The sequence below is a fragment of the Anomaloglossus baeobatrachus genome, chromosome 6 (genome assembly GCF_048569485.1).
Source record: "Anomaloglossus baeobatrachus isolate aAnoBae1 chromosome 6, aAnoBae1.hap1, whole genome shotgun sequence".
In the NCBI taxonomy this organism is placed as follows: Eukaryota; Metazoa; Chordata; class Amphibia; order Anura; family Aromobatidae; genus Anomaloglossus; species Anomaloglossus baeobatrachus.
Genome location: NC_134358.1, coordinates 393,606,726 through 393,750,904, shown reverse-complemented (window position 1 = coordinate 393,750,904; position 144,179 = coordinate 393,606,726).

Here is a 144,179-nt window from a genome sequence, read left to right as displayed (position 1 = left end):
TATCCGTGTTTAGTGAAGTGTCTTTGCCCAAACAGTGAATAATAGTCTCTGGCACTGATGTAGACTACTGGGTTACGATAAACTCCAATAGGACTGGCTAGGAGAGAATTTGGCATAGACCTGGGAGAATTGGTTTTCATGGGATTAGTGGTAAAGTTGTGTCTAGTGATGAGATTAATCCCTGTGGGTGGGACGAAGTTAGAACCATGCAGAACTCTTTGAATTCATTGTCTGTCATCATGGTGTCAAATATGGAGGAAAATAGTCTAAGGCCAATGTCACACGCTACGATATATCGGGCGATATGTCGTTGGGGTCACGGATTCCGTGACGCACATCCGGCATCGTTAGAGATATCGTAGCGTGTGACAGCTACGAACTTCTGTGAACGAGCAAAAATACTCACCTTATCGTTGCTCGTTGACATGTTGTTCATTTTTATAAAGTCGTTCCTCTTTCTGCATGCCGGTTGTTCGCCGCTCCCATGGCAGCACACATCGCTCCGTGTGACACCCCGGGAACGACGAACACAGCTTACCTGTGTTCCGCCGGCAATGCAGAAGGAAGGAGGTGGGCGGGATGTTACGTCCCGCTCATCTCCGCCCATCCGCTTCTATTGGGCGACCGCTGTGTGACGTCGCTGTGACGCCGAACGTCCCTCCCCCTTCAGGAAGAGGATGTTTGCCACCCACAGCGACATCGTTCGGAAGGTAAGTACATGTGACGGGGGTAAACAACTTTGTGCGCCACGGGCAACAAATTGCCCGTGACGTACAAACGACAGGGGCGGGTGCGATCGCTCATACGATCGCACGATATATCGTCCCGTGTGATGCCGGCCTAAGACTAACAGTGTTCCTGAATACAAGGTAGCAGTGCGCAGTAAATTGTGAAATAGAAATAAATTGTGCCCAGTATGTAACGTTGAAGATTTGAGGAACAAAATGGAAAAAAATCCAGCAACTACCAAATAAAAATAAAAACATGACTTTAAATAGAAAAATATTTTAAAACAATGGAAAAAGCCATTTTACAGCATGAGTAGACCAGGTGTCTATCTACACGTTTCAGGCAATCTTTTGCTCTTAATCATAACAAATGAAAGCACAAACTGGTAATACATATATAATCCAACACATGAACAGAGGGTGGAGCAGAAAAACCCACAGACCAAACTGATTTGATTAATTAAACATGCCAGTGAAATGAAGAAAAAAAAAAGAAAAACTGGGGGGACAAAAGGAAAGGAAGAGGAAAAAGAAAAAAGAACATAATAAAGGAAAAAAACAAAAAAGGAAAAAAAATATATACAAGAATACACAACAGCATACAATGAAACACATAATGATGATAACAATAATGATAAAACTAAAATAAAGAAAACCATATGCTGATGTAAAACACAATATCAAAAAAATATGAGATTAGCAGCCAGGTATATATCCAAGATGTCAGGGAAGAAGAAGCTTGATGCATCCACTATGTTCCTTTTCAAATTTCCTGGTCCGAAACTAAAACGTGTGTGGAAGCCAGAAGAGCGAGAGCAGATTCTGTCTTGGATGGCTGACAAGGACTCTTCACATTTGTTAAACATCAACCAATCTTCCACGACCACACAGTCTACTGTGGATACACAAAAGGCTGGCCCATCAAATCCTCAACCTGGTGCTCCTTCCTCCCCCCTTCATCAGTCACAGGAGACATATGACTCCAAGTTTGGCCACTTAGAGGATCTGTTGTATGTATCCTTGGTTGGCACTGGCATCTTGAAATCCAGCATTTAAGAGGGACATGAGGAGTTGGCATGCATTGATGTGCAAGTATTTGAGAACTTACGACCAGAAGAAAGACACTTTGAGGAACATGATTTACTGTCCCCAGAGGTGGAGGCTGATGACGATAAGACACAGTTGACATCAGGTCAGCCTACAATCTCAAGTGGGAAGGAGAATGAGATGGAAGACGAGGTGGTCGATGAAAAGTCCACTGATGTAACATGGACTGCTGACATGCATAGCCAGTACACAACATAGAGGAAGATGGATATGCAGCACGAACACAGGCACCAATGGTAGTGGTTTGCCCAGAGTGAGAACTGGGTCAACTGTTCCCAAGAGCACCCCCACTGTGGCCCAAGTCATGTCAAGGGGGTGTTCAACCGCTGTCTGGCTATTTTTTTCAAAAAGTCCTTTAGAGAAAAACATTGTAATCTGTAGTATCTGCCATACCAAGTTGAGCAAAGGCCAGGACAAAGACAACCTGAGCACCACCAGTATACGGAAGCACATGGCAGCCAAGTACCCCAGTAGGTGGGCAGAGCACCATGGTACCAAATTTGTGTCTGTTGGGCAAACCACTGCCATGTCGCCTCTGCTATGTCCTTCACAATCTGCTGTCCAGGAAACAGGTGTTCATACATCCTGCCCACAAGGTGAATTGCACAGACACAGCAAACATCCACCACATACACTTCCTTGTCCCAGGGAAGCGTCCAGTTGTCCGTGCCTGAGATCTTGGAAAGGAAGCGTAAATACCCAGCCACGCACCTACAGGCACAAAACCTAAAGTAGCACATTGCCAAATTGCTAGCTGTGGAGATGTTTCCATTAGCTTGTGGGAACACTGTGTTTCCATGATCTCTTGGCCTTGGCTGCCCCACAAAACAGTGTTCCCAGCTGCCACTACTTTGCTCACTGTGCCATCTCCGCATTACACAAGCACGTGTTAAACAATTTCAACCGTGTTCTGACCAACACCATAACCGGGAAAATCCACCTAACAACAGATACAGGGGCAAGATTTTGTGGACAGGGATGATACATATCTGTCATGGCACAGTGGGTAATCCTCGTGCAGGCTAGGACAAAGTCACAAACTGTAACATTACACACTACCCACGCCAAGAATAGCGGGCCCAACTTCTAGCAGAATTTCCGCCACATCATATGCCACTTGCTGTCTCATTCTTCTCCTCCTGCTCCTCATCCTCTGCTGAATTACCCTCCCCATCACTGCAAAGCTGGGAGTTGTGCAGCAGCACATCAGCAAAGTGGCAACACACTCTGCTGAAGCTGATCTGTTTAGGTCACAAACCACACACTGCAGCAGAGCTGTAGCAAGATTTGAAAGAGCAGACTGATCAGTGGCTCTCTCTGCTGTATCTCCAACCTGGTCTGGCCGTTTTCAACAATGGGCGCAACCTGCTGGTGTGACGCCCTGGACTAGTCAGGTCGTCCCAGGTAGTCACACACACATCACCCCCTCCCCGACCAGGTGACATCAGCCAACCAAGAAACCCTTGTCATCACTCTCCAGGTTTGATGTCCACACCAGGGGGCAGAGCCAGGCAGTTGGCTCCGCCCACCAAGGAGTTCACAGGCCTGGAGGCAGGAAAAGACACACACAGAGATAAGTTGTAGTGCAGAGTAGAGGGAAGTCAAGTTCAAGGGCAGACCTGTGTCCAGGCCTGCCAACAGACTACCATGGTGGCTGGGTCAGAGCCCAGTCACCTTTGGCAAGGAGGCAGACGGTGGTGGCCGTCTGCAGGAGCTGGGATTACAGCCGGTGGAACCGTAGGGACCGGGGTCGGGCGGTGACCCGCCGGTACCGAACCGGGGAGCCAATTGGAAACCGGAGCACCAGGAGGGGTACTCAGACCCAGTACACAGCCCTAAACCGACAGGGCCGAGTCGAATCAACTGATTGAGGCCTGGACTTAAGGACGTATCCCACACAAGACCCGTTAGAAGACAACAGTCCTACCATATAGGGTAAAGCCACCGCCAAGGCATAGAGACCCAAAGGGCCAGCGTCTGCGGGCAAATGGGCTCCTATGGCATATACAAGTCAGGGAGCGGACTACCGTTGCTTAGGCTTAGGAGTCAAACATTCTTACAAAGAGGTGCAGGAGAAAGGCGGACACCTCCAACCTATTCTGGGAGAAGCTGCAGCCGGCTGCGGGCCCCGTTCATCACCTCGTTTGGTTTACCGGAGACTCCAGTGTACCGCGCAGCACAGCATCAGCACCCAGCACGCACCCACTCCCACGCCTCGGCACCTCCCTCGGGCACCCGGGACCATCATTCCCCTACCCACGGAGGGGTTAACACCAAGCTGCGCAACACCGTCCTCGGGAGGCCTAGTTAACGGCAGCGGTGGTGTCCATCTATTCACCACAACCCGAGGGTGGCGTCACGAACTTACATCCCAAACCACCGCGGTCCCGGCCGTGGAACCACCCCGTCAAGTCCCTGCGTGAAGCGCCAACTCCCTTGTAGAGCGACGTGACCCCCAGGTCCGTGAGAGGCTCGAGCCACCACCCACCGTATGAGCACGGATCCGAGCGGCTTGGCGACTGCAGCCGAGCCCACGGGGCGGTACACTGTCGGCTTTATAGGTCAGCAAGCTGGTACACATGCCATGCATGGCTCACGTGCTGATCCTAGTTGTTCAGAAATTTATGAACACATACCCTGACTTGTCGTACCTACTTGAGAATGTGCGCCATATTAGTGCCCATTTCCGCCATTTCTCTACCGCTTTTGATGGTCAAACAGCACGGCAAAAGCGCTTTAATTTGCCAAGTCATCGACTCATGTGTAACCTGCCCACATGGTGGAACTCAACATTCTATATGTTGGCGAGGATTACTGAGCAGCAGAGGGCAGTAGCTGAATACCAGCTTCAATATGCCTGTCAGACTGAGAGTCAGTCACCACGCATAACAACTGTTGAGTGGGTGTGGATCGCTGACAATAGGGAGGTTCTTGTGAAAGTTGAGTACTACACCAAGCTCTTGAGTGGTGATCAGGCTATTATCAGCTTATCCATCCCGCTGCTGTGTCTGTTGAAACAATCACTGCATAATCTCAAAGAGGAAGCTTTGAGTGTCCAGCATGTGGCTCTGGACCCAGATTTCCCAATAAGAGATACTACCCAGCCCAGCCAATATTCTGAGGCAACATTGGGTGATGATGAGGAGGATGAGGAAAAAGAAGACTTGTTTTTCTGTGCTACCCAGGGGACTCCCAATGCTACACAGGGGACTCTCAACCCCAGCTTCATGTCTGTCCAGCATGGATGGGCTGCAGAGGAGGAGGTGGAGGAGGAGGAGTCGAGTCAGTGTGAGGAGAGAATGGGTATTGTCCCTCCTGGTGGAGACACAGAACCTTTGCCTGTTTGCAGCTTGGCCCACATGGCACAGTTCATGTGTAAGTGTCTGTGGCAAGACACTCACGTGATACATATTTTATGCAACAACCTATACTAGTTGGACACCTTTCTGGATCCACGGTACAAGGAGCAATTTCATTCTCTCCTTTTGGAGTCACCAAAGGGTTGCACAATGGAATCCTTCAAGAGGGTCATTGTAGATCAGTTGATGAAAACATCACCCTTAGACAACGCTGACAGCAGAGTTACCGGCTCTTTTCAACACCAAGGATTATCGTTGAGAGACACCAACACCAGGTCTAACAGATGTGGTGTGAAAATGTGCGCAAACTGGTCCATTTTCAATAAACCAGGAGATCAGCAAGGGCTATCTGTGCCTGTAACAATGTCAAAGATGGAGAAGTTGCACAACATGGTGAAAGGGTACTTAAGTGACCATACGTGCATCCTTTCTGATGCTTCAGTTTCCATTAATTGTTGGGTGTCCAGGCTGAACACTTTGCCCGATCTCTCCTTATACGCCTTGAAGGTGTTGGCCTGCTCGGCTGCTAGTGTGATGTGAGAACTTGTTTTCATTTCTGTTGGGGCAAACATCACTGATAGGCGCTCACACCTCTCCACAGAAAATGCAGACAGACTTAAGGCTACTTTACACACTGCGATATCGGTCCCGATATCGCTAGTGTGGGTACCCGCCCCCATCTGTTGCGCGACACGGGCATATCATTGCCCGTGCCGCACAACATCGCCCACAGCCGTCACACATACTTACCTGTCCGGCGACGTCGCTGTGACCGGCGAACCGCCTCCTTTCTAAGGGGGCGGTCCGTGCGGCGTCACAGCGACGTCACTGAAACGTCACTGAACCGCCGCCCAATAGCAGCGGAGGGGCGGAGATGAGCGGGACGTAACATCCCGCCCACCTCCTTCCTTCCGCATAGCAGCCGGGAGGCAGGTAAGGGGAGCTTCCTCGTTCCTGCGGCGTCACACGCAGCGATGTGTGCTGCCGCATGAACGAGGAACAACCTCGTTACTGCTGCAGTAACGAGATTTGAGAATGGACCCCCGTGTCGCCGATTAGCGATTTTGCACGTTTTTGCAACGATGCAAAATCGCTTATCGATGTCACACGCAACGGCATCGCTAATGCGGCCGGATGTGCGTCACGAATTCCGTGACCCCAACGACTCCGCATTAGAGATGTCGTAGCGTGTAAAGCCCGCTTTACTCTGATTAAATTCAACAAGGACTGGATTTCTCCACAGTTTGCAATCCCTCCAGATGATAGAAAGCCAAACTATATTCCCCAAAATTGTTCATTTTGGCTACTGCTGTTAACATCCACCCCATGCAATATAAAGCCATTTCTTTTTTGTGTCAACCATGACTCAGGCCATAGGGCTAATTTTTGTAAACATTATACACATTGTGCAGTAGCGGACAAACCAGAAGAGTACTTCTACTGCAGCCTAACTACTATTTGTTATTGGAGGCCCTTGCGATGGGGACCAGGGCCGGCGCCAGCACCCGGCAAACCTGGTCAAATGCCGGGGCCCTGAGCTGCCGGGGGGGCCTACTCGCTGTGGCAGGAGTGGTGCACCGCTACTCAGAGGGGCCCAGTGGCCGCTCTGTCACCACCCCCACCGAGGATCGCGCTTTCAATTGCATCGGCATCGCAGGTGCTGCCGATACAATTGAGAGCAATGATGAGAGAGTGAGCGGCACGCTCTCTCTCTTATCATTCTCCCCACTGTGACTGTCGGCGTTCTGACAGCTCTGCAGAGGACCGCGGTGACGTCATCACTGCGCGCCTGCTGAGAGGTCAGAGCGAGCAACAGCAATGGATGACGCGCCGAGGAGACCGGATCAGTAGGGGAACGAGGAGAAGTGAGCCGCCCCTCTACTGACACTGGGCTCCCCTGACTCACTGCACAGCGGCACTAGTACACATAGGGGCCCGGCAGCCGCTCTGCAGAGCCGGCTGCCGGGCCCCTATGTGTAATGCCGCTGTGTAGTGGCCGACAATGCGACCATCAGGGGGCCGGCCTGTGAGTCAGAGGAGCCCAATGTCAGTAGAGGGGCCCCTGACCTGGAGAGGCCCACCAGCCGTTTCTGAGCTGCCTGCAGCAGAGCAGACATGCTCCTGCACAGAAGACGGAATAAGCCATCCTGCAGGACCTGCGATAATGTCATGCCCATGTGACTGTGTGGGAGGAGACACAGGATACCGAGCAGAAAGCAAGAAATGCTGAATCCTGACAGAGATTTGGACACATGATGACTGGTAATAAGAAAAGAGGGGACATGAGGGGAAAGGGGGCTGCAGGGTGAGTGGCATAAGAGGGCTGCAGACTGTGACAGAAGCATGTGAAGGGGTGCAGAGTGTTTGAGAGGGGTAAGTTGGGGTACAGGCAGGGTGAGATATGTGGGCAGGGTGTGTGAGATATGGGGGTGTAGTGTGTGTGATCTGGGGGTGCAGGTTGTGTGAGATGTGGGGGTGTAGTGTATGATATGGGGGTGCAGGCTGTATGGGGAGCAGGGTGTGTGAGATATGGGGGTGTAGTGTGTGTGATCCGGGGGGGTGCAGGCTGTAGGGGAGCAGGGTGTGTGACATATGGGGGTGTAGTGTGTGTGATCTGGGGGGTGCAGGCTGTATGGGGAGCAGGGTGTGTGACATATGGGGGTGTAGTGTGTGTGATATGGGGGGTGCAGGCTGTATGGGGAGCAGGGTGTGTGACATATGGGGGTGTAGTGTGTGTGATCTGTGGGGTGCAGGCTGTATGGGGAGTAGGGTGTGTGACATATGGGGGTGTAGTGTGTGTGATCTGGGGGGTGCAGGCTGTATGGGGAGCAGGGTGTGTGAGATATGGGGGTGTAGTGTGTGTGATCTGGGGGGTGCAGGCTGTATGGGAGCAGGGTGTGTGACATATGGGGGTGTAGTGTGTGTGATCTGGGGGGTGCAGGCTGTATGCGGAGCAGGGTGTGTGACATATTGGGGTGTAGTGTGTGTGATCTGGGGGGTGCAGGCTGTATGGGGAGCAGGGTGTGTGAGATATGGGGGTGTAGTGTGTGTGATCTGGGGGGTGCAGGCTGTATGGGTAGCAGGGTGTGTGACATATGGGGGTGTAGTGTGTGATCTGGGGGGTGCAGGCTGTATGGGGAGCAGGGTGTGTGACATATGGGGGTGTAGTGTGTGTGATATGGGGGTGCAGGTTGTATGGGGAGCAGGGTGTGTGACATATGGGGGTGTAGTGTGTGTGATCTGGGGGGTGCAGGCTGTATGGGGAGCAGGGTGTGTGAGATATGGGGGTGTAGTGTGTGTGATCTGGGGGGTGCAGGCTGTATGGGAGCAGGGTGTGTGACATATGGGGGTGTAGTGTGTGTGATCTGGGGGGTGCAGGCTGTATGGGGAGCAGGGTGTGTGACATATGGGGGTGTAGTGTGTGTGATCTGGGGGGTGCAGGCTGCATGGGGAGCAGGGTGTGTGACATATGGGGGTGTAGTGTGTGTGATCTGGGGGGTGCAGGCTGTATGGGTAGCAGGGTGTGTGAGATATGGGGGTGTAGTGTGTGTGATCTGGGAAGTGCAGGCTGTATGGGAAGCAGGGTGTGTGACATATGGGGGTGTAGTGTGTGTGATCTGGGGGGTGCAGGCTGTATGGTGAGCAGGGTGTGTGAAATATGGGGGTGTAGTGTGTGTGATATGGGGGGTGCAGGCTGTATGGGGAGCAGGGTGTGTGACATATGGGGGTGTAGTGTGTGTGATCTAGGGGGTGAAGGCTGTATGGGGAGCAGGGTGTGTGACATATGGGGGTGTAGTGTGTGTGATCTGGGGGGTGCAGGCTGTATGGGAGCAGGGTGTGTGACATATGGGGGTGTAGTGTGTGTGATCTGGGGGGTGCAGGCTGTATGGGGAGCAGGGTGTGTGACATATGGGGGTGTAGTGTGTGTGATCTGGGGGGTGCAGGCTGCATGGGGAGCAGGGTGTGTGACATATGGGGGTGTAGTGTGTGTGATCTGGGGGGTGCAGGCTGTATGGGGAGCAGGGTGTGTGACATATGGGGGTGTAGTGTGTGTGATCTGGGGGGTGCAGGCTGCATGGGGAGCAGGGTGTGTGACATATGGGGGTGTAGTGTGTGTGATCTGGGGGGTGCAGGCTGTATGGGAGCAGGGTGTGTGACATATGGGGGTGTAGTGTGTGTGATCTGGGGGGTGCAGGCTGTATGGTGAGCAGGGTGTGTGAAATATGGGGGTGTAGTGTGTGTGATATGGGGGGTGCAGGCTGTATGGGGAGCAGGGTGTGTGACATATGGGGGTGTAGTGTGTGTGATCTAGGGGGTGCAGGCTGTATGGGGAGCAGGGTGTGTGACATATGGGGGTGTAGTGTGTGTGATCTGGGGGGTGCAGGCTGTATGGGGAGCAGGGTGTGTGAGATATGGGGTGTAGTGTGTGTGATATGGGGGTGTAGGGGAGCAGGGTGTGTGAGATATGGGGGCAGGGGAGTAACTACCGCGGTCGCAGGGGTCGGAAGGAGAAGAGAGGTACTTGTTTTTTTATTTTGCTGGCTGCATGACACATGGAGGCCTGGGGGTGCTGGCTGCATGATACATGGAGGTCTATGGGACTACATAATAAACATGAAGGACACCTTATACATGGACTAGGGGTGCATTATATATGGAGGAGTATGGGGCTGCATAATACAAAATGAAGGACACCTTATACATGGAATATAGGGGTGCATTATACATGGAGGAGTATGGGGCTGCATAATACAATATGATGATTTATGGCGCCTTATAATACATATAGGACTATGGGGGCTACATTATAATATATGGAGGCTACCTTATACATGGACTATGGGTGTGCGTTATAAAACTGGAGGCCTATGTGGTGCAGTATAATATATGGAGGCCTATGTGGTGCAGTATAATATATGGAGGACTATGTGGTGCAGTATAATATATGGAGAACTATGGGGTGAATTATAATACATGGAGAACTTTGGGGAAATGCATTGTAATACATGGAGAACTATGGGGGTGCATTCTAATATATCAAGGGTTATGTGGGACCCTTTATACTATATGGAAGGCTATGTGGGGGCCATTATAGTATTTGGAGATCTATATACAAGGGGGGACAAAGATACAAGTATGGGATGGAAATGTTTTGTCCTGAGGGAAAAAGGCTCTTTCCCTCAGCACCCAACTTTCCCATGCTCTGCTGTACATCTCTCAGCACCCAGCTTTCCCATGATCTGATATGGGAAAGCTGGGTGCTGAGGGAAAGATGTATAGCAGAGCATGGGGAAGCTCGGTGCCGAGGACAAGATGGATATCAGAACATGGGAAAGCAGGGTACTGATAGAGGGATTTCAGATCATGGGAAACCTGGGTGTTGAGGGTAAGAGCCAAGTGTCAGCGTCATTATCCTGTACCCCAAGTGTCAGTGTCATTATTCCGTACCCTAAGTGTCGGTGTACGTGGAGGGGGGCCCCGGTCCAAATTTTGCACCAGGGTCCATCAAACTCTAGTTACGCCACTGAGTATTAATCACTGTATTCTACACGAGGGTGCCTACTGCTATCTGGCTCTGCACTGTGCTGTATACAGGCTGTGCTATGTTATATAGCACAGCCTGTATATAGCACAGTGCAGAGCCAGATAGCAATAGGCACCCTCATGTAGCATACAGCTTGTATATAGCCTATATATAAGCTGTATGCTACATGAGGGTGCCTATTGATATCTGGCTCTGCACTGTGCTATATACAGTCTGTGCAATATACAAGCTGTATGCTACATGAGGGTGCCTAATGCTATCTGGCTCTGCACTGTGGTATATAGGGGCTGTATACTACATGAGGGTGCCTAATGCTATCTGACTCTGCAATGTACTATATAGGGGCTCTGCACTACATGAGGGTGCTTAATGCTATCTGGCTCTGCACTGTGGTATATAGGGGCTATATACTACATGAGGGTGCCTAATGCTATCTGGCTCTGCACTGTGGTATTTAGGGGCTGTATACTACATGAGGGTGTCTAATGCTATCTGGCTCTGCACTGTGGTATTTAGGGACTGTATACTACATGAGGGTGCCTAATGCTATATGTGTCTGCATTGTGCTATATGTGGGCTGTATACTACATGAGGGTGCCTATTGCTATCTGGGTCTGCATTGTGCTATAAGTGGGCTGTATACTACATGAAGGTGCCTAATGCTATATGTGTCTGCATTGTGCTATATGTGGGCTGTATACTACATGAAGGTGCCTAATGCTATCTAGGTCTGCATTGTGCTATATGGGGGCTGCTTAATGTTATATGGGGGCTGCATAGTGCATATGGGAGCTACATAATACTATATGGAGTAGAATGGGGGCTTCATAACACAATATGGGGGCTGCAAACTACTATACCCCCAGAGTTGTATGTCCCCTCCACCCAGGTGCTGTATACCCCCTCAGAGCTGTATGTTCTCTCCACCCAGGTGCTGTATACCCCCTCAGAGTTGTATGTCCCCTCCACCCAGGTGCTGTATACCCCCTCAGAGTTGTATGTCCCCTCCACCCAGATGCTGTATACCCCCTCAGAGCTGTATGTCCCCTCCACCCAGGTGCTGTATACCCCCTCAGAGTTGTATGTCCCCTCCACCCAGGTGCTGTATACCCCCTCAGAGCTGTATGTTCCCTCCACCCAGGTGCTGTATACCCCCTCAGAGCTGTATGTCCCCCCCACTCCAGAGCTGTATACCCCCAGAGCTGCATGTCACCCCCCACCTCACAGCTGTTTGTCCCCCCACCTCAGTCACTGCCCTCCTCTAGAGCTGTATTCCCCCCATTGCTGTATACCCCTTTCCTCAGTAATATATATTCCCCCAGTAATGTGTTTGTCCCCAGCCTCTCTTGTGATGTATATACAGCAGTGTTAGTGTGCTCTATGTGTGGCCATGTCTGTTAGACAAGCCGGGAGGTGAGTGAGGCTGTTGCCGGCTTCCCAATATTAGAAATATATATACAGGATAAATATATAAAAATAATTGTGTGTGTGTGTGTGTGCGCATGTATGATGTGTATCTATGTATGTCAGTGTGTATGACTGTGTCTAGATTTATGTCTATTTATGTGTTTTTGTGACTTTCTCTTTAAATATATATGTGTACGTATGTATCTGTGCATGTCTATGTGAGGATGGGGCCCACTGAGACTCTTTCGCCCAGGGCCCACAAAAACCTGGAGCCGGCCCTGATGGGGACTCCCTGCGTTTACCATGACTCAGGCCATAGAGCTATTTTTTTTAAACAATGCACATCCTTGTGACAACAGCATCCATTCCATCCTGTGTATTGTCCGTTTTACATCCATGTGCCTTCCATTGTTTTTTTGCGGTCCGCAAAAAAAATGGAAGGAGAGTTACATACAGTCAAAAGCTGGAAATATAGATAGCTGGGTAGGTAGCTGGATGGATTGATAGATAGATAGATAGATAGATAGATAGATAGATAGATAGATTCCCCAAAATAAAATTACGTCGGGTCACCCCTATTTTTTTTAAGCAGCTGAGGTGAAGCAGACAGGGCAGCCTGCAGACCACAGCTGGCAGCTCTGCCTTGGCTGGTAATCAAAGACAGAGGGCACCCCATGCTGTTATTTTAAATTAAATTAAATAAATAATTTAAAACAAAAAACGTGGGTTTCCCCCAAATTGGATCATGAGCCAAGGTAAAGCGGACAGCTGTTGTCTGGTATTCTCAGACTGGGGAGGTCCACAGTTACTGGAAACTCCCCCGCCTAAAAAAAGCAGGTCACAGCTGCCCCAGAAGTGGTGCATCCATTAGATGCGCCAATCCTTGTGCTTCGCCCAACCTCATTCCATTGCTCTGGTGCGATGGCAAACAGCGTAATACAGTTAGGTCCAGAAATATTTGGACAGTGACACAATTTTCGCGAGTTGGGCTCTGCATGCCACCACATTGGATTTGAAATGAAATCTCGACAACAGAATTCAAGTGCAGATTGTAACGTTTAATTTGAAGGTTTGAACAAAAATATCTGATAGAAATTGTAGGAATTGTACACATTTCTTTACAAACACTCCACATTTTAGGAGGTCAAAAGTAATTGGACAAATAAACCAAACCCAAACAAAATATTTTTATTTTCAATATTTTGTTGCAAATCCTTTGGAGGCAATCACTGCCTTAAGTCTGGAACCCATGGACATCACCAAACGCTGGGTTTCCTCCTTCTTAATGCTTTGCCAGGCCTTTACAGCCGCAGCCTTCAGGTCTTGCTTGTTTGTGGGTCTTTCCGTCTTAAGTCTGGATTTGAGCAAGTGAAATGCATGCTCAATTGGGTTAAGATCTGGTGATTGACTTGGCCATTGCAGAAGGTTCCACTTTTTTGCACTCATGAACTCCTGGGTAGCTTTGGCTGTATGCTTGGGGTCATTGTCCATCTGTACTATGAAGCGCCGTCCGATCAACTTTGCGGCATTTGGCTGAATCTGGGCTGAAAGTATATCCCGGTACACTTCAGAATTCATCCAGCTACTCTTGTCTGCTGTTATGTCATCAATAAACACAAGTGACCCAGTGCCATTGAAAGCCATGCATGCCCATGCCATCACGTTGCCTCCACCATGTTTTACAGAGGATGTGGTGTGCCTTGGATCATGTGCCATTCCCTTTCTTCTCCAAACTTTTTTCTTCCCATCATTCTATTACAGGTTGATCTTTGTCTCATCTGTCCATAGAATACTTTTCCAGAACTGAGCTGGCTTCATGAGGTGTTTTTCAGCAAATTTAACTCTGGCCTGTCTATTTTTGGAATTGAATGGTTTGCATCTAGATGTGAACCTTTTGTATTTACTTTCATGGAGTCTTCTCTTTACTGTTGACTTAGAGACAGATACACCTACTTCACTGAGAGTGTTCTGGACTTCAGTTGATGTTGTGAACGGGTTCTTCTTCACCAAAGAAAGTATGCGGCGATCATCCACCACTGTTGTCATCCGTGGATGCCCAGGCCTTTTTGAGTTCCCAAGCTCACCAGTCAATTCCTTTTTTCTCAGAATGTACCCGACTGTTGATTTTGCTACTCCAAGCATGTCTGCTACCTCTCTGATGGATTTTTTATTTTTTTTCAGCCTCAGGATGTTCTGCTTCACCTCAATTGAGAGTTCCTTAGACCGCATGTTGTCTGGTCACAACAACAGCTTCCAAATGCAAAACCACAAACCTGTAATCAAACCCAGACCTTTTAACTACTTCATTGATTACAGGTTAACGAGGGAGACGCCTTCAGAGTTAATTGCAGCCCTTAGAGTCCCTTGTCCAATTACTTTTGGTCCCTTGAAAAAGAGGAGGCTATGCATTACAGAACTATGATTCCTAAACCCTTTCTCCGATTTGGATGTGAAAACTCTCATATTGCAGCTGGGAGTGTGCACTTTCAGCCCATATTATATATATATACATATATAATTGTATTTCTGAACATGTTTTTGTAAACAGCTAAAATAACAAAACTTGTGTCACTGTCCAAATATTTCTGGACCTAACTGTATATGGGGTTGATACCAGCAGCGTAATGTCACCTGGCATCAAGCCCTATTATTAGTGATATCACGGCATCTATCGGATACAAAAAAAAAACTCTCCCCAAAACATTCCCTCTTTCACCAATTTATTGAAAAAAAAAAAACAAAACAAAAAAAGACAAATCCGGACCCGGCGTAATCCTATCCATTTCAGCCTTTTCTTTAGGCCCCCAGACCTCTATCTTGGGTCCAGAAGCAGATTTCTCGTATTTCCCATTGGTTTGCATTGCTCTCACTATTCGTAATGAATACACGAATATTACAAAATATTCATTAACAGTATAGTGATTACAAATATTACCATATTCACTCATCTCTATTATCAAACAAACTGTTGAGGTCTTTTCAGAACAGCTGTAGTTATACTGATAATAAATTACGCACAGGTGGACTCAATCTACTAATTAGGTGACTTCTGGAGGCAATTGGTCTGTTTCAGATTTATTCTTTAAATATATAGAAAACCATATATAATTTTCTTAACATTTAACAAATACTTGCTGCTTTGTAATGGTATATCACAAAAAAAATCACAATAAAATACATTTAAGTTTGTGGGTATAACAATAACTAATATATAATCAGATGGTATGAATACTTTTTCCAAGCATTGTTCTTGTCTTTATATATCTATTCATATGTACAGTGAGGTTTAGTGGAAGAAGTTGGCATGATACTCCAAGTGCAACCAACCTATAGTGCTGTCAATTTGCCATTTATTATCATGGTTACTACAGAATTAAGCAAAATGTTGCATTTCAGCCATTGCTTCACAATAAAAGCATTGCATTCTGTAGCAGTTATGCATTCATTGTGCAATATGTTATGATATTATATAGCATCTATCAACCTAACAAAGGCCAAAAGGTTGTTTGTTCTTTTAGCTCTGATCAGATGAATAGGTTACATTGGATATAAGCACTGGGATCTTCCCAGGTGAAAATAGCAACTATACACTGCAATGCGAATTTTATAAGTGTGAGTGTGTATGGCGGAGGAGGCGGGGGAGTTGGGAAGCATTTTTGCTTTTTCTTCCAAAGGCACTAAACTACTTTGTCCTGTCTTTGTGTAAAAAAAGTCAAACAGTGTAACATAATTAATGAAACACAAATGCAAAATGTTTTTTTCTAAAATAAATACATGTAAGTAAAGGAAAATGCCTCCAATGGTGTCCATATCCAGTAATATTATGGAAGTTAATAAGCAATTACCTTTCAATTTTCTGTACCTTATGCAAAATTCAATTCTTTCTGGTATAGCTGGTCATCACTTAATCCGCAGTGAACATATATATTTCTGCAGGTAATGATAGGGACATTAGTATACGCACAGATGACGATAAGTGCGGACTCAAGCTGATAGCGGTTTTATAAAGATAATAAAGATAATAATTTTCTGCTACAGAAAGCTGTAAAAGTTCTCATACAAACATGCAAAACAAGGGAATATTTTAACATACTGTAAGAATGCCATATATATCAATTTACCTTCAATAGTCATAAAAACCCTCTAAAGGAATGACGTGTGTATGGCAACAAAGTGTCCAAATAGAATGTGTATGCTGCATATAAATACCTGGGAATCTAATAAAAAAATTAGACTGATCACGCCGAGATAAAAACTTGTACATGACATGGCATGGAAATAATACATTATTTTTCTTACTATAAGACCCACTTTTTAATAAGATAACCTCTTGCTAAAATGTATGTGATTCTTATAGTCTGCAGTAAGTAAAGTCACCAGTAAAAGGCCTCCCTGACTGCTTCCTGAAGCCAAGTGTGGAGCATTTATAATGGCTGTGCTCCTATAGCTGAGATAACTGAGAGGTTGCATAGTTCCTCCATCTGTGTAATTAATGCTGAGCAGGAGAGACTGAGCGGAGCTTCCTGGCAGGGTAGGGAAAGCTTGTGTCCACACGAGAATTACTAGAAAGGATCTTGGTGCACAGGATGAAGAAAAATAAAACTGTCACATGTAGATAAGTTGATTTCCACTTGTAGTAGAGACTTGGTCTCACAGATAAAATCTCCTGCATATCCATGTGTTGCTCTGTCTGCACCATACAGGATTCATATGAGATGACGTCTTTGTTTACCCACATTTATATGTGGTCATGAAGGGCACAGAAAATCAATGTAGCAAAGGACGACAATAAAGCTGCAATAGGCATCTTTTATAATATGGAAATTAAAATACCTTCTATTAAAGTGTACAGATGACAAATTTGTGTATGAGTATTTAAACTGGTATAATCTCATGGGTGTGTCACGGTTGACAGACAGTCATATGGTTTATAGCCATGGAAATTCACAGCGTTTGGCTGACTTTCCCTGACCTTCCATTATTCCTGCTGTCAGTATTCATTGGTATAGGTATATTCCCTGCAAGATTTATCTCTCCCCCTTTTGAACCAAGTAGGTGCTCGGCTTTCACACATCTGCTGATCATCAGTATTCTCTTGGTGCTTAAATACCGCTTCCTTCCGTGAAATGGAGCTGGTGATATTATCCAGTTAATTAAAGCCTTGGTTGTAAACAGGTGGCTTGTACTCCTCTGTTGTATCATTGCTGAGAACTTTGCTGAACTTAATATATAACATAATATAATAATTATAGATGGATAATCTTGCTCACTGTCAAGTAAAGGGGTGCTCAGAGAAAAAGAGACAATGCTGAAAAGCGTAACTCTGGCACACCAAAACGAGAGAGACAGATATGGTAGTCCAACAAATTGTTTTTATTTGTTATAAATCTTCACTCATTTGAAAAATATCAAGTTATAACCTAAATTCATTTCATGAACGTTTTTGGCATTAAATAGCCTTTGTCAAAAAATTAGGTCTGCATAAACGAAATAACAGAATTAACAATCAGTATATATATTTTGATCCATATATAACATCGTTTTAATTACAATAACAATCCCCACTGTATCATAATACTATAATAGAACGAAAAGTATGAGTATGTCATGGAAAATGGCAGTGAGCGCCCATGTACCTATTACTGGGTCACAGAGTGTGGGCACCTATAGCAATATGTATAATAACCGGTAAAGCTGTAAAACAAAAGAAAAAAAACATGTGACAAGCTGATTAGGAATGTAAGGAAGAAAAATAAAAAATAAAAATAAAAAATAAAAGCACATAAAAAGCCAGGGAAAAGGAAAAAATAAGGAAAAAGAAAAAAGAAAAAGAAGGGAGAAATAGAAAGAAATAACAAGAAAGAAAAGGAAAAAAAACAATAGATATTAGAAAAGACAAGGATTGAATCAAAATTGCCACAAAAGTAATGCATCACTGAGAACAAGATAAAGAAACGGAGACACAGGGAAAAGCAGGTGTGCAGGAGCCAGAAGAGGCACTGGTGCAGTCTAAGGCTAGTTTCACACTTGCGTTGGACGGGATCCGTAGCATTGCGTTGTGTGACGCATGCAACAGATGCGTTGCATATAGTGGCACAACGGATGCTACGGATCGTACAAAATAACGCAATCCATTATAAGTTTTTTTTCCTTGACTTTACACATCTGGGCATACTCAGTTGTGTAAAGACGGATGCGTTAACGGAATCCGTCAAAATGACGGATTCTAACGGAATCCGCCACCATAGGCGTCCATTATAAAAACAACGGACGCCGATGGAATCTTGCAGGTTGCGTTTTTTGACACTCCGCCAAGTGCAGAAAAACGCTACATGCAGCGTTTCATCCGCCCGACGGTCACTGACGGTCAGCGTCAAAACAACTGATGCGCCGTGGGGCAGATGCAATGCAAGACCATCCATTGCTATCCGTAGCTAATAGAAGTCTATGAGGAATATAACGGTTTCCTGCAACGGTTACCGTAATTCCTCAAGGCTGCGGATAGCAACGGAAGCCGTCCAACGCAAGTGTGAAAGTACCCTAACAGGTAAAAACAGTATGAACGAATACCTGGTAAACCTAGGAATCGGCATATAAATAGAAAAGACACACCTATACGAAGAATAACTAAGTTAGCACCACGTGTCACAAATAGAAACATAAGATCTAAGGACCTATAGACCATACCTTACGTGATACAGGGAATACAACAAGCAGGGCTGTGCTCCAGCGTGATTCGGTCAGGACGCCGTGAAGAGATCTTTAAATAGTATAGAGACATGGTCCCCCGACCAACCCAGAGAGGCACCGACAGTCACGTGTTCTTGAATGAAATAGCAGGAACGGAAGATACCAAAGAAAGACGAAAAGACGGCACATGCGTATAACAGTAATCACAAGTTAATAGCATAAGCGTGACTGAAGGAGCTCCTTGCCATAGCAGTAAATGAAATGACAAGCAGAGGCAGAAAACAAGAGATAATGGACCGGTTCCCGCACAATCCTTGGTATGGGAATGTTTAGAAAAAAAGAGATTATAGTAAAGCTAGAAAAAAGTAATAAAGGTTAAAACATGAAACTAAAAAAAGGAAACACAGAAATAATATAGAGGTTATAACAACGCAAAAAGAAAGAGGTAAAGAGAAAAAGAATGTAAAATAAAAGTCGGCTCACCACATGACTCATATAGCCTAGAAAATAGACAAAACCAGAGAATATAAGTATAATCTGCTAGATATAGACTCCACCATCCATCACTCAGCCTCAGCACCTACAGGAGAATATCACACTCCCTGTTGAGACCCATCAGCTCCAACGTCTGAAGCGTGTATATCCAAAAGGATTCACGTGTTTTTAAAAGTTTCACCCTATTACCTCCCCTCCGCCGAGCTACCACCTGCTCGATGATCTCATATCTTAATTGTGATACGGAGTGCCCCATTTTAATAAAGTGATTGGGAATGGGTAAAAGAATTATTTTGCACCCAATGGTAGACTTATGCTGGGAGATGTGGTCTCGGATATGTTGAGTGGTCTCACCAACATATCCGAGACCGCAAGGACACTTGATCAGATACACCACATACGATGTATTATATGTAAAGAAGCCCTTTACAGGAAACCTTTTACTGGATCTTGGGTGTGTAAAAGTGTCACTTTTAATAATATTAGAACATTGTAGGCAACCCAGGCATGGGAATGTCCCATTCCTGCGATGCACTAATGTGCTCTATATTAGAGTCCATCGATCACTCCCTAGATCCGGCCTGACTAGCCTGTCCCTCAAATTTGGGGCCCTCTTGTAACAAGTCAAGGGAGTAACCTGAAGCTGGGGGATAGAAGGGTAAGCTTGTTGGAGTAATGGCCAATGTTTGCGTATGATAGTGTTAATGTTGGGCATAAAAGGATGAAAGGTAGAAACAAAAGCAAGTCTGTTCCCCTGATTTTCTCTTCTACGGCTATGTGCACACACTGTGTTTTTCTGATGCTGCGTTTTTGTACGTTTCTTAGTGTGGCGCCCCTGACCTGGTCAGGCACCACTGAGTACTGCACCCATGCTGGGGACAGTACAATACAGGTAATCCAGAAGGCTGACTGGGGTGTGGTACACAGGCGCATAGTGACCAGGCCTCCCACATCACCAGAGGGGACCCTTGAGTAGCCAGAAGGAGTTAACTTTCAATTCCCAGCTGGGGGTGTGTTCAGGGGCTGGTTGCTAGGTGGCGTAGGCAAGAACAGGAGAGGAGGGGCAGTGAGTCAGTTAGAGCAGAACTCCATAGGGCTCAGTGAGGAGCAGACCTGTGGGGCTGTTGCTGTCTAACAGCGCCCGCGCAGTGGCTACTGACGGGGGAGAACGGTCAACTAGGAGTGCTACCCGAAATCCATCTTCAGCTAAAGAGAGAGCACGGAGTGGGAAGTAAGGAGACTGCTAGAGAGCACCAGGCCCAAACGGGCGGCAGATCCCGAAGCGGAGATAGATCCAGCTTTCTTTTGCTAAACCTGCCGGTGTGGGGCTCTCAAAGCCCACGCCACAACACCACAAAAGCCGCAGCCACGTAGCCACAGTTAGGGCCCATAGCTCACAGGAGGCAAGAAGCTGGAGTGATCTGGCCCAGGCAACAAGCACACGGCAAACGAAGGGGAGTGAGGCTTCAGCAACTTCCCTGGGTGACCCCCATAGGGACTCAAAGTCGGGGTCACCCCAAACCACCAAGGGCTAAGGAAGGCGAGTTAGTAGTCACCCTCACAAGTCAGCCTGAAGGACACCTGGTTCCCGCCTGGTTCATCCCAGCTACGCCCGGGTTACTCACCCTGCCACCTGAAGTGAGTAAAAACCCTGAAAGACATTCTGCCTGTGTGGAGTTATTCTGCGCCTTGTGGTACTACGCACCTACATCGGGCCCTGGGGCTTGCCTCACTCTCAGGAGGCTATTCCAACTAACTGCACATACCATCAGCCCCAGGCGACCCTCAACCTGCAGTGGCGGTCCCTACTGGCCGCAATACTGAGAGTGGCGTCACGACAAGAAGAAGATCTCCTACCTGTGACCAGATCCAGCTGCGTGGAGTCCCTGAAGGTAATGCACCGACACAACACCTGTGGGGCTTCACATCTGGCGTCACGAACAGGATAAGGACTAGACCTGTTCAGACAGGTGACCATGTGCCTAGGCGGTCCGCTTGAAAAATTGGAAGCGCCGCCATATTGCCACCATGAAAAGCGCGCTGAAAAACAACAGCAGCCCGCGCTGGAAGAAGTTACCGCCCACGAAGAGGTGTGGCTACCCAGAGATCCTCTGCGGAGTTCGGAGCTTGCCAGCAAAGAGAGCGGAAGCGTCCGGGAACGGCGGAGCAGAAGAGAAGCCAGCAGCTTGCTAATGAAAATGGCGTCTGAGTGCAGAGACCCAGAGCCAGGCTCCGCTGCCTGGTGGTGTCGGGAGCTTGCCGAGTTCTGCGATCAACTGGAAGCCAGGGTCGGAAGGCTGATCAGAGAGGGACGCGAGGAGTTCCTATGGATGACCGCGGCGGTTCGGGCCTACGAGGAGAGAGCCGCGCACCGAGTGCCAGATTGGGCGGTGACAACTCAGACCCCGATGCTGCCAACGATGGGTGAGTCGAGTGATGCCCCGGCTAGCGCAAGTGCCCCGACCCCTACTGCCACGCCCGCGGTCCCTGAAGAGGCGCCCGGCGCGGCGACGCTGAACCAGGCCGCAGCCACGCCAGGTGCGGCCCGCCAAGCCCAGGCCGCCGCAGCGATGCCCTGCTCGGCCCGCCAAGCCCAGGCCGCCGCAGCGATGCCCTGCTCGGCCCGCCAAGCCCCGGCCGCCGCAGCGATGCCCTGCTCGTCCCGCCAAGCCCCGGCCGCCGCAGCGATGCCCTGCTCGGCCCACCAAGACCCGGTCCCTGCAGCGATGCCCAGCCCAGCCTGCACAGACCCCATCACAGCTGCGACGCCGATCCAGGCCGCCGCCATGCCAGGCGCGGCCCGCCAAGACCAGGCCGCCGCCATACAGGGCGCGGCCCGCCAAGACCAGGCCGCCGCCATGCCAGGCGCGGCCCGCCAAGACCAGGCCGCCGCCAGCCAGGGCGCGGCCCGCCAAGACCAGGCCGCCGCCATGCCAGGCGCGGCCCGCCAAGACAAGGCTGACGTACCATTTACCCCGGCCCGCAAGGCCAGAGCAGACAAGGCTCCCCAGGTTCAGGAAGTCCCTGCTAGGCAATCCCTGATAGGTGAGGACTCCGCGTACTGGCAGCTAAAAGCCGACCTGGAAGCTAAGTTCCCACGGGAGATGGTGGAGCGGTACATGCTCCCTCCGCACACCCCAAAGAGTATCCCGACAGCTCCTGCAGCAACCACGGCAAAGAGTTCCCCACCTGGGCCGACAGAAAGAAGTCCATCCCCAGCACTGCTACCCAAGGAGTGCCAGGAAGAACTAAGGGGGGGAGGAGGCCAGGAAGCTGAGAGGCTGACTCCAGAGCCATACCCAGAGCCAGAGATGCTGCCCTATTCTCGCTGGGATGAGGAAGATCTGACACCATCTGCAGAAGAAGAACTGCCCAAAAGCCTTACCTGGGAGTTTGTGAGCTGCACCCTACAGAATCCAGCCCGTAAGACACACCGCAACAGAACGCAACTATCCCCTGCACCGTCATCCCCAGAGCAGAGAGAAGTCACCGTCAGAGACCTGCAAGAAAAACGAGCCCTGAGAAGGTCCAAAGCCCAGGCCAGAGGACCCCTTTTCAGAGGAGTAGTGGAGGATTTTAATCTGAGAAGTGGATACGGATTCATTGTAGCCCCTGGTATCAAAGAAGGGATATTTGTCAATCGGAGAGACGTCAGAGCTAATCTGCCCAGAGGACACCCTGGCAGAAATCTAAAGATGGGAGATTCAGTCCAGTTTACTATGCACCAAGGTGAAAGAGGATTGTATGCCCTGGACGTAACACAAAGTCCTAAAGAAAGAGAAGGAAGACAAAGCAGAGAAAAAGAACCTACGGATGAGACGACCACAGACGACGATAAAGAGCAAGAAAGCAGCAGGTGCCACCGCCATACAGGCTCAAGCCCTGGTAAAGAGGAGTAAAGTAAAGAAAGAAGTACCGAAAGTTTGACCAGTTTGACAAGTTGAAAAGTTTGCAACGTTATTGTTTAAGCATGTGCCCACAAAAACTATTGTGAGAAATAAACTTTAAGGCTATGAACTTGCTATAGCCACAAACTCTCGCAGTGTAAATAGTTACACCAGTGGCACCACCACCAGGGCCAGCCTGTTTAGGGGCTTGGCTCGTCTGCAACCAGGAGGGGCCCGTCCGTATATAGGGCCTTGGCTCACTTGCGACCAGAGAGCACGCCTGTTTATGGGGCCTTGGCTCACCACCACAAAGAGGGTACCTGGTCAGCACCAACTGTGGAGGCCGCCTCTACATCCTGCCAGAAGAGGCTGACGGCGCGGATCCACCAGGCCAGGTATACCCTGAAACCACCAGCCCATGAAAGCCGCCTCTACATCCTGCCAGAAGTGGCTGAAGTCGCGGCCAACGGGAGAGGAAGATTGGAGGAAAGGTCTGGGGAAACGGATGGCCCAGACCTGGTTACCAACAGGACCGGTGACCTGCCTCCTGAGAGGGTTTTGGGTGGGTTAACGGACTTGTGGGTGGAGGGTGGTGATGTCTGATACCTGGTGGTTTTAAAAAAAAATGTTTTACATGTTTTAATGTTTTATGCATTTTAAAATGTTGTCTTGCAGCCCGAGGACGTGCTGGTGATAACTAAGGGGGAATGTGGCGCCCCTGACCTGGTCAGGCACCACTGAGTACTGCACCCATGCTGGGGACAGTACAATACAGGTAATCCAGAAGGCTGACTGGGGTGTGGTACACAGGCGCATAGTGACCAGGCCTCCCACATCACCAGAGGGGACCCTTGAGTAGCCAGAAGGAGTTAACTTTCAATTCCCAGCTGGGGGTGTGTTCAGGGGCTGGTTGCTAGGTGGCGTAGGCAAGAACAGGAGAGGAGGGGCAGTGAGTCAGTTAGAGCAGAACTCCATAGGGCTCAGTGAGGAGCAGACCTGTGGGGCTGTTGCTGTCTAACAGCGCCCGCGCAGTGGCTACTGACGGGGGAGAACGGTCAACTAGGAGTGCTACCCGAAATCCATCTTCAGCTAAAGAGAGAGCACGGAGTGGGAAGTAAGGAGACTGCTAGAGAGCACCAGGCCCAAACGGGCGGCAGATCCCGAAGCGGAGATAGATCCAGCTTTCTTTTGCTAAACCTGCCGGTGTGGGGCTCTCAAAGCCCACGCCACAACACCACAAAAGCCGCAGCCACGTAGCCACAGTTAGGGCCCATAGCTCACAGGAGGCAAGAAGCTGGAGTGATCTGGCCCAGGCAACAAGCACACGGCAAACGAAGGGGAGTGAGGCTTCAGCAACTTCCCTGGGTGACCCCCATAGGGACTCAAAGTCGGGGTCACCCCAAACCACCAAGGGCTAAGGAAGGCGAGTTAGTAGTCACCCTCACAAGTCAGCCTGAAGGACACCTGGTTCCCGCCTGGTTCATCCCAGCTACGCCCGGGTTACTCACCCTGCCACCTGAAGTGAGTAAAAACCCTGAAAGACATTCTGCCTGTGTGGAGTTATTCTGCGCCTTGTGGTACTACGCACCTACATCGGGCCCTGGGGCTTGCCTCACTCTCAGGAGGCTATTCCAACTAACTGCACATACCATCAGCCCCAGGCGACCCTCAACCTGCAGTGGCGGTCCCTACTGGCCGCAATACTGAGAGTGGCGTCACGACAAGAAGAAGATCTCCTACCTGTGACCAGATCCAGCTGCGTGGAGTCCCTGAAGGTAATGCACCGACACAACACCTGTGGGGCTTCACATTAGCGCTAAAAACGCACAGAAACGCAGCATCTTTAAAAAACGCATGAAAAAATGCATGCGTTTTTACCGCGTTTTGGTGCGTTTTTGGCTGCGTTTTGCTGCGTTTTTGCTCACTGCGTTTTTCTGCGTTTTTTTATCAGTGAACATTGCCATTAAAGATTGTTGAAAAAAAAGAAAAAAAAAGGTCTGAAGTAATTTCCTTCTTCCATATGTTCTTCATTCTCCACTAGTGTATGCAGGAGAGCAGACAGCTGCAGAACTACAAGGCTCAGCATGCTCCATCCAGGACTGTATGCTGGAGGGAGAATCCGGGGGAGCAGACCTACAAGGCTCAGCATACTCCATCCACTAGTGGATGCAGGAGAGCAGACAGCAGCTGCAGAACTACAAGGCTCAGCATCCTCCTTCCAGGACTGTATGCAGGATTTCTTTGCCCCCACAAACCAAACAAATGACATGGGCTTCACCATATTTTTGTATGCTAGCCAGGTACAGCAAGCAGGTACGGGCTGCCCCCAACCCTTAGCTGCCTATTTGTACCCGGCTGAGAACCAAAAATATTAGAAAGCCCTTTTTTTTTTTTTTAATTTCATGAATTTCATGAAATAATTAAAAAAAAATTTTTGAGTCCAGCCAGGTACAACTAGGCAGCTGGGGATTGGAATCCACAGTGCAGGGTGCCCATGCGTTCTGGGCACCCCACGCTGCGAATTGCAGTCCGCAGCCACCCCAGAAAATGGGGTATATTATCAGCTGGCCCTAAGCCCGAAATTCATGGTGTTACGGCAATATTAGACATGGCCACCATGAATTTCTAGTAAAGATAAAAAAAACACAACATACAGAAAAATATTTTTATTAGAAATAAAACACAACACAATTAGTGACTCCATCTTTATTGAAATAAAGAACCCCCCTCCGCAGTAATCCTGGGTCAAGGGTCCCGCGTCGTCCAATCCGGATCCAGTATCATCTGCTCAGTTTGCTGAAAGGCAAAGTGATCAGATGATGTGTCAGGTTCCAGGATGTGAATCACATCAGACATCAACTGATTGTATAAAAGCCGTTTATACAATCAGCTGTGCAAAAAAAAAAATACTCACTTATGTGCTGATTACCGGCAGCTCCTGGAGCGGAGTTTGATCCCCTCCGATCGCTGCAGGAGCTGCCGGTAATCAGGGATGAAGTCTCCTGACGGCATCCGCTGACAGGTTAAGCCGGCTGGGCGCCGGCGTCACCGCGAGACTTACGATCAGCTGATGCGTCAGGTGACTGCATCAGGTGTTCCATCGCCAGGTCCTGCCGATATCAAAGGTGTCCCGGCCGTCTGCACACAGCCTGAGCGGCGGTACCGGGAGAGGAGCGGGCATGGCACCGGGAGTCTGCAGACAGGTGAGTATGGCATTTTTTTTTCTACTGTTCACTTTTGTTTTCGCAGCTGCCTCCACCTCCCGCCCAGACATGGCGCCGCACGGCAGCAGACATGCACAGGACTGGAGGTGGAAGCGGCGGTGACGGTACCGGGAGGATTCACGCTTCTGTATTTACTGACAGAAGGAATCCTCTACCTGTACACGTCACTTTACTGCCCACCCCTTGCGTTTATAGCTGCGTTTTTAGTCATAGAAACGCACTAAAATGCAGCTATATTTGCAATTTGCTGTTTTCATTGCGTTTTTGAACATCTCATTGAACTCAATGGGTGGAAAACGCAGTGAAAAATGCAAAAATAATTGACATGCTGCGTTTTTGTGGGCACCACAAAAACGCAGCTAAAAAAAAAACGCTGTGTGCAGACAGCAAAAATGAAAACTCATAGACTTTGCTGGGGAAGAAAAGTCATGCAGTTTTCTGAAGAAAAACGCACCCGAAAAACGCGCAAAAACGCCACGAAAAATGCACTGTGTGAACTTACCCTACCTCTCTTCTGGTCAGGATTAAGAGTATACTGTGGATACCCTCTGGCCTGAAATTTGTGATCCATTTCAATATGACGTGAACGTCGAATGCTTTAATTACTGACTATCCTATCCACTTGTGCATGCTGGGATTTAGGAATAGCTTACTTAATATGGGCAGGGTGGCTACTCGAGAGCAGTAACAAACTATTGCGGTCAGTCTTCTTGACAAATAGGTCAGTAGTAAGACCACCCTGTACATCGATAGCCACCACTGTATCCAAGAAATTAACAGAAGAATCACTGTAATGGAGAGTGAAGGATAGACTCGGAACACTGACGTTCAAATCATTGAAGAAAGATAATTGTGATGATGAGTCACCATGCCAAATTACAAAGACATCATCAATATAACGCCTCCATGCCACAACATGTGCATCATATAGATGATGGGGAAACACAAAAGTATCCTCAAAAACAGACATAAAGATATTGGCATATGGTCGGGCCACATTTGACCCCATGGCCGTACCCGTGCGCTGATAATACTGATCTTGAAAGAGAAAAAAGTTCCTAGTCAGAACAATATGCAAAATGTCCAAACAGAAGGATCTTTGATCAGAGGAATAATTTGTATTTTGAGTAAGAAAGTGCTCAACAGACCTCAATCCTTCTTCGTGTTTAATACTAGTATATAGACTGGTTCGCCAATTTCAAGCTCGAGTGATTTTGGGCCTTGTTCCAGTCGCTCGATGAACTCGAACGATTTGCTTCAAGTAGGGCAGTTCGAGTTACGTTCAAGAACGGTTCGATCACCAAAAGCGTGGCTTTTCACTTTTCAATAAGTATGTGCGCACGTTGCGTATCTGCATGCGTCCTGCATCCCCAGCACAATCCCTCTCTCTTTCCTACTCACCGATCACGAGAGCCTCACTGCACGGCTGTCACAAATCCCCGGCGGCTTTTCTTCTTTTGAAAATGGCTGCTGCTTCATTATTCAATCAGTTATTCCCTGCTTTACTTGCCCACCGGCGCCCATGATTGGTTGAATTCAGACACGCCCCCATGATGAGTGATAGCTGTCTCACTGCAACCAATCACAGCCGCTTGCGGGAGGGTCTATATCGTGCAGTAAAATAAATAAATAATTTAAAAAAAAACCTGTGGTTCCCCCAATTTTGATACCAGCCAGGACAAAGCCACACGGCTGGAGGCTGGTATTGTCAGGATGGGGAGCTCCACATTATGGGGAGCCCACCACCCTAACAATATCACCCAGCAGCCGCCCGGAATTGCCGCATCCATTAGATGCAGCAGTCCTGGGACTCTACCCAGCTCATCCCAAATTGCCCTTGTGCGATGGCAATCGGGGTAATAGCGGGGTTAATCATGGTAGGCGTCTTCCCAAGATACCTTCCATGATTAACCTGTAAGTGAAAGTAAAGAAACACACACAACGAAAAATCCTTTATTTGGAATAAAAGACAAAAAAACCCCTCATTTACCTCTGTATTGCTCCCCAAACAACAATCCAGGTCCGAAGTAATCCACACGACACTTTCAGCTCTACTACATGAAGATGAAAGGGAGCGCCGTAGAACAGGAGTGCTCTGTGTCAGCACCACGTAGCAATGAAGTAAGCCGCGCTGTCACCAGAGACTTCACTCTGCAATGCAGAGGTCAAGATAACCAAATCTTCATATGCTTCTCATTAGAGGCAGTGGCTCAATAGTTAGAGCTACTGCCTATGGAGCATTACTTCACGAGTTCAAGTCACGGCTGCCCCGGTAAAGAATTTAATTTATTTTTAAATTATAATTATTATTTATTTATAATTATAATTTAATTTAATTATGTACTGAGGGGAGGAGCCGGACATCAGCTGTGAGCCGCGGGACACACCTCTAAAATCGGAGCAGTTAACGGAATGAGGCTGCATTGCTCTCTCCTCTCTCTCCTCTCTATCTTCTCTCTCACCTCTCTCTCTCTCCTCTCCTCTTCTCTCTCTCTTCTCTCTCTCTCTCTTTTCTCTCTCCCTTCTCTCTCCCTTCTCTCTCCTCTTTCTCCCTTCTTTCTCCTCTCTCTCTTCTCTCCTCTTCTCTCTCTTCTCTCTCCTCTCTCTCTCTCTCTTTTTCTCTCTCCCTTCTCTCTCCTCTCTCTCCCTTCTCTCTCCTCTCTCTCTTCTCTCCTCTTCTCTCTCTCTTTTTCTCTATTTTTCCCTCTTTTTCTCTTTTTCTCCCCCCCTCTCTCTCATTTTCTTTCTCTCTTTTTCTCTCTCTTTTTCTCAATTTTTCGCTCTCTCTTTCCTCTTTGTAGCTGAATAATCCACTTCTGCATTGTCAAGTGCAAAACAGAGGTCAAGATTACCAAATCTTCATATGCTTTTCATTAGAGGCAGTGGCTCAATGGTTAGATTTACTGCCTAAGGAGAATTTATTCACGAGTTCGAGTCCCAGCCATCTGAGTTTATTATTAATTATTTATAATTATAATTTAAGTATGCACTGAGGGGAGGAGCCGGACATCAGCTGTGAGCCGTAGGACACACCTCTAAAATTGGAGCAGTTCACGGAATGAGGCTGCATTGCTCTCTCCTCTCTCTCCCCATTCTCTTCTCTCATCTTCTCTCTCTCTTCTCTCTCCTCTCTCTCTCTTCTCTTTCTCTTCTCTCTCTCTTCTCTCTCTTCTTTCCTTCTCTCTCTCTCCTCTCTTCTCTCTCTTCTCTCTCCCTCTCTCTGTTCTCTTTTCTCTCTCTTTTCTCTCTCAGAGCTGGCGATGATCAGCTAAGTCGAGCGGTGAGGCCAGCTTTTTACCGCCCCGCTGGCTAAACTATGAACTGCTGCTGTCGGACAGGAGTCTGCACAGAAGTGTGTAGTTTGTTTTTTGTTTGTTTTTTTTTTGCACTGATGCATTAGCTGATTGTATAAAAGCTGTTTATACAATCAGCTGCTGTGTTATGTGATTCAGGCCCTTGAACCTGACACATCATCTGATCTCTTTGCCTTCCAGCAAACCGATCAGATGATATTGGATCCGGATTGGATGGCGTGGAAAGATTGACCCAGGATTACTGCGGAGGGGGGGTTCTTTATTTCAATAAAGATGGAGTCATTAATTGTGTTGTGTTTTATTCCTAATAAAAATATTTTTCTGTGGGTTGTGTTTTTTTTTATCTGTACTAGAAATTTATAGTGGCCATGTCTAATATTGGCATGACAGCATGAATTTCGGGCTTAGGGCCAGTTGATAATATACAGTAAGCCTTAACCCCATTATTACCCAGCGAGCCACCCGTCACCAGGGCAGCTGGAAGTGTTGTATACAGCGCCAAGATGGCGCTTCTATGAAAGCGCCATTTTCTGGGGCAGCTGCGGACTGCAATTCTCAGCAGGAGTACCCAGAAAGCTTGGGCACCATGTACTGCGGATTCCAATCCCCAGCTGCCTAGTTGTACCTGGCTGGACACAAAAAATGGGCAAAGCACAAGTGATTTTTTTTTTTAATTATTTCATGCAATTCATGAAATAATAAAAAAAGGGCTTCCCTATATTTTTGGTTCCCAGCCGGCCACAAATAGGTAGATGGGGGATGGGGCAGCCCATAGCTGCCTGCTATACCTGGCTATCATACAAATACATGGCGAAGCCCACGTGATTTTTTTTGGGGGGGGGCAAAAAACTCCTGCATACTGTCCTGGATGGAGTATGCTGAGCCTTGTAGTTCTTTAGCTGCTGTCTGCTGTCTGTCTGTATGGAGGAGAGCAGACAGCAGCTGCAGAACTACAAGGTTCAGCATCCTCCATCCAGGACTGTATGCTGGAGGGAGAGACAAGGGGAGCAGAACTACAAGGATCAACATGCTCCATTCACTAGTGCATGCAAGAGAGCAGACAGCAGCTGCAGAACTACAAGGCTCAGCATCCTCCATTCACTAATGTATGCAGGAGAGCAGACAGCAGCTGCAGAACTACAAGGCTCAGCATCCGCCATCCAGGACTGTATGCTGGAAGGAGAGACAGGGGGAGCAGAACTACAAGGCTCAGCATGCTCCATTCACTAGTGTATGCAGGAGAGCAGACAGCAGCTGCAGAACTACAAGGCTCAGCATACTCCATCCAGGACTATATGCAGGAGTTTTTTGCCCACCAAAAAAATGGCGTGGGCTTCGCCCTATTTTTGTATGCTAGCCAGGTACAGCAGGCAGGTACGGTTGCCCCCAACCCATAGTTGCCTATTTGTACCTGGCTGGGATATAAAAAATATAGGGAAACCCTTTTTTAATTATTTCATGAATTTCATGAAATAATAAAAAAAAAAACGACATGGGATTTGCCCCATTTTTGTGTCCAGCCAGGTACAACTAGGCAGCTGGGGATTGAAATCCGCAGCACAGGTTGGCCCGAGGTTTCTGGGCTCCTCTGGTGCGAATTACAGTCCGCAGCCGCCCCAGAAAATGGTGCTTTCATAGAAGCGCCATCATCTGGCACTGTATCCAACTCTTCCAGCAGCCCTGAAGCCGGGTGGCTCGCTGGGTAATAATGTGTTAATACTAGCTTTGTTTTACTAGCTAGTATTAAGCTAGAGATTCTTAATGTCAGGCAAGTTTGACCCGGCCATTAAGATCTCCAATAAAGAGTTTAAAAAAAAACACCACACAGAGAAAAAATACTTCAATAAAAATAAATACACAGACACATTAGAGACTCCATGTTTATTACTCCCTCTCAACCCTCCACAATCCTGGTCTTCTGTCTTCTTTTTCCTTCAACCCATGCAGCTCTGCTACATCAGACAGCACTGCATGGGTGGAAGACGCTGCTGCTCCCGTGCAGTCTAAACACTCAGTGAGTGAGCAGAGGCTGTAAGCGGTGACGTCACTGCTGACAGGCGGGTTACTATAGCAACGGTGATCTCCGTTATTCACCGGCTGTGGCATCCAGTCCTTGCATGTGGGCTGACTCTGTAAAGAGCGCCGACATGCATGGACGGGGAGTCGACCATGTGCCAGAGCATCTCGACGGTACGTGGAGATTCTCAAATGAGCACCGCGTACCAGAGAGATTCACTGACAGGACCTAGCATGACGTCTAGCTATGTGACCAGTCTGTAGCAAATGAGATAATAGACACGTGACTGGTCACATGCTATTTTGACGTCACGGAAGGTCCTATCATCCTGGTTACTGGGAGGGCGCAGCGATGATCGGAAGGGAAAGCGGCGGGAGACAGAGTGCAGGACGCGTCGCGGGGAACTGTAAGTGTAATGGCAATCTTTATTAACTGTATGTGTATATATATAATGTGTTTTTACGTGTTTGTGTTTGCCTTCCATTGTTTTCACTGGGGTTCGAAGGGGTTCGTCGAACGTACTTCGAACGTTCGCCGAACTTGCCCGCCGTTCGACGAACTGAACCGAACCGAACTCGAACACTAGGTGGGTGGCTCATCTCTACTGGTGACATCCATGGTCACCAGTAAGCACCCAAAAGGAAGAGGAATGAGAGATTTGAGACAGTCTAAAAAATGAGATGTGACAGGTAAAAAAGATGGAATTAATGGTATTAATGGACTTAAGATTTTTTCCAAAGTAATGGCGAGGAGCGACAAAATTGAATCAGTCGATGCTACAATAGGCCTCCCTCGTGGATGACTCAAGTTCTTGTGAATTTTTGGCAGTGTATAGAACACTCCAATCACAGGGTGCTGTTTCACTAACTATTAAGACAGTTTAGAGTCAATAACTCCCAATAGTTGGTATTTAGAGATAAATGATCTGATTTGTTGTGCTATCTCAAATGTATGCTGAGAATGGTATCGCCAGTGCTAAACATCTTCATCGACATTTATAAACTGTGTAGAAGGGGTGCATAGGTCCTTGATCTGACACCACTCCAGCAGCGTGATCTGCACCACCTCTGGATCAACTTAGCCCAGGGTATATGTCATAACGAATTTCAGCAGGGCTCGGCGGGGTTGCCACAGACGCTGCAACATGTACAGATTCAAATTCCTGCGTGTCGGCACATCGCATTTCAGGCGTTTAACTGCCAACTTATAACTTTGTGTCCCACTGGTGCCAAGCATTTTCTAGCACCTCTATATTAAACCCTCATGCACATTTTGCTATGCTATTATTATAGCAAACAGTGCTGAATATAAGTGGCATCCAAACAGTGCTGCTATATTAATTTTGTGTCCCACTGGTGTCAAGCATTTTCCAGCACCTCTGCATTAAAACCTGATGCACATTTTGCTATGCTATTTTTATAGCAAACAGTGCTGAATATAAGTGGCATCCAAACAGTGGCTGCTATACTAATTTTGTGTCCCACTGGTGCCAAGCATTTTTCAGCACCTCTGCATTAAACCCTCATGCACATTTTGCTACGCTATATTTGTGGCAAACAGTGCTGAATATAAGTGGCATCCAAACAGTGGCTGCTATACTAATTTTGTGTCCCACTGGTGCCAAGCATTTTCCAGCACCTCTGCATTAAACCCTCATGCACATTTTGTTGTGCTATTTTTATAGCAAACAGTGCTCGACATAAGTGGTATCCAAAAGGTGGCTGCTATACTAACTTTGTGTCCCACCGGTGCCAAGCATTTTCCAGCACCTCTACATTAAACCCTGATGCACATTTTGTTACGCTATTTTTATAGCAAACAGTGCTGGACATAAGTGGCATCCAAACAGGGACTGCTATACTAATATTGTGTCCCACAGGTGCCAAGCATTTTCCAGAACCTCTGCATTAAACCCTCATGCACATTTTGCTACGCTATTTTTAAAGCAAACAGTGCTGGATATAAGTGGCATCCAAAAAGTGGCTGCTATACTAATTTTGTGTCCCACCGGTGCCAAGCATTTTCCATCACCTCTACATTACACCCTGATGCACATTTTACTACACTATTTTTATATTAAACAGTGCTGGACATAAGTGGCATCCAAACAGTGGTTGCTATACTAAATTTGTGTCCCACTGGTGTCAAGCATTTTCTAGCACCTCTGCATTAATACCTGATGCACATTTTGCTATGCTATTTTTGTAGCAAACAGTGCTAAATATAAGTGGCATAAAACAGTGGCTGCTATACTAATTTTGTGTCCCATTGGTGCCAAGCATTTTCCCGCACCTCTGCATTAAACCCTCATGCACATTTTGTTGTGCTATTTTTATAGCAAACAGTGCTGAGTATAAGTGGCATCCAAACAGTGGCTGCTATACTAATTTTGTGTCCTACTGGTGCCAAGCATTTTCCAGCACCTCTGCATTAAACCCTCATGCACATTTTGCTACGCTATTTTTATAGCAAACAGTGCTAGACATAAGTGGCAACCAAACAGTGACTGCTATACTAATTTTGTGTCCCACCGGTGCCAAGCATTTTCCATCACCTCTACATTACACCCTGATGCACATTTTACTACACTATTTTTATATTAAACAGTGCTGGACATAAGTGGCATCCAAACAGTGACTGCTATACTAACTTTGTGTCCCACTGGTGCCAAGCATTTTCTAGCACCTCTACATTAAACCCTCATGCACATTTTGGTATGCTATTTTTATAGCAAACAGTGCTGAATATAAGTGGCATCCAAACAGTGGCTGCTATACTAATTTTGTGTCCCACTGGTGTCAAGCATTTTCCAGCACCTCTGCATTAAAACCTGATGCACATTTTGCTATGCTATTTTTATAGCAAAACAGTGCTGAATATAAGTGGCATCCAAACAGTGGCTGCTATACTAATTTTGTGTCCCACTGGTGCCATGCATTTTTCAGCACCTCTGCATTAAACCCTCATGCACATTTTGCTACGCTATTTTTGTATTAAACAGTGCTGGACATAAGTGGCATCCAAACAGTGACTGCTATACTAATTTTGTGTCCCACTGGTGCCAAGCATTTTCCAGAACCTCTGCATTAAACCCTCATGCACATTTTGCTACGCTATTTTTATAGCAAACAGTGCTGGATATAAGTGGCATCCAAAAAGTGGCTGCTATACTAATTTTGTGTCCCACCGGTGCCAAGCATTTTCCATCACCTCTACATTACACCCTGATGCACATTTTACTACGCTATTTTTAGATTAAACAGTGCTGGACATAAGTGGCATCCAAAGAGTGGCTGCTATACTAAATTTGTGTCTCACTGGTGCCAAGAATTTTCTAGCACCTCTACATTAAACCCTCATGCACATTTTGCTACGCTATTTTTATAGCAAACAGTGCTGGATATAAGTGGCATCCAAAAAGTGGCTGCTATACTAATTTTGTGTCCCACCGGTGCCAAGCATTTTCCATCACCTCTACATTACACCCTGATGCACATTTTACTACGCTATTTTTATATTAAATAGTGCTGGACATAAGTGGCATCCAAACAGTGGTTGCTATACTAAATTTGTGTCCCACTGGTGTCAAGCATTTTCTAGCACCTCTGCATTAATACCTGATGCACATTTTGCTACGCTATTTTTGTAGCAAACAGTGCTAAATATAAGTGGCATCCAGACAGTGGCTGCTATACTAATTTTGTGTCCCATTGGTGCCAAGCATTTTCCCGCACCTCTGCATTAAACCCTCATGCACATTTTGTTGTGCTATTTTTATATTAAATAGTGCTGAGTATAAGTGGCATCCAAACAGTGGCTGCTATACTAATTTTGTGTCCTACTGGTGCCAAGCATTTTCCAGCACCTCTGCATTAAACCCTCATGCACACTTTGCTACGCTATTTTTATAGCAAACAGTGCTAGACATAAGTGGCAACCAAACAGTGGCTGCTATACTAATTTTGTGTCCCACCGGTGCCAAGCATTTTACATCACCTCTACATTACACCCTGATGCACATTTTACTACGCTATTTTTTATAGCAAACATTGCTGAATATAAATGGCATCCAAAAAGTGGCTGCTATACTAATTTTGTGTCCCACCGGTGCCAAGCATTTTCCAGCACCTCTGTATTAAACCCTCATGCACAATTTGCTATGTTATTTTTTATAGCAAACAGTGCTGAATATAAATTGCATCCAAACAGTGGCTGCTATACTAATTTTGTGTCCCACTGGCGCCAAGCATTTTCCATCTCCTCTGCATTAAACCCTCATGCAAATTTTGCTATGCTATTGTTATAGCAAACAGTGCTGGATATAAGTGGCATCCAAAAAGTGGCTGCTATACTAATTTTGTGTCCCACTGGTGCCAAGAATTTTCCATCACCTCTACATTACACCCTGATGCACATTTTACTATGCTATTTTTATAGCAAACAGTGCTGAGTATAAGTGGCAACCAAACAGTGGCTGCTATACTAATTTTTTGTCGCACTCGTGTCAAGCATTTTCCATCTCCTCTGCATTAAACCCTCATACAAATTTTGCTATGCTATTGTTATAGCAAACAGTGCTGGACATAAGTGGCATCCAAAAAGTGGCTGCTATACTAATTTTGTGTCCCACCGGTGCCAAGAATTTTCCATCACCTCTACATTACACCCTGATGCACATTTTACTATGCAATTTTTATAGCAAACAGTGCTGAATATAAGTGGCATCCAAACAGTAGTTGCAGTACTAATTTTGTGTCCCACTGGTGTCAAGCATTTTCCAGCACATCTGCATTAAACCCTCATGCACATTTTACTATGCTATTTTTGTAGCAAACAGTGCTGAAAATACAGTTAGGTCCAGAAATATTTGGACAGTGATACAAGTTTTGTTATTTTAGCTGTTTACAAAAACATGTTCAGAAATACAATTATATATATAATATGGGCTGAAAGTGCACACTCCCAGCTGCAATATGAGAGTTTTCACATCCAAATCGGAGAAAGGGTTTAGGAATCATATCTCTGTAATGCATAGCCTCCTCTTCTTCAAGGGACCAAAAGTAATTGGACAAGGGACTCTAAGGGCTGCAATTAACTCTGAAGGCGTCTCCCTCGTTAACCTGTAATCAATGAAGTAGTTAAAAGGTCTGGGGTTGATTACAGGTGTGTGGTTTTGCATTTGGAAGCTGTTGCTGTGACCAGACAACATGCGGTCTAAGGAACTCTCAATTGAGGTGAAGCAGAACATCCTGAGGCTGAAAAAAAGAAAAAATCCATCAGAGAGATAGCAGACATGCTTGGAGTAGCAAAATCAACAGTCGGGTACATTCTGAGAAAAAAGGAATTGACTGGTGAGCTTGGGAACTCAAAAAGGCCTGGGCGTCCACGGATGACAACAGTGGTGGATGATCGCCGCATACTTTCTTTGGTGAAGAAGAACCCGTTCACAACATCAACTGAAGTCCAGAACACTCTCAGTGAAGTAGGTGTATCTGTCTCTAAGTCAACAGTAAAGAGAAGACTCCATGAAAGTAAATACAAAGGGTTCACATCTAGATGCAAACCATTCCTCAATTCCAAAAATAGACAGGCCAGAGTTAAATTTGCTGAAAAACACCTCATGAAGCCAGCTCAGTTCTGGAAAAGTATTCTATGGACAGATGAGACAAAGATCAACCTGTACCAGAATGATGGGAAGAAAAAAGTTTGGAGAAGAAAGGGAACGGCACATGATCCAAGCCACACCACATCCTCTGTAAAACATGGTGGAGGCAACGTGATGGCATGGGCATGCATGGCTTTCAATGGCACTGGGTCACTTGTGTTTATTGATGACATAACAGCAGACAAGAGTAGCCGGATGAATTCTGAAGTGTACCGGGATATACTTTCAGCCCAGATTCAGCCAAATTACGCAAAGTTGATCGGACGGCGCTTCATAATACAGATGGACAATGACCCCAAGCATACAGCCAAAGCTACCCAGGAGTTCATGAGTGCAAAAAAGTGGAACATTCTGCAATGGCCAAGTCAATCACCAGATCTTAACCCAATTGAGCATGCATTTCACTTGCTCAAATCCAGACTTAAGACGGGAAGACCCACAAACAAGCAAGACCTGAAGGCTGCAGCTGTAAAGGCCTGGCAAAGCATTAAGAAGGAGGAAACCCAGCGTTTGGTGATGTCCATGGGTTCCAGACTTAAGGCAGTGATTGCCTCCAAAGGATTCGCAACAAAATATTGAAAATAAAAATATTTTGTTTGGGTTTGGTTTATTTGTCCAATTACTTTTGACCTCCTAAAATGTGGAGTGTTTGTAAAGAAATGTGTACAATTCCTACAATTTCTATCAGATATTTTTGTTCAAACCTTCAAATTAAACGTTACAATCTGCACTTGAATTCTGTTGTAGAGGTTTCATTTCAAATCCAATGTGGTGGCATGCAGAGCCCAACTCGCGAAAATTGTGTCACTGTCCAAATATTTCTGGACCTAACTGTAAGTGGCATCAAAACAGTGGCTGCTATACTAATTTTGTGTCCCACTGGTGCCAAGCATTTTCCAGCACATCTGCATTAAACCCTCATGCACATTTTGCTACGCTATTTTTATAGCAAACAGTGCTGGACATAAGTGGCATCCAAAAGGTGGCTTCTATACTAATTTTGTGTCCCATTGGTGACAAGCATTTTCCAGTACCTCTGCAATAATCCTAATACACATTTTGCTATGCTATTTTTATAGCAAACAGTGCTGGATATAAGTGGCATTCAAACTGTGACTGCTATACTAATTTTGTGTCCCACCGGTGCCAAGCATTTTCCAGCACCTTTGCATTAAACTCTGATGCACATTTTGCTATGCTATTTTTATAGCAAACTTTGCTGAATATAAGTGGCATAAAACAGTGGCTGCTATACTAATTTTGTGTCCCACTGGTGCCAAGCGTCTTCCAGCACCTCTGCATTAATTCCTCATGCACATTTTGCTACGCTATTTTTATAGCAAACAGTGCTGAATATAAGTGGCATTCAAAAAGTGGCTGCTATACTTATTTTGTGTCCCACCGGTGCCGAGCATTTTCCAGCACCTCTGAATTAAACTCTGATGCACATTTTGCTACGCTATTTTTATAGCAAACAGTGCTGAATATAAGTGGCATTTAAACAGTGGCTGCTATACTAATTTTGCATCCCACTGGTGCTAAGCATTTTCCAGCACCTCTGCATTAAACCCTCATGCATATTTTGCTATGCTATTTTTATAGCAAACAGTGCTGAATATAAGTGACATCCAAAAAGTGGCTGCTTTACTAATTTTGTGTCCCACTGGTGCCAAGCATTTTCCGGCACCTCTGCAGTAAACCCTCATACACATTTTGCTACGCTATTTTTATAACAAACAGTGCTGGATATAAGTTGCATCCAAACAGTGGCTGCTATACTAATTTTGTGTCCCACTGGTGGCAAGCGTTTTCCAGCACCTCTGCATTAAACTCTGATGCACATTTTGCTACGCTATTTTTATAGCACACAGTGCTGAATATAAGTGGCATTTAAACAGTGGCTGCTATACTAATTTTGCATCCCACTGGTGCTAAGCATTTTCCAGCACCTCTGCATTAAACCCTCATGCACATTTTGCTATGCTATTTTTACAGCAAACAGTGCTGAATATAATTTACATGCAAACAGTGGCTGCTATACTAATTTTGTGTCCCACTGGTGCCAAGCGTTTTCCAGCACCTCTGCATTAAATCCTGATGCACATTTTGCTACGCTATTTTTATAGCAAACAGTGCTGAATATAATTGGCATCCAAACAGTGGCTGCTATATTAATTTTTTGTCCCATTGGTGCCAAGCATTTTCCAGCACCTCTGCATTAAACCCTCATGCACATTTTGATATGCTATTTTTACAGCAAACAGTGCTGAATATAAGAGACATCCAAACAGTGGCTTCTATATTAATTTTGTGTCCCATTGGTGCCAAGCATTTTCCAGCACCTCTGCATTAAACCCTCATGAACATTTTGCTACGCTATTTTTATAGCAAACAGTGCTCGACATAAGTGGCATCAAAAAGGTGGCTGCTATACTAATTTTGTGTCCCACCGGTGCCAAGCATTTTCCAGAACCTCTGCATTAAACCCTCATGCACATTTTGCTACGCTTTTTTTATAGCAAATAGTGCTGAATTTAAGTGGCATTTAAACAGTGGCTGCTATACTAATTTTGCATCCCACTGGTGCTAAGCATTTTCCAACACCTTTGCATTAAACCCTCATGCACATTTTGCTATGCTATTTTTACAGCAAACAGTGCTGAATATAAGTGAAATCCAAACAGTGGCTGCTATACTAATTTTGTGTCCCACTGGTGCCAAGCATTTTCCAGCACCTCTGCATTAAACCCTCATGCACATTTTGTTGTGCTATTTTTATAGCAAACGGTGATGAGTATAAGTGGCATCCAAACAGTGGCTGCTATACTAATTTTGTGCCCTACTGGTGCCAAGCATATTCCAGCACCTCTGCATTAAACCCTCATGAACATTTTGCTACGCTATTTTTATAGCAAACAGTGCTCGACATAAGTGGCATCCAAAAGGTGGCTGCTATACTAATTTTGTGTCCCACCAGTGCAAGGCATTTTCCGGCACCTCTACATTAAACCCTGATGCAAATTTTGCTACGCTATTTTTATAGCAAACAGTGCTGGACATAAGTGGCTTCTAAACAGTGACTGCTATACTAATTTTGTGTCCCACCGGTGCCAAGCATTTTCCATCACCTCTACATTACACCCTGATGCACATTTTACTACGCAATTTTTTATAGCAAACAGTGCTGAATATAAGTGGCATCCAAAAAGTGGCTGCTATACTAATTTTGTGTCCTATTGGTGACAAGCATTTTCCAGCACCTCTGCAATAAACCATCATACACATTTTGCTACGCTATTTTTATAGCAAACAGTGCTGAACATAAGTGGCATTCAAAAAGTGGCTGCTATACTAATTTTGTGTCCCACCGGTGCCAAGCATTTTCCAGCACCTCTGAATTAAACCCTCATGCACATTTTGCTACGCTATTTTTATAGCAAACAGTGCCGAATATAAGTGGCATTTAAACAGTGTCTGCTATACTAATTTTGCATCACACTGGTGCTAAGCATTTTCCAGCACCTCTGCATTAAACCCTCATGCACATTTTGCTATGCTATTTTTACAGCAAACAGTGCTGAATATAAGTGACATCCAAACAGTGGCTGCTATACTAATTTTGTGTCCCACTGGTGCCAAGCATTTTCCGGCACCTCTGCATTAAACCCTCATGCACATTTTGCTATGTTATTTTTATAGCAAACAGTGCTGAATATAAGTGGCATCCAAAAAGTGGCTGCTATATTAATTTTGTATCCCATTGGTGCCAAGCATTTTCCAGCACCTCTGCAATAAACCCTCATTCACATTTTGCTACGCTATTTTTATAGCAAACAGTGCTGGATATAAGTGGCATTCAAAAAGTGGCTGCTATACTAATTTTGTGTCCCACCGGTGCCAAGCATTTTCCAGCACCTCTGAATTAAACCCTCATGCACATTTTTCTACGCTATTTTTATAGCAAACAATGCTGAATATAAGTGACATCCAAACAGTGGCTGCTATATTAATTTTGTGTCCCACTGTTGCCAAGCATTTTCCAGCACCTCTGCATTAAACCCTCATGCACATTATGCTACTCTATTTTTATAGCAAACAGTGCTGGACATAAGTGGCATCCAAACAGTGGGTGCTATACTAATTTTGTGTCCCACCAGTGCCAACCATTTTCCAGCACCTCTGCATTAATCCCTTACACACATTTTGCTACGCTATTTTTATAGCAAACAGTGCTGGATATAAGTTGCATCCAAACAGTGGCTGCTATACTAATTTTGTGTCCTACTGGTGCCAAGCATATTCCAGCACCTCTGCATTAAACCTTCATGCACATTTTGCTACGCTATTTTTATAGCAAACAGTGCTAGACATAAGTGGCATCCTAACAGTGGCTGCTATACTAACTTTGTGTCCCATTAGTGCCAACCATTTTCCAGCACCTCTGCATTAATTCCTCATGCACATTTTGCTACGCTGTTTTTACAGCAAACAGTGCTGAATATAAGTGGCATCCAAACAGTGGCTGCTTTATTTATTTTGTGTCCCATTGGTGCCAAGCATTTTCCAGCACCTCTGTAATAAACCCTCATACACATTTTGCTGCGCTATTTTTATAGCAAACTGTGCTGGATATAAGTGGCATCCAAACAGTGGCTGCTATACTAATTTTGTGTCCCACTGGTGCCAAGCGTGTTCCAGCACCTCTGCATTAATCCCTCATGCACATTTTGCTACGCTTTTTTTATAGCAAACAGTGCTGAATATAAGTGGCATAAAACAGTGGCTGCTATACTAATTTTGTGTCCCACTGGTGCCAAGCGTCTTCCAGCACCACTGCATTAAACCCTCATGCACATTTTGCTACGCTATTTTTATAGCAAACAGTGCTGAATATAAGTTGCATCCAAACAGTGGCTGCTATACTAATTTTGTGTCCCACTGGTGCCAAGCATTTTCCAGAACCTCTGCATTATCCCTCATGCACATTTTGCTACGCTATTTTTATAGCAAAAAGTGCTGAATATAAGTGGCATCCAAACAGAGGCTGCTATACTAAGTTTGTGTCCCACTGGTGCCAAGCGTCTTCCAGCACCTTTGCATTAATCCCTCATGCACATTTTGCTACGCTTTTTTTTATAGCAAAAAGTGCTGAATATAAGTGGCATCCAAACAGTGGCTGCTATACTAATTTTGTGTCCCACCAGTGCCAACCATTTTCCAGCACCTCTGCATTAATCCCTCATGCACATTTTGCTACGCTGTTTTTATAGCAAACAGTGCTGAATATAAGTTGCATCAAAACAGTGGTTGCTATACTAATTTTGTGTCCCACTGGTGCCAAGCATTTTCCAGAACCTCTGCATTAAACCCTCATGCACATTTTGCTACGCTATTTTTATAGCAAACAGTGCTCGATATAAGTGGCATCCAAACAGTGGCTGCTATACTAATTTTGTGTCCTACTGAAGCCAAGCATTTTACAGCACCTCTGCATTAAACTCTGATGCACATTTTGCTATGCTATTTTTATAGCAAACAGTGCTGAATATAAGTGGCATAAAACAGTGGCTGCTATACTAATTTTGTGTCCCACAGGTGCCAAGTATATTCCAGCACCTCTGCATTAAACCCTCATGCACATTTTGCTACGCTATTTTTATAGCAAACAGTGCTGGACATAAGTGGCATCCAAACAGTGGCTGCTATACTAATTTTGAGTCCCACTGGTGCCAAGCATTTTCCAGCCCCTCTGCATTAAACCCTCATGCATAATTTTGCTACGCTTTTTTTATAGCAGACAGTGCTGGAAATAAGTGGCATCTAAACAGTGGCTGCTATACTAATTTTGTGTCCCACTGGTGCCAAGCATTTTCCAGAACCTCTGCATTAAACCCTCATGCACATTTTGCTACGCTATTTTTATAGAAAACAGTGCTGAATATAAGTGGCATCCAAACAGTGGCAGCTATACTAATTTTGTGTCCCACTGGTGCCAAGCATTTTCCGGCACCTCTGCATTATCCCTCTTGCACATTTTGCAACACTATTTTTATAGCAAACAGTGCTGAATATAAGTGGCATCCAAACAGTGGCTGCTATATTAATTTTGTGTCCCATTGTTGCCAAGCATTTTCCAGCACCTCGGCAATAAACCCTCATACACGTTTTGCTACGCTATTTTTATAGCAAACAGTGCTGGATATAAGTGGCATCCAAACAGTGGCTGCTATACTAATTTTGTGTCCCACTGGTGCCAAGCGTTTTCCATCACCTCTGCATTAAACCCTCATGCACATTTTTCTACGCTATTTTTATAGCAAACAGTGCTGGACATAAGTGGCATCCTAACAGTGGCTGCTATACTAACTTTGTGTCCCACCAGTGAGAACCATTTTCCAGCACCTCTGCATTAATCCCTCATGCACATTTTGCTACGCTGTTTTTACAGCAAACAGTGCTGGATATAAGTGGCATCCAAACAGTGGCTGCTTTATTTATTTTGTGTCCCATTGGTGCCAAGCATTTTCCAGCACCTCTGCAATAAACCCTCATACACATTTTGCTACGCTATTTTTATAGCAAACAGTGCTGGATATAAGTGGCATCCAAACAGTGGCTGCTATACTAATTTTGTTTCCTACTGAAGCCAAGCATTTTACAGCACCTCTGCATTAAACTCTGATGCACATTTTGCTACGCTATTTTTATAGCAAACAGTGCTGAATATAAGTGGCATCCAAACAGTGGCTGCTCTACTAATTTTGTGTCTCACCGGTACCAAGCATTTTCTAGCACCTCTGTAATAAACCCTCATACACATTTTGCTACGCTATTTTTACAGCAAACAGTGCTGGATATAAGTGGTATCCAAACAGTGGCTGCTATACTAATTTTGTGTCCCACGGGTGCCAAACGTTTTCCAGCACCTCTGCATTAAACCCTCATGCACATTTTGCTACGCTATTTTTATAGCACACAGTGCTGAACATAAGTGGCATCCAAACAGTGGCTGCTATACTAACTTTGTGTCCTACTGGTGCAAAGCATTTTCCAGCCCCTCTGCATTAAACCCTCATACACATTTTGCTATGCTATTTTATAGCAAACAGTGCTCGACATAAGTGGCATCCAAACAGTGGCTGCTATACTAATTTTGTGTCTCACTGGTGCCAAGCATTTTTCAGCACCTCTGCATTAAACCCTCATGCACATTTTTCTACACTATTTTAATAGAAAACATTGCTGAATATAAGTGACATCCAAACAGTGGCTGCTATACTAATTTTTATTTCCCACCAGTGCCAAGCATTTTCCAGCAACTCTGCATTAACCCCTTCAGCCCCAAGCCTATTTTGACCCTAAAGACCAGGCCATTTTTTGCAATTCTGACCAGTGTCACTTTATGGGGTTATAACTCTGGAACGCTTCAGCGGATCCCGGTGATTCTGAGATTGTTTTTTCGTGACATATTGGGCTTCATGTTAGTGGTAAATTTAGGCCGATATTTTTTGCATTTCTTTGTGAAAAAAACGGAAATTTTGCGAAAATTTTGAAAATTTTGTAATTTTCAAACTTTGAATTTTTATGCTCTAAAACCAACGAGACATATGACACAAAATAATTAATAAATAACATTTCCCACATGTCTATTTTACATCAGAACAATTTTGGGAAAAAAAAAAAAAATTTAAGGAAGTTATAGGGGTTCAAAGTTTATGAGCAATTTCTCATTTTTACAACAAAATTTACAAAGACACTTTTTTTAGGGACCACATCACATTTGAAGCAATTTTGAAAGGTCTACATGACAGAGAACACCCAAAAGTGACACCATTCCAAAAACGGCACCCCTCAGGCTACTCAAAACCACATTCAAGAAGGTTATTAACCCTTCAGGTGCTTCACAGTAACTAAAGCAATGTGGAAGGAAAAAATGAACATTTTACTTTTTGCAACAAAAATGTTAATTTAGCCTCAAATATTGCATATTCACAAGGGTAGCAGGATTAAATGAACCACCAAAATTTGTTGGGCAATTTCTACTGAACACGCAGATACCTCATTTGTGGCGAAAAACCACTGTTTGGGCGCACGGCAGGACTCGGAAGGGAAGGAGCGCCATTTGACTTTTTTGAACAGAAAATTAGCTGGAATCGTTAGCCGCACCATGTTGCGTTTGGAGAGCCCCTGAGGTGCCGAAACAGTGGAGCTCCCCCACATGTGACCCCATTTTGGAAACTAGACCCCTCATGGAATTTATCTAGATGTTTATTGAGCACTTTGAGCCTCTGGGGGCTTCACAAAAGTGAATAGAGTTGAGCCGTGAAAATAAAAAAAAACTTTTTTACCACAAAATTGTTACTTCAACCAGGTAGCTTTTTTTCACAAGGGTATCAGGAAAAATTGCACCATAAAATGTATCGTGCAATTTCTCCTGAGTACACAGACACCTCATATGTGGTGGAACTCAAATGTTTGGGCACACAGCAGGGCTCGGAAGGCAAGGAGCGTCATTTGACGTTTCAAACGCAAAATTGTCTGGGATAATTAGCGTATTCCATGCTGTTTGGAGACCCCCTGAGGTGCCGAAACAGTGGAGCTCCCCCACATGTGACCCCATTTTGTAAACTAGACCCCCATGGCATAGAAAAAAAAAAACAGTGGAAGATGGGGGGGGAGGCAGATGGGGCGGCAGCAGATGGGGGGGCAGCGGCATATAAAGGGAGCATCTGTGATTGTGAGACGGCGGCTGGGATAGGGTGGGGGCGGATGGGAGAGGGCGCAGTAGATGCAGGAGCGGCAGAGGATGGGGGGAGGGGGCGGGTGGGGGGGGATGGGTGGGAAGGGGAGTCGGAGGTGAGATTTGGGATAATTACCCTACAGGATGGATCTAGGCAGCTGGATCACAGGAGATGAAGGAGGCAGCAGATCGGGGAGGGTGAGAGGTGGGGGAGGGAGCGCAGCGCAGATCACGGAGGAGACAGGTGAGCAGAGCACAGATCACGGAGGAGACAGGTGAGCAGAGCACAGATCACGGAGGAGACAGGTGAGCAGAGCACAGATCACGGAGGAGACAGGTAAGGGAGCACAGATCACGGGGGTGAGAGGTGAGGGAGAGTGGACAGCAGATCACGGGGTGACAGGGGAGGGAGCACATCACGGCGGTGACAGGGGAGGGAGCGCACATCACGGCGGTGACAGGGGAGGGAGCGCACCTCACGGCGGTGACAGGGGAGGGAGCGCACCTCACGGGGGTGACAGGGGAGGGAGCGCACATCACGGGGGTGACAGGGGAGGGAGCGCACATCACGGGGGTGACGGGAGGGAGCGCACATCACGGGGGTGACAGGTGAGGGAGCACAGATCACGGGGGAGACAGGTGAGCAGAGCGCAGATCACGGGGGTGAGAGGTGGAAGAGAGTGGACAGCAGATCACGGGGGTGACAGGGGAGGGAGCACATCACGGCGGTGACAGGGGAGGGAGCGCACATCACGGCGGTGACAGGGGAGGGAGCGCACATCACGGGGGTGACGGGAGGGAGCGCACATCACGGGGGTGACAGGTGAGGGAGCACAGATCACGGGGGAGACAGGTGAGCAGAGCGCAGATCACGGGGGTGAGAGGTGGAAGAGAGTGGACAGCAGATCACGGGGGTGACAGGGGAGGGAGCACATCACGGCGGTGACAGGGGAGGGAGCGCACATCACGGGGGTGACGGGAGGGAGCGCACATCACGGGGGTGACGGGAGGGAGCGCACATCACGGGAGTGACAGGGGAGGGAGCGCACATCACGGGGGTGACAGGGGAGGGAGCGCACATCACGGGGGTGACAGGGGAGGGAGCGCAGATCACGGCGGTGACAGGGGAGAGAGCGCACATCACGGCGGTGACGGGAGGGAGCGCACATCACGGCGGTGACAGGGGAGGGAGCGCACATCACGGAGGTGACAGGGGAGGGAGCGCACATCACGGCGGTCACAGGGGAGGGAGCGCACATCACGGCGGTCACAGGGGAGGGAGCGCACATCACGGCGGTTACAGGGGAGGGAGCGCACATCACGGCGGTGACAGGGGAGGGAGCGCACATCACGGCGGTGACAGGGGAGGGAGCGCACATCACGGCGGTGACAGGGGAGGGAGCGCACATCACGGCGGTGACAGGGGAGGGAGCGCACATCACGGCGGTGACAGGGGAGGGAGCGCACATCACGGCGGTGACAGGGGAGGGAGCGCACATCACGGCGGTGACAGGGGAGGGAGCGCACATCACGGCGGTGACAGGGGAGGGAGCGCACATCACGGTGGTCACAGGGGAGGGAGCGCACATCACGGCGGTCACAGGGGAGGGAGCGCACATCACGGCGGTCACAGGGGAGGGAGCGCACATCACGGCGGTGACAGGGGAGGGAGCGCACATCACGGCGGTGACAGGGGAGGGAGCGCACATCACGGCGGTGACAGGGGAGGGAGCGCACATCACGGCGGTGACAGGGGAGGGAGCGCACATCACGGCGGTGACAGGGGAGGGAGCGCACATCACGGCGGTGACAGGGGAGGGAGCGCACATCACGGCGGTGACAGGGGAGGGAGCGCACATCACGGCGGTGACAGGGGAGGGAGCGCACATCACGGCGGTGACAGGGGAGGGAGCGCACATCACGGCGGTGACAGGGGAGGGAGCGCACATCACGGCGGTGACAGGGGAGGGAGCGCACATCACGGCGGTCACAGGGGAGGGAGCGCACATCACGGCGGTCACAGGGGAGGGAGCGCACATCACGGCGGTGACAGGGGAGGGAGCGCACATCACGGCGGTGACAGGGGAGGGAGCGCACATCACGGCGGTGACAGGGGAGGGAGCGCACATCACGGCGGTGACAGGGGAGGGAGCGCACATCACGGCGGTGACAGGGGAGGGAGCGCACATCACGGCGGTGACAGGGGAGGGAGCGCACATCACGGCGGTGACAGGGGAGGGAGCGCACATCACGGCGGTGACAGGGGAGGGAGCGCACATCACGGCGGTGACAGGGGAGGGAGCGCACATCACGGCGGTCACAGGGGAGGGAGCGCACATCACGGCGGTCACAGGGGAGGGAGCGCACATCACGGCGGTGACAGGGGAGGGAGCGCACATCACGGCGGTGACAGGGGAGGGAGCGCACATCACGGCGGTGACAGGGGAGGGAGCGCACATCACGGCGGTGACAGGGGAGGGAGCGCACATCACGGCGGTGACAGGGGAGGGGGCGCACATCACGGCGGTGACAGGGGAGGGGGCGGGTAGCTGACCACGGGGGTGAGAGGTGGGGGGGAGCGTGCAGCACATCACGGAGGGGAGGGGGCGAGCAGCACATCACGGAGGGGAGGGGGCGAGCAGCACATCACGGAGGGGAGGGGGCGAGCAGCACATCACGGAGGGGAGGGGGCGAGCAGCACATCACGGAGGGGAGGGGAGGGGGCGAGCAGCACATCACGGAGGGGAGGGGGCGAGCAGCACATCACGGAGGGGAGGGGGCGAGCAGCACATCACGGAGGGGAGGGGGTGAGCAGCACATCACGGAGGGGAGGGGAGGGGGCGAGCAGCACATCACAGAGGGGAGGGGAGGGGGCGAGCAGCACATCACGGGGGGGAGGGGAGGGGGCGAGCAGCACATCACGGAGGGGAGGGGGCGAGCAGCACATCACGGAGGGGAGGGGAGGGGGCGAGCAGCACATCACGGAGGGGAGGGGAGGGGGCGAGCAGCACATCACGGAGGGGAGGGGAGGGGGCGAGCAGCACGTCACGGAGGGGAGGGGAGGGGGCGAGCAGCACATCACGGAGGGGAGGGGAGGGGGCGAGCAGCACATCACGGAGGGGAGGGGGCGAGCACCGATCACGAGGGGGAGGGGCCGGGCAGCAGATCGGAGGGAGCGGTGGCACTATGACAGATGGAGGAGGACAGGGTGCACGATCCCTGTCCTCCTCCATCTGTCATAGTGCCACCGCTCCCTCCGATCTGCTGCACGGAGGTGAGGGGCCGGGCAGCAGATTGGGGGAACGGTGGCACTGTGGCAGATGGAGGGCGGCGGCGGCAGCGGATCGGGAGGTGTGGGGGTGAGGGTGCGGGCAGGAGATCGGGGAGACAGGTGGCAGATTGCGGTGCGCAGCGGCGGCGGCGGATCGGGACGCTTTTCGTACAGTGCAATGGCAGCGCGGCAACTTCCGGGTCCCATGCTCCGGTCTCATAACAGCATGGGACCGGAGCTTGTCGCCCTGCCATTGCACTGTGTACACTCACTGTGCTCAGCGTGCTGCAGGGACAAGGGAAGCTGATGGGGGCGGTCACCGGCAACAGGTCCACTGTGATTGGAGAAATCGGTCACAAGGCCGATCTCTCCAATCAGAGCAGTGGAGCTGGGGGAGGGTGATCCAGTGAGGTCACCCAGCTCCAGCCAATGGCCAGTGCTACAGCTGCACTGGCCAGGGCTAGATTTCAATGTTTCAGTCATTTTAAATGGCTGGAACATTACAGTGGCTGTGATTGGTTGAGCGGCGTTCGTCAGCCAATCACAGCCTCCGTAGGTCCGGGGAGGAGGCACCACCCCTCCTGAGGTCAGGTACAAGTCCCCTCCTCCCCGAATCTGTGGTTTATGTTAACATATTGCAGTCACGGGAGGCTCCGGTGCCGCGATTCCGCCATGACGGAAAGATCCGTCCTTGGTCGTTAAGGCCCAGGGCACAAGGACGGATCTTTCCGTCCATGGTCGTGAAGGGGTTAAACCCTCATACACGTTTTGCTACACTATTTTTATTGCAAAGAGTGCTGGATATAAGTGGCATCCAAACAGTGGCTGCTATACTAACTTTGTGTCCCACCAGTGCCAACCATTTTCCAGCACCTCTGCATTAATCCCTCATGCACATTTTGCTATGCTATTTTTAAAGCAAACAGTGCTGGACATAAGTGGCATCCAAACAGTGGCTGCTTTATTTATTTTGTGTCCCATTGGTGCCAAGCATTTTTCAGCACCTCTGCAATAAACCCTTATACACATTTTGCTACGCTATTTTTATAGCAAACTGTGCTGGATGTAAGTGGCATCCAATCAGTGGCTGCTATACTAATTTTGTGTCCCACTGAAGCAAAGCGTTTTCCAGCACCTCTGCATTAAACTCTGATGCACATTTTGCTACGCTATTTTTATAGCAAACAGTGCTGAACATAAGTGGCATCCAAACAGTGGCTGCTATACTAATTTTGTGTCCCACTGGTGCCAAGCATTTTCCAGCACCTCTGCATTAAACCCTGATGCACATTTTGCTACGCTATTTTTATAACAAACAGTGCTGGACATAAGTTGCATCCAAACAGTGGCTACTATACTAAATTTTAGTCCCACCGGTGCCAAGCATTTTCCAGCACCTCTGCATCAAACCCTCATGCACATTTTTGTAACGCTATTTTTTTATAGCAAACAGTGCTGAACATAAGTGGCATCCAAACAGTGGCTGCTATACTAAATTTTAGTCCCACCGGTGCCAAGCATTTTCCAGCACCTCTGCATCAAACCCTCATGCAGATTTTTGCTATGACAATTTTTAGAGCAAACAGTGCTGAACATAAGTGGCATCCAAACAGTGACTGCTATACTAATGTTGTGTCTCACTGGTGCCAACCATTTTCAAGCACCTCTGCATTAAACCCTCATGCACATTTTGCTACACTATTTTAATAGAAAACATTGCTGAATATAAGTGACATCCAAACAGGGGCTGCTATACTAATTTTTATGTCCCACCAGTGCCAAGCATATTCCAGCACCTCTGCATTAAACCCTCATGCACATTTTGCTACGCTATTTTATAGCAAACAGTGCTGAATATAAGTGGCATCCAAACAGTGGCTGCTATACTAATTTTGTGTCCCACTGGTGCCAAGCATTTTCCAGCACCTCTGCAATAAACCCTCATGCACATTTTGCTACGCTATTTTTATAGCAAACACTGCTGGACATAAGTGGCATCCAAACAGTGGCTGCTATACTAATTTTGTGTCCCACTGGTGCCAAGCGTCTTCCAGCACCTCTGCATTAATCCCTCATGCACATTTTGCTACGCTATTTTTATAGCAAACAGTGCTGAATATAAGTTGCATCCAAACAGTGCCTGCTATACTAATTTTGTGTCCCACTGGTGCCAAGCATTTTCCAGCACCTCTGCATTAAACCCTCATGCACATTTTGCTACGCTATTTTCATAGCAAACCGTGCTGAATATAAGTGGCATTGAAACAGTGGTTGCTATACTAATTTTGCATCCCACTGGTGCCAAGCATTTTCCAGCACCTCTGCATTAAACCCTCATGCACATTTTGCTACGCTATTTTTATAGTAAACAGTGCTGAATATAAGTGGCATCCAAACAGTGGCTGCTATACTAATTTTGTGTCCCACCGGTGCCAAGCATTTTCCAACACCTCTGCAATAAACCCTCATACACATTTTGCTACGCTATTTTTATAGCAAACTGTGCTGGATAAAAGTGGCATCCAAACAGTGGCTGCTATACTAATTTTGTATCCCACTGGTGCCAAACATTTTCCAGCACCTCTGCATTAAACCCTGATGCACATTTTGCTACGCTATTTTTATAGCAAACAGTGCTGAACATAAGTGGCATCCAAACAGTGGCTGCTATACTAATTTTGTGTCCCCCTGGTGCCAAGCATTTTCCAGCACCTCTGAATTAAACTTTGATGCACATTTTGCTACGCTATTTTTATAGCAAACAGTGCTGCCAGTTTTAGGGCCATAAATGCATTGTCAGGGATTGTCAGTGTTGGTTCTTCAGATGTCAATAAAGTTAGACCACCTCTAAAATCTACACCACCTTTCAATTTTTGCTACTACATTTTAAGTGACTAATCTTGTTGCTAACAAAATGAGTGGCAAAAGGACAGATGCTGGTGGAATGGGGAACAGGCGTGTTGGAAAAGGAAAAAAAGTTTGTGTCCATGGGGAAGGTGGCAAAGCTGCATTAACATCGGCTGAAGATAAGCCATCTTCCAGCAAATGTAAGATGTCTACTACTTTCTGTGGACAATCCGATGTGCAACCTTTTTTACGGACCCAAACAACTGTAAGAAAGGTAGATGATGCACAAAAAAAGAGCATGCTTGAATGGATCTCAAGTGGTCCAACAAGTGCCCTCTCCTCCACCTCAACTACCACATCAAAAAAAACAGTCCTCTGAGTTGTCATCCCAATCACAATTGCTTTCTCCCAGCTATCAAGTCTCCACCCTCCCTCCACTGTATGATGTACCAGAGATGGCTGAGTCTGCAGAGCTGTTCAGTCACACTATAGCCTGTGAATCAGAGGCCTGCTCCCAAGCTACAGTGAGTACAGACCAGGAAATGGTCTGCAGTGATACCCAGAACCTTTGTGGCTCAGATTCAGGCCCTAATGACCAACTTTCTGACCCTAATGTAGACCCTCATTCCCAAACTGTAACACCTGTTGGTGGAGACAATGAGGAACAAACTGATGATGATGAGACGCAGATACCAGATTGGGATAACAACTTAAATATTCGGTCAGGGCAGGAAGAGGCTAGGTCTGAGGGCGAGGGAAGTGCAAACACAACGCTTGATGATGAAGTTCTAGATCCCACTTACTGTCAACCCACAGTCAGGCACTTGAGGAGGTCAACAGAGGCGGTGGAGGAGGTTTCAACTGACGACGAAGTTACCTTGCGCCTTCCTGGACAGAGTCGGAGTACTGGTAGCACGTCTACAACTGCATCCTCAGCCACCACTCTGCCTCTGAGCACAAGTCGGGGTGGCTCTGCAGGTCGCATGTCCTCTAAGCCTTGCCTAGCCTTGTCCTTTTTTGACCTTGCAAAGGATCTCTTAAATCATGTTATCTGTAAAATTTGTCTGGAATCTATAAGTAGAGGCAAAAAGCACACCAGTTTGACAACTTCTTCAATGAATCGTCACATGAATGCCAAGCATAATTCCCAGTGGGAAGCTCACTGTGCTGCAATGCAGCCTAGTGTAGTGGGCCAACCACCGCCTGCCCCTCCCAGTTCATCCGCGCGCTCTTCATCTTCTATTACTGTGGGGACAGCTGTCACACCTGGTTTTCCACGCACACCTTCCACCACTGTAACCGCAACAGGCAGTTTGCTTGTTGGGTCGTCAGTTGGTTTGGAAGGGGAAACAAGTGCGTGTGTAGAGCTCTCTCAGAGATCGATAGCACCAACGTTGGATGAAGGCAACATCATGTCAACGCCTGCACTTTCCTCACAAACCTGCATTTTTCCAGGGACACCCTACTCACCACCGTCTACACACAGCAGCCAGATCTCTGTCCCTCAGATGTGGACAAATAAAAGGCCATTTCCTCCGACCCATGACAAAGCTAAGAGGTTGACTTTATCCCTCTGTAAGCTCTTGGCTACTGAAATGCTGCCTTTCCGCCTTGTGGACACAGAGGATTTTAGAGACCTTATGTCTGTCGCATTGCCCCAGTACCAGATGCCCAGTCGCCACTACTTCTTCAGTCCGGCGATGGAACGGAAAGTAAGGTGAGCATATAATATGTGTGTGTGCATGCGTGCATGTGTGTTTGTGTGAGTTTGTGTGTGGTTGTGCATGTTTGTGCATGTGTGGAATGATAGAATAGGGGACCAAGATGGGACATTTTAGAAGTTGTGGAACGGATCGTCAGCATTGCAATGATTTCCTATGGGAAATCTTGCTCTGCTGAACGAGTACCTTGATTAACAAGCACAGTCCCAGAACGGATTGTTCTCGTTAAGCAAGGTTCCACTCTACAGTGTGTCCACCCATATCCTATCCACCATCATTAACTTGAGAACGGTGACAGCTATAGGCATAGAAGTGGTGTCTAGATATAGTAAAGTAGTCATGCGCTACGCAATGAAACCACCTAAAGTGCCACCTGGTGGAAAACAACGGAGTTACCATTTTTATCTCGAAAACGGAACGAGATAGAGGAAAAAAGTGAATTACAAAGTTGTAGGGTATCATCAGTTCAATACGAATTGACACCTTGCATACAGAAATGCTATGATATGAAACCCATCAACCATCCAAAACAATGAATGCTGGTCACGCATATGGTGCTCATTTAACTTTGATGCTCAAAGTGGCCACTGTCAGCTGCAATGCACATCTGGACTCTGGACATCATACTGTATCTTGCTGCTCGTTGTGCAATATACAGTTAGGTCCAGAAATATTTGGACAGTGACACAAGTTTTGTTATTTTAGCTGTTTACAAAAACATGTTCAGAAATAATATTATATATATAATATGGGCTGAAAGTGCACACTCCCAGCTGTAATATGAGAGTTTTCACATCCAAATCGGAGAAAGGGTTTAGGAATCATAGCTCTGTAATGCATAGCCTCCTCTTTTTAAAGGGACCAAAAGTAATTGGACAAGGGACTCTAAGGGCTGCAATTAACTCTGAAGGCGTCTCTCTCGTTAACCTGTAATCAATGAAGTAGTTAAAAGGTCTGGGGTTGATTACAGGTGTGTAGTTTTGCATTTGGAAGCTGTTGCTGTGACCAGACAACATGCGGTCTAAGGAACTCTCAATTGAGGTGAAGCAGAACATCCTGAGACTGAAAAAAAAAGAAAAAATCCATCAGAGAGATAGCAGACATGCTTGGAGTAGCAAAATCAACAGTTGGGTACATTCTGAGAAAAAAGTAATTGACTGGTGAGCTTGGGAACTCAAAAAGGCCTGGGCGTCCACGGATGACAACAGTGGTGGATGATCGCCGCATACTTTCTTTGGTGAAGAAGAACCCGTTCACAACATCAACTGAAGTCCAGAACACTCTCAGTGAAGTAGGTGTATCTGTCTCTAAGTCAACAGTAAAGAGAAGACTCCATGAAAGTAAATACAAAGGGTTCACATCTAGATGCAAACCATTCATCAATTCCAAAAATAGACAGGCCAGAGATAAATTTGCTGAAAAACACCTCATGAAGCCAGCTCAGTTCTGGAAAAGTATTCTATGGACAGATGAGACAAAGATCAACCTGTACCAGAATGATGGGAAGAAAAAAATTTGGAGAAGAAAGGGAACGGCACATGATCCAGGCACACCACATCCTCTGTAAAACATGGTGGAGGCAACGTGATGGCATGGGCATGCATGGCTTTCAATAGCACTGGGTCACTTGTGTTTATTGATGACATAACAGCAGACAAGAGTAGCCGGATGAATTCTGAAGTGTACCGGGATATACTTTTAGCCCAGATTCAGCCAAATGCCGCAAAGTTGATCAGACGGCGCTTCATAGTAGAGATGGACAATGACCACAAGCATACAGCCAAAGCTACCCAGGAGTTCATGAGTGCAAAAAAGTGGAACATTCTGCAATGGCCAAGTCAATCACCAGATCTTAACCCAATTGAGCATGCATTTCACTTGCTCAAATCCAGACTTAAGACGGAAAGACCCACAAACAAGCAAGACCTGAAGGCTGCGGCTGTAAAGGCCTGGCAAAGCATTAAGAAGGAGGAAACCCAGCAATTGGTGATGTCCATGGGTTCCAGAGTTAAGGCAGTGATTTCCTCCAAAGGATTCGCAACAAAATATTGAAAATAAAAATATTTTGTTTGGGTTTGGTTTATTTGTCCAATTACTTTTGACCTCCTAAAATATGGAGTGTTTGTAAAGAAATGTGTACAATTCCTACAATTTCTATCAGATATTTTTGTTAAAACCTTCAAATTAAACGTTACAATCTGCACTTGAATTCTGTTGAAAAAAAAGGAGCCAGCACGATCTGAAATTGGCATGCATCATATAAAACCATAATGGAGCACACATACCTGTAACCTGTATATAGCCGCTTCCATGTTGCAAAAAAGGCAATTGTGGATAGAGATCAGCCCAGGTCCCAGCATGTGGAGCAAGCTCTACACATACCAGGACTATATCAGAACTGATCCTCCCAGTGCCAAACAGCAACCATTGACAAAGGCGGACCAGATCCAAGAATAGTGCTCAATTAGCACTGCCTGTGGAAAGGGGCGAGGTAACCGAATCTGAACAGCTACCAACAGGAGGAATACATTGCAAACCAAAATCAGGCGTGCATGGTATGGTGATGGTCAGTCACCAGAATTGTAGCATAACTACAGTCATAACAGAGAAAAAAAAGGAGCCAGCACGATCTGAAATTGGCATGCATCATATAAAAAGTGAAAATTCACAGATTTATTCCAACTGTACTATAATAAAAAAAATGAGATTTTTAGCAAATAATTGATCAATTTTTTGAGCCACCCCTGCCAACGTCATGGCAAATCTCAATAGGGGGGTCCTACTCTATATTCTGTATTTCATGTGCCATGCGGCCTCCTAGATAAAGTTAAAAGCAGAACCATAATGGAGCACACATACCTGTAACCTGTATATAGCCGCTTCCATGTTGCAAAAAAGGCAATTGTGGATAGAGATCAGCCCAGGTCCCAACATGTGGAGCAAGCTCTACACATACCAGGACTATATCAGAACTGATCCTCCCAGTGCCAAACAGCAACCATTGACAAAGGCGGACCAGATCCAAGAATGGTGCTCAATTAGCACTGCCTGTGGAAAGGGGCGAGGTAACCGAATCTGAACAGCTACCAACAGGAGGAATACATTGCAAACCAAAATCAGGCGTGCATGGTATGGTGATGGTCAGTCACCAGAATTGTTGCATTACTACAGTCATAACAGAGAGAGAGGGGAGCCATGGCTATGTGCTCATGCCATGAAGAAACCAATTGTCGGTGAATCAAAATAATGTGAATTTTGGTTATGTATGCAATGTGTTTATGTATATGTCGCGGGCGGGGAGGGGACGCTGCGCTCACCACACTCGGGTCCGGCGCTGCTGCTGCTTCACTTGCTGCTCGGTGGCTCGAGCGGTGGGCCGGATCCCGGGGACTCGAGCGGAGCTCCTCGCCCGTGAGTGAAAAGGGGAATGGTTTGGGGGAATTATTGTCCGTGACGCCACCCACGGTTGTGGTGAGGTTGTGACACCACCGCTGCTCTGGACGGGGATCCCGGGAGCGATGACAGGGAGCAGCTTGGATGTTGTTTTTCCCCTCCGTGGGTAGGGGGGTTGGTTGTCCCGGGGCCCGTTGAGGGAGGGATGGCAGGCGGGTTACGGGGCCTGGTGAGGTGCAGGGTCGTGGGGGCAGCGCGGTGCCGTACGGCACGGTGGTACTCACTCAGCCAATGATGAATGCAAAGTCTCCGGTAAAACAAATGGCTGGATGGACTGGTCCCACAGACGGCTGCGGTGGTTCTTCTCCCGGTAGGTTGGCGGTGACTGCCTTTCCCTGCACCTGTGTTATGTTCTCGGTTCTGGTGGCTTCCCACCGGTAACCCGCTCCCCAGCTTGGATGGATGCTGAGGGAGCCCCTTTTGCCCGCAGGCTCTGGCCCTGGGAACTGTAGCCTTGGCGGTGACTGTATTTCCCTTCATGGTTTGAGCTGTTGCCTTCAATCGGGTCTTGACTGCTGGGAAACCCCGGAGGTTCCCTTCGCTAACGGATTTGACCAGTTTTACGGCGACTCCAAGCCTGGTCGGGGTCCGTAGGCCCTGCCGAATGGTGCTGGCTTCTCTTCGCTCCCCAATCTGGTGGGCCACCGCCTGTCCCCGGTCCTTACGGTTCACGTCAATCAGCCCCTCCTGCAGACGGTCACCACCGTCTGCAAACCTTGCTGTATGTGCTCGGGCCACGCACCCGGACACGGTCAGTCTCCTCCGCTACCACTTCACTCCTCCAACTCCAAACTACTCGTCACTATCTGACCTTCTTTCCCGCCTCCAGGACTGTGAACTCCTCAGTGGGTGGGGCCAACTGCCTGGCTCCACCCCCTGGTGTGGACACCAGCCCCTGGAGGGAGGCAACAAGGATTTCTGTTTGACCTAGATGTGCCTAGCCGGGGTGTGGGGTGTGTTGGTGCAGTACCTGTGATGTCCTGGCTTGTCCAGGGCTCCACATATAAATTATAATTGTGGCCAGATGGTAGCGAGTTTGGCTACTGATCCCTTATAAAGAGAACACATTCTGCCTAGTGGCAGTAGGACTTAAGGAGGTTTTACTACATGCTAGCGATATCGGTACCGATATTGCTAGCGTGCATAGCCACCCCATCGTTTGTGCGACATGGGCATATTGCTGCCCGTCGCACACAAAATCACGCTCCCCCGTCACACGGCTTACCTGTCCTGCGACGTCACTCTGGCTGGTGATCCGCCTCCTTCCTAAGGAGGCGGGTCTTTCGGCGTCACAGCGACGTCACACGGCAGGCATCCAATAGAAGCGGAGGGGCAGAGATGAGCGGGACGTAACATTCCGCCCACCTCCTTCCTTCCGCATTGGCGGTGGAGGCAGGGGAGGAGATGTTCCTCGCTCCTGCGGTGTCACACACAGCGATGTGTGCTGCCGTAGGAATGAGGAACAACATCGCTAATGAGAGGTAAACGATTTTTTGTTTTAGGACGACCTCTCCCCGGCAAACGATTTTGGCCGCTTTTGCGATCATTTTAGGTCGCACATAAGTGTCACATGCTGCGATATTGTTAATGATGCCGGATGTACGTCACTAATGACGTGACCCCGACGATAAAACATTAACGATATTGTAGCGTGTAAAGCCCCCTTTAGGGAGACAACAGTTAAATTCTGTGGGTCACCCACAGGGTGAGGAACCAGCTGCAGGATATCGTCTAGTCATTCGGGTCTAGTCAGTTATATAGTTATGTAGGTTTAAAAAAAGACTTAGGTCCATCGTCACCGATTATACATGTTATCACTAAATAATTTATAACTGAAAAGATTATGTGTACTGAGGAAATCATCCAGCCCTTTTTGAAAAAGTTGTTATAGTGTCTGCTATAACTACCTCTTGTGGTAGGGCATTCCACAATCTGACTTCTTTAACTGTCTTCCACCCGCATTGAGTGCCCCCGGTCTGTAGTATTGTCCTAGGAAGGAATAAGTCATGTGCCAGTCCTTTGTATTGACCACACATGTATTTATACATAGAAATGAGATCTGTAACATTTAAGGAACGTACCAGAAGAATAGACTCAAACAGAACCTGAGGTCTCTGTGATTTACTGTGACTTAAAAGGGAAAGGACTTCCTTGTGAACTTTCATTTCTTATTTGACTACAGGCCCTGTGTTGATGCGTTGGCCTAAGGGCCATAAGTAAAGATCTGAACTCTTTGTTTCGGGGTCCCAACAGAGTGGGGTCGGGGGCCAGGATGACCCACTTCAGAGACCCAAGCACCTGATGCTGAGATAAGATAATTTTAAAGTAATAATGATAATTTGGTGTGCCATATGTGGTTGCTGGATGTATTGCAGGGCGTTTGGTTTGGGACAACCAGAGTTAAAGAGGGTAGGAGTGTAAGAGGGTGGTTAGGCCCATGTACTCCTGCCCTGAATACACCAATTGTCATTGAATCACAATAATGTGAATTGTATTTATATATTACATGATATGTATATTTACATAAAGTATTAGTGTAGCCAGCTAGTGGCCAATTTATGTACTGCTCTCTGGTAAAGGGACATTTGGCCTAGTGACAGTAGGACTTAGGTAAGGAATAGATAAGTTCTGTTGGTCACCCTTAGGGGAGGAGCCACCTGCAGGATACAGCCTGACTCCGTTCGACTGTAGTCAGTCAAGGAGGAGTAGTTTGAAAAATGTACTAGTGGGTACTATAGTGAGTAGGAGAATTGTGCAAGCCCGTCAGATAGCTTATGCCAAAGAAAGTGGGTATCTGTGACTGCTCTGACCTTACCCTAAGGGTCTAACCAGAAACAGAGCACACAGGAAGGACTCCAGTCAGGGATGGGTAGAGGGTCACCTCTGTTCCCAAGTTGTGGGTGCCCAAACTCTTGAAAAGTATCCCGGTCAGTGGACTGACTTCAGTAGTGCTAGTCCTCAAGTGGAGGCTTAGCATAGACTTGGACCAACAGGTTGGCACGGTGAGTAAAGTAGTCGAGTTTTGTCTTACAGCGGTCTAAACCATTAAACAGAATGGGTTCCATTGGGTTGGACGAGACCAGAGCCATGTGGGACACTATGACTTTACTGTGTGAAACCATTGTGCAAAGCAGTAAGGTGGAGGATCGACAAACATCAGGAATAGTATCAGAAATGATGGAGCAGCCTAAAGTAAAATGGTACCTTCAAGTCGACTGTACTGTAAAAGACTTTTTCAAGTATTGTGCACACAGTGAGGATGTGTTGGAAGTACTGTATGTAATGTTGAGTAAAAGACAGTTGAAAAATAAATCAGTATCTGTGTCTGTAACTCCCCAGCAGAAGATTCCTTTCAGCACAAGGACCTAAACACAGGTATGGCTTGCACACACAAAGATCACACACTCAACCAGGATCACTGTGACCAATCCCTTCATCCAAGCTATGTGGAGGTGGTTGGGGTGCAGACTAAACAAAGAGGACTGCCAAGACACCCTTTATCCCTTACTACTGCCCCATGCCTCCTCCACATCATCTGGTGTAGTTGGCAGGATGAGCCTTCATTTCAAGAGAAGCAGCCAGCCAAATGGAAGACTCCTGCAAAGTACAACTCCGCAGCCAGAGTGCAGCTTAAAGCAAACTGTAAAATGGCTGATAACGCAACTTGAAAAAAAATAAAAGCCCATCAAGCCAAACTCAAGTATAACAGCAAACACAAAGACCACACACCCAGCCAGGATCACCATGACTAATCCCTTCCTTCTTGCTCTGTAAATGTACCGTCACACTAAGCGATGCTCCAGCGATCCCACCAGCGATCTGACCTGGCAAAGTTCGCTGGAGCGTCGCTACATTGTCGCTGGTGAGCTGTCAAACTGGCAGATCTCCTCAGAGATCAGCCACCAGCCACCAGCGACCCGTGTAACGACGCTCTGCTTCGTAACCATGGTACACATCGGGTTACTAAGAAAAGCGCTTTGCTTATAGTTACTCGATGTGTACCTTGGCTACGTGTGCAGGGAGCAGTGAGCCGGCTTCTAAAAGCTGAGGATGCTTGTAACCAAGGTAAATATCGGGTAACCAAGCAGAGCGCTTTGCTTGGTTACCCGATATTTACCTTGGTTACCAGCGTCCGCAGAAGCCGGCTCCCTGCTCCCTGCACATTCAGATCGTTGCTCTCTCACTGTAACACACAGCGATGTGTGCTTCACAGCGGGAGAGCAACAACCAGAAAATGGTCCAGGACATTCAGCAATGACCGGCAACCTCACAGCAGGGGCCAGGTCGTTGCTGGATGTCACACATAGTGACATCGCTAGCAAGATCGCTGTTGCATCACAAAAACCGTGACTCAGCAGCGATCTTGCTAGCGATGTCGTTTAGTGAGACGTGGCCTTAAGGAAAAAATAAGAAACGCTTACATAAGACTTTAGCAATCTCATTCACTTTGCTGGCACTAGGAAATTATTCAGATTTTGTGACAAATTTTCACAGAAAAAAATGGTCAAAAACTTAACAAAACTCCAACATGTACACCAACTCTTACAAAAATGTAATGTGACAGTTGCAAAACATTATGGTGAAGCCCGCCAGCCATGTACAAGGTCATGTAAACTTTCTCTGGCTAATGCAATATTCTGCAATGTCGGAAATGGCAACAGATACATTTAAAGGTTTTTCCATCTGATCTGAAATTGCGTTATTTGCATTTTTTCTATTAAATATAGTTAAAAAATACAGTATGTGTTCTTTTAATAATATACTGTAAGATTTTCAATTAGGTTCCAATTCTAATTCTGAAGAAATATTTTTAAAATCAAAATAACTATTAGATTATTTTTATTTTTTATTCCATTCACTGAGTCTAGCCTTTTCTTTGATCACAGCTTCTGAAAGGATTCATCAATTATAGATCAAAAGGAATGCACTGAAAAATAAATTAAAATTACAACATATCACTGAAAAATGCTGTACTTACCAACATAAAGTTAAAACACCATATCAGAAAAATTATATATATTAAGTCTCATTCAGAAATTGGTTTTTCTTGCATAAGCTTTATTTGTTTTTTTCATGCATTGATGGAAATTATACCTATGTTGTTGTTCACATGTCTATTTTCGCACTCTGTGTGGTCACGGAGACAAGTCTGATTTTCATCAGAGTCCTCAATCACATTTGCAATGCAAGTCTATAGGTCTGAGAAAACTTTGGACAGCTCTCGAACGCCATCCATATCTATTTTTCATTGATTATTTGATTGGAGATGCTTGAGAAAACTTCAGAGTTTTTGGTCGTTTTTTTTTACATCCGAGAAAAACTGATGTAATTATCTAAAGTCTGATGGTAACACCAACACACTTTCTAAACTCTGATGAAACTACATACAAAAAGCAGTAATGAAATTAGGAACAAGATTTTCATACGAGAAAATCACTTACGCCTCATTTAGCACTAGCTTGTAGAGCCCTTAGAAAATGTTAAAAAATATTAGAAATATTCACAGAGTGCTCACCTTGCAGCCTTGGGATTGTGAACACTTGGTGTGCTGTTCTCAATTCCCTTATACATATAAATTGATATTTTCTAGAGCCCTTTAACACTAGAAGTCCCAGAAATTTTGAGCTACCCCCTGAAGTCCCGAATGAGGGTCAAATGACCCTTAGTCCAACCTGAATAGAACTAACTAGAAACTAAAGGGCTAAACTCAATGGAAAACAACAACCTCCTGTGGTGCGACAGTAATGGCCTTAATTACAGAACAAAAGACGGTGATTATAGTAAGTTAGCTAAAATCCTTCAGGTCATTCGACCCGTCTCTGGGTTCCAAAGGTAGAAATGTTAAATGACCCCTCTCTGGGACTTATAGTGTTAAAAATTGTTTTTTGAAAAACAGTAGGAAGAAATTATATTGACAAAGTTTCTTGCGGTTAGAAGCTGGAGAACTCATGATTCAAAGGTCATAACTTGATCTCCTAGATATAAATTTGTTGTTTTTTTTATAACAACTTGTAAGGCCTTATGAAAAAATAATATTTCTAGCAAACAAACATTATTTACAGGGTTAAATGATGGGGCCACATGATGTTTAGGTGCGGACCAGAATAAAAAAATGATAAAAATAATGTCTTTGTTTGATATTTGGTACTGCTACACTGTGAAGTAAGCATCCTGCCTAAGGGTATGTGCGCACGTTGCTTTTTACCTGCTTTTTACCTGCTTTTTTGCTGCTTTTTCTTCTGCGCTGTTTAATGCCAAAATGGATGTGTTCTTCTATTCAAGCAAAGTCTATGGGAATTTGGGTTTCTTGTTCACACTATGTTGTTCAAAATGCTGCCTTTTTGTGGCAGAACTTTGGTCAAAAACTCAGCTTTGCAGTGCAAAACCCAAATGGCAAAAACAATTGACATGTTGCTTCTTTGAAAAGCTGAGTATTCCATGTCTCCATTTTGGCTGTTAACAAGATCTTCTTCTTGGTTAACAATCGAGTGTATATGCAAACAAATTGTTTATTATAGAAAAGACACATGCAAAACAGCAATTAGAGATAGATTAAAAACAACTACCACTGAATCAAGGGAGGCATACAATGTGACAAGGATGATACAATATTTTGAGTGCCAGTAGCCATGGGAGATGTGAACAGAAGGTAATATTATATTAGAAAAGCCAAAATAAATATAGTATGGCAGTAAGGCCCAATGTTCACCATCCCAAATAGCCGTGGGAGAGGTAAAGTGTTTAAGGGATTATTTGGATGGTACAATCGGCCCGAATGGATAACAAATAGCCGTGGGAGAGAGAGAAATACAGGTTATGATGTCACCCTATAGTCGTGGAAGAGGTGAATATATACAATTGGATAAAGGATAGCCAACACACCGGGGTAGATAGGCTCTACCAGCACTATTTAACTAGAAGTTCCAAAATGCAAAGTACAAAAAGGTTTTTTATTACAGTGGCGGGAAGAGTCCAACCACAACCGGAGTGTATGGAAGTACATGTAATAAACATCATAACCAAGGGCTATAGGGTGCCAAAAAGTACTTGTATTTAATGACCCAAGGTGTAAAATATATATGCCAAGAAAACCTTGAGAGGCATAGTATCAAGGGACATAAGGTGCAAGTGCATGAAGATAAAAAAATCCCAATAACATTAAAAGTATAGTGTAAAAATACCCACAGGTAAAACCAGCCACTGGCAATGAGTAAAGAAAGACAATCACACAGAAAGGAGAGGGATCGCCACAAACGCGCGTTTCGCAGAGGTATTGTTGCTTCTTCAAGGAGGAAACCCTGGGGTCCTCCTTGAAGAAGCAACAATACCTCCGCGAAATGCGTGTTGGTGGTGATCCCTCTCCTTTCTGTGTATGTGCATTATGTGATTGTCTTTCTTTACTCATTTCTTTACCACTTGCCTCATCACCACCGACTACGTGTAACCACATCAGCCCAGAACCTCCACATTCAGTATTTTTACATCCAAGATCATCTAATACCAGCCACTCGGACTTCTATTGCAACAATCGTTTTGCATAACCAAATTATTTCTGCACAAACTATCAGAAACCATCTCAGGGAAGCTCATCAGTATGCTCGTCGTCATGTCGGTGTCCACCTGACTGCAATTTGTCGTTGGCAAATGGAGATCACATCATATAGTGAGTGATTTTCTGACACCCCCTCCCGGACTCACCCAGTGCTACAAAACTTCACATTTTAGAGTGACCTTTTATTGTGGCCAGCCTAAGGCACACCTGTGCAATAATGTCTAATCAGCATCTTATCTTGATATGCCACACCTGTGAGGTGGATGGATTATCTCAGCAAGGGAGAAATGCCCACTTAGGCTATGTGCGCACATTGCTTTTTTACCTGCTTTTCCACTGCTTTTTCAACTGCAGCGTTTTCATGCCAAAATGCTTGCATTATGCTTTTCAACCAAAGTCAATGGGACATTGAGCTTTCTTGTGCGCACTTTGCTGTTCAAAACGCTGCATTTAAATTTGCATAAATTTGGGCAAAAACTCAGCATTTAACCCTTTCACGACCGGCCGATTTTTCGCTTTCCGTTTTTTTTTTCGCCATTCTTTTTCTGAGAGACGTAACTTTTATTTTTCAGTCAATATGGTCATGTGAGGGCTCATTTTTTGCGGAACGAGCTGTACTTTTAAATGAAACCATCAGTTTTACCATATTGTGTACTAGAAAATGGCAAAAAAATTCCAAATGCTGAAAAATTGCAAAAAAAGTGCGATAGCACTATGGTTTTTGAGATATTTTATTCACTGTGTTCACTATATGGTAAAACTGATGTGTGGGTGTGATGCCTCAGGTCAGTGCGAGTTCGTAGACACCAAACATGTATAGGTTTACTTTTATATAAGGGGTTAAAAAAAAATCGGAAGTTTGTCCGAAAAAAGTGGCGCACGTTTTACGCCATATTCCGTGACCCGTAGCGTTCTCATTTTTCGGGATCTTAGGCTCAATGACGGCTTATTTTTTGCGTCTCGAGCTGACGTTTTTAACGGTACCATTTTTGCGCAGATGCTACGTTTTGATCGCCTCTTATTGCATTTTGCGCAAAAGTTGTGGCGACAAAAAAACGTCGTTTTGGCGTTTGGAATTTTTTTGCCGCTACGCCGTTTACTGATCAGATTAATTGATTTTATATTTTGATAGATCGGGCGTTTCTGAACGCGGCGATACCAAATGTGTGTATATTTTTTATTTTTTTAACCCTTTAATTTTCAATGGGGCGAATGGGGGGTGATTTGAACTTTTAGGTTTTTTTGTTTTTTTTAATTTTTTAAAACTTATTTTTTTACTTTTTTTTTTATTTTACTAGTCCCCCTAGGGGGCTATTGCGATCAGCATTCCGATCGCTCTGCAGTATCTGCTGATCACAGCTGGAAGGCTGTAAACAGCAGATACGCTGTCTTTCTCTTTTGCTGTGCCCCGGGCACAGCGAAAGTGAAACCAATTCATGTGTAGTACAGGAGTCATCACATGACCCTGTACTACCATGACAACTATCGGGAGTCACGTGATCGCGTCACGTGACTTCCGGTTTCGGCGGTAAGTAAAACTTTACCGCGATTGCGCTTATAATGGCGCTGTCATGTATTGACAGCGCCATATAAGGGGTTAATCGGCACGAGCAGATAACGATTCTGCTCGTGCCTAGCAGGCACACATCTCAGCTGTGAAAATCAGCTGAGATGTGTGCCGATCGCGGCATGCTGCCGCCGGAGGACCGCGGGCAGTATGATTATGTCATTTAGGACGTAATTTTACGGCCCGCGGTCGTTAAGGGGTTAAAGAAGCAACATGTCAATTGTTTTTGCCATTTTGGCTGTGTTTCCCATCCATTCAATTTAATACAAAACTGCAGCGTTTCTAAAAGCACCGAAAAAGCACTAAATACTCATGAAAACCGCAAGGTGCACATAGGCTACTTTCTTTGCGTTTTACATGCATTTTTAAAGCCAAAAGCATTGTCCTTTCTGCTAGAGGATGCTTTTTGAACTGCAACTACTTCGACGCAAAGTGAGCACATAGCCTAAAGGTAGCTTTACACGCTACGCTCGTTGGGGTCACGGAATTTGTGATACACATCAAGCCGCGTTAGCGATGTCGTTGTGTGTGATACCTATGAGCGATTTTGAATCGTCTCAAAAACGTTCAAAATCGCTCATCGGTGACATACCCACCTCTTCCCAATTATCGTTGCTGCTGCAGTAACAATGTTGTTTGTCGTTCCTTCGGCAGCACACATCGCTATGTGTGACGCCGCTGGAACGAGAAACATCTCCTTACCTGCGTCTACCGGAAAAGGAGGAAGGAAGGAGGTAGGCGGCATGTTCCGGCCGCTCATCTCCTCCCCTCCTTTTCTATTCGGCGGCGGTTCAGTGACGCTGCTGTGACGTCGCTGTGACGCTGAACGAACCACCCGCTTAGAGTTCGCCGGTCACAGCGACGTCGCAGCACAGGTATGTGCGTGTGACGCTGCCGTAGCGATAATGATCGCTACAGCAGTGATCACCATATATCGGGTCACCGACGGGGGCGGGTGCTAGCGATGTCGCAGCATGTAAAGCGGCCTTTACACAGATTTAGGAAAATTTGAGAACAATATTTGAGAGAAAAAGGCCTTTTGTGTATGTATGAAAAAATTTAGATCTTTGCGTTCAGCTCATGAAAAATGAGAAAAAAAACTAAAGTGTTGGATATTTTTGTTCAGTATATTTATATACAGTTAGGTCCAGAAATATTTGGACAGTGACACAATTTTCGCGAGTTGGGCTCTGCATGCCACCACATTGGATTTGAAATTAAACCTCTACAACAGAATTCAAGTGCAGATTGTAACGTTTAATTTGAAGGTTTGAACAAAAATATCTGATAGAAATTGTAGGAATTGTACACATTTCTTTACAAAACACTACACATTTTAGGAGGTCAAAAGTAATTGGACAAATAAACCAAACCCAAACAAAATATTTTTATTTTCAATATTTTGTTGCGAATCCTTTGGAGGCAATCACTGTCTTAAGTCTGGAACCCATGGACATCACCAAACGCTGGGTTTCCTCCTTCTTAATGCTTTTCCAGGCCTTTACAGCCGCAGCCTTCAGGTCTTGCTTGTTTGTGGGTCTTTCCGTCTTAAGTCTGGATTTGAGCAAGTGAAATGCATGCTCAATTAGGTTAAGATCTGGTGATTGACTTAGCCATTGCAGAATGTTCCACTTTTTTGCACTCATGAACTTCTGGGTAGCTTTGGCTGTATGCTTGGGGTCATTGTCCATCTGTACTATGAAGCGCCGTCCGATCAACTTTGCGGCATTTGGCTGAATCTGGGCTGAAAGTATATCCCGGTACACTTAAGAATTCATCCGGCTACTCTTGTCTGCTGTTATGTCATCAATAAACACAAGTGACCCAGTGCCATTGAAAGCCATGCATGCCCATGCCATCACGTTGCCTCCACCATGTTTTACAGAGGATGTGGTGTGCCTTGGATCATGTGCCGTTCCCTTTCTTCTCCAAATTTTTTTCTTCCCATCATTCTGATACAGGTTGATCTTTGTCTCATCTGTCCATAGAATACTTTTCCAGAACTGAGCTGGCTTCATGAGGTGTTTTTCAGCAAATTTAACTCTGGCCTGTCTATTTTTGGAATTGATGAATGGTTTGCATCTAGATGTGAACCCTTTGTATTTACTTTCATGGAGTCTTCTCTTTACTGTTGACTTAGAGACAGATACACCTACTTCACTGAGAGTGTTCTGGACTTCAGTTGATGTTGTGAACGGGTTCTTCTTCACCAAAGAAAGTATTTGGCGATCATCCACCACTGTTGTCATCCGTGGACGCCCGGGCCTTTTCGAGTTCCCAAGCTCACCAGTCAATTCCTTTTTTCTCAGAATGTACCCGACTGTTGATTTTGCTACTCCAAGCATGTCTGCTATCTCTCTGATGGATTTTTTCTTTTTTTTCAGCCTCAGGATGTTCTGCTTCACCTGAATTGAGAGTTCCTTAGACCGCATGTTGTCTGGTCACAGCAACAGCTTCCAAATGCAAAACCACACACCTGTAATCAACCCCAGACCTTTTAACTACTTCATTGATTACAGGTTAACGAGGGAGACGCCTTCAGAGTTAATTGCAGCCCTTAGAGTCCCTTGTCCAATTACTTTTGGTCCCTTTAAAAAGAGGAGGCTATGCATTACAGAGCTATGATTCCTAAACCCTTTCTCCGATTTGGATGTGAAAACTCTCATATTGCAGCTGGGAGTGTGCACTTTCAGCCCATATTATATATATAATTATATTTCTGAACATGTTTTTGTAAACAGCTAAAATAACAAAACTTGTGTCACTGTCCAAATATTTCTGGACCTAACTGTATACACACACACATTACATATGTATAGGGAAATAAATATTTGTATTCATTTTTAATGGATATTTTGCCTTTTTGTGATGTGTAATCTTTTTTGAGATAGTCATCATGAAGAGTGCGCAGCGCAGACTAAGATCAGCAATTGACACTGTTCTCAGCTCCTGTACTGGTGACATTGGAGATCAGTGTCAGTCGCAGTCTTCTATGCCAGCAATGCACATGCGTCCATTGATCTGATGGGCATTACATAGCTTCAGCATACCTACACAGAAAACAGGAGCCATATGCTGGCTGTTAATCTTGATAATATCAGCAGTGGCACCACAGAAGAAAAGGAAAAGTTCTGCCAATAGGATGGCTCAGGAAGTAAAGCAATCACCGCCAGAAGACGCCTCATGACAACACTGAAAATAAGCATATTGGTGCCCTACATAAAAGAGTTATACAATGCCTGTCTTTCAGTATTGCATTAAATAGGCAAAAGATACAAAGCTCTAGGAAACTTTCATTAAATACGTTGTCATCTTCTGACCATCCCCTGTTTGATAAATTCACTACTCCTAAGTAAATAAAAACAATGCCATTTCAGTCATGTTGGCGCTGCTGTTCCCAGTGGTTGATGTGACATTGTTGTGTCATAAAACCGCTGCTGCAAATCTCTCATCACTAGTGTTGAGCCACCCCCTTAGTGTTCGAGTTCGGTTCAGTTTGTCGAACGGCGGGCGTGTTCGGCGAACGTTCGACGAACACCTTTGAACCCCATTGAAAACAATGGCAGGCAAACACAAACACATACAAACACATTATACATGTACACATACAGTTAATAAACATTGCCATTATATTTACCGGTCTCCGCAATGCGTCCTACATACTCTGTCTCCCGCCGTTTCTCCTACCGATCATCGCTGCACCCTACCAGTAACCAGCACTGATGATAGGACCTTCCGTGACGTCGTCATAGCATGTGACCAGTCATGTGTGTATTATCTCTTTGGCTACAGACTGGTCACATGGCTAGACGTCATGTTAGATCCTGTCAGTGCATCTCTCCAGTATGTGATGCTCGTTTGAGCATCTCCGTGTACCGGCGAGATGCTTGGGCACATGCTTGGCTCCCAGGTCTTTCATGTCGGCGCTTTTTACAGAGTCAGCCCACATGCAAGAACTGGATGCCACAGCTGGTAAATAGCGGTACTGGAGATCACCGTTGTTATAGTAACCCGCCTGTCAGGTTGCTATTTCAATGGTGCCAGCGGTGACATCACCGCTTACAACCCGCAGCCTCTGCTCACTCACTGAGTGATTAGACTGCACTGAGGAGCAGCAGCGTCTTCCTCCCATGCAGTGCTGTCTGACGTAGCAGAGCTGCATGGGTTGTAGGAGAAAGAAGACAGAAGACCAGGATAGTGGAGGGGTGAGAGATAGTAATAAACATGGAGTCTCTAAGTGTGTCTGTGTATTTATTTCTATTAAAGTATTTTTTCTCTATGTGGTGTCTTCTTTTAAAAACTCTTTATTGGAGATTCTTAATGGCCGGGTCAAACTTGCCTGACATTAAGAATCTCTGGCTTAATACTAGCTAGTAAAACAAAGCTAGTATTAACCCCTTATTACCCAGCAAGCCACCTGGCTTCAGAGCTGCTTGAAGAGTTGGATACAGCGCCAGATGATGGCGCATCTATGAAAGCGCCATTTTCTGGGGTGGCTGCAGACTGCAATTCGCAGTAGAGGGGCCCAGAAAGCTCGGGCCAACCTGTGCTGCGGATTCCAATCCCCAGCTTCCTAGTTGTACCTGGCTGGAAACAAAAATGGGGCGAAGCCCATGTCATTCTTTTTTTTTTAATTATTTCATGAAATTCATGAAATATTTAAAAAAAGGGCTTCCCTATATTTTTAGTTCCCAGCCGGGTACAAATAGGCATCTGGGGGTTGGGGGCAGCCGTACCTGCCTGCTGTACCTGGCTAGCATACAAAAATATGGCGAAGCCCACGACATTTTTTTTTTAAAAAAAAATAAAAAATACTTCCCTGGATTTTCCATTGCCAGTGAAGGTAACACCAAACAGTGGGGGTTAGCAGACAGTAGCTGCTTAGATTACCCTTAGCTAGCAATACAAAAAATGCAGTGGGATCCCACATATTTTTTTTTAATTATTTATTTAAATAACTAAAAAAAAAAATGGGCTTCCCTGTATTTTGATTGCTGAAATCAATCAATCAGTACTGTATAAATAAATCATTAAAAAAAATGACGTAGCGCTCCGCGGTATTTTTGATTCTCAGTGCAGATAAAGCAGACAGCTACGGGTTGCCACCCCCATCTGCCTGGCGTTACCTTAGCTGGCAATCAAAATACAGTGAAGCCCATTATTTTTTTTATCTAAAAAAATAGTTCAAAAAAAAAAATGACGTGTGGTCTCCCCATTTTTGATAGCCAGCTATGGTAAAGCAGACAGCTGTAGCCTGAAAACCACACCTGACAGCTTTAACGTGGTTGGGGATCCAATGTGGAGGTCACCCCAGGCTCTTTTTTATAATTATTTTATAAATAATAATAATTACAAAAAAAAAAAAAAAAAAGTAGGGTCCCCCCCCAAATTGGATCACCAGCCAAGGTAAAGCGGACAGCTGTGGTCTGGTATTCTCAGGGTGGGAAGGTCCATTGTTATTGGCCCTTCACAGCCTAAAAATAGCAGGCTGCAGGCACCCCAGAAGTGACGAATCAATTAGATGCTCCAATCCTGGCGCTTCACCCCAGCTCATCCCGTGCCCTGGTGCGGTGGCAAACGGCAAAAAAAGGGGGTTGATACTAGCTGTAAGGTCACCTGACATCAAACCCAGCAGTTTGTGATGTCATGGCATCTATCAGATACCCGACATCACAAATTGTTAGTACTAACAAAAAAAATAGACAACAAAAAAAAAAAATATTTGAAAAACCACTCCCCAAAACATCCCCTCTTTCACCAATTCATTGTAAGGAAAAAAAAATAAGGGGGTCCCACGACGACTCTGGATCTTCTAGAATATGGGGGGACATGCTCAGGGAACGTATCCCCCATTTTCTAGGAGTGCAGACCCTCCATGTGAGGAGTGTGGGTGCAATGAATCTGTACCCACTCTCCCCGGGTCCACAGCAGCAGAGTCCCTGTCGTAACTATTGCTACCAAAGCTGCAATGCCCTGCTCATGAGGTAAGGGCATGCCTAATCAGGAGAACTATTCTACATTTCCAAATATTGGTATTTGCTGATATTATTGCTATTCCACCTACTATATATTGGGGATAGGATCTTGGAGATGGAATACCCCTTTAAGTCCAGTTATCCTGCTGAATGAATACTAAACAACAGAGCTCGCTATTTAGACATGTTATTTTGAGGCTTATGATGGACTCTCATGTTTGGTAGTCGTTCAGCAGGGCAGCAGAAATGTCAAATACCTCCATTTGGAAATGTAGTATAGCTCTCCTGATTAACTTTGTTCCTTACCTCATGAGCAGGGCAATGCAATCGCTTACATATGCATGGTTACCACCACTAATAGTGACAATGGGATATTCGTGGTCGTAACTTTTGCTACCAAAACTGCAATGACTTGCTCATGAGGTAAGGGCATGCCTAATCAGGAGAACTATACTAAATTTGCTGATAAAGGTATGTCCTAATATTATTACTATTCCACCTACTATGTATTGGGGATAGGATCTTGGAGATGGAATACCCCTTTAAGTCTGGTTATCCAGCTGAATGAATACTAAACATCAGATCTCGCTATTTAGACATGTTTTCTTGTGGCGTATAATGGACTGTCATGTTTGGTAGTAGTTCAGCAGGGCAACTATAAAATCAAATACCTCCATTTGAAAATGTAGTATAGCTCTCCTGATCAACTATGTTCCTTACCTCATGAGCAGGACATTACAGTAGCTTACAGATGCATGGATACCAGCACTCACTGTGACTGAACACTGGAAACTGAGCTGACAGCCGCTCTGTGCATGCGGCAGCGTCTATTGTGAAGGAGGGGGCCGCGGGGGATCAACGCTGCACAGGTACCGTGGGACACCGGGGAACACCGGTGGGTTATAGGGGGTGACCTGGCAGGGCCTGGGGAGGAGAATTCTGTCGCATATGTCATGGCACGTGACAGAAATCAGAGGAGTAGGGTGAATGCTTCCGGCGCGCTGCTGTGCGCACGGCCAACTTGGATTTCCGGGAGGGGGTGGGGGGGGGGGCAGGGAGGAGATTTGTCTCCCATTTGACATGTTTGTTCATGCCAGATGGGAGATAAATAATTTTTTACCGGTGCTGTTATTTACTGTAATGTGATCATCGGTATACGGTGTATACCAGTGATCACGTGAGCGGGGACCGGAAAAACTGGCCTGAATCATGATCTCCAGGGTCTCAGCTACCCCCTGAAACCCCGGAGATTTTCTGATGCTGGGGGGTGCTATTCACTTATTTCTGCCGCTGTTTATCTCCGTAAGGCTACATTCACATGACAGATCCATTTTTGCGGTCCGCAAAAAACGGTCAGTTTTTTTCACAGATGCATCCGTGTGGCATCCGATTCTGTTCCGTTCCATATACGGTCCGTATGTCATCCGTTTGTCATCCGTGTGCCTTCCGTTTATTTTGCGGACTGCAAAAAAACTGGAGGGAAAATACATAGATTTACCCAGGATCCATAGCTTCATCCTACATGAGGCGGTCACATGTTCACTCCAGTGCCATTTTCTACTGCTTTTCACAGCGTAGAGCGCTCTGGTGATTTTTTTGTGCTTGTGCACTTCATATCAGTCTTTTCTGTCAGTATAATGGCAGAAAGACACATAATGTCCCACTCTCCTGTACTTTGTAATTGTGCACCCTTTGTTGCCTTTCATGTGGCACTAAGGGGTGCTTAGCCTTGTATTTAGCCAAAAAAAAAATAAATTTAAAAAAAAATGACGTGGGGTTCTCCCTATTTTTGATAGCCAGCTAGGGTAAATCAGACGGCTGCAGCCTGCAGGCCACAGCTGGCAGCTTCACCTTTGCTGGTAATCCAAAACTGAGGGCACCCCACGCTGTTATTTTAAATTAAATAAATAATTAAAAAAAAAAAAAAAAAAAACACGTGGGGGTCCCCCCAAAATTGGATCACCAGCCAAGGTAAAGCGGACAGCTGGGGTCTGATATTATCAGACCAGGGAGGTCCATGGTTATTGGACTCTCCCCAGCCTAAAAATAGCAGGCCGCAGCCGCCCCAGAAGTGGCGCATCCATTAGATGTGCCAATCCTGGTGCTTCGCCCCAGCTCATCCCGTTGCCCTGGTGCGGTGGCAAACGGGGTAATATATGGGGTTAATACCAGATGTGTAATGTCACCTGGCATCAAGCCCTGGGATTCGTGATGTCAGGCGTCTATCAGATAGCCGACATCACCAACCCAGTCAGTAATAAAAAAAAATAGACGATAAACATATTTTTATTTGAAAAAACACTCCTTAACACATTCCCTCTTTCACCAATTTATTAGAAAGAAAAACAAATCCGGGTGCGGCATAATCCAATAAGGGGTCTCCCACGATAATCCATACCATAGTCAATGTCCCAGTCAATGAAGAACAGAATGTTCCATATTGGCTGGGAGAGCCGTGCAGTGACCTGAGCTAACATCAATAGGTCAGCCCAGGTCACTGCAGGGCATGACCAGTGCTGCTGTCAGGAGGTTAGCGAGGTACATTACCTGCGGTGATCGCTGCACTCCTGACAGCAGCACTGTCACTGAGTTCAATGACCGCCGCCTTCACAAACCAAGCATCGCGAGCGGCCTGTGACGTCACCGCTAGTCACAGTCTTGGCAGCGAGAGGGGATGTGGCAAGCGGCGGCCATGTAAGACAGTGACAGCGCGCTGACGTCAGGAGGGCAGCACTTCATCACTGCAGGTAAGGAACTTTACTAATCTCCTGACGGCAGCGCTTGTCATCCTCGCGGCTGCTGACACTGCAGTGTGGGCAGCTGCGGACACACTACAGTGCGGGCAGCTGCTGATACTGCTGTACGGGCAGCTGCGGGGCTGGGGCTGGAACGGGACACTAAGTGCAGCGGCACCCGACGGAAGTCACAAGGAAGTGCTTCTGTGTGGTTTCCGGGGATTTTGCGGACCCATTGACTTGTATTGAGTCACAGTCTGTTATTACGGAACAGAATAGGACATGTTCCAAAATAACAGAACGGACATACGCCATCCGATGTGTTGTTTTGTAGGATCTGCGGCTGTGATTGGTTGCAGTGAGACAGCTGTCACTCAGCGTGGGGGCGTGTCTGACTGCAACAAATCATGGGCGCCGGTGGGTGGGGAAAGCAGGGAATACGAGATTGAATAATGAGCGGCCGGCATTTTCAAAAGAGGAAAAGCCGCCGGAGCTTTGTGACAGCCGTGCAGCTGATCGGTGAGTAGGAAAGAGAGAGGGATTGTGCTAGGGACGCAGGACACATGCAAATACACAATGTGCGCACATACCCTTACTGTGAAAAGCCACGCTTTTGGTGATCGAACTGTTATTGAACGGTAACTCGAATGGTCGAACGTTAAGCAAATCGTTCGAGTTCGACGAACGCCTCGAACCCAAAACAACTCGAATTTGAAATTGGCGAACGATTCGACTCGAACATCGCTCATCTCTACTGGTAGGTTGATGTTCATCAATATTCCATCAGAGCTAATTTGCAACTATTAGAAAATTGTAAAGGCTGCAGACAGTCAGAGTGCACTGATTGGTTGCAGCGGTCATATCGCACAACAATGTGAGGTCACCCATAAGGAGAAGCAGTACCAACACTATTAACTGTAGTCAATAAGATGTAAGAAAGGAAGACCAAACATTGTTAGGAAGATGTTCTGTGGAAATTCCTTTCTGTCTTACTTTTGGCTTCTGACATGGACTCATCTTCTTTCTACTTGCTGTATAAAAGTGCATGCTGTACTATTTTTTCTAGCTAAGTAAAAGACACCATAACTTAAACCATAAAGACCCCTTTACAGTTGATAGGGACTTTCCAGTTCCATTTGCATACGTTAAAACTATATTAGATGCATCCTCTGCAAGAATTCAAACACCCATGTGTGAACAAAGCCAAGTTGGTGTCCTAACCTTATGTCAGAATTATTCCAATTGCTATTCCATTCTTCAACCCCTTTATAGCAAATTTCAGATTTTTATATGCAAACCGATTTTTTAAATTTGGCATGTATTACTTTACATAGTAATACGTTTGGAAATTATTCACTTATCCGGCATCCTGAGTTTGTTCTTTTCAGGCACATTGTACTTTACAAAGTCTCAGGTTTCAAGTTTCCGGTGAATATGGGTTGATTTTAATAATTCTTGACCTGAACTTGTTGAGGCAGTAGAATAAATTGATTTTTTTACATTAATTCAATACATATATTGGAACTAAACAAGAATTTTAATTTTTCTGTTTCCAATGAATGTTAAATATATTCATATTCAATTGTCCCACTATCTTTTTCACTCGTCTGCCTAGGAAGATAAACAGAATTAGCATCCTTTGTCGTGTGGCCGCAGAAGGGCTCTATTGATTGACATGAAATCTGTCTGCGTTTATTAGTTGTTTTTAAAAAGGAAGAAAAAGTTCTGCATTGGGAACTTTTTTTTTCTGTTCTAAAAATAAACAGCAAATGTAAACCAGAGGGATCCCATATAAATTGATTAGCTTCTACGCTTCCATTTGATACAGGAATACACAGAATTCTAATTTGTCTGTTCTAAACTTAACAAAATAAAAGATAAATGGAATAGTGAATAAATAATAATAATAATAATAGTGAACTTAGCCTTAAATATGTGCAAAACATACACATACTTTGATATATAATTGCTGAAACTATATACAGTATGTCAGATTTATACCACATTATTGTATTATATAGGCACACATTATTCTATACATATGTCATAGCACACATGGTTTTATTTGCAGTGTATTGTAGGTTTCATATACAACTATATAGGCATATAATAAGGCACTATGAGTGCATGCGGGAGTGGGAATCAGAAAGTTTTTCCCAGTTTAGTGTAATCTATTGTTGAAATCATAGCCAGTAGAACTGGAAGAAAATGTGCCCCAAAAAGTTTCTTTTGGAGACAGCTTAGTATCTGCATGCTATCTCCTCGCTGGTATGAGGCTATGTTCGCACGTTGCGTTTTTTTCCGCGTTTCTGCAGTGTTTTTAGCAGCAGCGTTTTTATCTATGGGAAAAGCAGAAATCCTGTCTGCACTTTGCTTTTTTTTCAGCAGCGTTTAATTTGCATATTTGTGGTCAAAAACCATGCTGAAAAAGAAGCAGCATGTCAGTTGTTTTTGCCATTTCTGCAGCGTTTCCTTAACATTGGAGTCAATGAGAAATGGAAAAATGCAACCAAAATCACAATTCCTGCGTTTTTCATGCTTTTTACCTGCTTTTCCACTGCGTTTTTGGCTCCAAAAACGCATGCTTTTCTGGACAAAAATTAATGGGTTCTAATGTTCCTTTACACACACACAATAACCGAAAATTTCAATGTTTAAAAATTATAAACTTCACCTATTTTTCTGATAAAATGTGCATAACCACTATTTTTTCTTTAAAATTTATAATTTCCCATATAGTTTAATTAAAAGTTAATTTTATACTTTTTTTCTCTTTTTTCATTCTTTTGACTAATTCAACTTTATTTCTCAGTGTCTTGATCTCAAAAACGCATCTGCAGAAACGCAGGTGAAAACGCAGGTAAAAAGCGCTAAAACGCACTAAAAACGCGGTAAAAATTCATGCGTTTTTAGCGCTAAAAAATGGTCAAAAGCCATTTGGTCAAAAACCAAGGGAAGGAAAACGTGCAGAATAAACTGCAGGTACTCCGACACAACGTGCGCACATAACCTAACAGAATAATGCAGGAGAGAGTCAGGGTACACAACTCTCAGTGATGATGCCGTAATGTGTCGACGTTTGAGAGGAGTGACGCTTATTTCATGACATGACTGCATCTTTGTTCTGACAGCCGTCTACTCTCTGGTCTACAGTGAAGCTGCTTCTATGAGGAATGATATCATAGGAAGGGGTAGAACCTAAAAAATATAAATAGTGCAGAGCTTATAACAGCAAGAATAAGCAGTGCTGGTGATGCACTGCTCGATGGGGTGAAAAAGTAAAGTACTGCAAAAAGGAACTGTAAATATGGGGGCTCTATATGGAGAGGTCTAAGAGAAGTGATATCCTGCAGGATGGAGCTGTGAATAGATGGGCTAAGGGATTCCTTTATTGTAGGTGGGAGCTTTATATAGAGGGGCTGAGGAGTAATAAACTGATGAATGTTCATAAACTTAGAAGGGATGATAAGAGAATATACTGCAGGATGGGGCTGCGTATTGAGTGGCAAAAATGAGTGAGGTATTGGAAGAATGGGATGTATATGAAGGGGATGTACTTCAATATGAACCTGTATATAGAGGAGTGATGTATTTCAGAATGTGGCATAGAGGATTAAATTGTGGGGTTTTGTACAGGCTAACAGTGTGAGGCTATGTTCACACAGGGATTTTTTGGTAAGTTTTTTCCTGACCAAAACCTGATCTACATTTTTGGTGCATTTTTTGTGGCATTTTTAGTGCATTTTTCTACAAATTTCTTTGTATCAATGAAAAAATGTTGAAAAAACGCTGCAAAGAATTGACATGGTCATTCTTTGAAATCTGCAGCAAAAAAATGCAGCAAAAACTTACCAAAAAAGCCCTGTGTGAACATATCCTTAACCAACTCCCTGCCCTGATGCATTGTGTCTTCTGATGTGATGCAGTGACAAGATCAGGTAATCTTATTATGCTATTGAAATTGTGCTGCTAAGGCCTGGCAGTTAGAAAAGTAGTGTATCCACAATTTAGGGTTATATATTTATAATGCTGTGAAAGTACATATAGTATAATGCTAAATAAATAAATATATATATACTGTATATATATATATATATATATATATATATATATATATATATATATATATATATATAAAAGAATAAATACATGTTGTTATAACAAATCATCATCTCCAAGTGATAGAAACAGGAGCATCTATGTCCACTGTAACGCTGAATCGCCAGTGTGCATATGCCTGCTTGGCACCATTTTTTATTTTCTGGCACGCATTCTCGTGCCTCACGTGATGCCGAGCCTCACGGTCATGTGAGCAGTGGAATTCATGTGATGCTGGATTGCATGACCTGAAAATAAGATTTTCACTGATGGTGCCGTGCAATTCCATGCGCTGCACAGCTTCAGCTAGCCGGCTACTAACTCCTGGCACATTAATATTCATCGACTCCACTTAAGTCATTGTGTCCCCCACCCTAGACATGCCCCCTGATGAAGCTACGCAAAGCTGCGGGATGCAACACAGTATAAGGTTTCAGAGATATTCCCACAACATGGAAAACACTCTGTTTTTTGGAAGATTGAACTAATAGATAACACCGTCTGTCTGCTGCTGTTTTGTATTGCTATGCAAAACTTCAGACTGCAACACAGTATAAGGTTTTTAGACATATTCCCAAGGCAAGGCATGATGGAAAAAACTCTGTTCTTGATATATTAAAGGGAACCAGGATTTTCGTATAGAAGCTAAAGCCAGTGCTATACTGGCACTATCAGGCTGATGCTATACATACCTGTAGTGGGCAGCTCGGATGTTTAGGTTTTGAAATCCTTGAAAGTGAAGTTTGTAAAATGAGCAGCTTCTTGACCTGGCATTCAGCTTTGTTGATTGGACCCCGCCCCTTCTGGTCACATGGGTATGACCTCACACAGGTCCTGCTAGACAAAGTGAGTCGTTTGTATAATACTTATGCTAATTCTAACAGGGGGAGGGGATAACTATGAATATATTATCTGCTCCAGTGCAACTGTCACTCAAGAAGCTGCTCATTTTACAAAACTTCACTTTCTTGGATTTCAACACCTATACATCCGAGCTGACCACTACAGGTATGTAGTCAGTATGATAGTGCCAGTATACCACTGCCTTTAGTCAGTATGATAGTGCCAGTACTGCACTGGCTTTAGGTTATATACAAAAATCCTGGTGATTGGTTCCGTTTAAGCTAAAAAATTATACTGCCTGTACGCTTCTGTTTTGCTGCTATGCAAAGCTGTGGGACACAACGCAGTATAAGGTTCCAGAGATATTGCCACAGTAAGGTCCCTAGTAAAAACTCTGGTTTATGCTGGATTGAGCTAATAGATTACACGGCCTGCACATGGCTGTTTTGTACCACTATGCAAAGCTGCATGATGCTGCACTGTATTTGATTGACAATTAAATGCACATATCAGTGTCCCTCACTCCTACAGAGTCCTATGCCTACAATGTATTTGATTTTTCCGAATGTAGTGCCCCTGAGCCATCAGGAGCTACAGGGAACTGCATCCTTTCAGAGATGCACGTCTGCCCCCAGGGACCCAGAAGACTAGTACTGGTAACACCAAAACACTCACACAACCCCTGTATTCTCCCCTCCAGAACTGGTGACAGGCTAGGGTTGGACCCAATGGATGACCACTTAGGGGTGGAACTGATCCAGTCCACTAGACGAAGTCCAGGGAGGAGGGGCCAGACAGTCAGTAAGTGGAGGTGAAAGGAGACGGACGTAACTGTACTGATGGGGGAGTGTAGCAGTGACCTGCCAGGCTCAGGCGTGTGGTTGCCGAGGGAGTACGGCGGAGTACTCTTGGAACCATAGCACCGAAGAGGTGCAGAGCCCTAGGTAGGGAAAACGCCCCAGGCAGGCCTGGAAAAATCTGCACGGTGAGGGGACCATCCAGGACCTCACCAACTGCAAAGTCCGGGGCACAGTAGTGACGGGACAACCTTGGAACGAGAACAGAAATCTGATCCAACAGGTTTCATGTTACCTTCTGTACGGACTAAGACTGAAAGACAACCAGGAGGGGACCCCCAGACGCTCCAAGCCATGGGCACCCACCAACTAGAGACACGTACAGGGGAAGTAAACCATCAGGTCACCACACCGACACTGGAACTAAGGGGACCAGTGGTGAGGACCAGCCTCCATCGGGTTGCAAGCAACATCTCTGTGAGTAAAGAACCAGTTACACTGCAATCCCTTGTGTGGTCTACCTTATTCAACGCCCCAGTATTATTAATGGACATAAACAACAACAACCACCATCTTCTATCCCCTGGGGCTGGCCCTACTTGTGGGGGGCCCCAATATCCATTCTGCCATTAACACCAGCCCCAGCAGTGAGAGACTGTGCAGCAGTGGCTCCATCCATATAGCCACAACCCACAAGTGGCATCACGACAAAAACTTTATTAATAATCCCTGTAAATAATCCCCCTTTTAAAAGCAACCCCCCCAGGGTCACTGAACTGAGCACCGGCCATTACATGCATGACACTGCCCAGTGAAACCAGGCCCGGGACCGAGTACCCCACAGGCCTGGGGTGTAACACTAACTGCACCTATTCTGGTGAATGCAAAATGGCACCACAACATGTAATCCGGTCTTTATACAGGCCAAGTCACCTGGTGTACTGGCCAATCTTGGCATGTCTGTGATGGCACTGGAAGTGCCTGCAGCCTAAACATTTGCTGATTGGCTACTCTGAAACCTTTCAACAAGCTTTATTTGGTTGACAAACCCAAACAGGAAATGAACGTGCAGTCAAAAATTTGTGTTTGTGGTTCAACACAGGTTACAGTTCTGACACAATATTTTAATTTCTACAAGGCTTAAAAAAGAAAATGGACAACAAAATGTATTACACAATTTCTCAAGAGTACAACAATACCCTAAATGTAATCAGAAGTCAGTTTTTAGGCACAGTACAAAGCTCAGAAAGGAAGCAGCGGCATATCACAGTGTATAGAGTTGGCTGGCATGGTTGGGGGTGCCATGTCACATTGGCAGAGCCTCTGAGGTGTAAAAACAGTAGAAATCCCCTACAATTGACCCCATTTTACAAACTGCACCCTCAATAAATTCATTGAGCAGTTGCAGTGAGCATATCAACACCACAGGTGTGTCACAAAATGTTATCAAAATTGGGCGGTGAAGAAACAATAAATGCATTTTTACCAATAAAATGTTGTTTTAGCCCCAGATTTTAGATTTTCACAAGGGAAAATAGATCAAAATGGTCACATAGTTATTACACAATTTCTTGTGAATGTGACAAACCTCATATGTGACTGTACAGTACCATTTGGCCACACGGTACAGAACTTCCAAGAGTAGTTTGTGGACTCCATTTTCAGAGCCACTAGCTGCCATATGAGAAGAAACCTCCTTCAAGTGGACACTGAATTGGAAATGACACTCCTCTTGGAATTCATCCACAGTGGGGAAAATAAGTATTTGATACACTGCCAATTTTGCGGATTTTCCTACCTAACAAGAATGGAGAGGTCTTTCATTTTTATCAACTGTGATAGAATTAGAAAAAAAAACCAGGAAATCACATTGCATGATTTTTAAAAATTCATTTGCATTTTATTCCATGAAATAAGTATTTGATACAATATAAAAACAGAACTTAAATTAAATTAACAGAATTAAAGAGGACAAACATTTCCTATAGTTTTTGACCAAGTTTGCACACACTGCAGCAGAGAATTTAGCTCACTACTCTATACAAAGCTTCTCCAGATCTTTCAGGTTTCAGCGCTGTTACTTGGCGAGCCTTGATTTTCAGCTCCATCAAAGATTTTCTATTGGATTCAGGCCTGAAGACTAGCTAGGCTACTCCAGGACTTTTAAGTGCTTCTTACAAAGCGACTCCTTAGTTGCCCTGGCTGTATGTTTTGGGTCATTGTCATGCCAGAAGACCCAGTCACAACAATCTTCAATACTCTTACTGAGGGAAGGAGGTTGTTGACAAAAATCTTGCAATACGTGACACCATCCATCCTCCATTTAATACAGTGCAGTGGTCCTGTCCTCTTTGCAGAAATACACCCCCAAAGTATGATGTTTCCACCCCAATGCTTCATGGTTGGGACTGTGTTCTTGGAGTTGTACTCATCCTTCTTCTTCCTCCAAATTTAGCAAGTGTAGTTGATACCAAAAAGTTCTATTTTAGTCTCATCTTATTACATGACCTTCTACCATCTCTCCTCTGGATCATCCAGATAATCATTGATGATGCTCAAATGGGCCTGGACATGTGTTGACATGATCAAATGGACCTTGCATGCCCTGCAGGATTTAAATCGATGACGGTGTAATTTATTACTAAGGGTAATCTTTGAGACTGTGATTTCAGCTCTCTTCGAGTCATTGACCAAGTCATCCGGTGATGTCCTGACCTTTCTCAGAATTATCCTTACCCCATAAGGCGAGATCTTGCATGGAGCCTTAAGGGTGCTTTACACGCTGCAACATCGCTAGCAATAGCTAGCAATGTCGTGCGCGATAGCACTCGCCCCCATCGTTCGTGCGACATTTGGTGATCTCTGCCGTAGAGAACATTAGCGCTACGGCAGCATCACACGCACATACCTTTTCAGCGACGTCGCTGTGACCGCCGAACAATCCCTCCTTCATGGGGGAGGTGTGTTCGGCGTCATAGTGACGTCACTGCGGCGTCACTAAGCGGCCGCCCAATAGCAGAGGAGGGGAGGAGATGAGCGGCTGGAACATGCCACCCCCCTTCTTCCTTCCTCATTGCTGGTGGACGGCAGGTAAGGAGATGTTCGTCGTTCCTGCAGTGTCACACATAGCGATGTGTGGTGCCGCAGGAACGACGAACTACATCGCTACTGACCAGACAACGATTTTTGGTAAATGAACGACGTGTTACAGACCAATGATTTTTAACTCTTTTGCGATCGTTTAAGGTCGCTCCTAGGTATCACACACTGCGATGTCGCTAACGACGCCGGATGTGCGTCACAAACACCGTGACCCCGACGATATATCTTTAGCGATGTCGCAGCGTGTAAATTGCCCTTTAGACCAAGTAAGATTGACAATCATCTTGTGTTTCTTCCATTTTCTAATAATTGTGCAAACAGTTGTTGCCTTCTCACCAACCTGCTTGCCTATTGTCCTGTAGTCCATTCCAGCTTTGTGCAGGTCTACAATTTTGTCCCTGGTGTAATTGGCCAGCTCTTTGGTCTTGACAATGGTGGAGAGGTTGGACTGTAATTAATTGAGTGTGTGGACAGGTGTCTTTTAATTAGGTAACGAGTTGAAACAGACGCAATTAATGCAGATAATGAGTGCAGAGCAGGAGGGCTTCTTAAAAAAAATAGCAGGTCTGTTGGAGCCAGATCCCTTGCTTGTTGGTAGATGATCAATTACTTATTTCATGCAATAAAATGCAAATTAATTATTTAAAAATCATACAATGTGATTTTCTGGATTTTTCGGGGGATTCTGTCTGTCACAGTTGAAGTGTACGTACAATAAAAATCACAGACCTCTCCATTCTTTGTAGATAGGAGAATTTGCAAAATCGGCAATGTATCAAATACTTAGTTTCCCTGGCTGTATTGGTGTAGGGATGATTTTGACTCCATGGGTGTTTTTCAGAAACAAGCAGCAATAGATGTTGCACAATGAAAATAGAAATCTGCTAACAGGCCCTTACCTTGTTATGCCCATACATTGTGCCCAGCTTGAGCCTCAGGAGATCTGCAACCAGTACAATGCATAATAATAATGCATGTGAATGCTGGCTTTGGTTCTCGCACACTGTGGGGCTCAGAAGAGAGTGGGAGCATTTGGATTTGGGTGCTCTGAGTTTTCTGGATTTCTTTTTGGAGGGTGAGGAGCCTTAGTGTTTCGCCAGAGCCTTTGTGCTAAAAGTATCATGAAAGCCCCCATACTTCTATTTGGAGATAACAAACGAGAGTGGAGACTTGTTTATTGTTGGTTGAGTAGAAGCTTTTATTGATGGCATTTTGGGGTACAGAATATTTTGGATCATTTCATATTTAGCCAGTCCATATTTATCATTTATTCTTAAGGCTCCGTTACACGCTACGATTTATCTGACGATATATCGTCGGGGTCACGGTTTTAGTGATGCACTTCCGTCGTCGTTAGCGACGTCGTTGCATGTGACACCTACGAGTGACTCTGAACGATCTTAAAAATAGCGAAAATTGTTGATCATTGACACGTCGTTCAGTTTCAAAATATTGTTCGTCGTTTTGAAGGCAGCAGACATATTGCTACGTTTGACACCCTGTATACGACAAACAACATCGTTAGTGCGTCCGTCATCAGCGACGCGGGCGTGTCGTTACGAGCAATGCTCCACGCCTCCTCCGCTCTGATTGGTGGTACCAACTGCGTTCTGATTTGGCAGGCATGGTTGATAAGGCGGACACAAATCGTAGGAGATTCTGACAGTATTAGAAGTTGGGGCGTGTAGCGGGTGAGGCAATCACATGTCAAAGTGGGCATACACTACCTTTAGTGATCAGAACAGGATAAAGATGAATCGAGTCTTAATGCGATCTGTGGGAGGCAAAATGAACAAATCAACAGCAGGTCAAAAAGCTATTTTGTTTATTTTTTTCTTCGTTCACACTGCGGTATAAGTGATAAGATTGCTCTATTTTTTGGGTCAGTGTTGTTGCAGCAGCTATACCAATTTTATATAGCTTTCTATGTTTGGCTACTAAAAAAATAAAAAATAAAATAAATGTTTGCATCACCATTAGAAATGAGAGAACCTGTTCGATAAGGGTTTGCCAATTTGAAATTCGGTACGAGCCTTATAAGGCCTGATCGGTTCGGGCTCAGTAACCCGAGCACTGCCAGCGCTGTTACAGCTCTTCTCGGACATTTCCTGCAGGCGTCCTTTTCTCCACATCTTTACTCTGTCCCAGCCTACCAAAATCACTCCGACACTGTATGCTGCAAAATGTGATGCTCTCAACATAACTTCAGTGACAGTTGTCTAAGGGGACCCGTGCGACATAGCATCTTTACATTAATCAACTACCTTGATAAAGGTGTCATAACCGAAACATTGGGTGTTTCTACTGTCAGGGTTCACATTTTTTGCAGTTTGTCAATAAAACACTTACATAAAAACAATTCCTTTCCTCTTCCTTTGAGTATTTGGGTTTTTGCTATTTTCTATTCACACTGTGTCCTGGGACCCTTGGGAGAACATCTAAAGTCTGTTTCTGGCGATTTTCCCCTGTGCACTGCGGGGACACAGCTATGAAGTGGTGCTGCTGTGCTGTGCTGTGCATTGGGAAACCAGTGAGTCGGGCTGCCTTAGGCATCATTTATCGGGCTGTGAAGAAGACGATCCAGGGTGCTGCTGCCACTTAGGCCTCCGACACACATCCGTGCCGCCGGTACGTGTTTGGTCCATGTTTGCACATCCCAGCGGCACGGATAAACGTACACCAATGCTACCCTATGGTAGCAGGCACACACACGTCAAACCGCACGGAACGTGCGTCCGTGTGCATTTGTACGTGTGTGCGTTTTTCTACACGGTGACATGTCCACGTTTTCTCCGGCAGCACGGGTGTCACACGGCCCGCACCTGTACCACACGGGTGTAGTGTGGATGCGGTCCCGTTTGACACGCGCCGGAGAAAAAACACGTGTGAGTGAAAAAAACCCAAAACATTTACTCACCTTCTCCAGCCCTCCTGTCTCTGCCGCTGCTGTCACTCGCTGCCGACCGCCGCTCATTATTCTCATTTAATATTCACTTCACTGCGGCCGGCAGCAGCAGCAGCGGGGAGACGGGAGGGCTGGAGACGGAAGATCAGCACCACGGACAGCAGCGTGGACCACGTGAGTATGCAAATTACCGGTTCTACATGTGCTATTGCAGATAGCACACGTAGAACACACGTGGACCGCACGTACCAAAGACACGTACTTACCACACGCAACACGCAGGGTAACTATGTGTCTCCCGGCACATGCGTGTTTTTAGCGGAAGTGTGTTTCAGGCCTCAGAGGTACTTTCCTGCAAGCTGCAAATCTAACAGCCTATAACTTCATAATAAGCTACAGACAACACTGCCACACTGGTTGCACCTGTTACACACTTCTCTTAATTGACAACCTCTATCTGTTAATCTTAAAAGATCACCAGACACAGGACCAAGAACATCTCCAAGTGCACTCATTGCTAATTGCACAATCTCCTCTAAAACGGGCTTTACACGTTGCGACATCGGCAACGAGATATCGTAGGGATTACGTCGTTAGTGACGCACATCCGGCGCCGTTAATGAAATCGCAGCGTGTAACGCAAATGAGAGACGATCAACGAGCACAAAAACGTCAAAAATCTTGCTCGTTGTCTCGTTGCTCATTTTCATAATATCGCTGCAGCGACAGGTACGATGTTGTTTGTTGTTCCTGCGGCAGCACACATCACTGTGTGTGACACCGCAGGAGCGACAAACATCTCCTTACCTGCCTCCACCGGAAAAGGAGGAAGGAAGGAGGTGGGCGGCATGTTCCGGTCGCTCATCTCTGCCCCTCCTTTTCTATTGGGCGGCGGTTCAGTGACGCTGCTGTGACGTCGCTGTGATGCTGAACGAACCGCCCCCTTAGAAAGGAGGCAGATCGCCGGTCACAGCGACGTCGCAAGGCAGGTAAGTGCGTGTGACGCTGCCGTAGCGATAATGTTCACTACGGCAGCGATCACCACATATCGGCCATATGACGGGGGCGGGTACTATCGCACTCGGCATCGCTAGCATCGGCTAGCGATGTTGCAACGTGTAAAGCCCGCTTTACTCTGCTGCCTGCAGACATATATGGCAGATTACATTAAATGTAGCCTATGTGGAATCTCGCCATTAAATTTATGATGCCATAACTACATTAAAACAGTCCTCCTTCTACCCATTCCACTGAGGGCTGCAGTCTATCAGCCCACTCTCTCCTTCTGCCGCCTAATAGCTAATTACCCATTCCCTCTCTTGAGGAATAGTTATGAACAAATATCTAACAAAAACCCAAGTAAAGAGAATTACTCACAAGTGCCAATCTCACCTGATACTGATTCGTTATCTGCAATGCACAGGAATAAGAGCGTTCTGAAACCACCTAAGGCTATGTGCACACGTTGCGTTTTTTTCAGCGCGGAAAAAAACGCACCCTCTGGCAGAGGGGAGAATTGTAAACAATGCGTTTTGGAACAAACGCATCAAAAACGCATGCGTTTTCCATGCTTTTTTTATGCGTTTTTCATGCGTTTTCCATGCGTTTTCTTCAGGTGCATTTTTGACCACATGATCCAGTGACAGTGCCACAGTACATCCAGTACACGGTGCCAGCCTTCCTGCAGAGATGTGAGTGTTGTCCACGGGAGAACGCAGCTGCCCATGCCCACGATTTGGGTTCAGGCTGCTGTGGAGCTCTATGCTACCTGCAGAGAACACTCTCGTCTCCGCAGCATAAATTGACATGCTGAGGCTCGGGAAGCTGCACTACAGGTCAGTGTATGCTGCGGAGAAAAGAAGCCCAGTGGGCACGAGATTTCTAAAATTCCTTCCACTGTGCTTCTACTGCACAACGCAGCGTTATGGACGCAGGGAAAACACTCTGCGCCCATAACGCTGCAAACCCTGATTTTGGGCACACAGCCTAAAATGTGTGAATGGATGTCAAACATATATATAACGTCCCACCCGCCCTGCATATTCTAAGCTGGTGCTCTTTAGTGCCTTTTTATGTGGCACTAAAGGGTGCCTAGCCTTGTATTTAGCCCAAAAAAAAAAAAAAATAAAATAAATGACGTGGGGTCCCCTCTATTTTTGATAGCCAGTCAGGGTAAAGCAGACAGCTGTAGCCTGCAAACCACAGCTGACAGCTTCATCTTGTCTGGTGATCAATTTGGAGGGCTCCCCAAGCTGTTTTTTTTTTATTTATAAATAATTAAAAAAAAAAAAACGTGGGGTCCCCCCAAAATTAGATCACCAGCCAAGGTGAAGCTGGGGTCTGGTATTCTCAGGATGGAAAGAGCCATGGTTATTGGACTCTTCCCAGCCTAAAAATAGCAGGCCACAGCCGCCCCAGAAGTGGCGCATCCATTAGATGCGCCAATCCTGGCGCTTCGCCCCAACTCATCCCGCGCCCTGGTGCGGTGGCAAACGGGGTAATAAATGGGGTTGATACCAGATGTGTAATGTCACCTGGCATCAAGCCCAGCAATTAGTGATGTCACGGCGTCTATTTGATACCAGACATAACTAATTGACAGTAATAGCAAAAAAAATTGACAACAAAAAAAAAATTTATTCGAAAAAACACTCCCCAAAACCTTTCCTCTTTCACCAATTTATTGAAAAGAAAAAAAATTGGGTCCGCAGTATCCATTTTTGACGTCCCACGTCGCCTCTGGACCTTCTAGAATATAGGGGGCACGCTCAGGGAACGTGTCCCCCATTTTCTAGTAGTGCAGACCCTCCATTTGAGGAGAGTGGGTGCAAAGAATCTGCACCCACTCTTCCCGGCTCACAGCTGCACAGTGCCGTGCAGCAGCAGCCAGCGTAGCTCACACTGAACACAGGAAGCTGTCAGCTGCTCGGCACATGTGACCGGCCGGCGTCTGCTGTGAAGGAGGAGGGGGCCGCGGGGGATCAGCACTGTGACAGGTTCGGGGGTTACCGGGGGACACCGGTGGGAATAGGGGGGGACCTGGCAGGGCCTGGGGAGCAGTTTTCTGTCGCATGTGTTATTGCACATGCGACAGAAACAGAGGAGTAGGGCGGCCGGTGCGCTGCTGTGTGCGTGGCCATTTTGGATTTTCGGGAGGGGAGTCGGGGTCGGGGTGGGCACTTTGGCAACACTGGGGGCTTTCCTGAACTTTGCCAGGAAGTGAGGTCAACAGGAAACCTCTTGACCTCACTTCCAAGTAAATGCCTGCGTTCTGGCAAGCCGACAAAGCTCGCGGACCGCAACAAAAAAGCAGCTCACTGCGTTGTAGCTGCGTTCTGACCCGCATCATTGATTTCAATGGGGGGGAGAACGCAGCCACAACGCAGAAAAGAAGTGACATGCTGCTTTTCTTTCCACAACGATTTTTGGCATCCAAAACGCTGCGTTTAGAAACGCAGCGTGTGCACTGATTTTTCGGCTTTCTCATACACTTTGCTGGGAAAGCTGAACGCATGCAATTTGCCACTGAAACGCTGCGGTTCTAAACGCAGCGTTTTTGCGGTAAAAAACGCAACGTGTGCACACAGCCTAAGTAGACCACCAAAATCCCATGTCATCAGCCTGCTTTTCCACCGCTGAGTACCCTGTCATTTTTGCCAATGGAGGATAGCTTGTCATCTCCTCAGCTGTCGCCGCTGCCGGGCTCTTCTGAACCCTCTGAATAAGACTCTTTGCAGGCATCTCTGGTGGCCCGAGAGATTTCCAAATTCCTAATACCACTTTTTGACAAGAGATTTGACGTCCTGCATGCCTCTATTACCACAGCTATGACTCAAAATACCACAAACTCGCAAAAGATCACGGAGTTAGAAAATAAAGTCCAAACGAATGAAACTTGCAGAAATGGAGGCTTCTCTCTGACAGTCGAGCGGCAGAGTGAGAGCTGCGAGACAAGTTGGAGGACCTGGAAAATAGAGATCGCTGCTGCAATTTGCGATTTGTGGGTATTCCAGAGTCAGTGAGTGGAAAACGTCTTATAGAATATCTCACCAAGTACCTCCCCATTTCCCTCCAGCTGGACCTTGGCACGATCCCAAGATGATAGACTCAGTCCCCCAAGACCTAACTAAGATGGCGGAAAGACCAGACCTCGTCCGATGATAGCAAAATATCTTCGCTGGGCAAAAGTCCTGAGGATATGCCTGCAACAATCAGAGCTGAGTGTCCATAATTCCAGGATTTTAATATTCCAAGATTTTTCTGCAACCATAGCCCAAAACTGCAAGGCATCTGTACCTGTTTGTCATCTCTTGTTTGAAGGAAACATTAGATTCCAGCTACTCAATCCAGCCAGACTGAAAGTTCAGGAAGGTGACTTCATCACTATATATGAAGATCAAGAGGCTGCGCAGAGAAGATTCCGTCAGGCTGCAGTTGCTGCAGTGGAATGATCCAAAGATCCTACTGTTTATACTTTTCTTGTTGTAGGAGAACTATTGTCTTTATAATAGGATGTTTTTTTCAGTAGTGGCATGCGATGCTTGGCGTATTTTCAGCGAGTTGTGACCAATGATTCGTAAAATGGTTTATAATGTTCCCTTTGTAAATTGTTATTGTTCTTATCCTTCAGTGTTTTTCCTTTTCCTACCTCAGGTACTGTTGTGTGGGACCCACCTCTGATATCACCTCTGCTACATGTCAGTCTTTACAGCTTGCTGGGACTAAAAGGGACGGACATACTGTATTTTGTTCTCATGCCCTGCTCCGACCCTGCCCTGAGACCTAGGACGAGTACCTTACAGACATCACACTCCAACACTACATACACATCACCACACTTGTGGTTTTTGTCATGAAATGCAGCAGGCCTTCATACTCCCCTCAAACATAAAAAGGTCCTAAAACCACCTAAAATGATTCTCATCATATGTCTTCCTTCAGGAGACCCATTGGAGAGCTGATAAGCCTGGTAGACTACTAGCATCTTGGATAGGAGACTGTTACACTGCATCACACACCTCCTTGCCACGCAGAGTTGCCATTCTTGTTAGGAAGGGTCTGTCATGTTCCATTCAGGATCCTCTTGGTGACACTCAGGTTAGATATCTGATATTAAAAGTGGAGATAGCTGGTAACATTTATCACCTGGCTAATCTTTATGCCCCCAACCACGATCAGCACCTCTTCTATTGGACAGTTCTTCAGATCTTACTGGGACTTGGATCTAATCACTTCATAAAAGGAGGGGACTTTAATCTAGTACAATGCCCAACTTTAGATTGCTCTTGACTCTCCCCACAGACACTGACTGCCACTGCCTCCCTTTTACATTTTATAGATCAGCTTTCTCTATGCGACCCATGGAGTGACGGATTCTACACCTAGAGAATACACGTGCCATACTCGCACACATCAATCTTTTTCCCATATCAATGTCTTCCTTGTCTCTACAGAACTGTTTGCCCAATACCACAACTCTTGCATCCATCCAATATTAATATCGGACCATGCCCCTATTACATTATCTTTGACTTTAGCAGATCCAAGCCCTCAGACATGACATTGGAGGTTTCCATCTTATTTGGCAAGATCGGATGATTTTAAAACTTATCTTCGAATGCACTAGAATGATTTTCTGGATGACAGCGTCGTCCATACTTACGACATTCCCCTGCTATGGGCCATGTCCAAGGCTGTCATAAGGGGTCATATCATCGGCTATCTGTCATATAGGAGGAAAGCAAATAGACAGAAATTTGACATTCTACACACCTCTCTTCTCAAGGTGCAGGTGGAACATGCTACACTTCCCTCCCATGAAACACAACAAGCCCAATCTACAGCCAAATATCTATTAGACTCTTTTATTCACTCCCAGTCACGTTGGCAGGTTCAATTGTCCCGAAATAAATTTTATCGTTGGGGAAATCGAATGGGTAAATTGCTAGCCACTTTAACTAAATATAAACAACCTCACAAGCCAATTATTAAAATACATAATCCTATAACGGGCTCCTTAATGACTGACCGTCAAGAAATTGTCCAAGGATACAAGGATCTTTACAGAGGATCTTTACAGAGCAGGTCCCTCTGACCTCTCGGCAATTAACTCTTTCATTCTTCTCCATTAATCTTCCGTCCCTGACATCTGTACAGCAGGAAATATTAGACTCGAGGATACCAGAGGATGAAGTAAGACAAGCCATAGTGGGCGCATCTAATGGCAAAAGCCTGGGCCCTGATGGCTATACTGCTAAGTATTATAAGATCCTATCCCCTGATCTGGTACCAATCCTAACTAATCTATTTTAATATAGTTTTCCTCCAAGGGACCTCCATAGACCGATATACTGACTCACACACCATGGTTATCCCTAAACCTCATAAAGACCTGCAATTACCACAGTCCTACTGCCCTACTTCACTTCTGAATCATGATTAAAAACTGTTAGCAAAAATTTTAGCAAGCTGCCTACAGCTTCAATTGCCTGGTCTTTTTTGTGAGGCTCAGACGGGCTTTACCTCTTCCAAGGAGTTAAACAGCGGTGCCCCTTGTCACCCCTTTTATTTAACCTCTCTGTTGACCCCTTTACTACGCTATATGTTGCAGATCCCTACTTTAAGGGGACTTAAGATGGGTCCTAGGGAGTTAAAGATTGCCGTTTTTGCAGATGATATCCTACTGATTTTAGCTAACACTAAACAAGTTTTATGTTTGCTTATACAAGAAATAGAAGAAATAAGTGGCTTATTACACTTATTACATTATTGTAACACTATCAGGTTACACTATTATCTGGGATAAAACAGAGGTAATGATGCTACGGGGCCCCCCCAAGTCACTGTGGGCATTGAACTCTCCCTGCCAATAGACCACCTGCTCTTTAAAGTACTTGAGAGTGAGCGTCACGAGACATTTTGCCAGATTATATAAAATCAATATCAAACTGTAAATTGATCATTTAGAATCTACTCTGGTAAAATGGAAAAACTTCATCTTATCATACTTGGTGTAGCGCCTGGTCCCGCCAGATCCCGAGGGGGGCGCTCTCCCTCACATCTGCCCAGCCCCAGCATGGCCCCCACGTGCACTCCTGGCCCCAAACCCCGCAGCGACGTCCTTCCTCTTACCAGTCCCATGGCTTTGCAGGCTCTGTAGGCTCTGCTCCTGGTTCGGGTCCTGCTGTACTTCCTGCTCACTCCCGGGTCGGGCGTCCTGCTCCAGGGCCTGCTGCAGCCTCTTCCTGTCTCCCGTCCACACACAGATCTGCAGTAAGTGACTCTAGGCTGCGCTTGAGGCCACGCCCCTTTCTTAAAGCGGTAGTGCCCCATTATCTGGAAGTGACCTCAGAGGCCACCTGTTACCGAATGGATATTTAGGTTCGCCTCCCCTGGCAGCAGGCGCCTGAGCACCGCTCCTACTAGTGCATTGCTAATGTCCAGGCCCCTGTGTACTACTGTTTGTATCCGTGTATCATCTCCCTGTTGCTAATCTTCTGTCTCGCCTTAGTGCCATCTGTACCTTTCCGGCTGTGGACGTCACTGGCCATACCTGCAGTGGACGTCACCGTGCGATACTTACTGTGGACGTCACCGGCCATACCTGCAGTGGACGTCACCGTGCCATACCTACTGTGGACATCACCGGCCACACCTGCAGTGGACGTCACCGTGCCATACCTACAGTGAAAGTCTCTGTGCCACCTGCTGTGAACATCTCTGGTGCCACAACCTTGTTCTGCCTGCTGCGGACATCACACTCGTGCTATGCCTAGCCGTACAGAGACTCCTACTACCGGTTCCTGGCTGCCGTGCATCTAGGCCCTCTGAGGAGGCACCGCACAGTCCCTGTATAGGGGTTTGCTGCTGGACGTCTTCTCAGGGGAGTTTGGTGCACGGTCCAGTGAGTCCACCTCCGGACGCTCGCCGCTCCTTGGTGAGCGTAACACCTGGATAGAACTAATTTAATTAAAATGACAGAATTTCCAAGTTTTCTATACCTATTCCATACTCTTCCAATTTATTTGGTTCCCAAGGAGCAGAAGCAAATCAATTACCTTTATCGCTTGTTTATTTGGGAGGGTAAAAACCCTGTATATCTTATAAACTGCTCCAACAGCTGAGGAGCAAGGGGAAGATAAATGTTCCCGATATTAAGCTTTATAACCTAGCATCCTTGCTGTGGGTGGTGATATATTGGTTGGGGGGACTTTTTCCTACACCCAACATAGCTTGGAATGCTGCCTCGTACCGGGGCTAGCTCTCCCTGCTCTCTTACACCTCCCATACACGGAGCTGTCGGTTGAGGTGAGAAAAAAACCCCTTCTAATAATCCCATGGAAGGCGTGGCAGAAAATTCACCAGCATTTCCAACTCTCCTCAGATATCTCTCTTTATCCCATTTATTGATATCCCTCATTTCCAACATGGTCATTCTCACCCTGTCATCCACCGATGGCACGCTCAGGGTATAACTTCTGTTAAACACCTGATATATTTAGTGGAACATCGCATGTATTTCAAAGAGGAGCTGCAGTCTAAGGGGCACTTTGCACACTACGACATCGCAAGCCGATGCTGCGATGCCTTGCGTGATAGTCCCCGCCCCCGTCGCAGCTGCGATATCATAGTGATAGCTGCCATAGCGAACATTATCGCTATGGCAGCTTCACATGCACTCACCTGCCCTGCGACGTCGCTCTGGCTGGCGAACCGCCTCCTTATTAAGGGGGCGGGTCATGCGGCGTCATAGCGACGTCACACGGCAGGTGGCCAATAGAAGCGGAGGGGCGGAGATGAGTGGGACGTAAACATCCCGCCCACCTCCTTCCTTCCGCATAGTCGTCGTGAGCCGCAGGACACAGGTAGGAGATGTTCCTCGCTCCTGCAGCTTCACACACAGCGATGTGTGCTGCCGCAGGAACGAGGAACAACATCGTAACATCGGTATTTCCCAATTTATGGAAATGACCGAGGCTACACCAATGATACGATTACGACGCTTTTGCGCTCGTTAATTGTATCATAAAGGATTTACACACTACGATGTCGAGAGCGACGCCGGATGTGCGTCACTTTCGATTTGACCCCACCGACATCGCACCTGCGATGTCGTAGTGTGCAAAGTGCCCCTAAGTATCCTACAGTCACATTCCCTTTGTTTCACTACCTACAGGCTAGAAGCTATGTAACAAAACTACTGGCAGCTTTTCCTGAACAGGAGTAGAGTCCACACTTGCTTAGTTGGTTAGCTAAATCTAACTCCACATCATGCCAAATAGCTAACTATTATAAATTTATCCATGTTGCTTTGAATTATGAACAATCTCAATTCTTGCTAACAAAGTGGTGGAACGATGATCCTGTTTTGTCTCATAATACTATCCTGAAAGCTTTAGATCAAGCTCACAAATTCCTCCCATCAGCTCATTTCCTTGAGATGAGATTGAAGGTAGTCCTATTTAACCCCTTAGAAGGGACATAGAATGGGATTGTACGTGACCCCCGAGTGTTTTAAATGCCGCTCCCCTGAAGCTAACTTATACCACTGCTTGTGGTCGTGCCCGGCTATCCGACCCTTCTGGACTAGTTTACGGCAATATACTATCACACAGTTGACAAATTTTGCCCCCAACGAACCTCTAATGGCCATTTTTGGATAATCAGACCCAGAAAAATACAAATTCTCTTGAGGAGCCTGTAAATTATTGCATTTCATTGCAGCAGCTGGCATTAAAGCTATTTTGAAGGTGTGGATCCATAACCAACCTCCACCTTTCAAAATCTTCTTGGATAAACTGGCATTTCTGCATCAGATGGATTGGGCCGAGGCATCCCTCCATAAGGAAAAAAACGTACAAACCTTTTTTGAAACCTGGGAAAGTTTTGTCTCTCTGCTACCACAATATATCAGGGAAAATATTAGATCCTGCTTTCACCTAACGGTATGGTATCAGGAGCAACTGTTGCTGGGAGAAGGGCCTATATAGAAACACCTTGAGGTGAATTGCTGTCTATTGAGATATAACCAAAATGTTGGAAGTTTATTCTGATGTTAGTGAGACCCGCACATTCTACATTGGGTGACAGCAGAGTCTGTACACCCAAATGGGATGTTTGAAATATGAGTCATACTTATTGTAAAGATGTTACTGATGCACCCCAGGACTTTGGGGTACTCGGTCCTGGGCCTTGTATTCACAGGGACGTATCACGGGTGGTCGTTACCCAGTTCTGTGACCCTGGGGGTTGCTTAAAAAGGAGAGTTAATAAAAAGGGAAAAATAAAAATAAAATGTTTATCATGACGCCACTTGCGGTATGTCGCTATGTAGGGAATGCCACCGCTGCAAATTCTCTCACTGCTGGAGCAGTTGATATTGGGCAGCTTGGGTATTATGTCTCTCCGCAAGTAGAGCTAGGCCCCAGGGGAGGATGATGGTCATTGTAATATATGGATGCAGAGGTGTAGGAAGAATTCAGACAACACAGGGGCTGCAGTTTAACTTGTGCTTTACTCACTGGTTTGGAGTAGCTGCAACCCGGCTGGTGCTGGTCCCTACCAATCCCCAGATCTCAGGTGATCCGGTATTCTCTTGATCCCAGTGCTGGTGTAGCGACCTGGTGAGCTTTATTTCCTTGCACCCATCTGTAGTTCGTGGGTCCCCGTGGCTTGGAGCATTTTGGGGCTCCCCTCCTGTTGTCACAGTCTTGGCCCGTATGGCAGGCAGCTTGAACCTCTCTTGGGTCGGACCTCTGTCCCCGTTCCTGGTTTCCTCATTTCTGCTGTGCCCCGGACACTAATGTTGGTGAGGAACCGTGATGATTCCCTCACCAGGCAGATTTATCATGTGAGCTTGAAGCTTCTTCCTGAACTAGGGCTCTGCTCCCCGCCAGTGCTGGGACCAGTGAGCACTCATACCATACTCTCCCTGGCAACCGTACTCCTTTAGCTTAGTAAGTCACTTTACACTTTCTGTCAGCATGTCAACTTCTGACCAACTGTCTGACTGACTTTTTACTATCTGACAAAATGTCCGTCTTCCGTCCACTTCACTGACTAGCCCCTCCTCATCCCAGGGTTCTGACTAATGGATTTGATGAGTCCCAACCAATAGGAGGCCATCCATTAGTTCCATCTCTAGCCTGTTACCCAGTCTGGGGAAAAGGGTGGGATGTGTGTGTTTGAATGTGATTTACCGGCTCTGGTCTTCCAGGAATCTGGGGTTAGATGCAGTAGCCTGTGGCATCTGACATTTAGGGGCCCCACATTCCCCTTCTCCAACCCCCCTCACCCCGTCTTCTCCAGCCACCCCCTCCATGTACCATTGTTTCACCTGAAGTATAAGTTTTACCATTTAACTTTACATGCCACGATAGTCTGTATGGAGCAAAGTTTACAGCTTTCTCACGTGTGTATGTATATGGGTTTTCTTCTCCATGTTTATCTTAAAAAACAAATAAAAAGTGTTTTAAAAAAAAAAAAATGTTTGAAAAAAATGTCACAATGAGGCCTGATAGAGACACTGGGGAAAAGTATAGTTTACAGACAAATAATTAGATCAGGTCTAGCAATCGTAAATAAATCCATGGATTGATATAAAGAAAGCAATGTAGTGTTTAAAAGCGACCATACAAGTGAATTGATAATAAAATGTCACTATACAAAGTAATTATGGATAGAGTGAGTCTATGTCTATGTTGTATACAGTTAGGTCCAGAAATATTTGGACAGTGACACAATTTTCGCGAGTTGGGCTCTGCATGCCACCACATTGGATTTGAAATGAAACCTCTACAACAGAATTCAAGTGCAGATTGTATCGTTTAATTTGAAGGTTTGAACAAAAATATCTGATAGAAATTGTAGGAATTGTACACATTTCTTTACAAACACTCCACATTTTAGGAGGTCAAAAGTAATTGGACAAATAAACCAAACCCAAACAAAATATTTTTATTTTCAATATTTTGTTGCGAATCCTTTGGAGGCAATCACTGCCTTAAGTCTGGAACCCATGGACATCACCAAACGCTGGGTTTCCTCCTTCTTAATGCTTTGCCAGGCCTTTACAGCCGCAGCCTTCAGGTCTTGCTTGTTTGTGGGTCTTTCCGTCTTAAGTCTGGATTTGAGCAAGTGAAATGCATGTTCAATTGGGTTAAGATCTGGTGATTGACTTGGCCATTGCAGAATGTTCCACTTTTTTGCACTCATGAACTCCTGGGTAGCTTTGGCTGTATGCTTGGGGTCATTGTCCATCTGTACTATGAAGCGCCGTCCGATCAACTTTGCGGCATTTGGCTGAATCTGGGCTGAAAGTATATCCCGGTACACTTCAGAATTCATCCGGCTACTCTTGTCTGCTGTTATGTCATCAATAAACACAAGTGACCCAGTGCCATTGAAAGCCATGCATGCCCATGCCATCACGTTGCCTCCACTATGTTTTACAGAGGATGTGGTGTGCCTTGGATCATGTGCCGTTCCCTTTCTTCTCCAAACTTTTTTCTTCCCATCATTCTGGTACAGGTTGATCTTTGTCTCATCTGTCCATAGAATACTTTTCCAGAACTGAGCTGGCTTCATGAGGTGTTTTTCATCAAATTTAACTCTGGCCTGTCTATTTTTGGAATTGATGAATGGTTTGCATCTAGATGTGAACCCTTTGTATTTACTTTCATGGAGTCTTCTTTTACTGTTGACTTAGAGACAGATACATCTACTTCACTGAGAGTGTTCTGGACTTCAGTTGATGTTGTGAACGGGTTCTTCTTCACCAAAGAAAGTATGCGGCGATCATCCACCACTGTTGTCATCCGTGGACACCCAGGCCTTTTTGAGTTCCCAAGCTCACCAGTCAATTCCTTTTTTCTCAGAATGTACCCGACTGTTGATTTTGCTACTCCAAGCATGTCTGCTATCTCTCTGATGGATTTTTTCTTTTTTTTCAGCCTCAGGATGTTCTGATTCACCTCAATTGAGAGTTCCTTAGACCGCATGTTGTCAGGTGACAGCAACAGCTTCCAAATGCAAAACCACACACCTGTAATCAACCCCAGACCTTTTAACTACTTCATTGATTACAGGTTAACGAGGGAGACGCCTTCAGAGTTAATTGCAGCCCTTAGAGTCCCTTGTCCAATTACTTTTGGTCCCTTTAAAAAGAGGGGGCTATGCATTACAGAGCTATGATTCCTAAACCCTTTCTCCGATTTGGATGTGAAAACTCTCATATTGCAGCTGGGAGTGTGCACGTTCAGCCCATATTATATATATAATTGTATTTCTGAACATGTTTTTGTAAACAGCTAAAATAACAAAACTTGTGTCACTGTCCAAATATTTCTGGACCTAACTGTATGTTGTACTTTGGGATTTTTGTAAATTTGATATATAGATAAGTATACGGATTTGCAGCCATTTTACAATAATTACTAGCAGAAAAGTAGCAGGTTGTAAATCATTGTGAATTAGTTGTTGCAGTATATGTATTAGCAACTTATATCAGCTTTGCTACTTTACTTAGACCAAATGGTGAGAACACATTCAGCTTGCATATTCAAGCCATCTCTATTCTCCTGAGGACTTCAGATCTGTTAGGGCAACCAGTAGGGATCCAGTCATTGGGTGAAATATTTCTGATGAATAAGGAGCCATCCTGGCTTTATTAACATATAGCATGGAAATTGATTTACATATCAGGTGGAATTTATTGAGGATTGTCTCCCAATGGCACAAGACTGGAATCATGTTGTGCTATGTTTATTCATCTGAACTTCTTCTGTTTAAGGCAATTGTAGCTCCCTTTTTTATCATTAATGAATGTGCCACTGATTTTTCAGATAGGTTGTCTTGGAGCCAAGATATATCTTGAGGTAGGGGCTCTTTAGATTGTAAGTCATGGTTCTGTTGGAAATATTGAGAAGAATATAGGATTGCTTTTGAAATTACACTAATGGTTCTTCAGGATATTCTGGATCTTAGCATAAAAAACTTATTTTCCGGTCGTTGATTCCTATATTATTCCCAATTACCCTTACCCGGTATCAATAATACACGGACACTGCTTGCGACTTGGTAAAAAATAGCCACAGCAGCCCTTTATTGCCTATTGTTTACACACTAACACAAGGCGGTGCCGTCCAACAAGAATCCCAAATGACAATATACATCACAATCCACAAAGAAATATTTTTTTTTTTTTTTATTATTTTATACACGACACTTTCTCCATTCCTTTCTTTTCTCATTTTTTTTTGTAATGGCTCTTAAAATTGAATAATTATACATCCATATAAACACCAATAATAACAATACACAATAGAAGGGAGGGTGGGTGGGAAGCTGTCATCCAGGAAGTGCAAGATGAGGTATTTGACTCCCACCTCCTATTATATACACCATGAAGCTCCCTCCTTTCCTACCACCACACTCCACCCCCTAACCAATCACCTTCTTTTCCTCATTCCTAAACGAACCAACACTGTTTAACCCCATCAACTCCCTACCCTCCGGGCTGTCATGTCGCCCCTACACCCTATGGGTTCCATGGCTTTCTTGACATTTCCAGGAGGGATTTTCCGGTCGTTGATTCCTATATTATTCCCAATTACCCTTACCCGGTATCAATAATACACAGACACTGCTTGCGACTTGGTAAAAAATGGCCACAGCTGCCCTTTATTGCCTATTGTTTACACACTAACACAAGGGGCTTCCCCAACATTTAACAATAGGTAATACCATAATAATAATAATACAGTACGTAATACAATACGTAACCCTGGGTAGGCCCGGTCCAGAAACCACCTTCCACCACCAAAACATGATCCCTGGCCGCAACACACACCGGGCCGGAGATGAGGTATGAATCACCTACGGATCAATACCCCCCACCTTGCAGGACCCATGCCTGCAAGATCCTTGTAACCGGAGCCACTATATCCTACAAGTGACTCTCCAATCAAATAACATTATCCGTTAAACCGCCTCTGGACCAGACCTACCCCCGCCACAGAACAGGCCACGTGACACCTTGCATGGCCTGGACCCCCACACACCCAACGCTTGCTCCCCCAACTTGCAAGCCAAACCAACCATTAAAACCTTTTCATCCATCACTTAAACTCTGAGCATCCAATATATGCACCAGCCAGCATACCCAGTCCACCTTACTGCACCGCACTCCCCTGATCCTTGGTGGCAGGAGCCACCGGGTCCCTCTGACGGCCACTCAGGCCCACCGGCACACCATGCCACAAGCTCCCAAATTATACCGGAATTCACACCATGCCCCGCTGGCCTTATTATAACGAATTAAATGCAGTACCGACTGTACCATCGTCCTCCCCAGTACCGACCAAAGAACCACTGTACAGTCACCCTGCTCCTCCTCCTGTCTCCAGCTGAATTCAACCATCACTGGGGTTGAGATACAACAACAGGATGACACTCACACTGCTTATGCTACTGGGTCACTTCGCACCCCAAACCTAGTTCTCCCAGGAAACCGCTAAAGTGAAACCCCACTGTAAAACGACTGCAATAGCCTTGAAATTTCCCCTACAGCTGACCTTGCAGCTTCCCCAGAGCAAAATAGCACTACCGGTCTCCCCTGACCAATTTATTCCGCCATCACACCCTCTGACAACAACAGAGGCTCGAGCTGTCTTCCCCAGAAAATCCCAAAATCTTCCCACATATTCAACTACCACACTAATGGACCTACTTCATCCGAAATCAGGCCCACTTAATTTCCACGAGGCCCACACGGCCTAACGGAACCATGCCCCACCCCAAAATTAACACGGCCTCAAAAAACAAAACAACCGCAACCATCGCCCTGTACCCCTTACTGAGGCGAAGATATTGAAGCATTACCTTCGATCCCAAGGTCCCCAACAACACCTCCAACCATAATGCACAGTCCGCTTGCCTCCGCAAACCGGACCACGACAAGCTCCCTGTACTACGATGCCCACCGGAAAATTGCAGCCACACCACTGGCCCAATTGACTCCATATGCAACTATGGGCATCAGGAGACACAACTTTACCAAACACCTTGTCCAGGCCTTTTGATCTCAAGGAAAAACCTTGTGACACACAACCCCCTTTGAGCTCTCATATTACACCCCAAGATAAATTAAAACCTTGGCCACACCATAGTATCCGCTCAAAGCCGACCACGGAGGGGCGTACCACTATTTTCCCGTAACGCACAACTGCACCTTCAAACCAAATACCTTCGTGCCGTGAGACCGGAGCACCACGACTCCCTAAGCAAACCCTTACCCAAATGCCCATACCTACCACCAGGCCAAGCATTCCCTTTTTTTTTTGTTTTTAAATTGTATATGAATATAAAATAGACTCCACCAGCCCACAGATGCCAGGAGTCCACCCATGCAAAAGACCCAATAATACCAGATGGCCCTAAGCTATCCGACTTACACTCTATGCACCACAAGTACCCAATCCTCTAGTCCAAACCAAAACTCGCATAGTCCCCACCCGTAATCACGGCTGTCCGAAGAACTCCATTATTCCGTCCGCAGCCCACCATTGCTGATTAACCAAGTTCACCCGCAGCAGCCCAAAGCTGCCCAACACCTACATTAACACCAATTCAGTCACGCTGGACTCAACATTCCTCCCAGCACCAACCTCCACAATGGGATAACATGCTGACTAGCCACAAATTAACCCCATGTTACCATTGATGCGGTTGCAAACCTACAAACCCATTAAAGCAACCAACACCTCACCTTCTCCTACATTTCTGCTCTCCTTTATTCCCTTATCCACAGCAACCCTCGTGCTATACCGGGGCCCCGCACCTACACATCACTCACAAAAACCCCCTGAAAACTCCCCGCACACACCGTACCGTGGGACCCCTCGCCCCTTTACCTTACCCACCATAATTCATCCAATAAGAACCACCATGCATCAGAAGATTAATAATGAAACACCCCAGCAAACCTTCAATAACTGCGCCGTCTCACCCGCTCACATGTGCCGCAATCATCAGCACCCTTAACCAAGTCTCACAAGACCTAAACTGCGGCAAACGCCAAACCTCGCCATCCCCAACCTGAAACTGTAACCACCGGACCTGACGCCACCTGCACCCTCACGGCTCCGCTGCCATGAGACCACCCCGTCCGTAACTCTGCCCCTGGCCTCCATAACATGAACCCACACCCCCCAGGGACCACGGCACCAACCGACCTATGAACTAATTACATGCTACAAACCCCCCCAGCTGCTACCCATATCTCCAGACACTACTCCACTATAGCGACTGTCCCCCCACCACTACAGAAAGGCTGAAACTTAAATTGATTACCGCGCCAGGCTGCCTCCAGAGGACGCCCTCAGATCAGCCGTCACCGTCCTTTTCGCCAGTCGTCCGTCGCTAATCCTGGGACAATCCCTCAAGCTGCAGTCATCGAATGCCCGCCGGGTTCGCCCCCTGACGCCAGGAGCACCGTGTCCACATGCCCTGTTTGGGCCGATTGTCGCCTCCACAATGCTGGGCACTCCCCTCCTGGGGGAAGCCGCTACTGATGAGAGCTGCACCCTTGTCCCAATGCCTGCTCCAGGATAGACAACAGGCCTCATGTCTAGAGTTGAGCGCGGTTCGTGGTTCGTGGTTCTCCAGTTCTAGGCTCGAGTGATTTTGGGGCATGTTCTAGATCGAACTAGAACTCGAGCTTTTTGCAAAAGCTCGATAGTTCTAGAAACGTTCGAGAACGGTTCTAGCAGCAAAAAAACAGCTAAATCCTAGCTTGGTTTCTGCTGTAATAGTGTAAGTCACTCTGTGAATCACACTATTATGACATTTCAGTGTATAGTGTGCGTGAACAGCGCCTTCAGATCACTGCTGTTTCTATAATGGCGATCGCCATTTTTTTTTTTTTTTTCCTTGTCTTCCTTCCCTAAGCGCGCGCGTGTAGTGGGGCGGGCCAGCATGTCAGCCAATCCCAGACACACACACAGCTAAGTGGACTTTTAGCCAGAGAAGCAACGGCATGTGTGATAGGATGTCCATGTCACATGTCCCTGCATTATAAAAACGGACATTTTCCTCCAGGACGCCATTATCTGCCTTCTGCGTCTTTGGTGTCAGACATCACTGTCGCAGCTCCGTCCTCCTGAGTCCTATCGCCGATACAGCTGTATGCGCTGCATACACAGCGTTAGACAGCTTAGGGAGAGCACTTTCTAGCAGTCCTTTTAAGGGCTCAAACCGGCAGGGTCAGAGAGCCATAGGTGACAGGTCCTGCAAACAGCAACAGCGTCTGTGTAGCCAAGGTCAGGGATTTCCTCCCTGCATTTCACCATTAGGAGGGAATAGAAAGGCAGGCTTCCATTCCTCTACCCAGAGCCCCACAATCCTGCCACTGTACCCTCTTGTCCTCTGCACACTCCAACTCATTATAACTAAGCCATTATACTAGCAAACACTCAGTGTACCTAGTGACATCCTAAACGTGGCTATTGGACTTTGCTATAGTCCCACTAGTGCAAAGACATTTGCAGAGCACGTTTGCCTGCATTGCAGACTCCAACTCTTTTTAACTAAGCCATTATACTAGCAAACACTCAGTGTACCTAGTGGCATCCTAAACGTGGCTATTGGACTTTGCTATAGTCCCACTAGTGCAAAGACATTTGCAGAGCACGTCTGCCTGCATTGCACACTCCAACTTTTTTAAACTAAGACATTTTACTAGCAAACACTCAGTGTACCTAGTGGCATCCTAAACGTGGCTATTGGACTTTGCTATAGTCCCACTAGTGCAAAGACATTTGCAGAGCACGTCTGCCTGCATTGCACACTCCAACTTTTTTAAACTAAGCCATTATACTAGCAAACAGTCAGTGTACCTAGTGGCATCCTAAACGTGGCTATTGGACTTTGCTATAGTCCCACTAGTGCAAAGACATTTGCAGAGCACGTCTGCCTGCATTGCAGACTCCAACTCTTTTTAACTAAGCCATTATACTAGCAAACAGTCAGTGTACCTAGTGGCATCCTAAACGTGGCTATTGGACTTTGCTATAGTCCCACTAGTGCAAAGACATTTGCAAGCACGTCTGCCTGCATTGCACACTCCAACTTTTTTAAACTAAGCCATTTTACTAGCAAACACTCAGTGTACCTAGTGGCATCCTAAACGTGGCTAATGGACTTTGCTATAGTCCCACTAGTGCAAAGACATTTGCAGAGCACGTCTGCCTGCATTGCACACTCCAACTTTTTTAAACTAAGCCATTATACTAGCAAACACTCAGTGTACCTAGTGGCATCCTAAACGTGGCTTTTGTACTTTTGTCTATTCACACTATTGTAACGATATTTGCAGCACGTCTGCCTGCATTGCACACTCAAACTTTTTTAAACTAAGCCATTATACTAGCAAACACTCAGTGTACCTAGTGGCATCCTAAACGTGGCTATTGTACTTTTGTCTATTCACACTATTGTAACGATATTTGCAGCACGTCTGCCTGCTTTGCACACTCCAACTTTTTTAAACTTAGCCATTATACTAGCAAACACTCAGTGTACCTAGGGGCATCCTAAACGTGGCTATTGTACTTTTGTCTATTCACACTACTGTAAACATATTTGCAGCACGTCTGCCTGCATTGCACACTCCAACTTTTTTAAACTAAGCCATTAAACTAGCAAACACTCAGTGTACCTAGTGGCATCCTAAACGTGGCTATTGTACTTTTGTCTATTCAAACTATTGTAAAGATATTTGCGGCACGTCTGCCTGCATTGCACACTCCAACTTTTTTAAACTAAGCCATTATACTGGCAAACAGTCAGTGTACCTAGTGGCATCCTAAACGTGGCTATTGTACTTTTGTCTATTCACACTATTGTAAACATATTTGCAGCACGTCTGCCTGCATTGCACACTCCAACTTTTTTAAACTAAGCCATTAAACTAGCAAACACTCAGTGTACCTAGTGGCATCCTAAACGTGGCTATTGTACTTTTGTCTATTCACACTATTGTAAAGATATTTGCAGCACGTCTGCCTGCATTGCACACTCCAACTTTTTTAAACTAAGCCATTATACTAGCAAACACTCAGTGTACCTAGTGGCATCCTAAACGTGGCTATTGTACTTTTGTCTATTCACACTATTGTAAACATATTTGCAGCACGTCTGCCTGCATTGCACACTCCAACTTTTTTAAACTAAGCCATTAAACTAGCAAACACTCAGTGTACCTAGTGGCATCCTAAACGTGGCTATTGTACTTTTGTCTATTCACACTATTGTAAAGATATTTGCAGCACGTCTGCCTGCATTGCACACTCCAACTTTTTTCAACTAAGCCATTATACTAGCAAACAGTCAGTGTACCTAGTGGCATCCTAAACGTGGCTATTGTACTTTTGTCTATTCACACTATTGTAAACATATTTGCAGCACGTCTGCCTGCATTGCACACTCCAACTTTTTTAAACTAAGCCATTAAACTAGCAAACACTCAGTGTACCTAGTGGCATCCTAAACGTGGCTATTGTACTTTTGTCTATTCACACTATTGTAAAGATATTTGCAGCACGTCTGCCTGCATTGCACACTCCAACTTTTTTAAACTAAGCCATTATACTAGCAAACACTCAGTGTACCTAGTGGCATCCTAAACGTGGCTATTGGACTTTGCTATAGTCCCACTAGTGCAAAGACATTTGCAGAGCACGTCTGCCTGCATTGCACACTCCAACTTTTTTAAACTAAGCCATTTTACTAGCAAACACTCAGTGTACCTAGTGGCATCCTAAACGTGGCTATTGGACTTTGCTATAGTCCCACTAGTGCAAAGACATTTGCAGAGCACGTCTGCCTGCATTGCACACTCCAACTTTTTTAAACTAAGCCATTATACTAGCAAACAGTCAGTGTACCTAGTGGCATCCTAAACGTGGCTATTGGACTTTGCTATAGTCCCACTAGTGCAAAGACATTTGCAGAGCACGTCTGCCTGCATTGCAGACTCCAACTCTTTTTAACTAAGCCATTATACTAGCAAACAGTCAGTGTACCTAGTGGCATCCTAAACGTGGCTATTGGACTTTGCTATAGTCCCACTAGTGCAAAGACATTTGCGGCACGTCTGCCTGCATTGCACACTCCAACTTTTTTAAACAAAGCCATTATACTGGCAAACAGTCAGTGTACCTAGTGGCATCCTAAACGTGGCTATTGTACTTTTGTCTATTCACACTATTGTAAACATATTTGCAGCACGTCTGCCTGCATTGCACACTCCAACTTTTTTAAACTAAGCCATTAAACTAGCAAACACTCAGTGTACCTAGTGGCATCCTAAACGTGGCTATTGTACTTTTGTCTATTCACACTATTGTAAAGATATTTGCAGCACGTCTGCCTGCATTGCACACTCCAACTTTTTTAAACTAAGCCATTATACTAGCAAACACTCAGTGTACCTAGTGGCATCCTAAACGTGGCTATTGTACTTTTGTCTATTCACACTATTGTAAACATATTTGCAGCACGTCTGCCTGCATTGCACACTCCAACTTTTTTAAACTAAGCCATTAAACTAGCAAACACTCAGTGTACCTAGTGGCATCCTAAACGTGGCTATTGTACTTTTGTCTATTCACACTATTGTAAAGATATTTGCAGCACGTCTGCCTGCATTGCACACTCCAACTTTTTTAAACTAAGCCATTATACTAGCAAACAGTCAGTGTACCTAGTGGCATCCTAAACGTGGCTATTGTACTTTTGTCTATTCACACTATTGTAAACATATTTGCAGCACGTCTGCCTGCATTGCACACTCCAACTTTTTTAAACTAAGCCATTAAACTAGCAAACACTCAGTGTACCTAGTGGCATCCTAAACGTGGCTATTGTACTTTTGTCTATTCACACTATTGTAAAGATATTTTCAGCACGTCTGCCTGCATTGCACACTCCAACTTTTTTAAACTAAGCCATTATACTAGCAAACACTCAGTGTACCTAGTGGCATCCTAAACGTGGCTATTGGACTTTGCTATAGTCCCACTAGTGCAAAGACATTTGCAGAGCACGTCTGCCTGCATTGCACACTCCAACTTTTTTAAACTAAGCCATTTTACTAGCAAACACTCAGTGTACCTAGTGGCATCCTAAACGTGGCTATTGGACTTTGCTATAGTCCCACTAGTGCAAAGACATTTGCAGAGCACGTCTGCCTGCATTGCACACTCCAACTTTTTTAAACTAAGCCATTATACTAGCAAACAGTCAGTGTACCTAGTGGCATCCTAAACGTGGCTATTGGACTTTGCTATAGTCCCACTAGTGCAAAGACATTTGCAGAGCACGTCTGCCTGCATTGCAGACTCCAACTCTTTTTAACTAAGCCATTATACTAGCAAACAGTCAGTGTACCTAGTGGCATCCTAAACGTGGCTATTGGACTTTGCTATAGTCCCACTAGTGCAAAGACATTTGCAGAGCACGTCTGCCTGCATTGCACACTCCAACTTTTTTAAACTAAGCCATTTTACTAGCAAACACTCAGTGTACCTAGTGGCATCCTAAACGTGGCTAATGGACTTTGCTATAGTCCCACTAGTGCAAAGACATTTGCAGAGCACGTCTGCCTGCATTGCACACTCCAACTTTTTTAAACTAAGCCATTATACTAGCAAACACTCAGTGTACCTAGTGGCATCCTAAACGTGGCTATTGTACTTTTGTCTATTCACACTATTGTAACGATATTTGCAGCACGTCTGCCTGCTTTGCACACTCCAACTTTTTTAAACTTAGCCATTATACTAGCAAACACTCAGTGTACCTAGTGGCATCCTAAACGTGGCTATTGTACTTTTGTCTATTCACACTATTGTAAACATATTTGCAGCACGTCTGCCTGCATTGCACACTCCAACTTTTTTAAACTAAGCCATAAAACTAGCAAACACTCAGTGTACCTAGTGGCATCCTAAACGTGGCTATTGTACTTTTGTCTATTCACACTATTGTAAAGATATTTGCAGCACGTCTGCCTGCATTGCACACTCCAACTTTTTTAAACTAAGCCATTATACTAGCAAACAGTCAGTGTACCTAGTGGCATCCTAAACGTGGCTATTGTACTTTTGTCTATTCACACTATTGTAAACATATTTGCAGCACGTCTGCCTGCATTGCACACTCCAACTTTTTTAAACTAAGCCATTAAACTAGCAAACACTCAGTGTACCTAGTGGCATCCTAAACGTGGCTATTGTACTTTTGTCTATTCACACTATTGTAAAGATATTTGCAGCACGTCTGCCTGCATTGCACACTCCAACTTTTTTAAACTAAGCCATTATACTAGCAAACACTCAGTGTACCTAGTGGCATCCTAAACGTGGCTATTGTACTTTTGTCTATTCACACTATTGTAAACATATTTGCAGCACGTCTGCCTGCATTGCACACTCCAACTTTTTTAAACTAAGCCATTAAACTAGCAAACACTCAGTGTACCTAGTGGCATCCTAAACGTGGCTATTGTACTTTTGTCTATTCACACTATTGTAAAGATATTTGCAGCACGTCTGCCTGCATTGCACACTCCAACTTTTTTAAACTAAGCCATTATACTAGCAAACAGTCAGTGTACCTAGTGGCATCCTAAACGTGGCTATTGTACTTTTGTCTATTCACACTATTGTAAACATATTTGCAGCACGTCTGCCTGCATTGCACACTCCAACTTTTTTAAACTAAGCCATTAAACTAGCAAACACTCAGTGTACCTAGTGGCATCCTAAACGTGGCTATTGTACTTTTGTCTATTCACACTATTGTAAAGATATTTGCAGCACGTCTGCCTGCATTGCACACTCCAACTTTTTTAAACTAAGCCATTATACTAGCAAACACTCAGTGTACCTAGTGGCATCCTAAACGTGGCTATTGTACTTTTGTCTATTCACACTATTGTAAAGATATTTGCAGCACGTCTGCCTGCATTGCACACTCCAACTTTTTTAAACTAAGCCATTATACTAGCAAACACTCAGTGTACCTAGTGGCATCCTAAACGTGGCTATTGTACTTTTGTCTATTCATACTATTGTAAACATATTTGCAGCACGTCTGCCTGCATTGCACACTCCAACTTTTTTAAACTAAGCCATTAAACTAGCAAACACTCAGTGTACCTAGTGGCATCCTAAACGTGGCTATTGTACTTTTGTCTATTCACACTATTGTAAAGATATTTGCAGCACGTCTGCCTGCATTGCACACTCCAACTTTTTTAAACTAAGCCATTAAACTAGCAAACACTCAGTGTACCTAGTGGCATCCTAAACGTGGCTATTGTACTTTTGTCTATTCACACTATTGTAAAGATATTTGCAGCACGTCTGCCTGCATTGCACACTCCAACTTTTTTAAACTAAGCCATTATACTAGCAAACACTCAGTGTACCTAGTGGCATCCTAAACGTGGCTATTGTACTTTTGTCTATTCACACTATTGTAAAGATATTTGCAGCACGTCTGCCTGCATTGCACACTCCAACTTTTTTAAACTAAGCCATTATACTAGCAAACACTCAGTGTACCTAGTGGCATCCTAAACGTGGCTATTGTACTTTTGTCTATTCATACTATTGTAAACATATTTGCAGCACGTCTGCCTGCATTGCACACTCCAACTTTTTTAAACTAAGCCATTAAACTAGCAAACACTCAGTGTACCTAGTGGCATCCTAAACGTGGCTATTGTACTTTTGTCTATTCACACTATTGTAAAGATATTTGCAGCACGTCTGCCTGCATTGCACACTCCAACTTTTTTAAACTAAGCCATTATACTAGCAAACACTCAGTGTACCTAGTGGCATCCTAAACGTGGCTATTGTACTTTTGTCTATTCACACTATTGTAAAGATATTTGCAGCACGTCTGCCTGCATTGCACACTCCAACTTTTTTAAACTAAGCCATTATACTAGCAAACACTCATTGTACCTAGTGGCATCCTAAACGTGGCTATTGTACTTTTATCAATTCACACTATTGTAAACATATTTGCAGCACGTCTGCCTGCATTGCACACTCCAACTTTTTTAAACTAAGCCATTAAACTAGCAAACACTCAGTGTACCTAGTGGCATCCTAAACGTGGCTATTGTACTTTTGTCTATTCAAACTATTGTAAAGATATTTGCAGCACGTCTGCCTGCATTGCACACTCCAACTTTTTTAAACTAAGCCATTATACTAGCAAACACTCAGTGTACCTAGTGGCATCCTAAACGTGGCTATTGTACTTTTGTCTATTCACACTATTGTAAAGATATTTGCAGCACGTCTGCCTGCATTGCACACTCCAACTTTTTTAAACTAAGCCATTTCACTAGCAAACACTCAGTGTACCTAGTGGCATCCTAAACGTGGCTATTGTACTTTTGTCTATTCACACTATTGTAAAGATATTTGCAGCACGTCTGCCTGCATTGCACACTCCAACTTTTTTAAACTAAGCCATTATACTAGCAAACACTCAGTGTACCTAGTGGCATCCTAAACGTGGCTATTGTACTTTTGTCTATTCACACTATTGTAAACATATTTGCAGCACGTCTGCCTGCATTGCACACTCCAACTTTTTTAAACTAAGCCATTAAACTAGCAAACACTCAGTGTACCTAGTGGCATCCTAAACGTGGCTATTGTACTTTTGTCTATTCACACTATTGTAAACATATTTGCAGCACGTCTGCCTGCATTGCACACTCAAACTTTTTTAAACTAAGCCATTATACTAGCAAACAGTAAGTGTACCTAGTGGCATCCTAAACGTGGCTATTGTACTTTTGTCTATTCACACTATTGTAAACATATTTGCAGCACGTCTGCCTGCATTGCACACTCCAACTTTTTTAAACTAAGCCATTAAACTAGCAAACACTCAGTGTACCTAGTGGCATCCTAAACGTGGCTATTGTACTTTTGTCTATTCACACTATTGTAAACATATTTGCAGCACGTCTGCCTGCATTGCACACTCCAACTTTTTTAAACTAAGCCATTATACTAGCAAACACTCAGTGTACCTAGTGGCATCCTAAACGTGGCTATTGTACTTTTGTCTATTCACACTATTGTAAAGATATTTGCAGCACGTCTGCCTGCATTGCACACTCCAACTTTTTTAAACTAAGCCATTATACTAGCAAACACTCAGTGTACCTAGTGGCATCCTAAACGTGGCTATTGTACTTTTGTCTATTCACACTATTGTAAACATATTTGCAGCACGTCTGCCTGCATTGCACACTCCAACTTTTTTAAACTAAGCCATTAAACTAGCAAACACTCAGTGTACCTAGTGGCATCCTAAACGTGGCTATTGTACTTTTGTCTATTCACACTATTGTAAAGATATTTGCAGCACGTCTGCCTGCATTGCACACTCAAACTTTTTTAAACTAAGCCATTATACTAGCAAACAGTAAGTGTACCTAGTGGCATCCTAAACGTGGCTATTGTACTTTTGTCTATTCACACTATTGTAAACATATTTGCAGCACGTCTGCCTGCATTGCACACTCCAACTTTTTTAAACTAAGCCATTAAACTAGCAAACACTCAGTGTACCTAGTGGCATCCTAAACGTGGCTATTGTACTTTTGTCTATTCACACTATTGTAAACATATTTGCAGCACGTCTGCCTGCATTGCACACTCCAACTTTTTTAAACTAAGCCATTATACTAGCAAACAGTCAGTGTACCTAGTGGCATCCTAAACGTGGCTATTGTACTTTTGTCTATTCACACTATTGTAAACATATTTGCAGCACGTCTGCCTGCATTGCACACTCCAACTTTTTTAAACTAAGCCATTAAACTAGCAAACACTCAGTGTACCTAGTGGCATCCTAAACGTGGCTATTGTACTTTTGTCTATTCACACTATTGTAAAGATATTTGCAGCACGTCTGCCTGCATTGCACACTCCAACTTTTTTAAACTAAGCCATTATACTAGCAAACACTCAGTGTACCTAGTGGCATCCTAAACGTGGCTATTGTACTTTTGTCTATTCACACTATTGTAAACATATTTGCAGCACGTCTGCCTGCATTGCACACTCCAACTTTTTTAAACTAAGCCATTATACTACCAAACACTCAGTGTACCTAGTGGCATCCTAAACGTGGCTATTGTACTTTTGTCTATTCACACTATTGTAAAGATATTTGCAGCACGTCTGCCTGCATTGCACACTCCAACTTTTTTAAACTAAGCCATTATACTACCAAACACTCAGTGTACCTAGTGGCATCCTAAACGTGGCTATTGTACTTTTGTCTATTCACACTATTGTAAAGATATTTGCAGCACGTCTGCCTGCATTGCACACTCCAACTTTTTTAAACTAAGCCATTAAACTAGCAAACACTCAGTGTACCTAGTGGCATCCTAAACGTGGCTATTGTACTTTTGTCTATTCACACTATTGTAAAGATATTTGCAGCACGTCTGCCTGCATTGCACACTCCAACTTTTTTAAACTAAGCCATTATACTAGCAAACACTCAGTGTACCTAGTGGCATCCTAAACGTGGCTATTGTACTTTTGTCTATTCACACTATTGTAAACATATTTGCAGCACGTCTGCCTGCATTGCACACTCCAACTTTTTTAAACTAAGCCATTATACTAGCAAACACTCAGTGTACCTAGTGGCATCCTAAACGTGGCTATTGTACTTTTGTCTATTCACACTATTGTAAACATATTTGCAGCACGTCTGCCTGCATTGCACACTCCAACTTTTTTAAACTAAGCCATTAAACTAGCAAACACTCAGTGTACCTAGTGGCATCCTAAACGTGGCTATTGTACTTTTGTCTATTCACACTATTGTAAAGATATTTGCAGCACGTCTGCCTGCATTGCACACTCCAACTTTTTTAAACTAAGCCATTATACTAGCAAACACTCAGTGTACCTAGTGGCATCCTAAACGTGGCTATTGTACTTTTGTCTATTCACACTATTGTAAAGATATTTGCAGCACGTCTGCCTGCATTGCACACTCCAACTTTTTTAAACTAAGCCATTATACTAGCAAACACTCAGTGTACCTAGCGGCATCCTAAACGTGGCTATTGTACTTTTGTCTATTCACACTATTGTAAAGATATTTGCAGCACGTCTGCCTGCATTGCACACTCCAACTTTTTTAAACTAAGCCATTATACTAGCAAACACTCAGTGTACCTAGCGGCATCCTAAACGTGGCTATTGTACTTTTGTCTATTCACACTATTGTAAAGATATTTGCAGCACGTCTGCCTGCATTGCACACTCCAACTTTTTTAAACTAAGCCATTATACTAGCAAACACTCAGTGTACCTAGTGGCATCCTAAACGTGGCTATTGTACTTTTGTCTATTCACACTATTGTAAACATATTTGCAGCACGTCTGCCTGCATTGCACACTCCAACTTTTTTAAACTAAGCCATTAAACTAGCAAACACTCAGTGTACCTAGTGGCATCCTAAACGTGGCTATTGTACTTTTGTCTATTCACACTATTGTAAAGATATTTGCAGCACGTCTGCCTGCATTGCACACTCCAACTTTTTTAAACTAAGCCATTATACTAGCAAACACTCAGTTTACCTAGTGGCATCCTAAACGTGGCTATTGTACTTTTGTCTATTCACACTATTGTAAAGATATTTGCAGCACGTCTGCCTGCATTGCACACTCCAACTTTTTTAAACTAAGCCATTATACTAGCAAACACTCAGTGTACCTAGTGGCATCCTAAACGTGGCTATTGTACTTTTGTCTATTCACACTATTGTAAACATATTTGCAGCACGTCTGCCTGCATTGCACACTCCAACTTTTTTAAACTAAGCCATTAAACTAGCAAACACTCAGTGTACCTAGTGGCATCCTAAACGTGGCTATTGTACTTTTGTCTATTCACACTATTGTAAAGATATTTGCAGCACGTCTGCCTGCATTGCACACTCCAACTTTTTTAAACTAAGCCATTATACTAGCAAACACTCAGTGTACCTAGTGGCATCCTAAACGTGGCTATTGTACTTTTGTCTATTCACACTATTGTAAACATATTTGCAGCACGTCTGCCTGCATTGCACACTCCAACTTTTTAAAACTAAGCCATTAAACTAGCAAACACTCAGTGTACCTAGTGGCATCCTAAACGTGGCTATTGTACTTTTGTCTATTCACACTATTGTAAACATATTTGCAGCATGTCTGCCTGCATTGCACACTCCAACTTTTTTAAACTAAGCCATTAAACTAGCAAACACTCAGTGTACCTAGTGGCATCCTAAACGTGGCTATTGTACTTTTGTCTATTCACACTATTGTAAACATATTTGCAGCATGTCTGCCTGCATTGCACACTCCAACTTTTTTAAACTAAGCCATTAAACTAGCAAACACTCAGTGTACCTAGTGGCATCCTAAACGTGGCTATTGTACTTTTGTCTATTCACACTATTGTAAACATATTTGCAGCACGTCTGCCTGCATTGCACACTCCAACTTTTTAAAACTAAGCCATTAAACTAGCAAACACTCAGTGTACCTAGTGGCATCCTAAACGTGGCTATTGTACTTTTGTCTATTCACACTATTGTAAACATATTTGCAGCATGTCTGCCTGCATTGCACACTCCAACTTTTTTAAACTAAGCCATTAAACTAGCAAACACTCAGTGTACCTAGTGGCATCCTAAACGTGGCTATTGTACTTTTGTCTATTCACACTTTTGTAAAGATATTTGCAGCACGTCTGCCTGCATTGCACACTCCAACTTTTTTAAACTAAGCCATTATACTAGCAAACAGTCAGTGTACCTAGTGGCATCCTAAACGTGGCTATTGTGCTTTTGTCTATTCACACTATTGTAAAGATATTTGCAGCACGTCTGCCTGCATTGCACACTCCAACTTTTTTAAACTAAGCCATTATACTAGCAAACACTCAGTGTACCTAGTGGCATCCTAAACGTGGCTATTGTACTTTTGTCTATTCACACTATTGTAAAGATATTTGCAGCACGTCTGCCTGCATTGCACACTCCAACTTTTTTAAACTAAGCCATTATACTAGCAAACACTCAGTGTACCTAGTGGCATCCTAAACGTGGCTATTGTACTTTTGTCTATTCACACTATTGTAAACATATTTGCAGCACGTCTGCCTGCATTGCACACTCCAACTTTTTTAAACTAAGCCATTAAACTAGCAAACACTCATTGTACCTAGTGGCATCCTAAACGTGGCTATTGTACTTTTGTCTATTCACACTATTGTAAAGATATTTGCAGCACGTCTGCCTGCATTGCACACTCAAACTTTTTTAAACTAAGCCATTATACTAGCAAACAGTCAGTGTACCTAGTGGCATCCTAAACGTGGCTATTGGACTTTTGTCTATTCACACTATTGTAAAGATATTTGCAGCACGTCTGCCTGCATTGCACACTCCAACTTTTTTAAACTAAGCCATTAAACTAGCAAACACTCAGTGTACCTAGTGGCATCCTAAACGTGGCTATTGGACTTTTGTCTATTCACACTATTGTAAAGATATTTGCAGCACGTCTGCCTGCATTGCACACTCCAACTTTTTTAAACTAAGCCATTATACTAGCAAACACTCTGTGTACCTAGTGGCATCCTAAACGTGGCTATTGTACTTTTGTCTATTCACACTATTGTAAAGATATTTGCAGCACGTCTGCCTGCATTGCACACTCCAACTTTTTTAAACTAAGCCATTATACTAGCAAACACTCAGTGTACCTAGTGGCATCCTAAACGTGGCTATTGTACTTTTGTCTATTCACACTATTGTAAAGATATTTGCAGCACGTCTGCCTGCATTGCACACTCCAACTTTTTTAAACTAAGCCATTAAACTAGCAAACACTCAGTGTACCTAGTGGCATCCTAAACGTGGCTATTGTACTTTTGTCTATTCACACTATTGTAAAGATATTTGCAGCACGTCTGCCTGGATTGCACACTCCAACTTTTTTAAACTAAACCATTATACTAGCAAACACTCAGTGTACCTAGTGGCATCCTAAACGTGGCTATTGTACTTTTGTCTATTCACACTATTGTAAACATATTTGCAGCACGTCTGCCTGCATTGCACACTCCAACTTTTTTAAACTAAGCCATTAAACTAGCAAACACTCAGTGTACCTAGTGGCATCCTAAACGTGGCTATTGTACTTTTGTCTATTCACACTATTGTAAAGATATTTGCAGCACGTCTGCCTGCATTGCACACTCCAACTTTTTTAAACTAAGCCATTATACTAGCAAACAGTCAGTGTACCTAGTGGCATCCTAAACGTGGCTATTGTACTTTTGTCTATTCACACTATTGTAAACATATTTGCAGCACGTCTGCCTGCATTGCACACTCCAACTTTTTTAAACTAAGCCATTAAATTAGCAAACACTCAGTGTACCTAGTGGCATCCTAAACGTGGCTATTGTACTTTTGTCTATTCACACTATTGTAAACATATTTGCAGCATGTCTGCCTGCATTGCACACTCCAACTTTTTTAAACTAAGCCATTAAACTAGCAAACACTCAGTGTACCTAGTGGCATCCTAAACGTGGCTATTGTACTTTTGTCTATTCACACTTTTGTAAAGATATTTGCAGCACGTCTGCCTGCATTGCACACTCCAACTTTTTTAAACTAAGCCATTATACTAGCAAACAGTCAGTGTACCTAGTGGCATCCTAAACGTGGCTATTGTACTTTTGTCTATTCACACTATTGTAAAGATATTTGCAGCACGTCTGCCTGCATTGCACACTCCAACTTTTTTAAACTAAGCCATTATACTAGCAAACACTCAGTGTACCTAGTGGCATCCTAAACGTGGCTATTGTACTTTTGTCTATTCACACTATTGTAAAGATATTTGCAGCACGTCTGCCTGCATTGCACACTCCAACTTTTTTAAACTAAGCCATTATACTAGCAAACACTCAGTGTACCTAGTGGCATCCTAAACGTGGCTACTGTACTTTTGTCTATTCACACTATTGTAAAGATATTTGCAGCACGTCTGCCTGCATTGCACACTCCAACTTTTTTAAACTAAGCCATTAAACTAGCAAACACTCATTGTACCTAGTGGCATCCTAAACGTGGCTATTGTACTTTTGTCTATTCACACTATTGTAAAGATATTTGCAGCACGTCTGCCTGCATTGCACACTCAAACTTTTTTAAACTAAGCCATTATACTAGCAAACAGTCAGTGTACCTAGTGGCATCCTAAACGTGGCTATTGGACTTTTGTCTATTCACACTATTGTAAAGATATTTGCAGCACGTCTGCCTGCATTGCACACTCCAACTTTTTTAAACTAAGCCATTAAACTAGCAAACACTCAGTGTACCTAGTGGCATCCTAAACGTGGCTATTGTACTTTTGTCTATTCACACTATTGTAAAGATATTTGCAGCACGTCTGCCTGCATTGCACACTCCAACTTTTTTAAACTAAGCCATTATACTAGCAAACACTCAGTGTACCTAGTGGCATCCTAAACGTGGCTATTGTACTTTTGTCTATTCACACTATTGTAAAGATATTTGCAGCACGTCTGCCTGCATTGCACACTCCAACTTTTTTAAACTAAGCCATTATACTAGCAAACAGTCAGTGTACCTAGTGGCATCCTAAAGATGGCTATTGTACTTTTGTCTATTCACACTATTGTAAAGATATTTGCAGCATGTCTGCCTGCATTGCACACTCCAACTTTTTTAAACTAAGCCATTATACTAGCAAACACTCAGTGTACCTAGTGGCATCCTAAACGTGGCTATTGTACTTTTGTCTATTCACACTATTGTAAACATATTTGCAGCACGTCTGCCTGCATTGCACACTCCAACTTTTTTAAACTAAGCCATTAAACTAGCAAACACTCAGTGTACCTAGTGGCATCCTAAACGTGGCTATTGTACTTTTGTCTATTCACACTATTGTAAACATATTTGCAGCACGTCTGCCTGCATTGCACACTCCAACTTTTTTAAACTAAGCCATTAAACTAGCAAACACTCAGTGTACCTAGTGGCATCCTAAACGTGGCTATTGTACTTTTGTCTATTCACACTATTGTAAACATATTTGCAGCACGTCTGCCTGCATTGCACACTCCAACTTTTTTAAACTAAGCCATTAAACTAGCAAACACTCATTGTACCTAGTGGCATCCTAAACGTGGCTATTGTACTTTTGTCTATTCACACTATTGTAAAGATATTTGCAGCACGTCTGCCTGCATTGCACACTCAAACTTTTTTAAACTAAGCCATTATACTAGCAAACAGTCAGTGTACCTAGTGGCATCCTAAACGTGGCTATTGGACTTTTGTCTATTCACACTATTGTAAAGATATTTGCAGCACGTCTGCCTGCATTGCACACTCCAACTTTTTTAAACTAAGCCATTAAACTAGCAAACACTCAGTGTACCTAGTGGCATCCTAAACGTGGCTATTGGACTTTTGTCTATTCACACTATTGTAAAGATATTTGCAGCACGTCTGCCTGCATTGCACACTCCAACTTTTTTAAACTAAGCCATTATACTAGCAAACACTCTGTGTACCTAGTGGCATCCTAAACGTGGCTATTGTACTTTTGTCTATTCACACTATTGTAAAGATATTTGCAGCACGTCTGCCTGCATTGCACACTCCAACTTTTTTAAACTAAGCCATTATACTAGCAAACACTCAGTGTACCTAGTGGCATCCTAAACGTGGCTATTGTACTTTTGTCTATTCACACTATTGTAAAGATATTTGCAGCACGTCTGCCTGCATTGCACACTCCAACTTTTTTAAACTAAGCCATTAAACTAGCAAACACTCAGTGTACCTAGTGGCATCCTAAACGTGGCTATTGTACTTTTGTCTATTCACACTATTGTAAAGATATTTGCAGCACGTCTGCCTGGATTGCACACTCCAACTTTTTTAAACTAAACCATTATACTAGCAAACACTCAGTGTACCTAGTGGCATCCTAAACGTGGCTATTGTACTTTTGTCTATTCACACTATTGTAAACATATTTGCAGCACGTCTGCCTGCATTGCACACTCCAACTTTTTTAAACTAAGCCATTAAACTAGCAAACACTCAGTGTACCTAGTGGCATCCTAAACGTGGCTATTGTACTTTTGTCTATTCACACTATTGTAAAGATATTTGCAGCACGTCTGCCTGCATTGCACACTCCAACTTTTTTAAACTAAGCCATTATACTAGCAAACAGTCAGTGTACCTAGTGGCATCCTAAACGTGGCTATTGTACTTTTGTCTATTCACACTATTGTAAACATATTTGCAGCACGTCTGCCTGCATTGCACACTCCAACTTTTTTAAACTAAGCCATTAAATTAGCAAACACTCAGTGTACCTAGTGGCATCCTAAACGTGGCTATTGTACTTTTGTCTATTCACACTATTGTAAACATATTTGCAGCATGTCTGCCTGCATTGCACACTCCAACTTTTTTAAACTAAGCCATTAAACTAGCAAACACTCAGTGTACCTAGTGGCATCCTAAACGTGGCTATTGTACTTTTGTCTATTCACACTTTTGTAAAGATATTTGCAGCACGTCTGCCTGCATTGCACACTCCAACTTTTTTAAACTAAGCCATTATACTAGCAAACACTCAGTGTACCTAGTGGCATCCTAAACGTGGCTATTGTACTTTTGTCTATTCACACTATTGTAAAGATATTTGCAGCACGTCTGCCTGCATTGCACACTCCAACTTTTTTAAACTAAGCCATTATACTAGCAAACACTCAGTGTACCTAGTGGCATCCTAAACGTGGCTATTGTACTTTTGTCTATTCACACTATTGTAAAGATATTTGCAGCACGTCTGCCTGCATTGCACACTCCAACTTTTTTAAACTAAGCCATTATACTAGCAAACACTCAGTGTACCTAGTGGCATCCTAAACGTGGCTACTGTACTTTTGTCTATTCACACTATTGTAAAGATATTTGCAGCACGTCTGCCTGCATTGCACACTCCAACTTTTTTAAACTAAGCCATTAAACTAGCAAACACTCATTGTACCTAGTGGCATCCTAAACGTGGCTATTGTACTTTTGTCTATTCACACTATTGTAAAGATATTTGCAGCACGTCTGCCTGCATTGCACACTCAAACTTTTTTAAACTAAGCCATTATACTAGCAAACAGTCAGTGTACCTAGTGGCATCCTAAACGTGGCTATTGGACTTTTGTCTATTCACACTATTGTAAAGATATTTGCAGCACGTCTGCCTGCATTGCACACTCCAACTTTTTTAAACTAAGCCATTAAACTAGCAAACACTCAGTGTACCTAGTGGCATCCTAAACGTGGCTATTGTACTTTTGTCTATTCACACTATTGTAAAGATATTTGCAGCACGTCTGCCTGCATTGCACACTCCAACTTTTTTAAACTAAGCCATTATACTAGCAAACACTCAGTGTACCTAGTGGCATCCTAAACGTGGCTATTGTACTTTTGTCTATTCACACTATTGTAAAGATATTTGCAGCACGTCTGCCTGCATTGCACACTCCAACTTTTTTAAACTAAGCCATTATACTAGCAAACAGTCAGTGTACCTAGTGGCATCCTAAAGATGGCTATTGTACTTTTGTCTATTCACACTATTGTAAAGATATTTGCAGCATGTCTGCCTGCATTGCACACTCCAACTTTTTTAAACTAAGCCATTATACTAGCAAACACTCAGTGTACCTAGTGGCATCCTAAACGTGGCTATTGTACTTTTGTCTATTCACACTATTGTAAACATATTTGCAGCACGTCTGCCTGCATTGCACACTCCAACTTTTTTAAACTAAGCCATTAAACTAGCAAACACTCAGTGTACCTAGTGGCATCCTAAACGTGGCTATTGTACTTTTGTCTATTCACACTATTGTAAACATATTTGCAGCACGTCTGCCTGCATTGCACACTCCAACTTTTTTAAACTAAGCCATTAAACTAGCAAACACTCAGTGTACCTAGTGGCATCCTAAACGTGGCTATTGTACTTTTGTCTATTCACACTATTGTAAACATATTTGCAGCACGTCTGCCTGCATTGCACACTCCAACTTTTTTAAACTAAGCCATTAAACTAGCAAATACTCAGTGTACCTAGTGGCATCCTAAACGTGGCTATTGTACTTTTGTCTATTCACACTATTGTAAAGATATTTGCAGCACGTCTGCCTGCATTGCACACTCAAACTTTTTTAAACTAAGCCATTATACTAGCAAACAGTCAGTGTACCTAGTGGCATCCTAAACGTGGCTATTGGACTTTTGTCTATTCACACTATTGTAAAGATATTTGCAGCACGTCTGCCTGCATTGCACACTCCAACTTTTTAAAACTAAGCCATTAAACTAGCAAACACTCAGTGTACCTAGTGGCATCCTAAACGTGGCTATTGTACTTTTGTCTATTCACACTATTGTAAACATATTTGCAGCATGTCTGCCTGCATTGCACACTCCAACTTTTTTAAACTAAGCCATTAAACTAGCAAACACTCAGTGTACCTAGTGGCATCCTAAACGTGGCTATTGTACTTTTGTCTATTCACACTATTGTAAACATATTTGCAGCACGTCTGCCTGCATTGCACACTCCAACTTTTTTAAACTAAGCCATTAAACTAGCAAACACTCAGTGTACCTAGTGGCATCCTAAACGTGGCTATTGTACTTTTGTCTATTCACACTATTGTAAACATATTTGCAGCATGTCTGCCTGCATTGCACACTCCAACTTTTTTAAACTAAGCCATTAAACTAGCAAACACTCAGTGTACCTAGTGGCATCCTAAACGTGGCTATTGTACTTTTGTCTATTCACACTTTTGTAAAGATATTTGCAGCACGTCTGCCTGCATTGCACACTCCAACTTTTTTAAACTAAGCCATTATACTAGCAAACAGTCAGTGTACCTAGTGGCATCCTAAACGTGGCTATTGTACTTTTGTCTATTCACACTATTGTAAAGATATTTGCAGCACGTCTGCCTGCATTGCACACTCCAACTTTTTTAAACTAAGCCATTATACTAGCAAACACTCAGTGTACCTAGTGGCATCCTAAACGTGGCTATTGTACTTTTGTCTATTCACACTATTGTAAAGATATTTGCAGCACGTCTGCCTGCATTGCACACTCCAACTTTTTTAAACTAAGCCATTATACTAGCAAACACTCATTGTACCTAGTGGCATCCTAAACGTGGCTATTGTACTTTTGTCTATTCACACTATTGTAAAGATATTTGCAGCACGTCTGCCTGCATTGCACACTCAAACTTTTTTAAACTAAGCCATTATACTAGCAAACAGTCAGTGTACCTAGTGGCATCCTAAACGTGGCTATTGGACTTTTGTCTATTCACACTATTGTAAAGATATTTGCAGCACGTCTGCCTGCATTGCACACTCCAACTTTTTTAAACTAAGCCATTAAACTAGCAAACACTCAGTGTACCTAGTGGCATCCTAAACGTGGCTATTGTACTTTTGTCTATTCACACTATTGTAAAGATATTTGCAGCACGTCTGCCTGCATTGCACACTCCAACTTTTTTAAACTAAGCCATTATACTAGCAAACACTCAGTGTACCTAGTGGCATCCTAAACGTGGCTATTGTACTTTTGTCTATTCACACTATTGTAAAGATATTTGCAGCACGTCTGCCTGCATTGCACACTCCAACTTTTTTAAACTAAGCCATTATACTAGCAAACACTCAGTGTACCTAGTGGCATCCTAAACGTGGCTATTGTACTTTTGTCTATTCACACTATTGTAAAGATATTTGCAGCACGTCTGCCTGCATTGCACACTCCAACTTTTTTAAACTAAGCCATTATACTAGCAAACACTCAGTGTACCTAGTGGCATCCTAAACGTGGCTATTGTACTTTTGTCTATTCACACTATTGTAAACATATTTGCAGCACGTCTGCCTGCATTGCACACTCCAACTTTTTTAAACTAAGCCATTAAACTAGCAAACACTCAGTGTACCTAGTGGCATCCTAAACGTGGCTATTGTACTTTTGTCTATTCACACTATTGTAAACATATTTGCAGCACGTCTGCCTGCATTGCACACTCCAACTTTTTTAAACTAAGCCATTAAACTAGCAAATACTCAGTGTACCTAGTGGCATCCTAAACGTGGCTATTGTACTTTTGTCTATTCACACTATTGTAAAGATATTTGCAGCACGTCTGCCTGCATTGCACACTCAAACTTTTTTAAACTAAGCCATTATACTAGCAAACAGTCAGTGTACCTAGTGGCATCCTAAACGTGGCTATTGGACTTTTGTCTATTCACACTATTGTAAAGATATTTGCAGCACGTCTGCCTGCATTGCACACTCCAACTTTTTAAAACTAAGCCATTAAACTAGCAAACACTCAGTGTACCTAGTGGCATCCTAAACGTGGCTATTGTACTTTTGTCTATTCACACTATTGTAAACATATTTGCAGCACGTCTGCCTGCTAGAGTTGAGCGCGGTTCGTGGTTCGAGGTTCTCCAGTTCGGGGCTCGAGTGATTTTTGGGGCTGTTCGAGATCGAACTAGAACTCGAGCTTTTTGCAAAAGCTCGATAGTTCTAGATACGTTCGAGAACGGTTCTAGCAGCAAAAAGCAGGGCTTTTTACAGCTACAGTGTGCAGGAGCCATCGCTGGCAGCCTGCCACAAGCTGGTAACCAAGATATACATCGGGTATCCAAGCAAAGCGCTTGGTTAGTAACACGATGTTTATCTTAGTTACGTGCAGGAAGCCCACACTTCCCCGCTCAGCTCACTCCGCCCCCTCCTGCCCGCAGCATGTACACACGTACACACACACACACACACACACACGCACCCCCCCACCCAGCTACAGTGTGCAGGAGCCATCGCTGGCAGCCTGCCACAAGCTGGTAACCAAGATAAACATCGGGTATCCAAGCAAAGCGCTTTGGTTAGTAACCCGATGTTTATATTAGTTACGTGCAGGAAGCCCACACTTTCCCGCTCAGCTCGCTCCACCCCCTCCTGCCCGCGGCATGTACACATACATACACAAACACACACACACACACACATCCACCCCCCCCCCTCCCCTCCCCTCCCCTCCCCCCGCCCGCCCGCCCGCTCGCTCGCTCGGCTTACCTGCAGTGATGAAGTCCCGCCATCCCGACCTCAGCGCTGTCACTGTCCTCCATGGCCGCCGCTTGTCACATCACCTCTCGCTTCCCACCCGAGACGTCACGGACCTCTCGCGATACTTGGTGTGAAGGCGCCGGTCATTGACCTCAGTGACAGGGGCTGTCAGTGTGCTGGAGATCAGCGCAGGTAATGTACCTCGCTGACAGCAGCACTTGTCATCCCCTGCAGTGACCTGGGCTGACCCATTGATGTTAGCTCAGGTCACTGCATTGCTCTCCCAGCCAGTGGGGAACATCCTGCTCTTCATTGACTGGGACAGTGTGGATCGTCATGGCAGCCCCTTGGATTACACCAGACCTGGATTTGTTTTTCATTCTAATAAATTGGTTAAAGAGGGAATGTTTTGGGGAGTGTTTTTTCAAATAAAAATGTGTTTGTCGTCTATTTTTTTTTATTACTGACTGGGTTGGTGATGTCGGGTATCTGATAGACGCCTGACCTCACCAACCCCAGGGCTTGATGCCAGGTGACATTACACATCTGGTATTAACCCCATATATTACCTCGTTTGCCACCGCACCAGGGCGCGGGATGAGCTGGGGCGAAGCACCAGGATTGGCGCATCTAATGGATGCGCCACTTCTGGGGCGGCTGCGGCCTGCTATTTTTAGGCTTGGGAGAGTCCAATAACCATGGACCTCCCTAGTCTGAGAATATCAGGCCCCAGCTGTCTGCTTTACCTTGGCTGGTGATCCAATTTTGGGGGACCCCTACGTGTTTTTTTAATTATTTACCGTATTTAATTTAAAATAACAGCGTGGGGTGCCCTCAGTTTTGGATTACCAGCCAAGGTGAGGTTGCCAGCTGTGGTCTGCAGGCTGCAGCCGTCTGCTTTACCCTAGCTGGCTACAAAACTAGGGGGAACTCTACGTCATTTTTTTTTCATTTTTTTGGCTAAATACAAAGCTAAGCACCCCTTAGTGACACATGAAAGGTACCAAAGGGTGTTCCACTTTTTCTCCATTTTTTTCTCCACTTTTTCTCCATTTTTTTCTCCACTTATTCTCCACTTTTTCTCCTCTTATTCTCCACTTTTTCTCCTCTTATTCTCCACTTTTTCTCCACTTTTTCTCCACTTTTTCTCCATTTTTTTCTCCACTTTTTCTCCACTTTTTCTCCACTTTTTTCTCTACTTTTTCTCCTCTTATGCTCCACTTTTTCTCCACTTTTTCTCCTCTTAATCTCCACTTTTTCTCCACTTTTTCTCCACTTTTTCTCCACTTTTTTCTCCACTTTTTCTCCACTTTTTTCTCCACTTTTTCTCCTCTTATGCTCCACTTTTTCTCCACTTTTTCTCCACTTTTTTCTCCACTTTTTCTCCACTTTTTTCTCCACTTTTTCTCCTCTTATGCTCCACTTTTTCTCCACTTTTTCTCCACTTTTTCTCCACTTTTTCTCCACTTTTTCTCCTCTTATGCTCCACTTTTTCTCCACTTTTTCTCCACTTTTTCTCCACTTTTTCTCCTCTTATGCTCCAATTTTTCTCCACTTTTTCTCCACTTTTTTCTCCACTTTTTTCTCCACTTTTTCTCCACTTTTTCTCCTCTTATGCTCCACTTTTTCTCCTCTTATGCTCCACTTTTTCTCCACTTTTTCTCCTCTTAATCTCCACTTTTTCTCCTCTTATGCTCCACTTTTTCTCCACTTTTTCTCCACTTATTTCTCCACTTTTTTCTCCACTTTTTCTCCACTTTTTCTCCTCTTAATCTCCACTTTTTCTCCACTTTTTCTCCACTTTTTTCTCCACTTTTTCTCCACTTTTTTCTCCACTTTTTCTCCTCTTATGCTCCACTTTTTCTCCACTTTTTCTCCACTTTTTCTCCACTTTTTTCTCCACTTTTTCTCCTCTTATGCTCCACTTTTTCTCCACTTTTTCTCCACTTTTTCTCCACTTTTTCTCCACTTTTTCTCCACTTATTTCTCCACTTTTTTCTCCACTTTTTCTCCACTTTTTCTCCTCTTAATCTCCACTTTTTCTCCACTTTTTCTCCACTTTTTCTCCACTTTTTTCTCCACTTTTTCTCCACTTTTTTCTCCACTTTTTCTCCTCTTATGCTCCACTTTTTCTCCACTTTTTCTCCACTTTTTCTCCACTTTTTTCTCCACTTTTTCTCCTCCTATGCTCCACTTTTTCTCCACTTTTTCTCCACTTTTTCTCCACTTTTTCTCCACTTTTTCTCCACTTTTTTCTCCACTTTTTCTCCACTTTTTTCTCCACTTTTTCTCCTCTTATGCTACACTTTTTCTCCACTTTTTCTCCACTTTTTCTCCTCTTATGCTCCACTTTTTCTCCACTTTTTCTCCACTTTTTCTCCACTTTTTCTCCTCTTATGCTCCACTTTTTCTCCACTTTTTTCTCCACTTTTTTCTCCACTTTTTCTCCTCTTATGCTCCACTTTTTCTCCACTTTTTCTCCACTTTTTTCTCCTCTTATGCTCCACTTTTTCTCCACTTTTTCTCCACTTTTTTCTCCACTTTTTCTCCACTTTTTCTCCACTTTTTCTCCACTTTTTTCTCCACTTTTTTCTCCACTTTTTCTCCTCTTATGCTCCACTTTTTCTCCACTTTTTCTCCACTTTTTCTCCACTTTTTCTCCACTTTTTCTCCTCTTATGCTCCACTTTTTCTCCACTTTTTCTCCACTTTTTCTCCACTTTTTCTCCACTTTTTCTCCTCTTATGCTCCACTTTTTCTCCACTTTTTCTCCACTTTTTCTCCACTTTTTCTCCTCTTATGCTCCACTTTTTCTCCACTTTTTCTCCTCTTAATCTCCAATTTTCTCCACTTTTTCTCCACTTTTTCTCCACTTTTTTCTCCACTTTTTCTCCACTTTTTTCTCCACTTTTTCTCCTCTTATGCTCCACTTTTTCTCCACTTTTTCTCCACTTTTTCTCCACTTTTTCTACACTTTTTCTCCTCTTATGCTCCACTTTTTCTCCACTTTTTCTCCACTTTTTTCTCCACTTTTTCTCCTCTTATGCTCCACTTTTTCTCCACTTTTTCTCCACTTTTTTCTCCACTTTTTTCTCCACTTTTTCTCCACTTTTTCTCCTCTTATGCTCCACTTTTTCTCCTCTTATGCTCCACTTTTTCTCCACTTTTTCTCCTCTTAATCTCCACTTTTTCTCCTCTTATGCTCCACTTTTTCTCCACTTTTTCTCCACTTTTTTCTCCACTTTTTTCTCCACTTTTTTCTCCACTTTTTTCTCCACTTTTTCTCCACTTTTTTCTCCACTTTTTCTCCTCTTATGCTCCACTTTTTCTCCACTTTTTCTCCACTTTTTCTCCACTTTTTCTCCACTTTTTTCTCCACTTTTTTCTCCACTTTTTCTCCTCTTATGCTCCACTTTTTCTCCACTTTTTCTCCACTTTTTCTCCACTTTTTCTCCACTTTTTCTCCACTTTTTCTCCTCTTATGCTCCACTTTTTCTCCACTTTTTCTCCACTTTTTTCTCCACTTTTTCTCCACTTTTTTCTCCACTTTTTCTCCTCTTATGCTCCACTTTTTCTCCACTTTTTCTCCACTTTTTCTCCTCTTATGCTCCACTTTTTCTCCACTTTTTCTCCACTTTTTCTCCACTTTTTTCTCCACTTTTTCTCCACTTTTTTCTCCACTTTTTCTCCTCTTATGCTCCACTTTTTCTCCACTTTTTCTCCACTTTTTCTCCTCTTATGCTCCACTTTTTCTCCACTTTTTCTCCACTTTTTTCTCCACTTTTTTCTCCACTTTTTCTCCACTTTTTCTCCTCTTATGCTCCACTTTTTCTCCACTTTTTCTCCACTTTTTCTCCACTTTTTCTCCTCTTATGCTCCACTTTTTCTCCACTTTTTCTCCACTTTTTCTCCACTTTTTCTCCTCTTATGCTCCACTTTTTCTCCACTTTTTCTCCACTTTTTTCTCCACTTTTTCTCCTCTTATGCTCCACTTTTTCTCCACTTTTTCTCCTCTTAATCTCCACTTTTTCTCCACTTTTTCTCCACTTTTTCTCCACTTTTTTCTCCACTTTTTCTCCACTTTTTTCTCCACTTTTTCTCCTCTTATGCTCCACTTTTTCTCCACTTTTTCTCCACTTTTTCTCCACTTTTTCTCCACTTTTTCTCCTCTTATGCTCCACTTTTTCTCCACTTTTTCTCCACTTCTTCTCCACTTTTTTCTCCACTTTTTCTCCACTTTTTCTCCACTTTTTTCTCCACTTTTTTCTCCACTTTTTCTCCACTTTTTCTCCTCTTATGCTCCACTTTTTCTCCTCTTATGCTCCACTTTTTCTCCACTTTTTCTCCTCTTAATCTCCACTTTTTCTCCTCTTATGCTCCACTTTTTCTCCACTTTTTCTCCACTTTTTTCTCCACTTTTTTCTCCACTTTTTTCTCCACTTTTTCTCCACTTTTTTCTCCACTTTTTCTCCACTTTTTTCTCCACTTTTTCTCCTCTTATGCTACACTTTTTCTCCACTTTTTCTCCACTTTTTCTCCTCTTATGCTCCACTTTTTCTCCACTTTTTCTCCACTTTTTCTCCACTTTTTCTCCTCTTATGCTCCACTTTTTCTCCACTTTTTTCTCCACTTTTTTCTCCACTTTTTCTCCTCTTATGCTCCACTTTTTCTCCACTTTTTCTCCACTTTTTTCTCCTCTTATGCTCCACTTTTTCTCCACTTTTTCTCCACTTTTTTCTCCACTTTTTCTCCACTTTTTCTCCACTTTTTCTCCACTTTTTTCTCCACTTTTTTCTCCACTTTTTCTCCTCTTATGCTCCACTTTTTCTCCACTTTTTCTCCACTTTTTCTCCACTTTTTCTCCTCTTATGCTCCACTTTTTCTCCACTTTTTCTCCACTTTTTCTCCACTTTTTCTCCACTTTTTCTCCTCTTATGCTCCACTTTTTCTCCACTTTTTCTCCACTTTTTCTCCACTTTTTCTCCTCTTATGCTCCACTTTTTCTCCACTTTTTCTCCTCTTAATCTCCAATTTTCTCCACTTTTTCTCCACTTTTTCTCCACTTTTTTCTCCACTTTTTCTCCACTTTTTTCTCCACTTTTTCTCCTCTTATGCTCCACTTTTTCTCCACTTTTTCTCCACTTTTTCTCCACTTTTTCTACACTTTTTCTCCTCTTATGCTCCACTTTTTCTCCACTTTTTCTCCACTTTTTTCTCCACTTTTTCTCCTCTTATGCTCCACTTTTTCTCCACTTTTTCTCCACTTTTTTCTCCACTTTTTTCTCCACTTTTTCTCCACTTTTTCTCCTCTTATGCTCCACTTTTTCTCCTCTTATGCTCCACTTTTTCTCCACTTTTTCTCCTCTTAATCTCCACTTTTTCTCCTCTTATGCTCCACTTTTTCTCCACTTTTTCTCCACTTTTTTCTCCACTTTTTTCTCCACTTTTTTCTCCACTTTTTTCTCCACTTTTTCTCCACTTTTTTCTCCACTTTTTCTCCTCTTATGCTCCACTTTTTCTCCACTTTTTCTCCACTTTTTCTCCACTTTTTCTCCACTTTTTTCTCCACTTTTTTCTCCACTTTTTCTCCTCTTATGCTCCACTTTTTCTCCACTTTTTCTCCACTTTTTCTCCACTTTTTCTCCACTTTTTCTCCACTTTTTCTCCACTTTTTCTCCTCTTATGCTCCACTTTTTCTCCACTTTTTCTCCACTTTTTTCTCCACTTTTTCTCCACTTTTTTCTCCACTTTTTCTCCTCTTATGCTCCACTTTTTCTCCACTTTTTCTCCACTTTTTCTCCTCTTATGCTCCACTTTTTCTCCACTTTTTCTCCACTTTTTCTCCACTTTTTTCTCCACTTTTTCTCCACTTTTTTCTCCACTTTTTCTCCTCTTATGCTCCACTTTTTCTCCACTTTTTCTCCACTTTTTCTCCTCTTATGCTCCACTTTTTCTCCACTTTTTCTCCACTTTTTTCTCCACTTTTTTCTCCACTTTTTCTCCACTTTTTCTCCTCTTATGCTCCACTTTTTCTCCACTTTTTCTCCACTTTTTCTCCACTTTTTCTCCTCTTATGCTCCACTTTTTCTCCACTTTTTCTCCACTTTTTCTCCACTTTTTCTCCTCTTATGCTCCATTTTTTCTCCACTTTTTCTCCACTTTTTTCTCCACTTTTTCTCCTCTTATGCTCCACTTTTTCTCCACTTTTTCTCCTCTTAATCTCCACTTTTTCTCCACTTTTTCTCCACTTTTTCTCCACTTTTTTCTCCACTTTTTCTCCACTTTTTTCTCCACTTTTTCTCCTCTTATGCTCCACTTTTTCTCCACTTTTTCTCCACTTTTTCTCCACTTTTTCTCCACTTTTTCTCCTCTTATGCTCCACTTTTTCTCCACTTTTTCTCCACTTCTTCTCCACTTTTTTCTCCACTTTTTCTCCACTTTTTCTCCACTTTTTTCTCCACTTTTTTCTCCACTTTTTCTCCACTTTTTCTCCTCTTATGCTCCACTTTTTCTCCTCTTATGCTCCACTTTTTCTCCACTTTTTCTCCTCTTAATCTCCACTTTTTCTCCTCTTATGCTCCACTTTTTCTCCACTTTTTCTCCACTTTTTTCTCCACTTTTTTCTCCACTTTTTTCTCCACTTTTTCTCCACTTTTTCTCCACTTTTTTCTCCACTTTTTCTCCTCTTATGCTCCACTTTTTCTCCACTTTTTCTCCACTTTTTCTCCACTTTTTCTCCACTTTTTTCTCCACTTTTTTCTCCACTTTTTCTCCTCTTATGCTCCACTTTTTCTCCACTTTTTCTCCACTTTTTCTCCACTTTTTCTCCACTTTTTCTCCTCTTATGCTCCACTTTTTCTCCACTTTTTCTCCACTTTTTCTCCACTTTTTCTCCACTTTTTTCTCCACTTTTTCTCCACTTTTTCTCCACTTTTTCTCCACTTTTTCTCCGTTCTTTTTCTATGGTCGGTCTACCCATTAGCTCTGCCATGCATACTGTAGCTCTACACCTACTGCACATGTTACTTTATGATTGACATCTCTTTCGTACCAGAGCTGTCTAAGCCTACTATGACCCCATATTTGTCATTACTATTTTGTCCTTGTACTGTATTATGACATTTGTATCATGTGTTTCATTTCTTGCTGTGTTGCAATTTTTTTGCTGCATCCCAATTGTACCTCTACATTGTTCGAGTTTATGTTATTGTTCTCTCACTCTTATGTGATACTGATTATTGTCATTTTTCATGATTACATGCAGATAAGTCCAATCTGACGAAGGCTCAGGCCGAAACGTCATTTGTAACTTGTTTTGGACAAAAACATATATGCTTATGAAAAAAAAATTTCCTTAATACGGACCAATAAAGAGTGATTTTGCATTACTATCCATTGTGACTTACTGACTTAGTCTGGGAGATATAGAGTGCCGAGGTTACTCACTAATTTTATCTATTATTACCTCTGAGCACCTAAATACCAGTGAGCAGAGCTTCCTCTACAGTAGTTCTCCTGATTAGGCATGCCCTTACCTCATGAGCAGGGCATTGCAGCTTTGGTAGCAACCATTACGACATGGACTCTGCTGCTGTGGACCCGGGGAGAGTGAGTGCAGATTCATTGCACCCACACTCCTCACATGAAGGGTCCGCACTCCTAGAAAATGGGGGATACGTTCCCTGAGTGTCTCCCCCCCATATTCTAGACGGTCCAGAGTCGTCGCGGGACCCCTTTATTTTTTTTCTTACAATAAATTGGTGAAAGAGGAAATGTTTTGGGGACTGTTTTTTCAAATAAATTTCTTTTGTCGATTTTTTGTTTTTGTTAGTACTGACAGTTTATGATGTTGGGTATCTAATAGACGCCATGACATCACAAACTGCTGGGCTTGATCTCAGGTGACTTTACAGCTAGTATCAACCCGATTTATTACCCCGTTTGCCACTGCACCAGGGCACGGGATGAGCTGGGGTGAAGCGCCAGGATTGGCGCATCTAGTGGATGCGCCACGTCTGGGGTGCCTGCGGCCTGCTATTTTTAGGCTGTGAAGGCCCAATAACTATGGACCTTCCCACCCTGAGAATACCAGACCACAGCTGTCCGCTTTACCTTGGCTGGTGATCCAATTTGGGGGGGACCCTACTTTTATTGTGTAATTATTAATATTTATAAAATAATTATAAAAAAGAGCCTGAGGGGACCTCCACATTGGATCCCCAACCACGGTAAAGCTGCCAGCTGTGGTTTTCAGGCTACAGCCGTCTGCTTTACCCTAGCTGGCTATCAAAAATGGGGGGACCCAACGTAATTTTTTTTTTTTAACTATTTTTTAAATAGAAAAAATTAATGGGCTTCCCTGTATTTTGATTGACAACCAAGGTAACGGCAGGCAGATGGGGGTGGCAACCCATAGCTGTCTGCTTTATCTGCGCTGAGAATCAAAAATACCGCGGAGCGCTACGTCATTTTTTTAAAGATTTATTTTTACAGCACTGTGATGTCCAGCAATCAAAATACAGGGAAGCCCATTTTATTTTTAGTTATTTAAATAAATAATTAAAAAAAATATATATGGGCTCCCGCTGCATTTTTAGTATTGCTAGCTAAGGGTAATCCAAGCAGCTACTGGCTGCTAACCCCCACTGCTTGGTGTTACCTTCACTGGCAATGGAAAATCCAGGGAAGCATTTTTTATTTTTTTTGCCAAAAAACTACAAAAAAAGGACGTGAGCTTCGCCATATTTTTGTATGCTAGCCAGGTATAGCAGGCAGGTGCTGGAAGAGTTGGATACAGTGCCAGAAGATGGCGCTTCTATGAAAATGCCATTTTCTGAGGTGGCTGCAGACTGCAATTCGCAGCAGTGGGGCCCAGAAAGCTCAGGCCAACCGGTGGTGCGGATTCCAATCCCCAGCTGCCTAGTTGTACCTGGCTGGACACAAAAATGGGGCAAAGCCTATGTCATTTGTTTTCTAATTATTTAATGAAATTCATGAAATAATAAAAAAAGGGCTTCCCTTTATTTTTGGTTCCCAGCCGGGTACAAATAGGCAACTGGGGGTTGGGGGCAGCCGTACCTGCCTGCTGTACCTGGCTAGCATACAAAAATATGGCGAAGCCCACATAATTTTTTCAGGGGGCAAAAAACTTCTGCATACAGTCCTGGATGGAGTATGCTGAGCCTTGTAGTTCTGCAGCTGCTGTCTGTCTGTATGGAGAAGAGCAGACAGCAGCTGCAGAACTACAAGGCTCAGCATACTCCATCCAGGACTGTATGCAGAAGTTTTTTGCCCACCAAAAAAATGACGTGGGCTTCGCCATATTTTTGTATGCTAGCCAGGTACAGCTGGCAGCCAAGGGCTGCCTCCAACCCCCAGTTGCCTATTTGTACCCGGCTGGGAACCAAAAATATAGGGAAGCCCGTTTTTTTTAATTATTTCACTTATTTCATGAAATAATTAAAAAACAAATGACGTGGGCTTCGCCCTATTTTTGTGTCCAGCCGGGTACAACTAGGCAGCTGGGGATTGGAATCCGCAGCACAGGTTAGCCCGAGGTTTGTGGGCGCCTCTGCTGCGGATTTCAGTCCGCAGCCGTCCCAGAAAATGGCGCTCTCATAGAAGCGCCATCATCTGGCGCTGTATCCAACTCTTCCAACAGCCCTGGAGCCGGGTGGCTTGTTGGGTAATCATGAGTTAATACTGGCTTTGTTTTACCAGCCAGTATTAAGCCAGAGATTCTTAATGTCAGGCACATTTTACCCGGCCATTAAGAATCTCCAATAAAGGGTTAAAAAAAGACACCACACAGAGAAAAAATACTTTAATAGAAATAAATACACAGACACATTAGAGACTCCATCTTTATTACCCCCTGTCAGCCCTCCACGATCCTGCTCTTCTGTCTTCTTTCTTTCTAGTGTAGTAGTAGTGACGATTGTAGTGATGATGAGATTCACCAGCTCATCACTTGGGGCTGGGGAACCTCCATCCTCACTACAATCCTCACTAGTGTAGTAGTAGTGACGATTGTAGTGAGGGAGTATGAGATTCACCAGCTCATCACTTGGGGCTGGGGAACCTCCATCCTCACTACAATCCTCACTAGTGTAGTAGTAGTAGTAGTAGTGACGATTGTAGTGAGGATGAGATTCACCAGCTCATCACTTGGGGCTGGGGAACCTCCATCCTCACTACAATGCTCACTACAATCGGGAAGCAGCGTGCAGCCTTCACTCCGTGAGTGATCAGTGCTGGCTGCTAGCGGTAACGCTGACAGACGCGTTACCATAGCAACGGTGCTCTCGGAGCCGCGGTTAGCGGTGACGTCACCGCTAACTGCGTTGCTATGGCAACGGTGATCTCCGTTAATGACCGGCTGTGGCAGCCGGTCCCTAACGGAACGGGGAGTCGACCGTGTGCTAGAGCATGTCGCCGGTACACGGCGATACACATATGTGCACCGTGTACCGGAGAGATGCACTCGCAGGTCCTACATGACGTGTCATAGTCATGTGACCAGTCTGTAGCCAATGAGATAATAGCCACGTGACTGGTCACATGGCTATTTTGACGTCACGATAGGTCCTGCTTCTCTGCTGGCAGTGCAGGTCACCGGGAGGATTCAGCGATCATCGGATGGAATAGCGGCAGGAGACAGAGTGCAGAAGGGATCGCGAGGACCGGTAAGTGTTATGGCAATGTTTATTAACTGTTTGTGTACATTTATAATGCATTTTTATGTGTTTGTGATTGCCTCCCATTATAGCCTATACGTTCGAGTTTGGTTCGTCGAACGTTCGACGAACCGAACTTGAACGGGACCCCCGTTCGGCGAACCGGCCTCGAGCCGAACCGGGACCAGTTCGCTCATCTCTACTGCCTGCATTGCACACTCCAACTTTTTTAAACTAAGCCATTAAACTAGCAAACACTCAGTGTACCTAGTGGCATCCTAAACGTGGCTATTGTACTTTTGTCTATTCACACTATTGTAAAGATATTTGCAGCACGTCTGCCTGCATTGCACACTCCAACTTTTTTAAACTAAGCCATTATACTAGCAAACACTCAGTGTACCTAGTGGCATCCTAAACGTGGCTATTGTACTTTTGTCTATTCACACTATTGTAAAGATATTTGCAGCACGTCTGTCTGCATTGCACACTCCAACTTTTTTAAACTAAGCCATTAAACTAGCAAACACTCAGTGTACCTAGTGGCATCCTAAACGTGGCTATTGTACTTTTGTCTATTCACACTATTGTAAACATATTTGCAGCACGTCTGCCTGCATTGCACACTCCAACTTTTTTAAACTAAGCCATTAAACTAGCAAACACTCAGTGTACCTAGTGGCATCCTAAACGTGGCTATTGTACTTTTGTCTATTCACACTATTGTAAAGATATTTGCAGCACGTCTGCCTGCATTGCACACTCAAACTTTTTTAAACTAAGCCATTATACTAGCAAACACTCAGTGTACCTAGTGGCATCCTAAACGTGGCTATTGGACTTTTGTCTATTCACACTATTGTAAAGATATTTGCAGCACGTCTGCCTGCATTGCACACTCCAACTTTTTTAAACTAAGCCATTAAACTAGCAAACACTCAGTGTACCTAGTGGCATCCTAAACGTAGCTATTGTACTTTTGTCTATTCACACTATTGTAAAGATATTTGCAGCACGTCTGCCTGCATTGCACACTCCAACTTTTTTAAACTAAGCCATTATACTAGCAAACACTCAGTGTACCTAGTGGCATCCTAAACGTGGCTATTGTACTTTTGTCTATTCACACTATTGTAAACATATTTGCAGCACGTCTGCCTGCATTGCACACTCCAACTTTTTTAAACTAAGCCATTATACTAGCAAACACTCAGTGTACCTAGTGGCATCCTAAACGTGGCTATTGTACTTTTGTCTATTCACACTATTGTAAACATATTTGCAGCACGTCTGCCTGCATTGCACACTCCAACTTTTTTAAACTAAGCCATTAAACTAGCAAACACTCAGTGTACTTAGTGGCATCCTAAACGTGGCTATTGTACTTTTGTCTATTCACACTATTGTAAAGATATTTGCAGCACGTCTGCCTGCATTGCACACTCCAACTTTTTTAAACTAAGCCATTATACTAGCAAACACTCAGTGTACCTAGTGGCATCCTAAACGTGGCTATTGTACTTTTGTCTATTCACACTATTGTAAAGATATTTGCAGCACGTCTGCCTGCATTGCACACTCCAACTTTTTTAAACTAAGCCATTATACTAGCAAACACTCAGTGTACCTAGTGGCATCCTAAACGTGGCTATTGTACTTTTGTCTATTCACACTATTGTAAAGATATTTGCAGCACGTCTGCCTGCATTGCACACTCAAACTTTTTTAAACTAAGCCATTATACTACCAAACACTCAGTGTACCTAGTGGCATCCTAAACGTGGCTATTGTACTTTTGTCTATTCACAGTATTGTAAACATATTTGCAGCACGTCTGCCTGCATTGCACACTCCAACTTTTTTAAACTAAGCCATTAAACTAGCAAACACTCAGTGTACCTAGTGGCATCCTAAACGTGGCTATTGTACTTTTGTCTATTCACACTATTGTAAACATATTTGCAGCACGTCTGCCTGCATTGCACACTCCAACTTTTTTAAACTAAGCCATTATACTAGCAAACAGTCAGTGTACCTAGTGGCATCCTAAACGTGGCTATTGTACTTTTGTCTATTCACACTATTGTAAAGATATTTGCAGCACGTCTGCCTGCATTGCACACTCCAACTTTTTTAAACTAAGCCATTAAACTAGCAAACACTCAGTGTACCTAGTGGCATTCTAAACGTGGCTATTGTACTTTTGTCTATTCACACTATTGTAAAGATATTTGCAGCACGTCTGCCTGCATTGCACACTCCAACTTTTTTAAACTAAGCCATTAAACTAGCAATCACTCAGTGTACCTAGTGGCATCCTAAACGTGGCTATTGTACTTTTGTCCATTCACACTATTGTAAAGATATTTGCAGCACGTCTGCCTGCATTGCACACTCCAACTTTTTTAAACTAAGCCATTAAACTAGCAAACACTCAGTGTACCTAGTAGCATCCTAAACGTGGCTATTGTACTTTTGTCTATTCACACTATTGTAAAGATATTTGCAGCACGTCTGCCTGCATTGCACACTCCAACTTTTTTAAACTAAGCCATTATACTAGCAAACAGTCAGTGTACCTAGTGGCATCCTAAACGTGGCTATTGTACTTTTGTCTATTCACACTATTGTAAAGATATTTGCAGCACGTCTGCCTGCATTGCACACTCCAACTTTTTTAAACTAAGCCATTATACTAGCAAACAGTCAGTGTACCTAGTGGCATCCTAAACGTGGCTATTGTACTTTTGTCTATTCACACTATTGTAAAGATATTTGCAGCACGTCTGCCTGCATTGCACACTCCAACTTTTTTAAACTAAGCCATTATACTAGCAAACACTCAGTGTACCTAGTGGCATCCTAAACGTGGCTATTGTACTTTTGTCTATTCACAGTATTGTAAACATATTTGCAGCACGTCTGCCTGCATTGCACACTCCAACTTTTTTAAACTAAGCCATTAAACTAGCAAACACTCAGTGTACCTAGTGGCATCCTAAACGTGGCTATTGTACTTTTGTCTATTCACACTATTGTAAACATATTTGCAGCACGTCTGCCTGCATTGCACACTCCAACTTTTTTAAACTAAGCCATTATACTAGCAAATAGTCAGTGTACCTAGTGGCATCCTAAACGTGGCTATTGTACTTTTGTCTATTCACACTATTGTAAAGATATTTGCAGCACGTCTGCCTGCATTGCACACTCCAACTTTTTTAAACTAAGCCATTAAACTAGCAAACACTCAGTGTACCTAGTGGCATTCTAAACGTGGCTATTGTACTTTTGTCTATTCACACTATTGTAAACATATTTGCAGCACGTCTGCCTGCATTGCACACTCCAACTTTTTTAAACTAAGCCATTAAACTAGCAAACACTCAGTGTACCTAGTGGCATCCTAAACGTGGCTATTGTACTTTTGTCCATTCACACTATTGTAAAGATATTTGCAGCACGTCTGCCTGCATTGCACACTCAAACTTTTTTAAACTAAGCCATTATACTAGCAAACAGTCAGTGTACCTAGTGGCATCCTAAACGTGGCTATTGGACTTTTGTCTATTCACACTATTGTAAACCTATTTGCAGCACGTCTGCCTGCATTGCACACTCCAACTTTTTTAAACTAAGCCATTAAACTAGCAAACACTCAATGTACCTAGTGCCATCCTAAACGTGGCTATTGTACTTTTGTCTATTCACACTATTGTAAAGATATTTGCAGCACGTCTGCCTGCATTCCACACTCCAACTTTTTTAAACTAAGCCATTAAACTAGAAAACACTCAGTGTACCTAGTGGCATCCTAAACGTGGCTATTGTACTTTTGTCTATTCACACTATTGTAAACATATTTGCAGCACGTCTGCCTGCATTGCACACTCCAACTTTTTTAAACTAAGCCATTAAACTAGCAAACACTCAGTGTACCTAGTAGCATCCTAAACGTGGCTATTGTACTTTTGTCTATTCACACTATTGTAAAGATATTTGCAGCACGTCTGCCTGCATTGCACACTCCAACTTTTTTAAACTAAGCCATTATACTAGCAAACAGTCAGTGTACCTAGTGGCATCCTAAACGTGGCTATTGTACTTTTGTCTATTCACACTATTGTAAACATATTTGCAGCACGTCTGCCTGCATTGCACACTCCAACTTTTTTAAACTAAGCCATTAAACTAGCAAACACTCAGTGTACCTAGTGGCATCCTAAACGTGGCTATTGTACTTTTGTCTATTCACACTATTGTAAAGATATTTGCAGCACGTCTGCCTGCATTGCACACTCCAACTTTTTTAAACTAAGCCATTATACTAGCAAACACTCAGTGTACCTAGTGGCATCCTAAACGTGGCTATTGTACTTTTGTCTATTCATACTATTGTAAACATATTTGCAGCACGTCTGCCTGCATTGCACACTCCAACTTTTTTAAACTAAGCCATTAAACTAGCAAACACTCAGTGTACCTAGTGGCATCCTAAACGTGGCTATTGTACTTTTGTCTATTCACACTATTGTAAACATATTTGCAGCACGTCTGCCTGCATTGCACACTCCATATTTTTTAAACTAAGCCATTAAACTAGCAAACACTCAGTGTACCTAGTAGCATCCTAAACGTGGCTATTGTACTTTTGTCTATTCACACTATTGTAAAGATATTTGCAGCACGTCTGCCTGCATTGCACACTCCAACTTTTTTAAACTAAGCCATTATACTAGCAAACAGTCAGTGTACCTAGTGGCATCCTAAACGTGGCTATTGTACTTTTGTCTATTCACACTATTGTAAACATATTTGCAGCACGTCTGCCTGCATTGCACACTCCAACTTTTTTAAACTAAGCCATTAAACTAGCAAACACTCAGTGTACCTAGTGGCATCCTAAACGTGGCTATTGTACTTTTGTCTATTCACACTATTGTAAAGATATTTGCAGCACGTCTGCCTGCATTGCACACTCCAACTTTTTTAAACTAAGCCATTATACTAGCAAACACTCAGTGTACCTAGTGGCATCCTAAACGTGGCTATTGTACTTTTGTCTATTCACACTATTGTAAAGATATTTGCAGCACGTCTGCCTGCATTGCACACTCCAACTTTTTTAAACTAAGCCATTATACTAGCAAACACTCAGTGTACCTAGTGGCATCCTAAACGTGGCTATTGTACTTTTGTCTATTCACACTATTGTAAACATATTTGCAGCACGTCTGCCTGCATTGCACACTCCAACTTTTTTAAACTAAGCCATTAAACTAGCAAACACTCAGTGTACCTAGTGGCATCCTAAACGTGGCTATTGTACTTTTGTCTATTCACACTATTGTAAAGATATTTGCAGCACGTCTGCCTGCATTGCACACTCAAACTTTTTTAATCTAAGCCATTATACTAGCAAACAGTCAGTGTACCTAGTGGCATCCTAAACGTGGCTATTGGACTTTTGTCTATTTACACTATTGTAAAGATATTTGCAGCACGTCTGCCTGCTTTGCACACTCCAACTTTTTTAAACTAAGCCATTAAACTAGCAAACACTCAGTGTACCTAGTGGCATCCTAAACGTGGCTATTGTACTTTTGTCTATTCACACTATTGTAAAGATATTTGCAGCACGTCTGCCTGCATTGCACACTCCAACTTTTTTAAACTAAGCCATTATACTAGCAAACACTCAGTGTACCTAGTGGCATCCTAAACGTGGCTATTGTACTTCTGTCTATTCACACTATTGTAAAGATATTTGCAGCACGTCTGCCTGCATTGCACACTCAAACTTTTTTAAACTAAGCCATTATACTAGCAAACACTCAGTGTACCTAGTGGCATCCTAAACGTGGCTATTGTACTTTTGTCTATTCACACTATTGTAAAGATATTTGCAGCACGTCTGCCTGCATTGCACACTCCAACTTTTTTAAACTAAGCCATTATACTAGCAAACACTCAGTGTACCTAGTGGCATCCTAAACGTGGCTATTGTACTTTTGTCTATTCACACTATTGTAAACATATTTGCAGCACGTCTGCCTGCATTGCACACTCCAACTTTTTTAAACTAAGCCATTAAACTAGCAAACACTCAGTGTACCTAGTGGCATCCTAAACGTGGCTATTGTACTTTTGTCTATTCACACTATTGTAAACATATTTGCAGCACGTCTGCCTGCATTGCACACTCCAACTTTTTTAAACTAAGCCATTAAACTAGCAAACACTCAGTGTACCTAGTGGCATCCTAAACGTGGCTATTGTACTTTTGTCTATTCACACTATTGTAAAGATATTTGCAGCACGTCTGCCTGCATTGCACACTCAAACTTTTTTAAACTAAGCCATTATACTAGCAAACAGTCAGTGTACCTAGTGGCATCCTAAACGTGGCTATTGGACTTTTGTCTATTCACACTATTGTAAAGATATTTGCAGCACGTCTGCCTGCATTGCACACTCCAACTTTTTTAAACTAAGCCATTATACTAGCAAAAACTCAGTGTACCTAGTGGCATCCTAAACGTGGCTATTGTACTTTTGTCTATTCACACTATTGTAAACATATTTGCAGCACGTCTGCCTGCATTGCACACTCCAACTTTTTTAAACTAAGCCATTAAACTAGCAAACACTCAGTGTACCTAGTGGCATCCTAAACGTGGCTATTGTACTTTTGTCTATTCACACTATTGTAAAGATATTTGCAGCACGTCTGCCTGCATTGCACACTCCAACTTTTTTAAACTAAGCCATTATACTAGCAAACAGTCAGTGTACCTAGTGGCATCCTAAACGTGGCTATTGGACTTTTGTCTATTCACACTATTGTAAAGATATTTGCAGCACGTCTGCCTGCTTTGCACAATCCAACTTTTTTAAACTAAGCCATTAAACTAGCAAACACTCAGTGTACCTAGTGGCATCCTAAACGTGGCTATTGTACTTTTGTCTATTCACACTATTGTAAAGATATTTGCAGCACGTCTGCCTGCATTGCACACTCCAACTTTTTTAAACTAAGCCATTATACTAGCAAACACTCAGTGTACCTACTGGCATCCTAATCGTGGCTATTGTACT